Source organism: Trachemys scripta, chromosome 10, assembly GCF_013100865.1.
Source record: "Trachemys scripta elegans isolate TJP31775 chromosome 10, CAS_Tse_1.0, whole genome shotgun sequence".
Lineage (NCBI taxonomy): Eukaryota > Metazoa > Chordata > Testudines > Emydidae > Trachemys > Trachemys scripta.
The window spans coordinates 59982939-60127117 of record NC_048307.1 but is presented as its reverse complement, the minus strand read 5'-3'; the positions used below and the strand labels follow the sequence as shown (position 1 = coordinate 60127117).

The following is a 144179-nucleotide window of genomic DNA, read 5'->3' as shown; positions in this document are numbered from 1 at the left end:
CGCTAGTACATACAAACTGGAGGTTGGGGTATAATTCAAGCAGTCACTAATAAAAGGAGTGGCCGAATTCAGCTCCATGTCAACAAGATAGGTGTGGCAGTTGCACCCCCAGATTACAGAGCACTATTCAGATGGAGCTAACACCAGGGCCAGTACAGATATATGAAGAACTTACAGGGTCTGCTCACCAGAAGGTTCCTGATAGCTTTTGTATCAAAGCATTTCTTGAAACAGACATTTTCTGTAGGAGGATTTTATTTAAATTGTTGATGTCAGCCAAATTATTAAGGTAAACACTGTTAATGCAAAAACCCTGAAGAAGTGACTTACCCAACATGTCCTGAGTTAAAGGTAGTTCTAGTGACACTTTTGTAATTTTACTGAAAAATGGATAGTTTATCCCAATTTAGTATAGGATAGGCAATTTTTTGTTTAAATAAGGGATATCCCTCATAATGCAGGACTGTGGGCAAACCAAGTCCCAGTAACTACTTGGACACATGGCTAAGGAAAAGATTATTTTACTGACAGGAAAAGGAAAGGTTGCAAATACCCAAGACAGAGGCTTAATACTTAAAGTGAGCAATAACAGTTCTCTACCTGGGGGCAGTCCAACAGAGTCGGAGTTCTTCAAGTATTGCCTAGGATGAATTCACAGTTAAATTTCTATTCCAAGCAAATAGGCACCTGTAGGTTTCCAGGTCAGGCTCAGTTAGTGTCTCTTACTGGGGTCTCTATGCACTGGGTGCTGTTCCCCATAAGTCTCACACAGACCAGCATCCAGCTGTAATATCTGCCAGTCACAGCTTGTTCCACACCTGACTCTGCATACAGGTCCTGGTGAATCTTTTCTGCCTCCAGTTTCCCTGCAGCTCCTGGCTAGTCAAACAGAGCCCAGCCAATACGTATTTCAGGCCTTTTCTCTGTACCTGGCCAAGTAGAAGAAGATGTGCAGTGGGGAGTGGGTTGATGGGAGCCGTAACCCCTGCTTAGCAGATCCATCACACCAGGAAGTGAAAACATGCAAACAAATCTCATCCTCTCTGGCTTTCTGACAATGCCTTTTCTCTTCCCCAGTCATTCATGTGGTATATTTTCCCTTTAAATTTCTGAGTGAATTTCATGCTTATGAAAATAAGGGACTACTAGCACTTACCGAAACTAGATAGAGTTCAGGAAAAGACCGTACAAGCTTCCCCCATACAGTGCTACCAATTCTTCTCAATCCCATCTCAAAGAACCCCTGCTATTTTAGCCCTGGGCCTCTTTTCCCGAGAGGTTTCTAGCTGTGTAGTTCTAAGGCTTGGACAAATATGCACTAAACAATTTAATTAGTGACCTACGTTAGGATTGTAACATAGGCTCTAGAAGTGTAAGACTGGTGCTCCAGCCCACTGCACCACCTAGTCCCTTCTTACCTTAAAGCTTCTGGGTGCAACTTCATAGTTAAAACTGTAATTAGCTTTCCACTATAATAAGCTATCTTAGGAACCCCATTTTCCAAATTTCTCAACCCCAATCTAAACAGTGTGACATTTCAAAAACTCCCTAGGAGAAAATTTTTTGTATCCTCCCTTCCACCCATATTGTCTCCCAAACATACACACACAGGGTATATTAGAGCTATAGGGACAATTGTAAATTGTGGCATGGCTCTACAACTACAGCATAGCATGGGGTATTCTTGTTACCCTTGTATTCAGGGTGTTCTCTGAATAGGTGGATTTGGTCCGCAGTGTAGTGGTTAAGTGGTGTATGTGGCCTTTTAAGGCCTTTGGTCACCATTAATGACAATTGAGATCATCCTTGTTTTCCTTTGCTAGTTAATCCGGTGTTATTTTTTCAATAATAATGCAGTCATTTACTCAATAAATTTGTGTGTGCGTGCACGTGTGTTTTGTGAGACACTAACCTTCTTAAAGGCTGAGCACGTTACCTGCAGTAGATCAGGGGTTCAAGTTCACATCTGAATTTCCTAACCTGTAAAATAGTGCACAATTGCTGTTGTAGAGGCCAGGATAAAGGAAAATACTATGCCATATGTTGCACACAGGCTGCATAGACACTTTCTGTTCAGCTACATGATCTGTTCTCATATTTAAGTACCCTAGTTATTTTACTGACCAGTGCTAGAAAACATCATATATTGTAGCATGCATTAGTTCTGCATCAAAGTAAAAAAAAAAAAAGCTAGTGACTTTAACCCAGCAGCAGTTCAAAGTTTTCACCTATGGATGTAATATCTCCTACTCCTGCCTTGCCTCAGTCACTCCAGATAACCCAATTCTGACCCTCAGCTCTGATTGACCTCTGATTATGACCGTGATCCTTGTCTCTGGCACCTGGCCTCTGACTCAGGGCTCAGATTCCTAGCTACTGATTCCTGCTTCAACCACAGGGCATGTCTGCCCACCTCCCAGTCATGAGATAGTTACCCCTTTTCTTTTGATTTCTTTAAAAAAAAATATAGCCATTCTACAAGTCAGAACCATTCCTATACATAATGGTCTGTCACTAAAAGTCATATGTAACAGTAAAGAAGAGAAAAGGCAGATTTTGGTTCAGAGGATTTAGTCCATGGTACTACTGGAAGGTACATCGTAGATCAAAGAGATCCTGAAATATTTATACAAAATTATAATGTGGATGAGTCACAATACAAAATGGAATGCTACAAGAATTATAAATAAAAGGTCTGCTTTGTATCAAAGGCACAGCCAGGGGCTGGTTTGATACCCCAAATCACCCCAAGCCGTGCCATCTCGAAATAATAATAATAAAAATAATAATAATAATCAGAATGAAGATAAAATATTGTGCCTGGAAAGTTTCAACAGATTCAGGTTGTGACTGACGGAATAAGCATGTTTCAGAGTTGCATGTTTTGCAACATGATTAGTCTCCCAATACCCAATTTAGAAATTCTTAAAAAAAGAAGATCCTGACAATCTTGGTGCCTAGAGGGAGATGTTTGCCAGGTAGCCATGACCCAAATACTATATGGGACTCTCTTGATCAAAAACACCACCTAGAATTGCATCCAGAAACAAATAGGAAACTAGGGCTGGAGGGAAAGTGTTGAATGTTTCCTAATGCTTACACCACTAAATTCCATACTGGCTCAATCTTCCAGATGGCATAAAAAAGTATTCTAGTCTGTTCCATTATACCATGCTCATCAACATATCTTCGATTATGGCAAAGGTACAAATGACTGGTACAATCTACTTTGCAGTCAAATAGTCACAGTCATTTTGCTAATTACAGATAGAAAATGCAGCTACTTCTTAAACCTAGAACTCCAAATCATAGAATCATAGATTATCAGGGTTGGAAGGGACCTCAGGAGGTGATCTAGTCCAACCCCCTGCTCAAAGCAGGACCAATGCCCAACTAAATCATCCCAGCCAAGGCTTTGTCAAGCCTGACCTTAAAAACCTCTAAGGAAGGAGATTCCACCACCTCCCTAGGTAACCCATTCCAGTGCTTCACCACCCTCCTAGTGAAAAAGATTTTCCTACTATCCAACCTAAACCTCCCCTACCGCAACTTGAGACCATTACTCCTTGTTCTGTCATCTGGTACCACTGAGAAAAGTCTAGATCCATCCTCTTTGGAACCCCCTTTCAGGTAGTTGAAAGCAGCTATCAAATCCCCACTCATTCTTCTCTTCTGAAGACTAAACAATCCCGGTTCCCTCAGCCTCTCCTCATAAGTCATGTGCTCCACCCCCTGATCATTTTTGTTGCCCTCCGCTGGACTTTTTCCAATTTTTCCACATCCTTCTTGTAGTGTGGGGCCCAAAACTGGACACAGTACTCCAGATGCGGCCTCACCAATGTTGAATAGAGGGGAACGATCACGTCCCTCGATCTGCTGGCAATGCCCTTATTTATACAGCCCAAAATGCCGTTAGTCTTATTGGCAACAAGGGCACACTGTTGACTCATATCCAGGTTCTCATCCACTGTAACCCCTAGGTTCTTTTCTGCAGAACTGCTGCCTTGTCATTTGGTCCTTAGTCTGTAGCAGTGCATGGGATTCTTCCATCCTAAGTGCAGGACTCTGCACTTGTCCTTGTTGAACCTCATCAGATTTCTTTTGGCCCAATCCTCTAATTTGTCTAGGTCCCTCATATCCTATCCCTACTCTCCAGCGTATCTACCACTCCTCCCACTTTAGTGTCATCTGCAAACTTGCTGAGGGTCCAGTCCACGCCATCGTCCAGATCATTAATGAAGATATTGAACAAAACCGGCCCCAGGAACGACCCTTGGAGCACTCGGCTTGATACCAGCTGCCAACTAGACATGGAACTATTGATGACTACCTGTTGAGCCCAACGATCTAGACAGCTTTCTATCCACCTTAAAGTCCATTCATCCAGCCAATACTTCTTTAGCTTGCTGGCAAGAATACTGTGGGAGACCGTATCGAAAGCTTTGCTAAAGTCAAGGAATAACACGTCCACTGCTTTCCCCTCATCCACAGAGCCAGTTATCTCGTCATAGAAGGCAATTAGGTTAGTCAGGCATGACTTGCCCTTGGTGAATCCATGCTGACTGTTCCTGATCACGTTCCTATCCTCTAAGTTCTTCAGAATTGATTCCTTGAGGACCTGCTCCATGATTTTTCCAGGGACTGAGGTGAGGCTGATTGGCCTGTAGTTCCCCGGATCCTCCTTCTTCCCTTTTTAAAAGATGGGCACTACATTAGCCTTTTTCCAGTCATCTAGGACCTACCCTGATCGCCATGAATTTTCAAAGATAACAGCCAATGGCTCTGCAATCACATCTGCCAATTCCTTTAGCACCCTCGGATGCAGTGCATCCGGCCCCATGGACTTGTGCTCGTCCAGCTTTTCTAAATAGTCCTGAACCACTTCTTTCTCCACAGAGGGCTGGTCACCTCTTCCCCGTGCTGTGCTGCCCAGTGCAGTAGGCTGGGAGCTGACCTTGTTCATGAAGACAGAGGCATTAAAAGTACATTAGCTTTTTCCACATCCTCTGTCACTAGGTTGCCTCTCTCATTCAGTAAGGGGCCCACACTTTCCTTGACTTTCTTCTTGTTGCTAACATACCTGAAAAAACCCTTCTTGTCACTCTTAACATCTCTTGCTAACTGCAACTCCAGGACAGGTTTGATGTGCTTGTGGTAGCCCTTGCAGTCTGCTGCAGCCCAGCAGAACAATGGACAGTACACATGAGCAGTTAAGGGAATGCCAAGCTAAGCAGGTAGCCCACTACAACAAATGGAGCCAAGGAGCTGAGGCCATTACACATAAGTGAGTCTTGCTGCTAAACAATGGCAAAAGGTAAAAGTCCAAGCTGCACTGGGACACAGGTTATATAAGGTAGCTATAGATTCAGGATAGCAGTAGAGACAAAACCAAAAACAGCTGCAGAGTAGCTGCAGACAGACAACCCGCCTGGATAGATGTGTCCAGGACCAGGAAGATCTAGAAAGAGCCTCAGTCATCAACTGGCCTTAGGTAGGAGAGTCAGAACTAAATTATGTACATTAGCAATACAGAGGACCAACAGGATGCCATCCAACAGAATAACGGTAGCAACAGGGTGGAAGCAAGTCCCCCACCAACAGCAATAACACAAGAAATGGGAGACTGGTTTGAAGATGATGGTAGAGGCCATATCCCTAGGGTAGGTTATGTTCTAGTAACCGCTGGCCCCCGCAAATCAACAAACGCTTGCACAAAAGACACAACAACAATTGTTAAACTAAAAGATGTATCCTCTTCTGTGGAACTTGGAGGGAGAACACATATTGAGAGGGTGAAAAGTTTGAAGCAGGCACTAAAAAGTCAGTCTTTGTACACATGCACTAGAATGTTAACTGCTTTTGCAGCATCTCTGTAAATAGTTTTCTTAATAAAGAGCCAGTTTAGTTTTACAAATATGGAGTCCTTACCCAGTACATGAAACAATGTTTTCTCCCTCTATTAATATTCCTCATGGCATTTAGATGAGAAGTTCCTTATTTGTGTAGCTATAATATAGCAAAAATTCATTATAATTGCTGTAACATCATCCTACTACTGGATAGCTGTGTGTATGCAATGTCTTAGGAAGAACATTGTATAAGTTGTGTAAGTGTTGCTTCTATTCCATAATAAACCATAGTTGTATATTAATACTAAATGTTGACCCTGCAGATTGCCACATTCCTCCCTAAAAATTGCAAAAGGTGGTAAGATTATTAAAACATTGTCAAGAAATTCCTCAATCAACTCCTACGTAAATAGGATTCATTCATTTACATTACTTACTTACTTACTTAGGGTGGCAGTATAGCCTAGCCTAGTGGATAAGGCACTATAGTAGGACTCCAGAGAGTTGTGTTCAGTTTTCCTCTCTGACACTAATCTCCTGGGGTACCATGGGCAAGTCATCTTCTCTCCTGTTTCTGACCTTCTCTGTAAAGTGCTTTGAGATCTAAAGACAAAAAGCTCTATATAAGAAATATGTGATATTCCTAACCAAAAAACAGAAGGGTTAAAGTGCAAGCAAAGAAGATGGCCTAAAGAAGTGTCCTGACATTGGATGTAGCTCCAAGAAACAACTGATAATTACACTGCAAAATACTTTTCAAATAGAAAAGGCTGTTGGCTAACTTAAACTAGTACGTGCCTAAAGACATTTTAAATATATACAGTGTATTTGTTTAAAACAAACAATGGACAGAAGATCAGCTCCCAGGACCAAGGTACAGGCAGCTTGTGCTCCTCCTATTCAGCAACTTCTGAAACCAATGTGGCCCCTGGCTCAGGTCAGAGCAGCCCTGAAAGCTCTCCTAAGTTGTGCTTCTTTTGGAATAGGCCTGTGGACCCCTGCAAGAGTGCAGAATGACTGGGGACATAGATCCAGCCATGTCTCAGATTGCCACCTTCCTCTTCTGGTCAGTTCATTTCTTACCTGTGCTCTGCCCATGACCTTCTTGAAGTGCCCTCTGTGCCTGGGGTTCCTTCAGAGGCCCACCCATGTAATGGAGTGGAGGCTCTCACCTGCCCTGTGTTTCCTTTCCATTAGTCTGCTCGTGCAAAGCGGTTACACAAGAAAACACCGAATATAGCTTTTTAACACCAACATTAAAAACAGCCAACAGGCTTAAAAAATATATATCCTAGTCCAGGGGTCAGCAACATTCAGCACGTGGCTCGCCAGGGTAAGCACCCTAGCGGGCCGGGCCAGTTTATTTACCCGCTGACGCGGCAGGTTCGGCCGATCGCGGCCCCCCACTCGCCGCGGTTCGCTGTCCCGGTCCAATGGGGGCGGCGGGAAGCGGCACTGGCCGAGGGATGTGCTGGCCGTGGCTTTCCACCGCCCCCATTGGCCCGGGACGGCGAACCGCAGCCAGTGGGAGCCGCAATTGGCCGAACCTACCGCGTCAGCAGGTAAATAAACTGGCCTGGTCCGCTAGGGTGCTTACCCTGGTGAGTCGTGTGCCGAACGTTGCCGACCCCTGTCCTAGTCCAAACCCTACAGTCTTATACCTCATGTAACTCATAAAGGTAAAATTCAGCATAGAATTTGGCCCAGGTTTTAAACCCTGACATTTTGCCCCGGTACACCCTTATCAGAAGTTACACATGTTAATGCTTTAAATATCCTGCTCCTGCACTGATTGACTGCCATTATTTGTAAACAGTTTGGAGAAGGGACCATGTTTTTATAGGTGCATACAGTGCCTCTGGGTGCTACAGCAATATACATAAATAATCTGCATCAGAACATTAGAAACACTTATAACTGCATTTAGATTATGGCAAGTTCTTTCAGACAGTCCAAATTACCTTTCTAAATTAAAATTGTAATTGATAGGCTAAGGCCACAGTACTGCAAGAGACTCTGCTAGGCCGGATCCCTCTGCCTGTGCAGCATGAGATGATGCATGAGATTAAATATTATAATTTATGAGTAACATAGGTCCTGATTCAGCAAAACAAGTAGGTGATCAACTTTAAGTACCTGCTTCAGTCCCAGTAAAATCATATGCCTAAGTGCTCTACTGAAAGTACTTAAGCGGGAAGGCCTGAATTCAGGTTGCAACTGATCAGGCCTGGTCTACACTACGGGTTTAGGTCGACTTTAGCAGCATTAAATCGAATTAAGCCTGGACACGTCCACACGACGAAGCCCTTTCTTTCGACTTAAAGGGTCCTTTAAACCGGTTTCTTTACACCACCTCCGACGAGGGGATTAGCGATAAAACCGGCCTTTGCGGGTCGGAATTGGGGTAGTGTGGACGGAATTCGATGTTATTGGCCTCCAGGAGCTATCCCACAGTGCTTCATTGTGACCGCTCTGGACAGCACTCTCAACTCAGATGCACTGACCAGGTAGACAGGAAAAGACCCGCGAATGTTTGAATTTCATTTCCTGTTTGCTCAGCGTGGAGAGCACAGGTGACCACGCAGAGCTCATCAGCACAGGTAACCGTGATGGAGTCCCAGGATCGCAAAAGAGCTCCAGCATGGACCGAACGGGAGGTACGGGATCTGCTCGCCATATGGGGAGATGAAGCAGTGATAGCTGAACTCCGTAGCAGTAAAAGAAATGGCAAAGTATTAGAAAAGATCTCCAAGGCCATGAAGGACCGAGGCCATAACAGGGACACACAGCAGTGCCACGTGAAAATTAAGGAGCTACGGCAAGCTTACCACAAAGCCAGAGAAGCAAACGGAAGGTCCGGGGCAGAGCCGCAAACTTGCCGCTTCTACGCGGAGCTGCATGCGATCCTAGGGGGTGCAGCCACCACTACCCCAACCGTGTGCTATGACTCTCTCACTGGAGAAACACACAGGGAAGACGGTTCGGGGAATGAGGAAGATGAGGATGGAGGTACTGTAGGTAGCTCACAGCAGCAAGGAAGCGGAGAAACCGGTTTCCCCAACAGCCAGGATATGTTTGTTACCCTGGACCTGGAACCAGTAACCCCCGAACTCACCCAAGACCCTCAGGGCACACAGGAGACCTCTGGTGAGTGTACCTTTGTAAATATTTGTAAACATTACACATGGTTTAAAAGCAAGCGTGTTTAATGATTAATTTGCCCTGGCAATCGCGGCCAGTACATCTACTGGAAAAGTCTGTTAATGTGTATGGGGATGGAGCGGAAATCCTCCAGGGACATCTCCAGAAAGCTCTCCTTTATGTACTCCCAAAGCCTTTGCAAAAGGTTTCTGGGGAGGGCTGCCTTATCCCGTCCGCCATGGTAGGACACTTTACCACGCCAGGCCAGTAGCACGTAGTCTGGAATCATTGCATAACAAAGCATGGCAGCGTATGGTCCCGGTGTTTGCTGGCATACAGACAATATCCATTCCTTATCTCTCTTTGTTATCCTCAGGAGAGTGATATCATTCACGGTCACCTGGTTGAAATGGGGTGATTTTATTAAGGGGACATTCAGAGGCGCCCGTTCCTGCTCTTCTGAACAGAAATGTTCCCCGCTGTTAACCACGCGGTGGAGGGGAGGGGTGAAGTGATCATCCCAGAGAATCGTGTGTGTGTGTGTGGTTTACTTGGGTTTATGCCGCATGTTAACCGGGAAACCGCAGCCCCTCCTTTTACATTGAAAACCCATTTTAAATGGACAACCCAATTCATCCTTGATATGGGAAATGCGCTGCTGTTTGCAACCTTTCCCGCATGTTAAGAAGGTTAAAAAAGCCAAAACACTGTGGCCTACCATGGCTGCCTGCAAGCCGAAATATGCGACCTTGTAATGAAAGAGTGTACCCATTGTTCTCTAAAATGTGTCTTTTTTAACCACTTCTCCCTTCTCCTCCACCAGCTGCAAATGTTTCTCCTTCGCAGAGGCTAGTGAACATTAGAAAGAGAAAACGTAGGACGAGGGACGATATGTTCACGGAGCTGCAGATGTCCTCCCACGCTGATAGAGCACAGCAGAATGCGTGGAGGCAGTCAATGTCGGACATGAGAAAAGCACAATATGAACGAGAGGAGAGGTGGCGGGCTGAATGGCGGGATGAAAAGAGCAAGTGGCGGGCTGAAGACGATAGGTGGCGTCAGCTTGCAGACAGACGGCAAGAGTCAATGCTCCGTCTGCTGGAGCATCAAACTGATATGCTCGAGCGTATGGTTGAGCTGCAGGAAAGGCAGCAGGAGCAGAGACCGCTGCTACAGCCCCTGTTTAACCAACAGCCCTCCTCCCCAAGTTCCATAGCCTCCTCACCAAGACGCCCAAGAACACGGTGGGGGGGCCTCCGTCCACCCAGTCACTCCACCCCAGATGATCGCCCAAGCATCAGAAGGCTGGCCTTCAATAAGTGTTAAAGTTTTAAAATGCAGTGTGTCCTTCTTCATCCCTCCTCCCCCACCCATCCCAGGCTACCTTGGCAATTATCCCCCTACTTCTGTGAGGAACTAATAAAGAATGCATGAATGTGAAAAAACAATGACTTTATTGCCTCTGCAAGCGGTGCTCGAATTGGGGAGGGGAGGGTGGGGTGGGGTTGTTGGTTTACAGGGAAGTAGAGTGAACCGGGCCGGGGGGGGGGGGGGTTGGAGGGTTCATCAAGGAGAAACAAACAGAAGTTTCACACAGTAGCCTGGCCAGTCACAAAACTCATTTTCAAGGCTTCTCTGATGCGCACCACGCCCTGCTGTGCTCCTCTAACCGCCCTGGTGTCTGGCTGCGCGTAATCAGCGGCCAGGCGAGTTGCCTCAACCTCCCACCCCGCCATAAAGGTCTCCCCCTTATTCTCACAGATATTGTGGAGTGCACAGCAAGCAGCAATAACAATGGGGATATTCTTTTCGCTGAGGTCTGAGCGAGTCAGTAAGCTGTGCCAGCGCGCTTTTAAACGTCCAAATGCACATTCCACCACCATTCGGCACTTGCTCAGCCTGTAGTTGAACAGGTTCTGACTCCTGTCCAGGCTGCCTGTGTACGGCTTCATGAGCCATGGCATTAAGGGGTAGGCTGGGTCCCCAAGGATCACGATAGGCATTTCAACATCCCCAACGGTTACTTTCTGGTCCGGGAAGAAAGTCCCTTCCTCCAGCTTTCGAAACAGAGCAGAGTTCCTGAAGACGCGAGCATCATGTACCTCTCCCGGCCATCCCACGTTGATGTTGGTGAAACATCCCTTGTGATCCACCAGGGCTTGCAGCAGCATTGAAAAGTACCCCTTGCGGTTTACGTAGTCGGTGGCTTGGTGCTCCGGTGACAAGATAGGGATATGGGTTCCGTCTATGGCCCCGCCACAGTTTGGGAATCCCATTTCAGCAAAACCATCCACTATTGACTGCACGTTGCCCAGAGTCACTACCCTTGATATCACCAGGTCTTTCATTGCCCTGGCAAATTGGATCACAGCAGCCCCCACCGTAGATTTGCCCACTCCAAATTGATTCCCGACTGACCGGTAGCTGTCTGGCGTTGCAAGCTTCCACAGGGCTATCGCCACTCGCTTCTCAACTGTGAGGGCTGCTCTCATCTTGGTATCCTGGCGTTTCAGGGCAGGGGAAAGCAAGTCACAAAGTTCCATGAAAGTGCCCTTACGCATGCGAAAGTTTCGCAGCCACTGGGAATCGTCCCATACCTGCAGCACGATGCGGTCCCACCAGTCTGTGCTTGTTTCCCGGGCCCAGAATCGGCGTTCCAGGGCATGAACCTGCCCCAGTGACACCATGATTTCCACATTGCTGGGGCCTGTGCCTTGTGAGAGGTCTATGTCCATGTCAATTTCCTCATCACTCTCTTCGCCGCGCTGCAATCGCCTCCTCGGGTGGTCCGGGTTTCGCCTTGGCATGTCCTGGCTCTGCATATACTCCAGGACAATGCGCGTGGTGTTCATAGTGCTCATAATTGCCGCGGTGATCTGAGCGGGCTTCATGATCCCAGTGCTAGCTATGGTGCCTCGTCAGAAAAAAGGCGCGAAACTAGTATCTGATGGACCAGGAGAAGGAGGGAGTGCTGGAGGGAGGGAGGGCCGAGTGACGACATGGCGTACAGGTACAGGAACAGGGAATTAAAATCAAGAAAGGTGGTTGTGCATCAAGAAAGGTGGCTGTGCATCAGGGAGAAACACAAACAACTGTCACACAGAATGGTCCCCCCAAAGATTAAACTGAAAACCCTGGGCTTAGCAGGCCGTTGATTTCACGGAGGAAGGGGAAGCAAATGAATACAGAACAAATCTATTTTTTACATCTTAAGCTGGCAGCCGACGGTGCAGCATGAGTGACAGCCTCTCCAGTATGATGATGACGGATACCAATCGTAATATACCATCTTCTACCAAAAGGCAAGGGGCTGCTGCTGTGTAGCAATGCAGCCCCACGTCTGCCAGCCCCACGTCCGCCAGCACCCAGCATCGCCCTCGGCCTCTTCTGGGTGCATAGCAGACAATACTGGGCAATTGGCAGAAAATAGTATACTACGACTGGTAGCCATCATCATCGAAACAGTAGCATGTCTGCCCAGGTGGCCATGATTGACAGCCACTCCGTACGACGACGATGGGTATCAGTCATAATATACCATCTCCTGGCAAGGGGCTGGTGCAATGCAACCCTACGGCTGCCAGCCCCACGGCTATTACTCATGCTACACCGTCTACCGCCAAAAGGCAGTTAGCAGCTGCTGCTGTGTAGCAATGCAGTCCCACGTCTGCCGGCACCCAGAGGACATATGGTGACGGTGAGCTCAGCTGAGCTGAGCGGGCTCCATGCTTGCCGTGGTATGTTGTCTGCACAGGTAACCCAGGTAAAAAGGCGCGAATCTATTGTCTGCCGTTGCTGTGACGAGGGGGGAGGGGCCTGACGACATGTACCCAGAACCACCCGCGACACTGTTTTGCATCATCCGGGCATTGGGATCTCAACACAGAATTCAAAAAAAAGGCGCGAAAGTAGTATCTGACGGACTAGGGGAAGGAGGGAGGGCGGGCCGAGTGACGACATGACGTACAGGTACAGGGAATTAAAATCAAGAACGGTGGCTGTGCATCAGGGAGAAACACAAACAACTGTCACACAGAATGGCCCCCCCAAAGATTAAACTGAAAACCCTGGGTTTAGCAGGCCTTTGATTTGACGGAGGGAGGGGGAAGCAAATGAATACAGAGCAAATCTATTTTTTACATCTTAAGACGACGGTGCAGCATGACTGATAGCCCTCGGCATCTTTCTGGGTGCTTGGCAGCAAATACTGGGCGCTTGGCAGTTAGTGTATTACGATGGTCTTCAGGCCTATTGCACGATCTGCTGCTCAGGGAAGACTCTGCTAATGTGCGATGACCCAACTTGTAATAGGACGGTTAACAGTCATAATACACCATCTACTGCCAAAAGGCAAGGGGCTGGTGCAATGCAGCCCCACGGCTGCCAGCACCCAGATCGCCGATGAAGGCTACCAGTCTATTGCACCGTCTACCGCCAAAAGGCAGTTAGCAGCTGCTACTGTGTAGCAATGCAGTCCCACGTCTGCCGGCACCCAGAGGACATATGGTGACGGTGAGCTCAGCTGAGCTGAGCGGGCTCCATGCTTGCTGTGGTATGTTGTCTGCACAGGTAACCCAGGTAAAAAGGCGCGAATCTATTGTCTGCCGTTGCTGTGACGGGGGAGGAGGGGCCTGACGACATGTACCCAGAACCGCCCGTGACACTGTTTTGCATCATCCAGGCATTGGGATCTCAACCCAGAATTCCAAGGGGCGGCGGAGACTGCGGGAACTGTGGGATAGCTGTGGGATAGCTACCCATAGTGCAATGCTCCAGAAGTCGACGCTAGCCTCGTACTGTGGACGCGGTCCGCCGACTAGAGCACCTAGAGCATTTTATGTGGGGACACACACAATCGGCTGTATACAACCGATTTCAATAAAACCGGCTTCTATATATTCGAACTAATTTCGTAGTGTAGACATACCCTTAGATTCCATTATAAAGCCCTGTCTTGACTCTAAAATTTTTTCCTCCTGTGTCAAAAGTTCAATGCTTAGCCCCCAATCCCTCAAGCTGTTCCACACAGGTGGAGGGCTCTATCTATGCAGAACTCCTTGCAGAAACGGGCCATCTTTTCAGCCCAAATTCTTTTGTTTGTTTTGCCATTGGTTTAAATGGTTCTAATATTGGCTCATTGTCTTTATTATAATAATTGACATCATTTTAGAAAGAGGAAGAGGTAAGAGATGTTTTCTGACAATTCGGATAATGTTAGCAATATCAACAAAATGCAGACAGATAATAGCTTATATTAAGTGGTTATACACAATGCTGCAATTGCCCAAATATACTGTAAAACTATTATGGAGGAAATGTCTGGGTTTTTTTTAGAGTTGTCCAAGACAGGGCTCATCTTCACATGCTAGGAAAACAAACATTTTTATTTAATTTTAGACACACCCACTTCATGTTTCAGTTTAACCACCATAAATCCTAATGCTATTCACAAATACACAGCTGCAGCAAAAACAGGCAAGTGGGTCTCATTGAACAAAAAAGAGACTACAAGTGTGTCTGTTTCTCAGCTGAGCATTTAGAGGCTATATGATACAAAATGTTTAACAATGTTCTAACAATATCAGAAGAGGATGCATCCCTGGGGACTACCACCTAGTTAAAACTAATTGATATTCTTAAACATGATCAGTTACAGAAAAGTTTGTGGATTGGGGTTTGCCAGAAAAAATAAGTTTAATTTATGATAACTGGATGCAGATGTTAATTAAATTGGACAATTCTTGCTTTTACAATTAATATATGCTGTGTTTTTTAAATTTTTGAATATTGCATACCTATTAAAATTTAGGTCATAGTTATAAATGTTTAATCATTTACATAAAAGAACATATTTTATGTTTTTCATACAGTTTGAAGCGGTATGTAAAGAAATCATAAGGTGTGCTCTTTTTAAAACCCTATGTTATGAAGTTACAGTAGTGACTCTGTAGAGGGACACTACCACCTTTAAAAATAAATAAATAAATACAATATGTCCCTAAACTTCAACTTGTACCATCATTGCTGTGAAATGTTTGCCTTATATGTATAATTATCCTGTAATACATAAATGATATGTATAAATGAAAGTACATATAGTACAACATGCTTATAGTCCTGTACATGTATGTGACCAGGGTCCCCAGGGGGGCCACACTGAGGTTGTTTAATTAGGGCAAACTGCAAAGAACAGGGCAGACAATCCCCAAAGCTGGTGGTCATTCCAGTACTTAGATCCACCAAGCTAGCCTCAAAACAGCTTCTATAATACCTTACTGGTTACCCAGAAGCCAAAACACAGTTCCCTTAAAGCAACCCAGCCTTAGGCCTCCACCCAGCCTTAGGCCTCCACCCAGACACCCAAGTCAAATATGATGACGATTACTGAAAATCTGATTCATCATAGAAGAAAGTTCTACCAATCCCAAAGGATCAGACACATTACCTCCCAGGTTAATGAATATTTCAGATCTTACCTAAATACACTCTTACAGACAATTTTTATTAACTAAACTAAAATTTATTAAAAAAGAAAAGAGAGAGAGTATTGGTTAAAAGATCAGTATACATACAGACATGAGTACAGTTCTGAGATCAGATTCATAGTTAGGGTGACCAGACAGCAAGTGTGAAAAATCGGGACAGAAGGTGGGGGGTAATAGGCGCCTGTATAAGACAAAGCCCCAAATATCAGAACTTTCCCTATAAAATCGGGACATTTGGTCACCCTGCTTTGTAGTTGCCAAAAGTTCTTTCAGAATTAGTGTATAAGTTATAGTCCAATATTCATATTCAGGGTGATCCAGATGGGACTTCAGGCAGCCCCCTGTGCCTCCGGACCCTGCGCTGCCGGAGCCCGGGAAGGGAAGTGCCCGGCTGGGGGCGCAGGGTCCAGAGGCATAGAGGCTGCCCGAAGCCGGTAGCGCTCGGGCAGCTCGGCTCTGTTTGGGGTACAGAGAATGCCCCTGAGCCCAAGTTGAGACCATTCTCTGTACCCCAAACCTTACCTCCCTTTTCACAAATTCAATGAAAGGGGCCACTTTGGTCAGGAAGCAGATCAGGATTGTTTTTGACCACATACCCTATGAAAGGGGCTACTCTGGTCAGGAAGCAGATTGGGATTGTTTTTGACCACATACCCCATCCCTCCTGATTCGCAACCCCATGGACAGGCGGTAGCAAGTTAACAAACTGTCACATTGCATGGCAGAAACCGCACCCAGTAGCAAAACGGGAGGGTTGTGTTTCGTGTCGTTACACCCCATAACCTGGATTTTTGTACCTCAGAGGTGGCAACCCTACAATGAAGGATCATGGTAGGACAGAGGAGCTGGTGCTGCTCTTTATTTCTGTTTTAGCTTTCATTCCTTTGTTATCTTAGGAACTGGAACTAGGGGCTTCACCCGAGGGCAGACCCTGTTTAGAATACAAGCCCCCAGAGGAGAAGGTGAGCCAACATAGAAAGTAGTCCAAGGAAGAAGCAAGAGGTCTGACAAGACAGACCTTAAACACTTGTTACAAGGTTCTCTGGGCTGGAACACTGGGTAGAGGGAGAGGCTAGGAGGGAGGGCCAAATCTCAAGGCAAGCGGGACCACCAATGAACCTGAATGGCCAGTAGGCAGGACTGCAGAGAAATGAACCTGCAATGCCACACCAGGCATTTTCCCAGCTATACCTGAGCACTGACCTCCCAGAGGAAAAAAAGGCATGTTTTGAACTCATCTGCTGACTCATCACTGCCTTAATTTACTATTCAGAGCCAGGACTTAAATGGCAAAACAGCTGCTCAGATCTCTTATCAACCATCAACCACTTCAAACTCTATCAACTGCTCTGGATTTGCCTTGGACTATAGAACTAATTTAATTTTTGTGTGTGTGTGCAGGCTGGAAAAAGAGACAGCACAAAACAATGTTAGAAAGAAAAACCTCAGCTTTGAAAAAACAATTTTTCATATAGTACTTAAGGAGGAATCTTTATGTGCAATATGAAAGAATCTGAAAGAGGAAATGAGGGGTTAATAGGGTGACCAGATGTCCGGCTTTTATAAGGACAGTGCCAACATTTGGGGCTTTTTCTTATATAAACTCCTATTTCCCCCCCCCCCCCCCGCTGTCCCGATTTTTCATACTTGCTATCTGGTCACCCTAGGGGTTAATGCTGAAAACATTGCAAATGGGATGCTGTGTACCTCATGCTTTGAATGGGTCTGCTTTAGTTGAAGTCAGTTGTGACATACCCACTGACTTCAATGAGAGCAGAATCAAGGCAAGAGAGTTGTTTTTTTGTAAGGTTTATAAATACTTGAGGTTTTTCTGACATTTTTGCAAAGAGTTTAATCTGCACTGCTTTTGTTGAATCTTAAATTGTTCTGCATGTAAAATAAACTAGGTGCAATGTATTTATTGTTGTTTCCTATCTATTACAAGCTACTAATGTTAAAATAGATGGTCTCGTTGTAGGCGTGTTTTCTGATTTTTCTTTCTTTTTTTTTTTAAGGTTTTCCATATGGTACATTTTTGGCTGTATAAAGACTCCACATACTTTTAGTACTAAAAAAAGTGTGTCAGATGGGAGGGTAGGGAGTGGGATGATGGAGAGAGCACCTGTACATCAAGCTCCTCTGACTTTAGAGTCACTTTTAAACTAGGATTAAAGCAGGCAGAAATGCAAGATAGTCTCCAGACATAATGGGGCCAAATGCCTTGCTGGCTAGGGTTTTGCCAGTAAAAAATTTGGCTCAAGGTTTTTTAGTATTTCTTGCCTCTTGCTTCAACCCAGAAGTACTGAGGAATGACTAACTTCATTCAGAGCAGTGGGCAGTGAGCACCTGGCAGTACTGTACCCTGATTATAGGGATTCAATAATACTTAGCACTGTTTCTTCCATAGATCTCATAACATTTTAAAGATGGATAAGCATTATTGCCTCCATTTAGGGCAGTGTTACCCAAACTTTTCATAGTCACGCCCCTCCTTACTCCTGTCCACATTCCCCCCACCTCTGGGAACTGGGGCGACAGCCGAGGCTGGGAGTGGGGTCGGGGCCGGGGCCAGGGCCAGGGCCAGGGCCAGGAGCAGAGCCGCAGCTGGGAGCCAAGGCCGGAGGGGGTTCTGGGGCTGGCCACAGTCAGGGGCCAAGGCTGGGTGGTATTCCCACCCCTGGGCTCTACCACACCTCCAAATGTTCCTCTGCATACCCTAGGGGCACATGCCCCACAATTTGGGGAGATGGGCACCTCTGATTTAGGGTGACCAGATGTTCCAATATTAGGGGTTTTGTCTTGTATAGACAACTATACCCCTGCCCCCTCCCAAAAAACTCTTGTTATCTGGTTACCTTACATCTATTTTACAGATGAAGAATCCGTGGCTCAAGGAAGCTAAGGGTATGTCTACACTGCAGTTAGACACTCATGGTTGGTCCGTGCCAGCTGACTCAGGCTTGGGGGGGTTCAGGGGCTGTTTAATTAAGGAGTAGACATTCAGGCTAGGGCCAAGTTCTGGGACCATACCACCCTCACAAGACCCTAAGAGACTGGGGCTCCAGCCCAAGCCCAACTGTCTACACTGCAATTAAACAGCCCCTTAGCTTGAGTCCCACAAGCCCAAGTCAGCTGGCAAGGGTCAGCCGCGTGTTTCTAATTGCATTGTAGACATACCCTAATTAACTTATGCAAAGTCTGTCAGTTCATCAGGAACCAGAACCCAGATTTCCTCATTCAGTCCACATGGCCATAGTTGCCCCTCTAAATCAGATGGTGAGGACTGTCAGCTGCAAAGTGTTTGTCTTCCAGCTGATGAAGACCTGGCTCTCTCTTGCTACATTTTAACAAGTTGCTCCCTTAGAATATATTTGCAGAAACCAAGAACAGCATAATTGAAACAAATCAGATAAAATAGTTGGTGTCTCTTTCTATGCTTCTATACAGGGAGATCTACTGGGGCAGCTGTTTCAGCTTTATTAAAGTTCATATTTCATTTAGAAGTCTACATCTGACACACACTGATTCTCTCTTCAGTACCTGCAGCTAAGGTGGGGTCATGTCTGACTTGCCTTCGCTCATACTGCAAGCTATAACTAGTGGTGGGCAGGCAAAGGAGAACCAGAAGCACATGTATACATACTATTTGGAGGATATATACAAAACAACAGGAGACCATGCTGTATAAAACCAATTCTCCTCAATGTATTTTACTACTAGACCAATAAGAAATTATGGTATTAACTAGTACCTGGAAAAACATGTATCATTATTCTGTCTGTTTATAATTAGAGGGTAAACCGTTAAAATTCTGTTTTAAATCACAGGCTAGAATAGGATGCACCAAACAAGAGGGCATCTGGAAAGTGCTTAGTTGTAATTAAAGCCTATCTGGTCCAATGCTTTTAATAAGCATGAATAAGATCTGGTAGACTTCTGCTAATGGATCAAAGAAACCTTATTGTGCCAGATACTATTTCACCAAACACACATTCAGTGTTATTGTAATCATCCATCCTTATGTCACAACAAAGGCACAGTACTGTCAAGACACTAATAAAGTGTAACTATATATAATATACACCATATAGTTTCCTTGGAATTGTAATTATCCCTGTACAGAAAAACACCAGATTTGAGATGCTAAAACTATCCATTAAACCATATTTATATGGAACCCATGTAATCAACAATCTCTAAGAATGAATAAGAACAAGTGGGGTCAACTCCTGCAGTTCCTACATAGGGCAGGTCTAAGCTTAAAATCCTGCAGTGGTACAGCTGCACCTCTGTAGTGCTTCAGTGAAGATGCTACTACGTGGATGGAAAAGCTTCTCCCATTGACATAGTTAATCCACCTCTGCAAGAGGCGGTAGCTATGTCCATGGGAGAAGCCCTCCCATGGACATAGCGCCACTATCTACACAGGCAGTTAGGTCAGTATTAGTGCAACACTCAGTGGTGTGGATTTTTCATGCCCCTGAGCAACATAGTTATACCTATTTAAGTTTATAGTATAGACCTGGCCTCAGTCAAACCTTACACTGGTTTTTGTATCCTTACCTGAATAAAAACACAGTAGGGAGCGGAGTCTTTTGATTGTGATCAGATTGATCCCACAAGCCCTCTGCAGATTGAACCTGACTGACTTCACTTGAGTCAATAGCAGTTCCATGCACAGAGGGCTTTCAGGATTGGCTCTTTATGTTAACATAATCATTTGAAATGGGTTTAAAAGTTAAACACATTATAAACATTTGTAGCAAGATACGTATTTTTAATTCCTAAAGTAACACTCAAACTAGTCCTGTATGCTCCATGGGTCAAGTAACTGGACAAATTAATGCTGGGTGAAAAATGGATGGAACACATCTGCAGACTGAAACTTTTTTCAATATGACAGTGATAAATTAAGAATGATACTGCAGCATTCTTCAAAATAAAAGTTACCATGAGAGGCTTTAATTAAACTTTGTTTCCTAAAACTTAAAAAACCACAAACCAATATGAAAAAACAATACTACCCACAATGCACTATTGCTTCACAAATTTAAGAAACAAAACTCTACTTCACTGCTATTTAAAATATAGTTCTGTGTATGTGTCTGGTGTAAAGAGTTCCTGCTCTTGTCTTCACAGCTGTGCTTTCCCTCTCTAGGCTTCTGCCTAATTTCTCTATTACTCTTGGTTCCCTATAATTCATAGTCAGATGGCCAACTGATTACATCAAGGGCCTGATTCTATTCCCACAGAAGTCAATGACAGGATCAGGGCTCAGTAGGAGTCCACTAAGCATGCATAGGGAGAGCTATCTGAAACTGACTGGAAATAAGCCAGCTGTCAACCAGCTGCAGAGACACTTCAATTACAATGTTGTAAAGCAATTTTAGAAAGGAAAAAATGTTAATTGTGGATTTTATTGCTTTTGGTCAAGTGGAGGAAGAACTCCTCCCCTGCCATGAAATCCAGGAGTTAAGACACATTAAAGGCTTGCATGAAATGAGTTGTTGATCTTAGCTATGTTCCTCATGGGCAGGTATCCTCAATCAAAAAACCCTGGCACTAACTGCCAGCCTTGCTGGCAATCTCAGCAGAAATACCACTGGTTAAATGGACTATAAAAATAGTCAGTTATGCTTACACCCAGAAAGCTGGCCCATCCATGGAAGGGTGGAGGCACACTGGCAAGGAGAAGTATGCATTGCACTGCCCCTGCTGTATCCACATGGAGATTGAACTTCAGTCTCCAGTTTCTCAACAGGTCCATCAAGCCAACTTCTTTCACAGGAATGAAAGCCATTGAAAATTGAGGAAAAGAGGTAAGTTTTAAGTGAAAGACATATCTCCTTTACTCTAGACTGTAGCACTCCTGGCCTCAGGTCTATCTCTTATAGGTCAATGCCCTAATGGGAGATGCAACATTTCATGAAAGTCCAAAATGAGGGTCACAAAATAATTATTCATCCAGGAAACTTAAAATGCTGTGGGATTCATTCCTTTAGTGGAAATAACTCCTATAAACTCAGCTACATTCGTTTTTGTTTCTGAAGTAAATAATTTTCAACAATAAAAGGGAGGGAAGTGGGAACACGAAATTTATGGAGAAAGTGTGTAGTCTTGGGACTAAAATGAGGGATACCCCTGAAAACAAGGTATACTTCAGTGGTATATAATCCCAGGAGTTGCAGCACCAGCTTCCATTTGCCCCAACAGCCCATCATCTCACCAGCAGAACTCCTTACCCAAGCAAGATCCTCACGTCCAGAATACTAGCTCCCCTAATCCCCCTATATCTCCCCAACATTCCCTTATCCTAGCACTGTTAACCTTGCCTGCATTTCCACCTTTTAAAATTCATAAGACTTTTTGGCTATTTTGTGGGCTGTCCACCAAAAAGGATTGAGAGTCAGTAAAATCGAGAAATTCATTCTCCGTGGCTATCGGGCCAGCACACTTCCATGAATATGACATTCAGGAACATGTGTTTTTAAAAGATTTTTAAAATTAAAGCCTACATTGATTTTTAAATTTAACTCCCCTTTGAAATCAGTTTGGGTTTTTAAACCTATTTTATTAAATTGGTGCAAATCTCTGGGTGGACACTTATTTCAGTTTAAGAGTGGCTCATTTGGGTTTAGTTTAAATCTGTTCCTAATTGACTTAATCACACTGAAAAAGTCTGATTTAAAGCAAAATAAGAGTGTCCACATAGCCTTTTGCACCAGTTTAAAATCAAATCTTAAGTTAAACTGGTGCGAATGTCTCAGAAAGACGAATCACCAAGTCTATTCCTTGAATTCTGACCACTAGGGGCAAATGTCTCCTCCTCAGATCCACAGCATACTACTCAGCTTTGATATTCTGGTCTCTCTACATGTATATCTTATGCTCATTCTTGTTTCTGGGCATTCTGCAGAGGTAGCAAGAGCAGGTTGTGGAAGATGAGAACTACTGGGTGGATCTGAAAGGGATATTTTGTACTAAGATGTAATAAACAAAAGACCAAATAAATCACCACGTATATGAAAAACTCGTCTTGCCTTTTGAGTGCTTTGATGAGCCATTTGACTTGCCACAATCCTACTACTCAACAATGGGAATCAAACTGCAAGGCTTGGAAAAAATGATTATGCTAGAGGACACAAGGCTACTTTGCATATGAATTTAGTATAATGTAGTTCTTGTTAAAGTCTTTTGTGAGCCATGAACTAGAAAATAGGCACGTTGATACTAACGGTTACGTTACACACATACGTCCCTTCAAGCCTTCTTAATTCTGAGAGTGTGTTGCTCTGTGATCTCCTTCCTCTCAATCTCCAGCATAATAGATGGGGAGGGAGACGTTTAACCCAGAGTAAAGTTTATCGATATTTCAGGAAGCCAAACATTTAAACTACCAGAAGAAAATCCATAGTGCTCTGCCATGCTGGGGGAGCTGCAGTGCCCTAGGGATGCTGGTCACCTTGATTTTGAGGACGACATCAACTATCATAATTTGTACTAATGGTCTTTGCATGAGTCCAAAAACCAATTGGGAAAGAACAACATTTACTGCTCTGGCCACAGTTGCGTTGACTGAGCTGCCCATTGTTTCCATGCCTGGTGCTGTGCTTCCAGCTGCTCAATGCGATTCTTCTCCAAGTCACAGACACCCACCTTACTCCATGGCACTAGGCAATACCATTAATCACCAGTTGCTCAAAGCTCGAGTCAGAAATGTTTGTTCTGTGCAGATTTTGTTCCAGAGTGTCTTTGAAAAGTTTCATCTGCCCTCCATGCTTACAGTTGCCAGAGATCAATTCAGAATATAAGATGTGTTTAGATATAGAGGTCTCAGGCATACAAATTACATGGCCAGTACTTCTCAGTTGGGCGCAGATCAAGAAAGCCTTCATGCCAATTGAACTAGCTTTTGCCAGGACTTCTGTTTAATGGGGCCCTAAGGCAATCCCTTCTCACTCCATTTTCACTGTCTCATCATGTGGAGGAGGGGAGCTGGACTTATGGGAGGCAGTGTCCTCATATTGCAGGCTGCATGAAGGGGTTATTGAAGTTGCAAATTCATGCTCAGAACCCTTCAGAAAGGAGGGGCAAGTTTGTCAGCACAGAAAAGGAATAGCATGTATTGGGCCATGCTGAACTGCTCCCCAGCCTTGCTCACATGGATGGGCTGCTCACCAAATCCCCTCTTTTCCTCCCTCCCAAACCACACTTTTATATTTTTTTTTCATTTCCAAAAAGTACACACTCAGATGTGCTGCCTTAAGGACAGAGCAGTGAGAGTTCAGTGCAGCCCCCCCCTCCACCCCCGCAAGTCTGAGCAGTGCTGTGCACCCCCTTGGCCTGGGCCATACTGGCAGGCAGTACAGGGTGTGGGGAGACTAAGGGGCTCACCAGCCCCTCCCTCTTGCTGTTCCCTCTTATGGCTTGAACTAAGCCCCAGGTCCCATCCGCCATCCCGATTCCTCTCACAGCCACAGTGTTTCCAACTCCCCATAGCAGGAAGTCATCGGAGAAACCCTGAAAAGTTGCTAGATGTTGCTATTTAAGCATTCTAAACTCATCAGAAACCTTTGACCTTGCCCAGATAGTCAGATTTTACTGGTCTCTTCGATGGTCACTTAAAGCAGCTGTCAGCGGGTGGCCAGGAGCATAACCTACATGAAGGAATATTTCAAACAGATGCAATAAAAAGTGCCCATCTCACATGAGGGGGATATCTCTCCCCGCAATGAGTGAGGGAGTCCCTCCCTGTGTGAGGGGAACTGAGGCAGGTTCTGTGGAGGGAGGAGGCAGGACAGGGTCCGTGTGAGGGAGTCTCCCCTCCAGCGAAAGGGTGGGGAGGGCAAGGTCTCTGAGCGAGTATCCCCAGGAAGTGGGGGGAGGCTGCACTCACTGAGAAACCATCTTTTCTGCTCCAGCTCTGCTGCATGCAGCCAAACCACCCCAGCCCAGCCTCCCTCTCCATCTAATCATGGCCTGGCCAGGCCTGACAGCCAGGGGAACGCCAAGCTGTTCATCTGCTGGAAAGTGCGACGAGTCCGGGCCAGGCCGCACCTGCGGATCGACATCTCTGGCTCTGCTGCTCAGGCCTCCCCAAGCTTGGCGAGTTTGCTGTCTCCAGTCCAGACACCATTCTTCTCCTCCCCCGTTCCTCCCACCCCAGGCTCAGGGCTGCCAGCAGGATTGTGTAGTAAGAAGAGCATGGAATGGATTTTATTACAGTTTTGTGACTATACAAATTGGTGACTTCTTTCTCTGAATGTCACTGTAATTGGCAGTGAAAGTCACTAGATTTGTCTCTGGTCGCTTTGACATTTATTTCCTTGCTAGGGGAACCAAAACATCACTAATCTAGCAACAAAATCGCTAAATTGGCAACACTGTGCCAGAGAGCCTTTGGCTTGACCCAGACAACACAGCTGTGGAAGCCCCTTATCCATCCCAGCTCCTTAGTGGGTGGGCCACGGCTCCAGCCTAGCTGCCTACAGGGGGAAGAGGGAGGAGGCTGGGCCCCCTGGGGCCGCCCCCATCTAAGTCTACCCAGTAGTTCCTCAGCATTCTTTGTTCCCAGGAGACCCCATCTGTGGCCAGCCCCACTCACGCTGGAGAGAGGATGGGGCGCAGTGCCGCACGCTACCAGCCCAGCCTCTTCCCAAAGCAGCTGGCAGTGGTGCTGCCCCATCTTGCAGCAGAAAGTTGTGAGGAAGAGAAAAATGCAGTCAGGACTATTTGTCCTTCCGCTGCTACCGTGGGGCTCCAGCTCATCACTCCCCAGGCAGGCTGTGCTAGGTAAGGGACCTGTATGTCCAATAGCCCCACAGACTTTCCTGCCATAACCCATACTCCTTCCCCTACCACCTCCAGGTGCAACAGAGTTGAGCCTTTCCAGCCCCCCTGCTGGGGTGGGGGGAAGGTTAGGTGTTGCAAATATGAATAATCAGTGTTTGTGTAGGCCGTGTTGTAGCCAAATCGATGACAGCACATTACAGAGACAAGGTGGGCAAGGTAATATCTTTTATTGGCCCAACTTCTGTTGGTTCCTTTCCCAGACCTGAACAAGAGCTCTGTGTGGCTTGAAAGCTTGTCTCTCTCACCAACAGATGTTGGTCCAACGGAAGATATTACCTCACTCATCTTATCTCTCTAATCATTATTTATCTCACTGATAAATCCAGGGGCTGCTGCTACCAGTTTGACTGTTAAGAACAGCAGTCATGATTTCCTCAGAAACTCAATCAGGGTGGATGTAGTCCACTCCCAATAATAGATGAGGAGGTGTCAATTCCAGGAGAGGAAAAGCTGCTTCTGTAGTGAGCCAGCCACTCCCAATCCCTATTCAAGCCCAGATTAATGGTGTTGAATTTGCAAATGAATTTTAGTTCTGCTGTTTCTCTTTGAAGTCTGTTTCTGAAGTTTTTTTGTTCAATGACAGTGACTTTTAAATCTGTAATAGAATGACCAGGGAGATTGAAGTGTTCACTTACTGGCTTGTGTATGTTACCATTCCTGATGTCCGATTTGTGTCCATTTATTCTTTTGCGGAGGGACTGTCCGGTTTGGCCAATGTACATGGCAGAGGGGCATTGCTGGCACATGATGGCATATATGACATTAGTGGATATGCAGGTGAATGAGCCCCTGATGGTGTGGCTGATGTGGTTGGGTCCTCTGATGCTGTTGCTAGAGTAGATATGGGGACAGAGTAGGCAACGAGGTTTGCTACAGGGATAGGTTCCTGGGTTGGTGTTTCTGTGGTGTGGTGTGTAGTTGCTGGTGAGTATTTGCTTCAGGTTGGGGGGTTGTCTGTAAGCGAGGACTGGCCTGCCTCCCAAGGTCTGTGAGAGTGAGGGATCATTTTCCAGGATAGGTTGTAGATCGTGGATAATGCGCTGGAGACGTTTTAGCTGGGGGCTGTATGTGATGGCCAGTGGTGTTCTGTTATTGTCCTTGTTGGGCCTGTCCTGTAGTAGGTGATTTCTGGGTACCCGTCTTGCTCTGTCAATCTGTTTCCTCACTTCCCCAGGTGGGTATTGTAGTTTTACGAATGCTTGATAAAGATCTTGTAGGTGTTTGTCTCTGTCTGAGGGGTTGGAGCAAATTCGGTTGTATCTTAGGGCTTGGCTGTAGACAATGGATCGTGTGATGTGTCTTGGATGGAAGCTGGAGGCATGTAGGTACGTATAGCGGTCAGTAGGTTTCCGGTATACGTACCTACATGCCTCCAGCTTCCATCCAAGACACATCACACGATCCATTGTCTACAGCCAAGCCCTAAGATACAACCGAATTTGCTCCAACCCCTCAGACAGAGACAAACACCTACAAGATCTTTATCAAGCATTCGTAAAACTACAATACCCACCTGGGGAAGTGAGGAAACAGATTGACAGAGCAAGACGGGTACCCAGAAATCACCTACTACAGGACAGGCCCAACAAGGACAATAACAGAACACCACTGGCCATCACATACAGCCCCCAGCTAAAACCTCTCCAGCGCATTATCCACGATCTACAACCTATCCTGGAAAATGATCCCTCACTCTCACAGACCTTGGGAGGCAGGCCAGTCCTCGCTTACAGACAACCCCCCAACTTGAAGCAAATACTCACCAGCAACTACACACCACACCACAGAAACACCAACCCAGGAACCTATCCCTGTAGCAAACCTCGTTGCCTACTCTGTCCCCATATCTACTCTGGCAACAGCATCAGAGGACCCAACCACATCAGCCACACCATCAGGGGCTCATTCACCTGCACATCCACTAATGTCATATATGCCATCATGTGCCAGCAATGCCCCGCTGCCATGTACATTGGCCAAACCGGACAGTCCCTCCGCAAAAGAATAAATGGACACAAATCGGACATCAGGAATAGTAACATACACAAGCCAGTAAGTGAACACTTCAATCTCCCTGGTCATTCTATTACAGATTTAAAAGTCACTGTCATTGAACAAAAAAACTTCAGAAACAGACTTCAAAGAGAAACAGCAGAACTAAAATTCATTTGCAAATTCAACACCATTAATCTGGGCTTGAATAGGGATTGGGAGTGGCTGGCTCACTACAGAAGCAGCTTTTCCTCTCCTGGAATTGACACCTCCTCATCTATTATTGGGAGTGGACTACATCCACCCTGATTGAATTGGCCCTGTCAACACTGGTTCTCCACTTGCGAAGTAACTCCCTGCTCTCCATGTGTCAGTATATAATGCCTGCATCTGTAGCTTTCCCTCTATGCATCCGAAGAAGTGAGGTTTTTACTCACGAAAGCTTATGCCCAAATAAATCTGTTAGTCTTTAAGGTGCCACCAGACTCCTTGTTGTTTTTGTAGATACAGACTAACACGGCTACCCCCTGATATCAGAAACTCAGAGTAACGCATCCTCTCAGCAGCCTTACTAGCAGGAGTCAAGGTGGGCAGAAATTTATTCCCCCCCCACACACACACACACATTCAATATATCACTTAAGTTTCTGTTTTCAATTAAAATTTTCTTCAGTATTTTTGGGCTTTCATAAAAAAACAACAACAATGTTTGAGTTTTGACAAGTGCTTTAGCTCAAAAAAATTTTTTTTTCACTGAATGACTTCTGACTTAAAATAGCCAAATCGATTTACCTCCCCCCCCATTAAATGAATCCAAATAGCCTGAAGCAAATGTTTGTAACTTAGTTATAATCTACGGGGGGGGGAGGAAATCGGGAGAAGGGGAGTGGCGGGAGTGGTGAAGGGGCAGTCCACAGAGATTGTTGTATAATCTTAATAAGTGTGATGTAAACAGCACTGTTAATATGTAAATTAGTAAATTCAGTTAAGTGGTCTACATACAGTAGTAAGCGCTATTAAATCAATGGGCACATGAGCAAAGGTGCTTAAACATTTTCAAGATACTTTTCTAAAGTTTGTTTCTGCTGTAAAGAAGGCTTTGAAGGGTCCAGAATCCTTCCCTCGGGGCCTTATCCAAAACTCACTGAAGTCAGTGGGAATCCTCTCACTGACTTCAATGGGCTTTGAATCAGGTTCAAAGACTCCTTGTGAAGAAGTTAGCCAGGAACTGGGATTGTTCCTGTCTATATTATTTGCTAGGAAAAAGGATTGCCTTGTGTTGGCCAGGAAGTTTGCTGGAATTGTGGGAACTGGATCACACTGTCATGATGGTGGCAGGAACAGGCCAGATGGGCAAAAATTGATCCAAGATGGGTGGTTTGCTTGTAGTGGTATTTTTTCTGGACTGGGGAATTTGCTGAAGGAATGGGGGAATTTACCATGGGTGAATAGTTTATTGTGGAACCCAGGTGCGCATATGTGATTTGATGGCAATGGCTTGCTAGAAATTCAGTCACTGGGTAGGTGTTTTGTGAAGACATGCTCAGAGAAGTTGTAGGGGCAGAATGCTCTGTCTGGGTGGTAGTAGGAGAGTTGTACTGAGTGTAATTTTTAAGAATAAATAAAACAGAAGAAGACTTACAGACTTTCAATCATTGTATTCACACAGGCATAATACATTAAATAATAATACAGAATATATTTTCTCACATCCCTAAATACATAACAGATTTTCTGCTTTATCAAATGCTGTTCTTTTAAGTAGTGCATAGAAGCCAGTGCATTCAGCCTAGGAGAGCACTGGATGAACATGGGATGAGGTGTCTCTGTTTTCAGGCTGCTGTGCTCAAGTGATTTGGGTCTTTTTTCTATTCCTTCTTTCATGTCCTATATAGATCAGAATAACCATTTCTTTATCATTTACAGGCAGCAGGGTACATCAATCTTTGGTGGCTGCTCATTATTAGTCTCACTGTATTTCTTGCCATATCTTTTGGGGCTCCTTATTCATTCGCATGGCTTTGATTCTCATTTACACTGACAACATTTGAATCTTTCCTCCTTTTTTGGATGATATTAACCACCATGCTTGCCACTATTTAAAAGATGTTTAACTTATATGGGTCAGAAGTTTGATGTCTAGATGGAGTTTTGTTGCTTGCTTCTAAGGCCTGGATCTTGTTTCGCAAATCTTCCACAGTATGTCTGTTGTCTATGAACTTGAACAATCTTTTTGCTACAGGTAGGGCTGGTTTTGTTCATAAGCTATTAAAAAATATATAGTTGACTATGTTGGTGGTCAGTCTACTGGTGGTTGTTTTGCCATCTCACATGTTGACTCCTGCAATGACTTATTGACTGATCTCTCTGTCTCATCTATCACTGCCTGCAGTCCAGACTACAGTGTCACAGTTGATTTTTTTTTTTCCATCCCTTGCATCTCTCACATTATATATCTCCTTTTAAGCAGCAATTGATGATCATGATGATAAAATGTTAACTTTCATTTACTGGTATTTTATGTGGTTTAGTTCTTCTTTGTGTAATTTGTGCATAATCCTGCTCATGTTCTATGTCCACTTTATTGCTTGTGTTGTACCATCTGTGGCCTCCATCATATCTAGGCACAAGGCCTTCTTGCCTCTGCCCATTTCCCAAGCTGGTAGAATTACCCTTCCTTGTGATATTTCCCCTTGCAATTCTCTTATCACTTTAAAAAGGAAAACATTTTGAATCTTAATTTTTCTAGTTACTTTTGATACATTTCTTTGTTAACTTTGACTGTACCGCACTTAATACTTATAAAAGGAACTTTATATACTAGAAACTGTAAAACAATGTGCCCAAGGTGATACACCTGAAGTGTATGACAAACTGCATCTGTTTTGTAGATTTGTAGGAGAGAGGAAGGGAGACAAACAGATTGTGAAGTCAGGAAAAAGACAAAACTGTTTTGAAAATAAATTTCAACTTTGTCTAAGATATTAGTAACAGCCGAATTAAAGTGATTTAATGGGGATTCTGTCCCTTAAATTAACAAGATATTGTGTGGTAAATATTAATATACAGGATATAACTACTTATTACTTTACAGTACAATTCACGTGTGAATGAATGTCCTTCAGCCACTTAAGCACACTCCTGTGCTTACCCTTCCATCACCAGGCAGGCTAACAGGCACCATAATATCTAACTCTCTTGCAATCATTCCTCTGTGATATCCAGCCCCTCACACTGGCCACTTACAGAAATTCCAGCTCCTCTACACCCAAAGGTGCAGCATACCAGTTTTACCTTAAACTACCACTCCTGCAAACCATGCAGAATTTGTGAGCATTTATAATAAAATAAAAGAAGGTTTATTTAAGAATGAATAAAGATTTAACTAGAAAAAAGGGAGAGTGATGGAAAGAAGTCGTTACAATACAAAAAAAAAAAAAAAAAAAAAAAAACCACTGGCTACACTTATCTAATAAAGTAAAATTCTCCCTCAATGGTTAGTCTGTTGCAGAGCTGGCTGGTTTCTCCATAATCAGGTTCTAAAGCTTTCTGAAAGCATACCCCTCCACCAGGGATTTTCCTCAATGAATGCCTTTCCCTATGCTCCTGTAATGAAAACAGTCTTTTGTTTCTGTTCACCAAACCAAACCAAAACCCCTGCCTTGTTGTAGACAGTTTCTTTTCTACCTTTAAATGGTTTTGATTGTTTTTCTCTGACTGTGGCAAGAGAAGACAATAGAAACTTGCATCACCACACCTGCTGACTAAGGAGGGGTGACAACTCCCTCCTGCTTAAACGGGCCTTCATAGAGACACATTACCTCCTGGGACTAATTTCTACTCTAAGTCCATAAAGCATACTTTCAATATAAATACATTATTCCTTATGTATTGTCAATACATACATCTCAAAATGATTGAGTCTTGACAAGTTATGAGTTTTCTGTAGAGTTTTCTGTTACTCTTTATGGATATATATCCTGTAAGCTATGTGTTTGGTGTAGTGAGTTTCTCAGGTCTGAGGTGGGAGCTTGCAAGGAATGAGATCCTGTGCCAAGGAGTCTCTGTGTCAACCTACTTGTAGGCATAATTTATTCCTGTACATGCTCCCTCCCACTAGCTCTTACCTATCCCTTTCCCATCTGACCTGTTATATGACTCAGCTGCCTTCTCTTAATCCCACTTAGGAAACAGATATTCAGTCACAGGTGCAGTGGACCCTGCTCCCTCTTAAAGGGGCCAGTCACCCTGTGACAACATCCCATAATTCATTTGTATTTTGCCAGCACTATTTTCAAACTGTTGTCAGGCAGCCTGGAGGACACACTGCTGAGCACCACAATCATGACAGTCATTAATTTGAACAGGAAGATGCATACGTGTTGGCAATCACACAGCTGGATGGATTTAGCTGAGTGGGTTCAGACAGCTTTGAATGCTGCAGTGACATAGCTCTAGGTGAAGAAGGTGCAGAAGGATGAAATTGAGCAGTTATTCATGTGGGGCATATATATGGAGCAGCTTCACTTGGCAGAGCACCAGTTCTGGGCTCAGTCAACTAGCACTGACTGGTGGGACAGGACAGTGATGCGTAACTGGGATGACCAGCAATGGTGGCAAAATTTCAGAATGCAGAAAGCTGCATTCCTAGAGCTCTATGAAGAGTTTGTCCTGGATTTTTTCCCCCATCAATTTTCCTTTTAATGAGCTCTAATAATCATCATAATGTCTTATAAAATCACTTCATAAATATATTTGAGGGAAGCCTCCTAGACAGGAAGAGGGCACCCCAATGGCACAGAGGGTGCAGATGGCTCGCAGAGCAATCACAACAAGGAGTATTGGTACAAATGTGGGGTCTCTGCTGTCAACTGAGACCCTGCTCATCCAAGTCCCCATCCTTCCATGATACAGAGCACAGAGCCGGCTTTAGGAAGTGCGGGGCCCGATTCGAACAGTTTTGACGGGGCCCCGGCAGGGATGACTGGAAAAAAAAAAAAAAACACGTAAAAAAACATGTGGGGCATGTACTCACCGGGCGGCACTCATAGTCTTCGGCAGTTTGTCCTTCACTCGCTCCGGGTCTTTGGTGGCACTGAAGGACCTGCTGCCGAAGGGCTGCCGAAGACCCGGAGCGCTGCCGGGTGAGTAAAAATTAAAAAGGAGCCTCTAGCCAGGGAAGGGATTCTCGGCCACTTGCCCCCACCCCAGCAGCCCTGCCACTGGGCGCGGGGCCCTCTTAGGCGCGGGGCCCGATTCGGGGGAATTGGTGGAATTGGCCTAAAGCCGGCCCTGACAGAGCACTCTGCTGGGCCATGCCACTGCCTTGTCCCATGCTTTCCACTGACTCTGCCCCAGTGCCATCTCTTTTCTCCCACCTAGCCCTGCCCCTCTTTGGCATATTTACTTTGTGCGCCTCCCTCCAGGATCCTGCCACTGCTTTGGCACAGTGCCTAGCCCAGTGTCACAGCAGTATAAAGTTGATGTGATCTTGCTAGGCAGTGAGCCTTGGTCGCATGCAGCTGAGCCAGCTTCAGCCCCATACGTCATTTTAATATTAGAGGGAGACCAACCAAAAGATCCTTCTACTCCCATGCCATGGAAAGTTTCATGCTGTCCAGAGTGTCTCATGACTGTGAATGCCTATCTCAGGGCAGACTGTCTAAAACAGGGCAGATACCCCACACTGACAGGTGTTCTGTAATTACATTTTTATCAAGCCAGCAACAAATGTGAATTCCTGGATCATTGTAACAGTCTCACCATGAAGTCACAGACAATTCCATTAGACTCTCCAATCTATCTTGCCACACAGACAAACTGGACTTAGTGATGTGTGACTTTTGATGCAAGTGGACCAATATTCAGGTTGCTTCTAGTCCCTAGAGAACAGTCACTTACCCCAGATCAACTGGTAACCTCGATCTTACACCAAAGGCAACACCTGCATCCAGTTCTGTAATAAACCTTCTAAAGGTTTATTAATTAGGAAAAAGAAATTAAAGCAAGCAAACATATACACACAAATGAGTTACCATCTAGATCCTAAAAGGGACAGAGTTGTAGTGATCTGTCAATTCAAAGTGTATTTCAGGGAGGACCCAGGGGTAACCCCTGGGGATCTCTGTCCCAGTTCAGTCTCTGGCCCTCTCGTAGTTTAAACAGTGAAAATATGGAAAATTTTCCTACAGCCTTGTTTTATTTCCTTCATTCAGCATCCAAGTCCACAGGAGGATCTTCCTTGCACATAGCATATCCAAGATGGGATAGGCCATTAGCCAATCCTTTGTATTGTTCCTACATGGCTCCTCTGATTTTGATAGTTTTTCAGGATAGGAGGGGAAAGGGGACGATTCCCATGCCTGGGTTCACAAGTTCAGAGCAAACATTCTCAAAGTTATAAAGCAAAACTTACGTATTTTCTTATAGCATGGAATACCAACATTACAAGTGAGATTAATGTATGCAGCAATTTATAACCATTTCATAGAGTCTAAGCACTAAATGCATTCTAAGACTAATACCTACTGGTGAACTGGTCTGATCTCCAACTACGAGTTTATTAGTTCTTAGCCTGCAGTCTTGGCAAGAGCTGGCATCTGGCTTCCCAGCATCACAGATAGACCAACTGAGGCCAGTCCCCTTTTAAACACCCTGAGCCCCAAGCCAGCTCCCCTGCCTTAGCCAAGAGCAGCAAGGCTGGGAGCTTCTGTCATTCCACTCACTCCTAGTGATCCAGTCCAATGTCTGACACATACTGGGGTGCCTGAGGAACAAAAAGTTGGACCTGAGGGCAGAGGGCAGTTGAAATCATTGTTTTAGAGAGCAGCACTGGCAGAACACCAACATGAGAGTTCCCCTCAGCATGGAGAAGTGTGTTGCCATCACCATCTGGAAGCTTGTTTGCTACTAGTCAGTGGCTAACCAGTTTGGTGATGGTAGATCAATTGTCAGGGCTATTGTCATGTTATGAGGCTATGATAAGGGTGCTGCTGTGCTGGGTCATAAACCTTGGCAATGCACAGGTGTTTGATGGTGTTCCTGAACTGTAGAGGAGCTACTGATGGGATGTATGTGCTATTCTTTGTCCCTCTCCCAACCCCTGCACACCAGGCCAAAGACTTAAATGCTTGCTGTATTTTTGCACAACACCTGTAAGTAAGGTGACCAGACAGCAAATCTAGAAAATCAGGACAAGGGGTGAGGGGTAATAGGAGCCTATATAAGAAAAAGACCCCAAAATTGGAACTGTCCCTATAAAATCGGGACATCTGGTCACCCTACCTGTAAGAGAACAGGACCTCTGGTAATGCACCCACAACCTGCCCATGCTATAAGGATGTGGACCACATTTTTTGCAAGTGATGCCATCACTGCATCCAAGAATGAGATGATGGACAGTTTTCCATAAAGCACCCTAAACAACATGGCAAGCACCCTGAAGAAAGTGCCCTTGACCCCACATATACCATGAGGTCCAACCAAGAGGAAATTTTTCTGGGCAGCCAAGAACTCTATGACCCAGCTGATGTGGAGTTTACAAAAGAATCCCACACAGACAGACAGACAAACTGGACCTGCTGTGGAGGGATGCTGTACCAGTAAGCAGTGAATAGTATAAATGGTACATTAATTTTTAGATAATGAAACTAAACTACTACTCATTGACACAATAAAGAACCAGTATTTTTGGTAATTTTATTTTTAAATATTATGTCAAACAGTGTCCAAATATTTATAATACAGTAAAAAGTTGATTAAAAAGCAATTAAAATAAAATATCTGAAATTAATTTATAAATCAGTTCACAATGGAATCTAAAACAGCCTACAGTAGTATTTATATTCAGGTAGCACCAATGAGCCCCAACTGAGATTGGGGTCCCACTACACTACTGTGTAGTTTTACAACTTCTTAAAGGTATAATCCTTTAAATATACGCTGTACATGAAGCTCCCTCCAGTATGATAGCCAGTCAATCAGAAGGAATAACTCTTGAATATCTTTGCTTTCTTTTCAGATTGGGCTATTTCTTGTCCTTTTGTTTTGGCTAGGCACTAGGACCAGCTCTGGGAGTGCCCCCCTTCTTCATTTGCTCTGACAATGTCTTGTAGATGTTCATTCTGGTGACTCTTCTCCACATGGGACTAGACATGCTTCTCTCCAAAGAGGGCAATCGAGTCTTGCAGCTCTGCAGAGGTCTACCCAGGACAGGGGACATGGCTGCTATAAAGGTTATGTGACTGTGTGTGATTTCATCACTATCTAGTATCGAAAAGGGGCACGCTTGATTACCTGCCAGCATTTAAACTAATAGGTAACATACGGTCCAGGAGCACTGCAGGGTGCAGGTGTGAAGCAATCGAGTATAGGATAGCAGTGGAAGGACTGCCAACAGTAGACTAGTTAGGAATGTGTCCACACAAACCTTAAGGCAAACAAACTCACCCTGACATAGAGCTACTTCTGTTCCAACTTACTGTGGCCTAAGATGCCAAATAATCTGCTTTTTTTAAAGGGTTGTGTGTGGATGCAAGGCTCTGTAGTGTGAACAAACTAATGTTACTCAGATGTAACATCCCGATGTAGACAAGCCCTCGCTTTCAGATCACTCCAGCAGCCCTCCTATCTATATCCTCTTATTTCTTCTCTATATCCTTCCAATTCCCTACATTCTGCCAAAATGTCTCTACTATTCCCTCACTTTCTCCCTCCTGGAGTTGTGCATTTTTCATGCCCTTGCAACGCCTTATACTTAGACCCACCTCCTGATGCATATAGGCTGAAATCACTTCTACTTCTCCTTTCTTTCTGAAGCTTTTTGTCAAGCCTTGCCACTCATTCTTTCTTTGTCTACATTAGCACCCACAGCATCGCTAAATCTCACAATTGTATCATGAGCCTGTAAGCCCCAGATCCTGGATTATAAAAGCTGAGATGCTTATGTAATATAAAAAGTAAGTTTCTAGTCCTCATGGTTGCAGAGAAAAACTTGCAAATGTGAACCCTAAAAGCTCAAAACAAAAAGAGCTAAAAATGTATTATTTTTAAAACTCTTGTGATTTTTTTAAATCAATTGCACGTTCGTATAAATAACTTCTATAATAAATACTGTATGTTAATGTTTGCAGTTACTTTAATATATTTTTTCCATAGTAAATTCATCACTATGTCAATACTGTTCATGCTGATAAAAGTTTGAAAGAGAAAACCCTTTAACTGCATTTGCAAATTACAGTAGATATATGTTCCTCCTTACTACAAAAAAAATATTTGTAAAAGTACAGTTCTAGTGAAACATGGAACACTGATCTCTCATTGGGTGTTTTTCCTCTAAAGTGGAACATTATTTATACATCAAAGAGGAAAAAAAGGACATATTTATGTCCCTCCAGGGCACAGGGAATGAAAATCATTGTGTTGATATTTTAATACAAATTACTTCCTGCATTTTTAAGTGACAGAAATATGAATATTCATAGACTCACAAGGCCAAATGATCTCTCCACTACATGGCACAGAAGGGAGCACAAAGGAGGAAAAGGGTTTGGAAAGCCCGCAAATCAGCTGTGCGTCTGCATGGGGGTTGGTAAGTGTTGTCTGCTTCACCCTGCCCCTTCCTTCTGAATACAGCACAGTTTGGAATCTGTAGAATTGGGTATGGGAAGTTTTGAAGCAGAGGGGGTGGAGCCAGGCAGCAGCTGCTCTATGCAGCATGTTACTCTCCAAATCCGGTGGATCCATGCAGGAATTAACACTGCTTTAAGCAGTATTCCCTTTCCCACTGTGCATTCTACCACCTCCCCAGGCCCTCCACAGAATGTGTCTGAATCTGTAGCTTTTCTTCCACACCAATCCTAAGGTTCTCCAGCGTTTGAAGACTGTCTTCTGTCCCCCTGTCCTGTCCCCAAATGAAAATGCAGCAGTAACTCTGCAGGGTTTTTTTAAGTTTACTCACTCACCCAGGAGCTTTTTGTGGATTCAGCCCTTAAGAACTAGAGATTGGGGGAAAAAACAGATTTCTACACATCTGCTGTACGAAGTGGGCTGAGGTCTAGGTGGTGGCACCTACATGCCACCTGGGGGCTCTGCAGGCCCAAGAGATCTATACATCCTAAATTCAGGCTATGCAAAGGAATCAGGATCTTTTGTTGTTATGAAAAGTGCTGTGCGCTTGCACTAGGCCCACTTTACTGTTACTTTTTTTGCAGGTATTTCTGTTGTATCTGAGCACCTCACAAACACGAATGAGTTAAACAAATGAGTTAAACAAAACGCCCCTGCAAGGAAGAATAGTAACCCCGCTTTACAGATGGGGAAATAGAGGCAGAGAGATATTAAGTGACTTGCTTACACAGGAAAGCTATCACAGAGTTCGGAATAGAATCCAAGTCATTTGGCTTCCAGAGCCACTCCCATTCCTGTATCTCAACCATAAGACTATCTCGTCTTGCTTAGCTGTATCTGTTATGCAGAGGTGCCAGGTTTGTGTATGCATGTATGAATTTTTATATTGCATGTGTGTTCCCTATGGTTTGGTATGCGTGTGTCTTAGTTATTCATTTTTTATTATAGTTAACAAACAGGAAGTTGTTTGTCAAAATCTGACAAAGTAGATCAGTATTAGCTTTGCCACATGGTAACTTTGTCAACCAGAAAATTTCAAACTTGATATAAAGTTATATGTGTAACTTTTACTCTACATGGTATGTGAATATGTACTAGTGTATTACACTAGCACACTCACTACCAGAACACTTTTTTGTATTTTGGTATATTGTATATTTTGTGTTTTAATTATGTGTTTGGGTGCATTGGGTTTTGTTTGTTGTATTCTGAGTGTTATGCTTGTTTTGGTGTATTGTATGTGCATATTTGTTTTGAATTTACGTGTATTGTGTGTGTTTGATGTTTTGTGTATGTTTGCATCTTTGACTGTATTATAAATGTATCGTGTGTTGGTATTGTGTTCTGGCTATTGTGTATGTTGGTGTATTATGTATGCATTATTCTTTGTGTCATGTGTGGATTATGTTTGGATATTCTGTGTGTTTTGTATCAGGACTGTGTGTTATATACAGTTACATGTACTTGTAGATCATGTTTGGGTATTGCATGTGTTGCAATCTGTAGTATCTGGGTCATATTTGAGTGTTGCCTATTATGGGGGTGTGTTTTGTATTGCTAGGGGTACTGTGTGGGTCATGTCTGGGTTGTGTATTGTGTGTGTTTGTTGGGTATTGCTGTGGGCTCTGTTTGGATGTTGTGTAGGGTCTGAATTGGATGGTGTGGGTCACGTCTGAGTGTTGCCTATTGCTATGTGTACTGTGTGGCTCATGTCTGGAGGTTGTGTAGATTGTGTATTGCTAGGTGTATGGTGTGGACCATGTTTAGGTATTGTGTATTATGTGTGTGGGTTGTGTACTGTGTGGACCATACCTGTTGCTGTGGGGTGGTTATCAGTGGTATGGGCCATGCCCAGTGCTGCGTGGTTATTGGCAGCGTGGGCCGTGCCTGGTGCTGTGTGGGGTGGTTATCGGCGGCGTGGGCCATGCCTAGTGCTGTGTGGGGTGGTTATTGGTGGCATGGACCATTCCTGAAGATGTGTGGGATGGTTATAGGTGGCATGGTCCATAGCTATAGATGTGTAGGGTGGTTATCAGCTGTGTGAGCCATGCCTGTAGATGTGTGGGGTGGTTATTGGCGCCACGGGTTGTGCCCAGTGCTGTGTGGGGTGGTTATAGGTGGTGTGGGCCGTGACTGTAGATGTGTGGGGTGGCTATTGGTGACATGGGCCAATAGGTGCTGGAACTAGGGGTGTGCTGGAGGTGCTGCTGCACCCCCTGGCGTGAAGTGGTTCCCATTATATACAGGGTTTACACTTTGGTTCAATGGCTCTCCGCACCCCCACTATACAAATTGTTCCAGCAGCCCTGCCTGTTTCTCTGGGGTGGTTACTAGTGTTGTGGGCCATGCTCAGAGCTGTGGGCTGTGTGCGTTGGCAGGTTGCGCCGGCTCCGGCGGCGCTGCAGGGGACTCCCTCCCGGGCTGGGCTGCCGCAGGTTCCCCCGCTGGGACCGAGCAAAGGCGCTCCCATCTCAGGCGATGCCGAGCGGTGCCAGGCTCACCCCGGAGCCGGGGCCCTGGTGCGGTTGCCGCCGTTCCTGGGCTCCCCGGAGCCGCCCCGCCCCCGGGCTTGGGGCAGCCCTGAGCGCACAATGACACCGGTCCGGCACGGGGAGCTCGGGTCAGGCCCCGAGGCTGCCGCCACCAACCGGTGCCAGCGAAACCCGCCCTCCGGGAGCGGCGATGGTGACCCCTCCTCAGAGTCAGCCAACGACGCGGCCAGGGAAGGGTTACGCGTTAATCTTGTGGCTGTTCCAGCAGCCGCGGAGGGATACGGAGCCGAAGCCTTGAACGTGGTGCTGCGGCTCCGCAAGCAAAAAAATGTCTGCCTAGGGGAGCCTACAAGTTCCTTCTAGCGGGGGGCGGGGGTGGCCGGCTCTGCCTCCCACCCAGCGGCTCGGCCCTGCTGGGTTCGGACGTCACCGCGGGGAAGGAGGTAAATTTGGGCAGGGAGGGAGAAGTTGGGATAGAATCGGGGATGGGGGCTGCGCTGGGGCCGCACTAAGGGCAGGGGGCCAGAGGGGGTGCAGTGGGTCTTGCTGGTGGGTAGAGGGGGTACACTGGGGCAGGGGGCCGTGCTGGGGGGGTAGCGGGGGTGCACTGGGGGCAGTGGGTCTTGCTGGTGGGTAGAGGGGGTGCACTGGGGGCAGGGGACCATGCTGGGGGCAGAGGGGGTGCACTGGGGGCGTGCAGGGAGGAGAGGGGGTGCATTGGAGCAGTGGGTCTTGCTGGGGGGCAGAGGGTGCACTGGGAGCAGGGGGCGTGCAGGGGGCAGAGGGGTGCATTAAGGGGGCTGTAGTGGCGGCCAGAGGGGTGCATTTGGAGCTAAGGGGCTGCTGAGGGCCCCAGGGAGCTGCTGGGGGAAGGGAGGCTGCAGAGGGGCTGCTCTAAGGCGCACAGGGCGACACTGGTGCTGGGAGGCGGGGGCAGGAGCTTGCTGGGGGCTAGGGACTCTTCTGGGTCCGTTCTCTCAGTCTTGTCGGAGGCTCTGGCAGGGCTGTAGCAGGCAGCAATTCTCCGACTCGTGTTTTCGCGCCCCGGTCCCTGTGTATGGGCTGTCAGGAAGGGAAGCGCCCCACTAAGCTGGCGCTCCTGGGAGGACTGGAGCCCTGAGCACTCGTTAAACTCGCAGGGGCTGGGAATGCGGCACCGTGTGTGTCCCGTCACACGCCAGCCTGCTCGGCGCAGGGAGAGGAGCGAGCCCCCAACGCCCCCTCCTCGCCCGGCCGCTGCACTTTGTGTGTGTCTTTGCGGTGCAAAGACAGATCGCTGGTTTCAGAGACTGTTTATTGTTTGCAGCAGCTTTGGGGCTCCGGAGCTGGTAGTTACAGCAAATTGTGTGTGTGGATAAAGCAAATTAACCCTCTCTGGAAATCAGGCAATAACAATGCTCAAGCAGACATGGCTCTGCTGAGGCACATCCACAGCCCAACTTGTCAGCTCCATTGTTGCGAAAACAGTGAGTCACTTAATCTCTCTCTTTAATTTTCCAGCTTTTGCTCGGTTTATTTATCTGTTTATGCCTTTTACTGGCCCAGGGGCGACCTAACCCTTCCTGTCACTTCAGACTCACTTGTGTGTGTGTGTGTTGCCTGAGGTGGAGTAGAAATTGAATGAGAGGAGAGAAGAAAGGAGGCAGAGGAAACTTAAGGAGAGTTGGCTAGTTTGAGAAGCTGCTGCTGGCTGATCTCATCCGTGTGCTCTGTTAAAGTGAGGCTTTCCCTTTGGATTTCCCCTCCCCCCCCATCAGTGTAAGTGATGCGAATGCTTGAGCCCCCTTCTTTGTTAGGGACAGATCTGTCCGTGCACTGAGTGGTGTAGGCACCAGCCCAATGGTAAAGTGCTGCGTGTCTCTTTCCCTCCCTGTGTCTTAGGACTTAATTGAAGTGGATGAAGATGAATCCTCAGCAGCAGCGGATGGCCGCTATAGGAACCGACAAGGAACTGAGCGACCTGCTGGACTTCAGTGCGGTAGGATATTCTTCGAGGTCTTCTTATGGCTTCTCCACGGTAAAGCGAACCGAGAAGTAGGGGCGGTGTAGCCCCTTGGTTGGGTCCGACTCAGCCAATGTGCACACCTGAACTTTGATGTAATGTCTAGACTTCCAGATTTAATGCTCTAATACCAGCTGGGTCAATTGGTTTAACTGGTTAAAATCGGGCTGACCCGGAGATGCATAATCTAATAATTAATCTTTGTTAAGCCAGTGTGTGGGACTGAGAGTTTGTGGTGGGGGTTTCTTGTTCCTTTAAAGAAATGTAACTTGCTGGTGCCTGAAAGCTGCAAGGATCTCAGTTGATACTTTGTTTTGCAATCTTGGGTTAGAAATTACAGGCAAAGTATTTTCTCTGTGATGCTTTTTTTTTTTTTTTTTTCAGACTGATATTTTTCTTTCAAAATATATAATTAAAAAAAAATAGAAAAATAGTGCCTCTTGCAAATTGGCTACTAATTAAAGTTATACAGTGCCTTTAGATCTCATAAAATAACAAGCTGTATATTTTGAGCAGTAGAATTTATGATGTATAATAAAGACTTTAAATTACTGTAATAATCTCAGGTTTTCCTGTTTACATTGCTTGCTTATACAATAGAGAGTTTAGTAGCATTAGTGAAACTGCAAAGATCATTCTAGATTACTTGTTTTATGGTTCTTCTGAATGTATGTCTTAAAGCCTGTTTTCTGGCAGAAATATAGGCCAGTGAACTGTCATATGTTGGATTTTTTTTTAGCCCACAGACAAGATTTATAAAATGGGGGTTTTGTTGTTAACTTAAACATCTGTTGTGTTTGTTTGTTTTGCAGATGTTTTCCCCACCTGTTAATAGTGGGAAAACCAGACCAACTACATTAGGAAGCAGTCAGTTCAGTGGATCAGGTAAGCTGCTGTTGAGAAACCTAATGTTCAAGTCACTGAATTTGGATATTTTAATTTGGTGGTTTTTTTTTTTTTTTTGTTTTGTTTTTTTTCTGCATACAAAAACTAATCTTTCAGTTGCACACATGTTCTTAAATTTGACATAATCAAAATAAATGAAGATGCCTTATTTTGACCTACCTGATTTTTTTTTTTTTTTTTTTAGTATAAAAGGCCCATAGTTGTCTTTCATTGTGGCTTAATGTTCAATTTGTTTGTTCAATTCAGCACAGTGAAACCTCAAGTATCTCTAGTGCTACAGACATGCAAGTTGGGTTTTTGATATATGTTGGGTTCAGAATGTCCACTTCTTGCTTTTTGTTTCAGTTTTGCTAAATTTGAGCTATGTCTTTGAACATACCATTTTAATGTGTTACCATAATATATTAATAATATATCAAATAATGAAATAATTCCTGAAAGACTTGTGAATTTATTTTAAATATCCATCCCTATGAAAATGATCAATTATAGGATTAATACTTTACTAAATAATGTATGTATAAATACAGTCAGAGTGAAATAACTTTATAAATAAGTGGAAAAATTATGCATGCATGTTTATGTATTGGTCATGTTCTAATGTGGAAGTCTAATTTTCTAATAGCTGCTTCATGTTGATATAGCGGAACTCTGGCCGGTAGAACAAGTCTAATTTGTTCCTTCATTAATACAAAAATTTACAGTATGTGGAATTTTTTAAAATACACCTACATTTTAAATGCTTAATTTTTAAAGTCTTCTAGTTTGGCTTCTACAAAGAAAAGATGAAAGATAAATTAGGTTGTTAATTTTGGTATGTGTCAATATATTTATCAGAATTGTATACATTTTTAAACAGTAAAGGGAAAATGGTGCCTCTTTGGTTGTCTTCCCCCTTTCCCCTTCACAAAGTTCTCTTTAGAGCCTGTTTTGGTACAGGAAATTACAATTTCCTTGTGCTCTGTATCCTTCTGAGCTTTGGCAGATACGATTCTCTTTCGTTAAGCCTTGTCAATACTGCTATGAAAACCAAATATATTAACAAAAATATGTTGGATTTATTTCACTACTTTGTGCCTCTTTTGTTCTTTACTGAGAGAGTATCTGCTCTATATATTGTCAGTTTTCAGAATGTTGGGGACAAACCTGTAATATGAACTATAAGGTCAACTGTATAAAAGTCTTTATATTGCATAGTCTTCAGAAATAATCTTTTTTTAAAAGAAACCATACTATTTACTCATGCAGTAGTGATGTTAATTACTTTGTGTATCTTGTATGATTAAAAGAAGGCTTAGTGTTTTTTATTTTCAACAAATAAAAAGGTAACTTTGTGGCACTTATTAAATTAACAGTCAAGTATTTCTTTGAAAATAGACTGTAATGTTGTCTGTATATTTTGTATATTGTTAGAGTTGCCAGAGCAGTCTAAATGTATTAATGGTGGCAATATTAAAAAATAGAGTTCTTGTTTAAACTTTTTTCTTGTATGATCTTGGATGATTTAAACTAGGAGATGGGGACTACTCAGTATTTTGAAAGTGAATGACATTTGGAAAAAAAAATAAACACAATAATCTAGAGTCTCAGAAGAATATATTTTCAGAAATTTCCTAAAATATATATGGGATTTTGGTGTACTCATTGCATGTTAAAAATACTTAAGTTATTGTAATTGCAGTACAGGTATCTGCATGCCATATGTTGGTTAAACAATCTTTCATGCAAACCTTCAAGTGAATCTCTTTCCAAAAATCTGCATCATAAGTGGGGTATGTAGCTTCCCCCCAAAACTATCCTACATCAATTGGGTACATCTTACAAATATAGCTAATAAGAACTTGCTATGAAAATCAAATGTTACATGGTCAGGAATGGTCTAGATAATACTTACTCCTGCCTTGTGTCCAGGGGACTGGACTAGAAGATCTCTTGAGGGTCCCTTCTAGTCCTACAATTCTATGAGTCTTTCTTTAAATTTGAGAGGTGCAAAGTGACAGGGTTTGTATTATGAGAAGGACAAGGAGATGTTTAGTTTTTTGGTTTCCCCTTCTCCTTAGTTTGTTTTTCCTGGATAAGTAAATTTTACATCCATGTCAAACAATAAATATTTAGTGGGCAATATAAATCTTCAAAGATACCATTCAGCGGTTGGTGAGTCTGTTTCCAGGCCTGCTTCTAGGCAATGATTCTCCCAGAAAAGAGCGAACACCAAAGGGTTTAACCAGAAAAGCACGATCTTTTTTTTTTTTTGGGGGGGGGGGGGGGAAATAGTGTTAATGGTTGGTTGAATATTTTTTTTTTCTTTTTTTATTGGGAAGCCTAATCTTGTCTGATGTGTGAGATCATCACGGAGATACTATGCATGAGGGAATTAATTACTCTGTCTCTCAAGCTACAATCTCAACAGAAGCCACTTCCTCATGAGCAGGATAATGGGATATTGTATGCCAAACTATCACTTACACCATTCTCATGTAAGAATAACGACATCTAGTAATACTTAACCAGATACATTTTAATTCAGTGTTTCTGGTTGTAGGGACTGTATGGTTATAGATTCTCAGTTCCCTACTGCAAAGCAATCTGTTATATAGATTCTGTGTTCCCTGTACTGTTACGGTGACCTCAGCCTTGACCTAGAGGGATTACTCTCTGCAGGACTGAGAGGTGATGAACTCTATATTAGCTCAGTTCTAGGACATGGTTAGATATCATAGAGATGCCTTTTTGAGAAGATTGACAAAGTGGAAGTAGTACAGGTATTTAATTTCTGACACCCAGGTTTAATTCTGCATTGTAATCTTGATTTAATTTTAAGAATATTCTGTAGTTTGTAGAATAAATGTTTGAACACTGTTTGTTTTTTACTACTAGAGACCAAATTTAAAAAACAGGAAAGGAAAATATTTCTTCAGGTCCCTTAGGGGTATTCAGTACCAAGAAACACATTTATGCATGGATTTGTAAAACAGTTTTTTACCATGGAGAATGTAGCTATGTCTATTTTTAAAAGGCTTATTTATTTTTGACTTAATACACAGAATTTGAGATATAACCTTTTTATGTCTATTTGTTTGACTCAATGATTGTGCTTGCAATTATGCCTTTCTGGATTACTTTGTGAAGATGTTACTTCCTTTACTATTTTGCCATCTTAAAAATAATTAGCTTTTTCTCCTTTTTCCAAATGTCCTGTCTCCGCTAGGCTAGGGTGTTGGTTGGTTGTTGAAACACTTCTTAAATTTCCAGTTAAAATCTACTAAAATGAAAGATAAATTTTTTGTCCTGAAACACTTAACCTCTCTGTGCCAGTCGTAGCAAGACAAACATAGCTATTTATGAGTCTACGAAGTTCTTGTTGAGATTTGTTTCAAGGTACAATCCTAGAAACTATAAATTAGAAGGATGGGAAAATGCCTGCTATGTTAATTTATTTGGTTGTTAACGGGAAAACTAACAAATGTCCAAGAATGTCTGAGTGCCTCTTTTACATTTTAGCTTCTCTAGGTGATGTGGATGGCAGGTGCAAGTTGACAATCTTAGTGTTGCAGCAAGTATGATATGATTTAATACAACCATGTTTCAGTCATCGGTTATTACAAAAGTATATGTGTAACTGAATATAATAAAACAGGAAGTCAGGGTACTGTGACTGAAATATGATGTTTGACAGGGAGGTACCATAGGTTAACACATGAATGTTGTGTTTTGGGATGTTAGAAGATAAGGTGTTTAGGAATTTGAGAATTAAACTGCTTGGTGGGTATGTGGAATTTGTGGGGTCAGAGTGTTTTTATTTTTGTTTTGCCTTTTTGGGTGGGGGGAGGGAGAGAGTTTGCCTTCTAAAGGCTCATCATTTGTGAATGAAAGCTACAGGTGAAATAAGTGAATCTGATACATCATGATATTTTATGACCGTAAATCATGTAACTTGCTGATAATGTCAAATAATTTAATCAGATTAGTGATGGGAGTGAATATATTGAAAAAATAACCTGATACAAAATAAGAATGACAGTTAAATTGCAAAAATACTTTGCTATTGCTGTCTCCTGCTAAAACAAAACAACCTCCTCTCACCCCCACACCCCCGTTGCTTTCATTCTCTCTATTTCTGCAGTCTCCAAGACAGAAACTGCTTACATTGCCCAGGACTTTCTGTACTGGAATTTAAAATTTTTTAACTAAAAATGTTTCTATGATAGCATGACAGCAAGGAAGCATGATTTAGAATGTAGTAAAATGAATGGCCAGAGGCCCATTCATCAAAACCAGATAAGTCAAGTATTCCAAACCTGGATGGCTACCTTTACCTAATTCTCTAGTCAAAAATATGGAGGGACTCCCATTAAAGGCCATTTGTAATAGGCAAATGCCTGTCTTCTACAATATATTAGTGTTTCTGTGGTTCCCTTAAATAGTCAAAATGTTGGACATCTGTTGCCTATGTAATTGGTTTGACGCTGAGGTCTTTGAGAAACGTGTACACAATTGCAAGTGTAAAACTATATGCCCAAGTTGGTGTCCATACTGTGCATGCACACACAAACCTTTTCCCTCCTCTCTCCCTCTCCTACCCCCCTGAAATCAGATCAATGTGCACAAGATCGTTTTCCTGCTCTAGTCCAAATGTCTCTCTCTCTCTCGAGATATATATATATATATATATATATATATATACACACACACACAGAGCAAACATGTACTCAAGCAGTTGCCCTTTCTACACCTTTGCATGTTAGTCAAGTGGGCTTTAAAGGGAGTGGCTCGGCATAAGCAACCAACTAGGGGCCTGATCCAAAGCTTAATGTAGTAGAAGAAAAGCCTCCCACTAACTTTAATGTCCTTTGAACCAAGCCCTATGTGTTCAGACTGAATCTGCATAGAAATTTCTTCCGTAGCAGATCTAGTTAAATAAATAGCCAGTTTCACCAATTATTAAAACTCTGTAGGAATGACTTGTATCATCCAGGTTAATTGCCAGATCCCTCTTGAGGGTTAGATTAGCAATTCTTCATACAAGGCTCAGGAGATAATTGCTTAAGTGTGGTGAAATGATCCATAGAGAGAGATTAGTTAGTCCATAGCATACCTGGCAGAGGAAAATATTGATTTTTTTGCAAGCCAAACTCTATCTTTTAGTCTCAAGAAATATGTTTGAGGAGTAAAATAAGCAGGGACTACACTTCACCTATACATCAAAAGTTCATTGTTCTTAACCTTTCTAGCTAGTCTTTATGAACAGAACTTGAATTCTTAAGGAGAACCAGTCCCCATGCCATCCTCCTTGGTGAAGTAACATCTGGTGAAGTAACCTCTCTGCCTGATCCTGTTTCCTAAATTCTAGGAGTTGACAGGTGATCCCATGTAGATGAAGACTTCAGCCCTAGAATGATAAACATGCCAGCCCACGACAATCATTCTCTTAATTACAAATAAAATGAAGAGGTGATAAAAGATCTTAAGCTTTGGGAATTTGGTCATTTATTCATATTTTTAGTTGTCCAAAATACTCTGGTCATAATGTGTATATTTTTCATGAATTGATTGAAGGCAGGTAAGTTGAATGCATGTGTTCTATGCACCAAAGGTCTAGGGTTGCTCATAGAGTCATAAACTTTAAGGTCAGAAGGGACCATTATGATCGTCTAGCCTGACCTGCACAATGCAGGCCGCAGAATTTCACCCACTCCCCCAACAAACCCCTGAGCCATTGAAGTCCTCAAACCATGGTTTAAAAACTTCAAGGTGCAGAGAATCCTCCAGCAAGTGACCCGTGCCCCACGCTGCAGAGGAAGGCAAAAACCCCGCAGGGCCTCTGCCATTCTGCTCTGGAGGAAAATTCCTTACCGACCCCAAATATGGCGATCAGCTAAAGCCTGAGCATGTGGGCAAGACTCACCAGCCAGACACCCAGGAAAGAATTCTCTGTAGTAACTCAGATCCCACCCCATCTAACATCCCATCACAGGCCACTGGGCATATTTACCTCTAATAGTCAAAGATCAATTAATTGCCAAAATTAGGCTATACCATCCCCTTCATAAACTTATCAAGCTTAGTCTTGAGGCCAGATATGTCTTTTGCCCCCACTACTCCTCTTAGAAGGCCATTCCAGAACTTCACTCCTTTGATGGTTAGACACCTTTGTCTAATTTCAAGTCTAAACTTCCTGATGGCCAGTTTATATCCATTTGTTCTTGTGTCCATATTGGTACTGAGCTTAAATAATTCCTCTCCCTCCCTGGGATTTATCCCTCTGATATATTTATAGAGAGCAATCATATCTCCCCTCAGCCTTCTTTTGGTTAGGCTAAACAAGCCGAGCTCTTTGTCTCCTTTCATAAGACAGGTTTTCCATTCCTCGGATCATCCTAGTAACCCTTCTCTGTACCTGTTCCAGTTTGAATTCATCCTTCTTAAACGTGGGAGACCAGAATTGCACACAGTATTCCAGATGAGGTCTCACCAGTGCTGTCATAAACATACAGCTAAGGGTAGCATAAAATCCCTTCTTTACCTGTAAAGGTTTAAGACACTCAAATAATCTGGTTGGCACCTGAGCAAAAGGACCAATGAGGGGAGAAGATACTTTCATATCTGTGGGGGAAGGATTTTGTTTTGTCTCTTTGTTGCTCTCTCTGGGTCAGGGAGGAACCAGGGCAGGGAAAATACATCTCCTAAAGCCACATCTGAACTAAGCATCTAAGATTACAAATTGTAAGTAATAGGAAGGAAATGCGTTAGATTATCTTTTATTTTAGCTTGTCGATTTTTCCCTAGGCTAAGAGGGAGGTTTATTCCTGGGTTTTTTTTGGTAACTTTAAAGTTTTGCCTAGAGGGGAATCCTCTGTTTTGAATCTCGTTACCCTGTAACATTACCTTCCATCCTGATTTTATAGAGGTGCTGCTTTTACTTTTTTCTTTATAATAAAGTCCTGTTTTTAAGAATCTGACTGGGTTTTTAGTGTCCTAAAAACCCAAGGGTCTGGTCTGTGCTCCCCTTGGGTACCTTTTTGGTTGGTATATTATTCTCAAGCCTCCCCAGGAAAGGGGGTGAAGGGGCTTGGAGGGATATTTTTGGGAAATAGGAACTCCAAATGGTCCTTTTCCTGAAACTTTGTCTAACTCACGTGGTGGTGGCAGCAATACCATCCCAGGGCAAGGAATTGGTGCCTTGGGGAAGTTTGTAACCTAAGCTGGTGGAATATAAGCTTGGGGGGTCTTTCATGCGGGTCTCCACATCTGTACCCCAAAGTTCAGAGTGGGCAGGGAACCGTGACTTGTATAACGGTACTAACACCTCCTTATCTCTACTGGAAATACCTTGCCTAATGCATCCCAAGATCGCATTCACGTTTTTCATAGCCGTATCACATTGGCGGTTCATAGTCCTCCTGTGATCAACAGATAGTCCAAGGTCCCTCTCCTCCTCTGTTACTTCTAACTGATGAGTCCCCAGCTTATTAGGGGGAGGGATAGCTCAGTGGCTTGAGCATTGGCCTGCTAAACCCAGGGTTGTGAGTTCAATGCTTGAGGGGGTCACCTAGGGAACTGGGGCAAAATCAGTACTTAGTCCTGCTAGTGAAGGCAGGGGACTGGACTCGACTCAATGACCTTTCAGGGTCCCTTCCAGTTCTATGAGATAGATATATCTACATATATTATTGTACTATTATTATAACAACAAAAATTCTTGTTGTTAATCCCTAAATGCATGACCTTGCCACTTTTTACTATTAAATTTCATCCTATTACTATTACTCCAGTTTACAAGGTCATCCAGATCTTCCTGTATGATATCCCAGTCCTTCTCTATATTGGCAATACCTTCCAGTTTTGTGTCATCCGCAAACTTTATTAGCACACTCCCACTTTTTGTGCCGAGGTCAGAAATAAAAAGATTAAATAAGCTTGGTCCCAAAACCGATCCCTGAGGAACAACTCTAGTAACCTCCTTCCAGCCTGACAGTTTACCTTTCAGTATGACCTGTTGTAGTCTCCCCTTTAACCAGTTCCTTATCCACTCTTCAATTTTCATATTGATCCCCATCTTTTCCAATTTAACTAATAATTCCCCATGTGGAACCGTATCAAATGCCTTACTGAAATCGAAGTAAATTAGAGCCACTGCATTTCCTTTATCTAAAAAAATCTGTTATCTTCTCAAAGAAGATCAGGTTGGTTTGGCATGATCTACCTTTTGTAAAACCATGTTGTATTTTGTCCCAATTACCATTGACCTCAATGTCCTTAACTACTTTCTCCTTCAAAATTTTTTCCAAGACCTTGCATACTACAGATGTCAACGTGAACAAAAGCCTTAGATTATACATGCGTATTACTTATTTAGTAATAGGGGCTATGTATAGGACTGTGTAAAACGTCCTTAAAGCCAGAAGCAGGCAAAACTTATCTGATAGTTTGCCTTGGGCCTGATGTACCCAAAACTCTGCCCATATTCACAAACCTTCTTACGAATGTGGTGAGAATTCTGGGCATGTTTTGTCTTGGCCCTTTCCAGTCCGAATACCTTGTCCCTGCCCCCAGCAGATCTAGATGATGGTGAAGGTGTGACCTGGGGGGCCTGAAAATCATCTGATTTAGAATTGGCATGTTTGAGGATTTCATTCTGGTCCACTGCCCCTGCGTGTGTTTGAGAGTCTAGCAAGAAGGCTCACTGCAGTTGAATTAGGGGAACACTGCTTACTTGCTCCAGATCTTTCTTGAATTTGGCAGATGCAGGGCTGGGCATAGGTTTATTTGCTGGCTGCTTTCTGGAAGACAGGAATGATGGAGTGGGCTAGTTAGCTGGACACAAGGCTGCTTAAGTAAAGGGGTACTCCTGGAGGAATTCTGTGTCACTGTGCATGCCCAGAATTCATGTGTCCACAGAATTCCCCCCCCCCCCCCCCGCAGAAAATACGTTCTGCCCCAGAAGTGCTGCAGTTCTGCCTTTCGCCCACCAGAGGACACTGTGGTGCCAGTACATGAATGCAGCAGGCTGTTCTGGTGCCACAGCAGCCTCTGGTGGGCAAAAGGCGGAAGTGCAACATGCCTGGGAGAGTGTATTTTCTGGGGGGGGGGGGTGAGGGGAATTCTGGGCAGGTTCAGTGGCACAGAATTTCCCCATGAGTAGAAGTTCATCACAGTACCTGGCCCATGGAGCCAGGTTAGGATAGAGTGGGGCATATAAGGCTGCTGGGTGTGTGTCACAGATTGGGGTTCAGAATGGTTGGGGGGGGGGGGGACAGACAAGGGTGTGGACTCAGGAGCTAATAGGGTGACAGCATTAAACCAGGGGCTGAATGGGAGTGGGGGTGCATGGCCACATGGGGACAGGGGAGGGGGGCTGCATGGCCCCATGGGGGTGGGGGAGGAGACTGCAGGGACCCATCAGGATGGGGAGTGTGGGGACAGGGGCAGATGTGTCTGACTGAATGGGAGAGGTTTGGCTTAGCCAGGGTCTGCATGGGGAAGGCTCCCCAACTCCCTAACAATCCTGCACTCCTCCCCTTCCCCCCCCCCAAAAAAACCAAACCCTATTCCATATTTCTCCCACCCACACCCAACAACCCTCCAGGGTCACTCCAGACTCCTTCCCTCTCCCTCAGCTCCTCCGTTACCCTTACACTCCCAGCCTTTGCACTGCTTCTGATGGGTGCAGAAAATACAGTTTTGTATCGTAATTTAAATGGATGACTCAAAGTTCATTATTAATATGCCTAATAAGGAATCTATTTGTCAAAAAAAAAAATGACCAGAATCTTGTTTTGGTCTGTATTGTTAGATATACTTGCTGACAGATATTTGAAATAAATTACCAAAATAATTGAAACTGGCCTGATTATATTGTGTTATTTTGTCAAATTATGCAGAATTTTGAAGAATTTTTATTTTTTTTTTGGTGTAGAATTCCCTCCGTAGTAAAGGGGGCAGAGAGGGTTCCAAGTCCTGTTGTGGGAACAAATAGAAGGAACTGCTCATCTATTTTCATATGAAAACAGAAAAACTCTTGCAGGGAATTGTTTTATGGTTGCATGAAGCACTGAGTTTTGTGTGAACCTGAAAGAATGCCATCTGGTTTTGGTTTGTGAAACTGGTGTGTATAGTACAGCCCTAGTTATAAGGCTTGCTACAAGTTGGTGCATGGGGTAGTCACTGTAAGAAAACAAAGGAAGAAAACCATGCTGAAACTATTTAGATGTGTGAATGATTTCTGTGTTGGGCTTGCATAACTAAAACTGCCCCTCAGGAGCAGACATGCCAAACCTGTGGGGGGGAAAAAAAGCAGAAATTAGGCTTGTTTTTGGCTTAATTGGCTTGTGATTTGCCTGTTGACTAGTTTTTGGCTTGTAGCTTGTTGCTTCCTTTTTTTGATCAGCTTCTAGCAAGCAGGCGCAAGAATGGCAGGCAAGGGGCAAGCAGGGGTAAGGGGGGGAGAGAGTCGGGCGCACAGCGGGCCCAACACAGTTCCAGACTGCATGCCGGGGGGATCTAGTCACATAGTGTTGGGATTCTTAGGGATTGGCTTGTTTTGGCCTTGTTTTGAAATAGCATTAGCTTGATTTTTGGCTTATTTTGAAAGTCGGGGTGCTTATTTACCGCGTGAAAGTTGGCAACTGTGCTTGGGAGTTATGAAAGTTACCAGACCAACTAGTTGCACATAATAGTTGGGGTAACTGGTTGACCAGATAACTAGATCTTCACCACTAACTCCTTGTGGGTGGTTACACTTTTGAAAATGTAGCTTTTTTTTTTTTCCTTCTTTCTCCTGTCCAGTCACCCTGTGTTGAAGTCTGAGCCTCATGCCAGTCAAGGGAGGAATGACTTCCTTGCTGTCTCCTGAATATGTAGCTTCAGAATGTATAATAGCACTATGTCTCCTCTTTAGATACACTCTTCACAAAAACTGAAGAAAACTATCATTTAATGTATTTGTCACAGTTCAAACCAATTGTGCCTATATTTTCCCTTCATTGTCCAGCAAGGGCATCCACTCTAGGCTTCTGGCTCCTCAACTGTCACCTCTTGGGTGGAGGCCTGCATCTCTCTCTTTCCTGACTGGGGTATTTCCAGACTGTGCAGCTCCCTGCCTACACTGTGAACTCCCAACCAAAGTCAGGTTCCTAAGCATGCTTTTCTTTTCTCCTCATAATCAGTGAGCAGTGTAATTGCCATAGTTAAGCTACCATACACCTCTTTCTAAGCAATCATATTTATTCTTAAGGTAAAAGCATTACAGAGAAAACATATTTAAAAAAAAAATAAAAACCTACACACATGCTACAAATGTTACCAGAGATCACCCTCTCGCTCTGAAAGTGCTCTGGTTGGTGATTAGTTCTTCAAACCCCACATGGGAGATTTTCTTGTGGTCACAAGTTCATCACAACTTGAACTTAAAGTATTCTCATGAGTAAATCAATTACTCCTTTATACAGTTTCTGTTTGAACATTCCTCATGTAACAGATAATCAGCAGATGAAGTCTCCCGTTCAGGGCGAAGCTTCTGAGGTTGAGTCTGTAGATGGAAGTTGGCAATCCTCTTGTCCCAAGTACTTCCTAGCAATTTCATTTCACACATATTGACCCAAAAGATCATTTGTGTCTGCTTCATCGTTCAACATAGTCTTTTGACACTCTCAGTACTTCCCAGGGATTGCATTAATTTGGTCTTCCGCCTAAATAAATTCCATGGAATTTCACAATAATAAATAAACATTTACATTTTTAATACAATGAACTCCTAAAATGTTAAAACTTAATTCAGGAAGGTTAAACTTAATTTAATAAGTTTTTTTTTTGTCCAGGAAATTGCCATAACTGTCATAGCATTGACCTGTAAAATATTCTTTTGTTAGCCAAAACAAGGCACAGTAGTTTCTATCAGATGACCCTCATCCAATCCCCAGATGGCACTGGCACAAATTTACTCTGTTCTCAGTGAATAAATAGAGTGCGGGATGGTGTATAGTAGTCTTGCAAACAAACCCAGACACCTCTAAGCTTCTCTCTAAAATGCCCATTTGTGCCTTAATGTGTAGAAGACCTTCATGTAAGAATGGTCATACTGGCTCAGACTAAAGGTCTGTTTTAACCCAGTATCCTGTCTTCTGACAGTGGCCAGTGCCAGGTGCTTCAGAGGGAATGAACAGAACAGGTAAAAAATTGATCCATTCCCTATTGCCCATTCCCAGCTTCTGGCAAACAGAGGCTAGGGGACACCATCCTGGCTAATAGCCATTGATGGACCTATCCTCCATGAACTTACCTAGTTCTTTTTTGAACCATGTTATAGTCTTGACCTTCACAACATCCTCTGGCAAAGAGTTCCACAGGTTGCATTGTGTGATGAAGTACTTCCTTTTGTTTGTTTGTTTTTAAACCTGCTGCATGTTAATTTCATTTGGTGACCCCTTGTTCTTGTATTATGAGAAGGAGTAAAATGAGGATGTGTTATTACTTTCTCCTCACCAGTCATGTTTTTTATAGATCTCCATCATATCCCCCCTTAGTCATCTCTTTTCCAAACTGAAAAATCCCAGTCTTATTAATCTCTCCTCATACAGCAGCTGTTCCATACCCCTAATAATTTTTGTTGCCCCTTTCTGTACCTTTTCCAGTTCCAATATATCTTTTTTGAGGTGTGGTGACCACATCTGCATGCAGTATTCAAGATGTGGGTGTACCATGGATTAATATAGAGGCAATATGATATTTTCTGTCTTATCTGTCCCTTTCTTAATGATTCCCAATGTTCTGTTTGCTTTTTTGACTGCCGCTGCACATTGGATGTTTTCAGAGAACTATCCACAATGACTCCAAGATCTCTTTCTTGAGTGGTGGAAGCTAATTTAGCCCCCATCATTTTATATGTATAGTTGGGATTATGTTTTCCAATGTGAATTACTTCGCATTTATCAACATTGAATTTCATCTGCCATTTTGTTGCCCAGTCACCTAGTTTTGTGAGATCCTTTTTGTAACTCTTCGCAGTCTGCTTTGAACTTAACTATCTTGAGTTGTGTTGTATCATTTGCAAATTTTGCCACCTCACTGTTTACCTGTGTCAGTTCTGTACATTTTGGAGAATGAAGATCTGTGAATCAGAGTTATGCCTTGCAATTCCCTTGCTAGGGTAAACTTAAACAGAAATACCAGCTAGAATTCTGCTTACAACATACCAGAATAAAGTTTAAATTTCAAGTAGCTTCAATTGTAGATAAAGAGTTTCAGGAGTGGTGGGTGGTTCTTGGTTTTTTGAAGGTTTTTGACAAGGGTGCGCAGGGAGAAATGTGATGTCTATGAAAAGTTTGAGTTCTGTTCTTGCAGGCGTTCCTCTGGTGTGATCCGTGGAGAAGGGTTGGTACCTTCTTCAGAAAGGGCATTAATAGGCTAGAGGCATGGGGTAAAATGGGAGAAGGATCATATTGAGGTGAAGCAGAGAATAAATAAGCAGTTCAACTTCAAAATCACCTCCAGTCTTAAGGACTTGGTTCTTCTCTTTTAAAGAAAAGTAAGTAAGAGAGTCTGGTACATCTCTGCATACTGTTAGGGCAGTACAATTTATGATACTCTGTCCTTTCCTTATATGCTATCAAAGCTTTACAATATGACATTTGCTAAGATTTCTGGGTCTGCGGTTCTGGTAGAAGGGGTCCATGTTATGAGTTATATGCTAATGTAGCTTTTCTCTCTTGTTGTTCAACTGGACAGCTGAAACAAAAAACATACTTCTTAATCATTTCTCTGTCAGATGTAACCTAAATAAGCATGACAGCTGTTTCATATAATGCTAACTAATCTTTATTTGAAACTAGAGTATCCATTATGTGAATATTTTTCTCTCCTACATTAGTAAATTGTATTTTCTTTTATTACTTATTAAACGTCTATTCTGTATAGTATAGATTGCTAGCTTTAATATTTCTCAGTTTTAAACTATGTATGTTCGTACGTTCAACTGAATTGTATGCAGTTGGTGAACCCAAAGATCTTAAGACACTACTCCAAACCCATACGGTGCTCTAGATTTGGAGTATGCGTGTGGGTTTTTGTTTAGTTGTTTTTTAAGCTGAAAGATGTGTGTAACTTGAGTTTCTATTAGCTCCTTAGTACCTGATGTGTGAGAAGCCTCCTAATTCAAGGGATTTTCCAACAGTGGTCTAACAATCTGTCTTCAGAGCTCTTTCTCAGATGTAGCATGCAAGCTAATGTTCTGCTAAGTCCTTCTGCCTTTTTGGATCTGTCACCACAAATATAGTAGAGAAATGGCTCATACCACTTGGAGGATAGCAGCTAAGAGCAGAGGTTGTTGACAGTCCCCCTAATGCATTATGCATCATTCCCAAGTTTGAGGATCTGCATGGAGAATTGAGCTCTAAATAGTCTTCTAATACTACAAATTGTAATTTTATTTTTGAGGTGTACAGTATTACCCTGTGTAGGGTTCATTAGCATTGGCACATTGAGTGATAGCTCACCTTCCAGTTGTAAAAAATAGAAGTCAATTTGTTACTTCAAGGTGAGTAACTTCTCTTCTTTCCGCTCCCCTCACTTACCCTGATAGATTTGCACCAATGTGTAGTTGATTTTGAAATGCAGGTTTTTTTGGTACTTTTTTTTTTTTTTTTAATTTTGAAAAATCCTGTTTTGAAGAAATATTAATAGGAAGTTTAAAAAAAACTCTAAAAGAGGCTAAATGAAGTGGCAGATGTGATCTGTGTGATGCAGTTGATAAGGTTTTCATACCTCTAATGTTTCTCAAAATAAAAATAGTTCATTTTTAAGACTTTCGTGGACTAAGGGTCTTACTGTCTGAAAGTTCAGTTTCAAGAAATCTGAATGAATAAAATGTGTTCTTTAAGACTAACAGAGGCTGCCTTATGCCAAAACTTCAAATTTGCTATATTAGCACTTCTTGAAGCATATACTAAAAAATAATTAATCCCTCCATTTTATGCTGTTCTGGGAAGGAAAAAGGTCAGGTAAATGAAAAGCAAAAGCAAACGCTTCTTTATGCAGCACTTCGATTTTAATTAACATACCAGATCACAATAAAATACCATAGCTGCATTTTAAAGGGGCTGGATAACTTTATAATTCGTATTTGTAACTAAGGATACTAAGATCTGAGAAATAAAATCTAATTTTTCAGGGAATTGGATGATCATTGCAGGGGTAGGAAGGATCCACTGTTATCCCTCTATCTATGTTACCCTCTTCCCTCAGAAAGAAATAGCTCCACTGCTGCACTTGACAGACCACTGGTTGAATTTGGTATGGCACTTCTTAAGTTGCTAATTTTGTTGAATACATCAACCTGAAAATTTGTGGGTTGTCTTGGTGCTGTAAGTGCCACAATACATTATTTATTGACAGTTGTGGGGGACAGGTTTGTTTCTATTATGTGATTCTACGATGAGATAATTGGTAATTTGATGACTTGAATGAATGCTTTGTGTTTTTTGCATTTGTAAAACAAAGCTGTGTTTGTAAACATAACATTAAAAACATAAAGGGCATATTTTTTTGGTGAAGATGTTAACTGAATACCAAGAAAGATGACAAAAAGAATCTTTTGTTAAGTTTTATAATATATCACTGTTGTCACTGGATAATCATGCTACTAAATATACCCAATCTTTAGGAGTTTGCTTTAATTTTCCTTGTACAAGAAATCTAACAAATTTGAGTGTGTCTGTCTAAGTAGGCAAAAATTATTTTTCATACTATGCCTAGAGAACATCTCGGATGTCTACATCCATTACTTAATTTTGGGGTAACTTTAAAGTTGTTAGTGTTTATACAAAGGTATTTGGGAGAGTTCCTTAAAAGTACTTATTTCACTGTCCTGTTACTTGTGAGAATGTTGATTCATATAATGAGCAGGCATGCTGTGTTTGGAAGTGTTAGTAAAACTTGAGAAATACTTTTTTGAAGGGGGAGAGGATGGAAAAGGAGTTGTAAAATTCTCTGGCAGTGACATCTAGATTTCTCTCAAACTAGTTAAGGTTCAGGATAGCACAGAAAAATTTTGCAACACCAAAAATGTGTTGCATATTTTTGATACTGTACTGTTCATGTAATTCTAAGTCTAACAAGATAATAATTCAGTTGAAAAAAATGAGAATTTCTGATATTTGCATGCAGAACCATAACTTTTTGATTTGGACAATCCTGTTTTGAATTAAATAAAAACTGACCAAACCTTCAGCTATTCCTCACATTGAAGCTGAACAGTTTTCCTTACCCCATCCACCCTGAGATTTTAGGAAGACTGGCTAAATCTTCTGTCAAATTGTGCATATAAATGTTAACCTACATAATCTGTTTAGAGTAACTCTAGACAACAAGCCAGTGGTAGAAATGCCAATACTGGTGCCTTGTCTACACTAGAATTGTCACTATTCTTATTCTCATTGATGAAGATGAGCCAATGATAGAGTAGAGGGAAACATAAACAGCTCGATGTAGGATGCATTGCCACAATTACATTCTGAAAAGTGGTGTTTTGGGATAAAAAATGGGATTTTGGGGTTCCATGTTCTCTCACTGGATTCCAGAGCAACTTTTTGCCAGTTATAAATAGAAAAATCACCTTTTTAATTGCCAGCTCTGCAAATTCAACTTGGAATCTCAAAGTCAAGCTGGGTTCTTGTATTAAGTATCCTCTTCAGTAATCCATTCTGCAGGAACTCTATACTTGAATACAATCCCATTGATGCTAGAGTTTGAATAGTATTTGGCTTGCAGACTCACAGCTGTATTGACTGTTAACAGGAGTAAAGAATAGTCAAAGCATAAGCCAAAATGCTTCTGCATACACAGGGACATTGTGTAAGAAGGTGTCCATTTTTAGTCACTCTTCCGACTCTAACCAGACTTTAGAGTTGATGTATCCAATTTTGGATGCGTTACGTCACTATCTTTTAGGGAGAATTAATTTACAGTTCTGATATCTTCCGTGTCCACTTGTAATTTTTGCTTTTGAAAAGTATCTTGCCCTTTTACATGCAGTAGTTAAACCATTAGCTTGAAAGTCCATTAAAAAGACTGAAATATGATTTTTATACTCAAATGAATAATGGGGCAAAGGGAAGGGAAACAAGCAGTTAACAAAATTAGCTGAAGTTCAATTATCTGTTTTAATGGGTATAACTCGAACCTAAGAATATTTGGGCATAATATGTAAGAGAAATGGATAAGGAATTTGGTAAAAAATTAAGGAACTGAGCTATAATGTCTGCACTTTGAATGAAGAACATGATTGCAGCCTAAAAAGATGTAGATGATTAAAAAGTGCAAAGCATAAATCATTGAATCTCACTATTTACATTAGGCTTAATCTATGTATAGAGCTGTGCAAAACCCAGTACCAATATAGTGGGACCATATAGCTACCTTGCAGCAGGATTTCTGAATATGTCAGCTTCAGTGCATTGGTGTGGTGGTGTTGAGAAGAATGGAAAATCTGTGATTATAGAATGTGTGTGTAAAATTAATGTACTTCAAGTAGATTTTAGCAGTATTTTTAGTCTCCTTTAGGAAAGTGGAATACACTGATTTGAGAGCAAGACGTTGTGGTCTTGATGCTATCCTAACAGCTGCTTTTGGCTTTTCTGTGAAATGATTAAACCAGACAGTTTTGCTTGTAGGACACAATTTTTTGTGTGTGTAATGTTTTGATGATTTTCAATGCAGCACCTATACTTGTTTCAGTTTCCTCATACAATAATTTTGTGACTCATAATCTTTGCAGAAGAACACAGCTTAAAATCGTTTCTTCCTGTTTACTTTGCTGCCAATTACTATTTTTTGCTCGTTTATTTGTATCATTTATTCCTTTAATATTTGCTTTTGACGTGCAAAACATTCTTTTGTAATAGAGAAGTAATCCATGAGGGTGTAGCCTCCCTTTCTTCTTTTTTGAATATTAAATTAATTGAGGGCTTTATGAAGAGATGGTGATTTAATGAAGCTGATAGAGTTTAAGTAATGTAAAGCTTTGTAAAAATATACCAAACCTGAGACCTTCTCCTGCAAAAACTAACATCCAGGTGTAATGTTAACTTCTGCAGGTGTCGCAATGACTGTATTCTGTAATGAGTGTTTAAAGCATTGGTAGCTACAACACTTTGGTTCAAAGGTGACGAGCTCAGGCAATAAACAATAATTTGTTTCCTTAGTTTTGAGTTATAAAATAAATGCACATATTTTTATTCCTTTGTGTGGGTGTAGAAGGTCTGAAATATATATGGTGTTTTTTGTGTGGGTGTGGAGGTGTTTGTTTTTTGTTTTTGCTTTTGCTTTTTTTTTTTTTTTACTTGTCACCTTTGTTCTTCCTGGAGGACTAAATTGACCACTAGAGAATTGGAGCATGAACTTTATCACTCCTATTGGAGTCAGTATTTGAATCTTTAACAAAACAGATTTTTCTGCCAGGTGTTTAATTTAAAATTAATCTAATGGATTCAAGTGAATGAACTATACAAAAGCACCTTGCCCTCACACTTCTTCATGTTGCAGTATCTCATGAAGTTCCAATCCTACTAGTTGTCCAGTCCTCAATAGTCCTTCAGCAAAATCAAGCTAGACAAAACTTGATATTTCTAATGTAAATACAGAGACCTCCTTTATGTGGGGGGGGGGAGGGACTTTTCCTTTTGCCTCCACCTCTGCCCTTAAAAACCAACCAAACAAAAAATCATTATCCTTTAGATCAGGGGTCGGCAACCTTTCAGAAGTGATGTGCCGAGTCTTCATTTATTCACCCTAATTTAAGGCTTCACGTGCCAGTAATACATTTTTAATGTTTTTAGAAGGTCTCTTTGTATAAGTATAATATATAACTAAACTATTGTTGTATGTAAAGTAAATAAGGTTTTTAAAATGTTTAAGAAGCTTCATTTCAAATTAAATTAAAATGCAGAGCCCCCTGGACCGGTGGCCAGGACCTGGGCAGTGTGAGTGCCACTGAAAATCAGCTTGCGTGCCGCCTTTGACACGCGTGCTATAGGTTGCCTACCCCTGCTTTAGATAGTCATGAATTAGAAAAAACGGCTGCTATATCACCTCTGCAGGTCAACTTTTTTTTAAGTGGGAACAAAACAGTTTCATTAGAGAATTTTTTGGCCACACAGAATTGTAGGAAGGTTGCAAATCTTTAAAAATATAATTTAAAATAAAATTCTAGTTGTGCATATAATATTGTTCTTCAGAATGTCATCTTTTTAATGTATAATGGAAGTAGTCTTAAAGCTTTCTAAACCAGTCGGGACTTGCACCAAGCAATAGACTGATCGCTTTAAGTGCATGGTTATCTTGAGTGCTGAAAATGTGAGTCCTTGTTATACATCTCATTTGGTATTATCTTGATAATCTTCTGATCTTCAAGGAAAAATGGGCCTAAATAAGGAATTACATCTAAGGTGAGGAATTACAGGTTGGTCATTTATACTTGATTCTTGAGCTCTAAAGCATAGTTCATCAGGAAAACTTGGCAACTTTTATCTTCTCAAGGCTCCTTTTTAGGCTCTTCGTTACCATTTTTAATTATTTGAATAACTCTATTCAGTGCTGATATCACTGCACTGTAATATGTTTGCTCTAACCTATATTTTGTACCTACATGCTTTTGTAGTGCTCTTAATGCTGGACTAGAAGGTTGTAGGATCAAATCTCAAGCCTGGTTTTGTGGGGGTTCAAGGCAGTGATGATTGGCAGGGGGTGGTAGTAAGAAATGTCATGTTTTGGATGATGTCCTAAAAACAGAACTTCTGTGTGTCAATCGTGGTGGCTGTCTATTATTTTAATGTCTGATAGGACTTATCTCAAAAAAAGTAGGTACTTCTGCATACTGGGCAAAATTCCTTCCTCTCATTAAAACTGCTTCTAATATCAAGGTGTTGCTGTTGTCGAACAGACAGTGCTTGCTTCAATTATCTACTAATTTACTGCACTCACAGTATTTAATATTTTTTCTGTAGTGGTGGGGGGAGTTGGTGTGGGGGAGACCTGGAATTTGGCAGATGTTGCATAAAACTTTTCTCCTCTAATGATAGTGTTCCTTTCCGCTGGATTTGGAATTGCCAATATCTGCTTTATAATCTGAACAGCGTTTTTTTTTTCTAGATGCAGCTGTTTACTTTTAGATAACTTAAGTGCCCTCTGAACTGTCGTCAAATACTGCTTCATAATTTGTATTCCTGCGAGTGAAAATTGGTACGTATATGACAGAATGTGTCTTGTGCTGCAAGGAGGAATCAGAGTTTGGACATCTTTCATGTATGTGTCATAGGCCGCTTCTGACTTGGTTACTGAAGAACATGCCGTTGCCATAGCAATGAAGGTCCTTTGAAGGCAGAATTCTTGGCAGAGCTGTTGCGTCTCCTGAAGTGCTTGGTGTGTTGATATGAAAGTATCCTGTCAGTATAAGCACATAACTGTAGTTCTGCAATGGGAAGAAAAATCTATTTTAATTTAAGATGCACAACTTTGCTTAAAAATTAAGTGTGATTTGAATCCTTGTTCAGGATGCTGGCCATTTGCACAGAATTTATTTGTATTAATACGGTGAACAACTTTTATACTAAAAGCAAATTAAATACATGTACAGGTTGAGGTACCAGTTTTTTCTTGCATGTTTAGTTTTGTGATAGCTTCTAATATTGCAGTCACTTGTAAACAGTAATAGATATAGGGAGTTTAACACTCTTAATATTTTTATTCTTTAAAAAGATACCTGTGGTTCTATCTTTCCTTTTTGGAGTCTTCTATTAATAATTTGGGTTCTTGTATAGTGCTCTGGATCAAGATATCCAATTTTCTGCAATCTTCATTAATATGGTATATTCCTGTGCTCCTGCTGAAGTACATGATTCATTTACATTTTATTATAGGTTATAAATATGGCTAAAGTGGGGAAAAAAGGTTCCCTCCCTCAATGGTCCCTAAATGTTGAAGGATTTAGTCCTATTCTACTTAGAGAATATATAGCACATAGGATTCATTGTTCAACAAGCATACTTGTGTGCACGCATATATAAAAAAAAGTGTTATAGAGAATGCGATCATGGTTATTAGGTCAAAAATAGGACGAATATCCATGTAGGTTAAGCTTACATTCCATGAGATTGACTTTTTATTTGCAAGTGGTGCATATATATATATTTTTTTCCCTAGATGAAGCATGGAATACGCAAGCTAACAGTACTTTGGAGTAGTATAACAGGTTCACATATGCTGTGATAGGGAGTGGACTGCAAGAATTTGCTGGTTGCTTGTTTCTGAATGGAGACTTGGAAAAGCTGTTGTCTTTCATATAAAATTTGATCAAGATTTTTGCTAATTTCAGTTTCAAGACATCAAGACTAACATTTAAATTTTGATAAGAAAATTTTCAGTCATAAATCCGATAAATGCTGTACAATGCACTGAGTTCAAGTGAATGATTACTTTCCATTTCTGTAATTTGGCAATTACCAAAGCACCTTTAGGGAAAGGAATGTTGGAGTGACACATTCACAGAGGTCACCCCTACCTTTATCCTTTGCTCCTTTTTTGGTTTGCTTCAGCTTTTGTGTATCATTTTCTGAGAAGAAAAATGTAAATAGGAATTAAAGAAGAAACTTTAGGAGTGTCTCAGTTCATGAGTGAATTGAAGGGCGAAATCCCATAATGAATACTTTGTCTTTATTGTACATTATTTGTACTGGGGGGGGGGGGGGTTTTCATCTTACTATGGCCAGCACATAGCACATTCATCACATCAGTGACATCTGTAGTGCTAAGGAAGTATAGCTTTAGCTGGACTCAGCCTTAGGAAGTATTACTGCAATGCTGTACTAAGCAATTTAGACATGTCCTGCTACTTCCAGAATCCACATCTGTTGTTTTAACTTGGGTAGACAAGTTATTGGCTTGAATGACCTTGGTGCAGTGACTTGACTTTGATAGGTAAAAAGGGAGGTCAACATTGATTGCAGTGAGAATGTGAAACAAAGAAATTTATGACTCCACAAGGTATTGTACTTTTTTTCTCTCTCTCTCCTTTTTTATACGTTTTTAAGTGAGTTTAGAGCTGCATTGACAGTCCTGTACACTGAAGCGCTCTAGTTACCTTTAGAACAGGTACAACATGCTTCCCCTCATAATCTTTACTTTTGGAAGAAAGCCTTTCAAGGTTCAGACAAAAGATCTGCTTACATGAATTAAGTCTTTGGTCTCTTTGTACTTCCTGGCCATATTAGCATCTGGTAATACTGATTGATTTGTTGTGGCAACTTTTCCACTGAAATGGTCTGAGACCGCCAACTCATTATACATTCATTGACCAATGAGCATGCCGAGATGTTACACAGATAGCAACCTTATTTAGTCAGCCCTAGCCAGAATTCCCATTTGAAATAACAACCCAGATGTGAAAGGTCTTAAGTTCCATTACCAATCTCCTAAAATGACGGTCCTGTACTCCTAAAATGTGGTGGTAGCTATCTTAGAGTTATCAAATTTTGTGCTACGAACAATGTAATAATTGAGTAATGTCACAGGACTTGCCCTTGGCTTCAGTAGGAGCTGACTGAATGAGAACTGCAGGCAAAAATGTAGGGAGTGACTTTGGGGCAGTATAATTTTGGATTATTAATACAAAACCATCCCTCACTTTAGATAAACTGAAGATGTCACTTATGATTAAAATTAGATCTTGTAGGCTATGACCTATCAGAATAACAAGAACCTAATGAAATAAGGAATACACAGTGGTTTGCTAAAAAGGCTTTATTGGCATGGGCTTGGAATGGCTGTTCCTCACAATGAGGGCTAAGTGTAGGAAAGCTAATCAGAGTTGCCTGATAAGTGCATTTATCTTATAGCTTTAATTTATCATAAGGTCATTGCACACACCTACTCACACAGCTTGCTCTCCACCAAATACCAGTAAGTTTTTTTTTGTCTTCTGCAAGTTCCCATTTTACTTTAGCCATTACAGGTTCGTGTGTTGGAACATCATTAAACTTCATGATCCAAAACCTAAAGTACACCTTCACTTTTGACTACCTTACATAACAAATCGGTTTATCAATTTTTGGACAAAAACACAGAGAACCTTTAAATGATTTGATTTTAAGAAAGAGCACATCTTTTAATTGAAAATGCAGTGTAATAAATTGAAAAATATCTATATATCTTGCTAAATGAATAAACTTGTTGAAATATTTCTGTGCAGTACACCAATTCTCTGTTTCTGTTGCTCACAATTAGAGCATTCTGAGATGAGCAAGTAATAAGACCGTATCCACAGGGTGCTCAGTTTTAACACCGAATGTTTGAGAAGTTAGAATTTTATTTGTTGTACCTTAAAATTCACACTTGCAAAACTTAAAAAAATATGTATGAAATACTTATGAAAAGATATGGTTGAGAGCCCTGAGCGTATAAATAAAATTTAGGCTAGATACTACTTTAGGATCTGAACTTGCATAGAAGTGAGCACCCTGTATTCCCATTGACTGTGGTGAAAGTTTTGGGTGCTCTATTGCTTTTGTGAGATGAAGTCCTGACTAAATTCATTGACTACGTGTTTTGATGTCCAGCTTTTGGCTATGAAGTTGTCTGCCATTATGGGATCAAGTCTGTGCTACTGATTCAATAATGAAGTGTTCTTTGACAAAATAAACCGAGTTAAAAGTTTTAATTGTGGTAAGTATGGCTGTTAACGTGGGTTTTGTAAATCACGTGTCTCATTCTCGTTTTGAGTAAAAATATAAATGCTTGGTGGCAAAGATGTTACTATGTGCTTCATCACAAGCAGTATTCAATCTCTAATTATATTGTGATGCACCATTACAAGTTTAATTGCTAAGTTTTGAATGTTTATGAACATTTTCACTACTACAACTAAACTGTCTATTTTATACAGGTGGAAATGGTCATTGACATAATTGTGACAGATTAATGTAGAATTCTAACACTTCAATAACCAGATCATATACTTGGTGTATTTAATACACTATTTTTTTTCTCTCTAGTGCTTCTCCCACCATATTATAATTTCAACAGAGGATTCAAATTGTGGGCCTCTGGGTCACAGATATTCTGAAGTTGCACTTGGGCTTTAGAACAAAAAACCCCACAATTTTTTCCTCACAAACTGAGTTTGATTGGTATTCTAAAGCCTGGTGGACTTTATTTCAATCTGTGAAAATGCACATATCCAGTGCTGTGCATGTAGGGAATGATACTATTAACTTGACACTGAAAGCTGTTCTTGTACTTTAAATAAGCTGAAGCAAGAATTAACGTCTTCATCAAAAATTCCTGTCAAGCTTATATTATATAAGAGAGGAAGGAGAATCTCATGTTTTTAAAGGACAGGGTTTGTAGGCGAAAGGTCTGTTCCTTGCTCTGGCACAAACTTCCTGTGTCACCTTGGCAAATTCAGTAAAGTCCACATGACTCAGTTTCTTCAGCTGTGAAATATGGGTAATATTTACATTATAGAGGAGAAGTAATTTAACATCTTCCATCCAAAGGAGCTCATAGAATTGCAAAGCATTAATAAAAATGACTTCATCTTCTCCTAAGTATTCATATAAATTGGCTTGCTTATGTGTTTTTGTAATAAGCCCTGTCCAGTGTTAGATTCCTCCCCCCTCCCCCCACTTCTGTAGATTTCTGTGGCTTTAAATGTCTTAACACATTTCTCTGACTTTGTGAATTTAAGTTCCTGTCTGCCTATTGCAAAATGTTTCCTTCTGAAATTATGAAATTGCAAATTTTTAAGTTGGGACTTAGCACTACATTTTCAAACAGCTGTTTTGTGTGTGTCGACTCAAATTGTATATGCATGGTATTTCCGTAAATTGATTACATGAAAAACCTATTAGGAAAGTATAGTAACAAAATCTGTTAACTCAGAGGGAAAAAATCCAAAACGAGTCTTCAGATGTATAAATGGAAAACAGCCCTGTCTGTAGCTATCTTTTGTAGTTAATAGATTAAATTCACTTTGACAGTTGGATATATGTACCAGTGTCTAGCCTATGGCCATGATCTAATAATCATGGATATGGTGGTAAGTCGTCTAAAAATATTCAGTAATCAAGTGTTTTTTTTTTTTTTTTTTTGACAAAACATACTCTGACTGAAACAAGAAATAAGGCTGTGTTAATGTGACTGAATTTCTACTGTGCCCTGTATTTTGAATATTTAATAATACCCTTTGGGATGGAGCTAGACAGAATGTATACTTTAAGGAAGATGGAAAAGCTAATCATGATATAACTGGGTATTTTTAAATTGTACGAAGCCAGTTGATTTAACCTGATGGTCTTGACTTTGAGTCCTTCACAATTTGTCTCACCTACACTGAGAAATTGTATTGGTTTTGTTTAATTTGTTCTAAAAACAGCTTTGTTCCATTAAATATGAATTTTCATGGAAGATACAGAAGTTTATGTATAATATTTTGGACATGAGGGAAAGCTTCTGAAGTATTGCTGACTGAATGCATATCAAATGGAGAAGAATTGAAAACCACTGTAGATGTTTTGAGATTTGTGCTCACCGCAACAGTATGCGGTGGGTCCTTGTCCGGCAGGCTGGATGAAAATGGGTTGTTGCCTCTATGCTTATTGAGCCCATCTGCAATCGGTTGCAGAGGGGGAGGAAGGGAAAATGTATTTTGATGGAGCAGGGAAGAACAGCAAGTGTCTAGATCAAGTGGGGAGAAGGCAGTGCATTGCTCTTCTAGGTGACTGAGGGCGGAGGACTATTTATACCCTGAGCAATTCTAGAGAAGCCCACTGACTGTGACTGCATTGTCAACAATCACTCTCTCATTCATTGAAGTAGAGTAGGACTGGGTTTCTTCATGATCTGCTTTGCAGATCATCCTAGTTGTCTCTTTCTTTCCTTGTGGGATGGGAAGGCCTTTCCCCCTCATTGCCAGATAGGCCTAGTCAGGGTGGAGTTTTCGCCTTCCCCACATCAGGGTAGGAAGGGAAGTTAGGTTTAAAATGTCACAACTTAGTAACTAAAAAATTTGCAGATGTATAGTGTAATGTACTCGTTACAGAAGGGTTATGGTTACTGGATAAAATAGGAAGGGGTTTAGAGTAAAGCACCCTTTAAGGAAGCTGGGGAAGGGGGGTTGGAGGCTCCTAATGCCAGATACTGCAGGGAGCCAAATCCCTGAACCTCATATGAGGGGAAGTTGATGGGGGGGGGTCCAGCAACAGGCTAGCTGGGATGAGGGTGGGAAGGAGGAGGGCTGATGACACCCCTCCCAAGTAAGGAGAAACAATGAAGGAAATAGTGAAGACTGCATTGTAAATCTTATTGGTGGGCACTCCTAGATATTTTAAGTGAATAAAGTGACCGCCTACTTAAACCACATCCATTGTCTATTGTTTGTTTGTCTTTTGGTGTGGCTGGGACAATGGGATATCGTAACAATGCACCGTAACAATGAGCATTTGATTTGTGGATCACTTATTTATGTCTAGCTAAAACTATTTAATGTGAAAATATCCTTTAGAGCACAACACCCCCTTCCAAATAAATCACCCCTTCCTTTCTCGTGTGTGTGTGTGTGTGTGTGTGTGTGTGTGTTATATATAAAACCTCTGCCCCTGCTAAGAAAACACAAACAGAATGTAATAAAATACAAAAAAATTCACTTTTAGTAAATATCTGAGGAAATTAGAACTTTCTTAAGTAGAAATGGCTTTAAAACTTTATAGTAGACTGATATTAAGTCTTAGAAATAAAAGGTACAGCAATTCAAGTGCTAATTTTTAATTCTGCACTTACTGTTACCTTCAATAAAACTGTTTTGCATTACAAAATTAATTATAAGTTTTTTCTTTTAATGAAAATCTTATGCACAGACTCAAAAAACTTAAGTGGAAGGATCAGATGTTAATCTATTACAATTACTTTATTACTGTTAGGTCACAGTTTCATAAAGAAGGCTATGTTGATATCTGCTGAGGGTTTTACTAGAAGTTACAGTACACTAGTACATTCATACTACAAAAATGATTTAGCACCTTCCATTGACTATTTCAAAGTATTTCCCAAAGTATTTAACATTAGATTTTTTTTTTTTTTTTTTTTTGCTATGTAAAACTCAACTGCATGCTAATTCTATTAGTTAAAAAAACCTTAAAAATAAACCAAGGTCACACAGATTTGCTATACTAATACTTTTCTATTCTATTAATTTATTTTAAAAAATTAGGCATAGACATAAAACCCACATTAAGCAGTTCTTTAGTTGTGTTCCCTTTTCCTTTATTCCCATTTAAAAAAAATATTCTGTCAAATAATGCCTCAGAACTATGATGCAGTTCTTTCAAACAGTCTCAGAACTATAACATGACATTCTTGTAGGGGTGAAAATACCAAAGAAACCCACCCTAGTAGCGTTTAACTTCAAAAAGGGGAACCACTCAAAAATGAGGCTAGTTAAATGGAAATTAAAAGGAACAGTCACAAAAGTGAAATGCTTGCAAGCTGCATGAAAACTCTTGAAAACACCATCATAGAGGCTCAAACTTTATGCCATATCCCAAATAAAAAAAGCAGCAAAAGAACCAAAAAATTCCACTATGGCTAAACAATAGAGTAAAAGAAGCTGTTAGAGACAAATAGACACCTTTTAAAAATTGGAAGTCAAATCCTACTGAGGACTAGCCAGAATCTGTTTCTTTCAATTTTCAAGTGTAAAAGTATAATTAGGCCAAAAAAAATTTGAAGAACTAGCAAAAGGTAAGAACTAATAGCAAATATTTTTTAAGTACATCAGAAATGGGAAGCTTGCCAAACAATGAGGCCACTGCATGATCAAGCTGCTAAAGGAACACTCAAGGAAAACAAGGCTATTGCGGAGAAGCTAAATTAATTCTTTGTATCAGTCTTCTCAGCAGAGGATGTGAAGGAGATTGCCACACCTAAGTCATTCTTTTTAGGTGACAAATCTGAGGAACTGTCCCAGTTTAGGATGTCAGTGGAAGAGGCTTTGGAACAAATTGATAAACAGTAGTAAGTCATCAGGACCAGATAGTATTCCCCCAAGAATTCTTAAGAAACTCTGATATGAAATTGCAAAACTACTAACTATTATATGTAATCTGTTGCTTAAATCCGCCTCTGTACCAGCTGGCTGGTGGATAACTAATGTGATGCTGATTTTAAAGGGTTGAAGAGGCATTCCTTGAAATTGCAGGCTAGTAAACCTAACTTCAGTATGAGGCAAATTGATTCAAACTATAGTAAACAGAATTATCAGACACATAGATGAACACAATATGTTGGGGAAGAGTCAACATGGCTTTCATAAAGGGAAACATGCTTCACCAATCTGGTAGAATTTTTGAGGTGCTCAACAACATGTGAACAACGGTTAAGCAGTGGATCTAGTGTACTTGAACTTTCAGAAAGCCTTTGACAAGGCTCACCAAAGGCTCTTATGCAAAGTAAGCAGTCATGGGATAAGGAAGGTCCTCTCATGGATCAGTAACTGGTTAAAAGGTAGGAAACAAAGGGTAGAAATAAATGATTAGTTTTCACAATGGAGAGGTGAACAGCAGGGTTCTCCCAGGATCTGTATTTGGATCAGTGCCATTCAGCATTGTCATAAATGATCTGGAAAAATGGGTAAACACAGTGAGGTGGCAAAATTTGCAAATCATACGAAATGACAGAAGATGGTTAAGTCCAAAGCTGACTGCCAAGAGTTACAAAGGGACCTTACAAAACTGGGTGACTGAGCAAGAAAAAGACAGATGAAATTCAGTGTTGATATGTGCAAAATAATGCACGTTGGAAAATGTAATCCCAACTCTCCATACAAAATGATGGGTCTAAATTAGCTGTTACCATTTGAGAGAGATCTTTGTGTCATCTTGGATAGTTCTCTGAAATGTCTGCTCAATGTGCAGCAGTGGTCAAAAAGCAAACCATGTTGGGAACTATTAGGAAAAGACTAGATAATGCTATTATAAATTCGTAATACGCCCATGCCTTGAATACTGTGTGCAGTTCTGGTCACCCCATCTTGAAAAAGCTATATTAGTATTGAACAAAACAGAGAAAGGCAACAAAAATGATTAAGGGTATGGAACAGCTTCCATGTGAGAAGAGAGTCCCAGTTCTTTTTAATATCATCTTAGAAAAGACGTGATTAAGTGGGGATATCATAGAGGCTTATAAAATCATGAATGGTGTTGAGGAAGTGTTATTTACCCCTGCACATAACACACAAATATTGGGTCATCCAGTGAAATTAGTTGGCAGCAGGTTTAAATAAAAAGGAACACACAATCAACCTGTGGAACTTTTTGCCAGGGAATATTGTGAAGGCCAAAAGTCTAACTGGGTTTAAAAAAAACTAGTCAAATTCATGGAGGATAGCTCCATCAGTGGCTGTTACCTAAGATGGTCAGGGATGCACCTCATATTTTGGAAATAATTTCAATAATTTCCATCCCACCATCAACCTCAGCCTAGATCAATCCACACAAGCGGTCCATTTCCTGGACACTACTGTGCTAATAAGCGATGGTCACATCAATACCACCCTATACCGGAAACCTACTGACCGCTACACTTACCTACATGCCTCCAGCTTTCATCCAGGACACACCACACGATCCATTGTCTACAGCCAAGCTCTAAGATATAACCGCATTTGCTCCAATCCCTCGGATAGAGACAAGCACCTACAAGATCTCTATCAAGCATTCTTAAAACTACAATACCCACCTGCTGAAGTGAAAAAACAGATTGACAGAGCCAAACGAGTACCCAGAAGTCACCTCCTACAAGACAGGCCCAACAAAGAAAATAACAGAACACCACTAGCTGTCACCTTCAGCCCCCAACTAAAACCTCTCCAGCGCATCATCAGAGATCTACAACCTATCCTGAAAGATGATCCTTTACTCTCACAGATCTTGGGAGACAGACCTGTCCTCGCTTACAGACAACCCCCCAACCTAAAGCAAATACTCACCAGCAACCACACATCACTGAACAAAACCACTAACCCAGGAACCTATCCTTGTAACAAACCCCGATGCCAACTCTGTCCACATATCTATTCAAGTGACATCATCATAGGACCTAATCACATCAGCCATACCATCAGGGGCTCGTTCACCTGCACATCTACCAATGTGATATATGCCATCATGTGCCAGCAGTGCCCCTCTGCCATGTACATTGGCCAAACCGGACAGTCTCTACGCAAAAGAATTAATGGACACAAATCTGACATCAGGAATCAAAATACTCAAAAACCAGTGGGAGAACACTTTAACCTGTCTGGTCATTCAGTGACAGACCTGCGGGTGGCTATATTACAACAGAAAAACTTCAAAAACAGACTCCAAAGAGAGACTGCAGAGCTAGAATTGATATGCAAACTAGACACAATCAACTCCGGTTTGAATAAGGACTGGGAATGGCTGAGCCATTACAAACATTGACTCTATCTCCCCTTGTAAGTACTCTCACACCTATTATCAAACTGTCTGTACTGGCCTAGCTTGATTATCACTTCAAAAGTTTTTTTTCCTTAATTAATTGGCCTCTCAGAGTTGGTAAGACAATTCCCACCTGTTTATGCTCTCTGTATGTGTGTATATATATCTCCTCAATATATGTTCCATTCTATATGCATCCGAAGAAGTGGGCTGTAGTCCACGAAAGCTTATGCTCTAATAAATTTGTTAGTCTCTAAGGTGCCACAAGTACTCCTGTTCTTCTTTTTGCGGATACAGACTAACACGGCTGTTACTCTGAAACCTCATATTTTGGGTGTCCCTAAACCTCTAACTGGCAGAAGTTGCGGCTGGATGACCGGGAATGGATCACTTGATAAATTAACCTGTTCTGTTCATTCTCTGTGAAGCATCTGGCACTTGCCATTGTCAGAAGACAGGATACCGGGCTAAATGGACCATTGGTCTGACCCAGTATGGCCGTTCTTATGTTTCTGCTGAAACTTAGTTCTTCGAGTTAAATATATATTTTTTAAAAACTTCCCTTTGGAAAGAGAATTAAATATTTAAGCATTTCTTTCAGTGTTAGGCTACTTATCAACTCCAACTGGAAAGCTGCTCTAGAATCATTAAGGAAATACACTAAAATCTGTTGTGAGTTACTTTGTGATGCTCTTTCCATTAATGACAGGTTTCAGAGTAGCAGCCACGTTAGTCTGTATCCGCAAAAAGAACAGGAGTACTTGTGGCACCTTAGAGAAGATATACATACAGAGAACATGAAAAGGTGGAGGTAACCATACAATTGGTATGGCTACTTCTACCTTTTCATGTTCTCTGTATGTATAAATATCATCTTTTTGTGTGTTCCATTCTGTGCATCCGAAGAAGTGGGCTGTAGCCCACGAAAGCTTATGCTCAAATAAATTTGTTAGTTTCTAAGATGCCACAAGTACTCCTGTTATTTCCATTAATGTCACCTTGGTCTCATACAGTTATAGATTAAGCAACCTAGAGGGACTTCTTTGATGTCCACAGCAGCTCCTGTGAATTTCAGGAGGTCTGCAGGGAGGCAGATGTAGGGGAAAGCAAGTGTCAAACTGAGGAGTCTTAGGGAATAGGGATGTTGTGGAGCATGGAGAACTGAGCATGTGAAGCTGGCTGTGCAGTCTTAGTATTATTTGATGTGTGTAAACGTCAACGGGGTTCATTCAAGTGCAGTTATGCTCATGGTGATCGCTGTTCATTAAGGCGTAAATATTTGATGTTTTGCATGTTTAGAGGCTCACCTTTGTCTAATCCCTCACTTGTTCTACTGTTTTAGATAGCTATTTAAACCCATGTACAAATGGGTAAACCGGAACACAAAGCAGTGAATGACTTGCCCAAAGTTACACCATAGTGAAATAATGTGACCAACCAGGTCATATTATCATAACATTAAGAAATAAAAATCAAGAGCGCTTGTATATTCAAATACACAAACTCTGTTAAAAACGGTTGCTATGGGAAAGTAATGCCCAACTTAATACCAGGAAATAGAGACAATCCATACGGCTATATAAATCATTTCTCACCCATCAAAACCCCATTTTCCCCCCCCCCCCAAACACACTGTCGTTGCCCCAAGCATATGAACAGGAATCTGCTACTGTCACCATGGTGATACACAGGCAACCTTAACTCTGCCCTCAGTGGGATGACAGTGGTGCTGTGAAATGATTCTATATTGCTTAGCCTGTGTGGTTTTGTTTTGAGCCTTCAGCCATTTTAAAGAGCTAGGATGTTAAATTTATAAATTATGTTGGAACAAGTAATTGATGTTTAATGGCTTATAAAATTACCATTGGTTAGCAAGAAGTACAGTAAATTTTTTTTAAGCATGTTACGTTTATCTTGGTATCAGCTTGGAGAATGGCTGATAACTGTGTCTGAGAGAAGGGGATGCATATAGTTGTGAAACCTGACTTAGTTTCTTGGCTTATCAGGTTTTGAATTAAGCTGGAATCTTCTTTTTGTGTACGACAATTAGCTATATTATGGGTGGACTTCTTGGTGTAAACAGTCATCCAATGATTAACATATGTACTAACAATTAATTGCGGGTGCTACCGTTTTTGAAGCCTTTGGAATTCTTGGACCTTACGAGCTGATACATAATTATCTTTGCAGTAACACTTTTCCCCCTTAAAAACTGTTATCTTCATGGCTGGCTGATCTCTCCCCATTAACTCTCCCAATATGTTCATTAATTTTGATTCACTTTGCTTCACACTTTTTCTGCTGTGGCTTTCTTGGGATACAAGGCTCAGAGTTGCACAGAATTCTGAATGTTCGCTGGTGCCAAAATTCTGTGGCTTTTGTTGTTATAATGTATATCCACCAAGACTTAATTTGCCTTTTCAGCTGTTGCCAGAGGAGGACATAATAAAGATTAATGTATTATCTTTGTAAATTATTTCCAGGTGGTTCAGGTTTTTCTCCTCTTTTGTTTTTCCCTTTTAGTCCATAGATGCTATAATTCAGTTTTGATCTGTAGTCTGATTAAATGGCTTCATTGAATTGCATCAACTGTTGATCCATTAGTAAACCCATTACATTCATTCTGACTTGTATTTGGCCAGTTGCATTGTCCTGGGCACACCCACTTGCATTTCATTAATAGTTGGCCGATTCTGGGACAGTACACTTCCTCCAGGTTATTCATACAATGTAAACAAAATTGAGGCCAGCCCTGAATCTTGTATTCTATGTATATATAATCTATCTCAAGCTAATCTTAGTATTGATGTGTCTTGTGTAACAGGACATGGCTGTAGACAATTTATTAAAATCTATTTTCACAGCTTTTCCCCATGCCTTTGTAGTGTCAAAGAAAATCTGTAATGATGTGTTATACCTTTTAGGCAGCAAAACATTACACACAATTACATATATATTCTCTATATATTATTTTTATATATACACTTGTCTGAGTTGGTGAAAACGTTCTGAAGTACACTTTCATTCACCTTTGACTGCCTCATATGCGATTTGCCCATTAAGTCATCTCAGTAGGGGCTACTGCTAACATTACAAACCTCTGAGCAGCTTCAAACTTGTTGCCTTTTTAAAAATCAGCCTGCCACAAAAATGCTCCCATTTCTTCGCACGCATCTCCCTATGCCCCTAAATTATACTGGACAGAAGCCCAGGCCAGGCCCTGCACTAGTGACAGGTTGAAAATCTGAGCTCTCTCAATCAGTGGGGCTAGACACGCATATTTTAGAGAAAAATAAGAGTAGTTTATTTTTTTTAATCAGATATGTTCAGTTGTACTCATGGAAGCTAATACAATTCACTGTAGATGTGGGGAGATTAAAACTCTTATACTGAGCCTTCATTTAGATTGTGTATATGGTACATTTTATATCAAGTGGCCTATTTTTAGAAAAGCTTTGAAAATGTTTGGGGGCTTTTTGTTAGCCCTTGATTGGAATGACCTTCATAACACACCCATAGATTCCTAAATTCTGAGGCCAGGAGGGAGCATTGTGATAATTTAGTCTGACCTCGAGTATAACACAGGCCATATAAGTCCTAGAGCAGCTGTTATCAAACTGTGGGTCAGGACCCCAAAGTGGGTCATGACCTAAGTTCCCTCTAAGCCGCGCAGCTGCCTATTAAGCCCCGTGCGGGGCTCAGGACTGTGGCGAGGAGAGGCACCTCTCCCTACCAGTCCCAGTGCGGACATGCTGTGGCCTTGCTGTGGCTGGGAGACAGGAGCCCCTTCCCTGGCCCAGGTCTTCCGGAGCTGCTGGGGAGAAGAGCACCTCCCTCAGCCCAGCCCAGCCCCGCTGGAGCTGCCACGGCTGGGGAGAGGCGTCTCTCCCCCGGCCCCAAGCTGCTGTGGCCAAAGAGGGCTGGGGGTGGGAGGGAGGAGTCCTCTCTCCCCACCCGAGCCCTGGGGGAGCCTGCACCCCAAGCCCCTTGTCCAGGGGTGAATAACTTAAAGGACTTGCTGGTACGCCGGAGTCCTGAGCAGGGGGTGGGGCCTCAACCAGAAGAGGTGTGGCCTCAACCGGAAGAGGTAGGTCCTTTAAATCCCTGGGACTCTGGTTATAGTAGTGGCGGCTGGGAGCCCCAGGCCTTTTAAATCACTTCTGGAGCTACCAGCTGCAGAAGTGTCTGGGAGCCCCAGGGCTAGGGGGCGATTTAAAGGGCCCGGGGCTCCAGATGCCACTACCGCAGCGGAGCCCTGGGTCCTTTAAATTGCCGACGGAGCCCCCGGGGCTCTTGGCTGCAGTCACTACCCCAGGCTCGGGGCTCTGGCGGAGATTTAAAAGGCCCGGTGCTCCACTGTGGTAACAGCGGCGGGAGCCCCTGGCCCTTTAAATCACTGCCAGAGCCCCACTGTCGCTACCCCAGGGCTCCAGTAGCGGGGCTTGGGTGGTGATTTAAAGGGCCCGGGGCTCCCTGCAGTGGCCAGAGCCCCGGGCCCTTTAAATCGCCGCCCAAACCCCGGTGTCGGAGCCCCTGGGGTATTGGCGGCAGCCCAGGGCTCCGGTGGCAATTTAAAGGGCCCTTTAAATCCCCACCTGAGCTGCCTCAGCCACTCAGGGGCTCTGGCAGGGGGCTCTGGTGGCAATTTAAAGGGCCTGGGGCTCTGGCTGCTGCTGGAAGCCCCAGGCCCTTTAAATCGCCGGTCTGGGGAAGCCGGTCCGGTCCGGTGTACTGGCAAGAGCCGGTATGCCGTGCCAGACCGGACTGGCTTACTTTCACCTCTGCCCTCATCCCGGGCCCCAACCCAGAGTCTGCACCCCAGCCAGAGCTCTCATCCCCCTCACACCCTAACCTGCTCCAGCCCTGAGCCCCCTCTCACCCTTCGAACCCCTCGGCCCCACCCCCACATGAATTTTGTTGTGTGCACTAATATGAAGGTTATGTGTCACACATCACCTCCATATTGGTGCACGTAACAAAATTCATTCTGCACATGGATGTAAAAAACTAGAGGGAACACTGGTCGTGACCCCATGTGAATGGGGTCACCAAGACTGGCTTAGAGTTGCAGGTGTCTGGGCTCGAAGCTGAAGCGCAAGTACCACGGCCGGGGGCCGAAGCCTGAGGGCTTTAGCTCTTGGCATCGGGGGTCAGTTTATAGGCTCCTGTCTGGGACTGAAGCCCTTGGGCTTCGGCTTTGGCCCCTCTTCCCCCAGGTCTCGGGCTGGCTCAGGCTTTGGTCCCCCTTCCTGGGGTCATGTAGTAATTTTTATTGTCGAAAGGTGGTCGCGATGCAATGAAGTTTGAGAACCCCTGTCCTAGAGCATAGACATGACATGACCGGGGCATTGTTACTTGCAATGCGCCCGCCCCAATTGCATGATGATGAAACCTATATAGTGTCTCTATTACAGGCAGTGCTGGTAGCACCAACTATTATTAAGGTTGCTTGACACTTACCAGTATAAGCACGTATTTTCAGTTGCCCAAACTCTTAACTATTTGAGCTGAAATGTTTCATGCTGGGTATCTGGTTCAGGCTGATTATTTACTTATTTTTGAAATTTCAGCCAAAACAGTTCAGCTCTTTCTGAGAACATTTGTGGAGAATGAGGGGGTTATATGTAGTGGTCTTTATAATTACCATGTGCCCCTGAGGTTAACCTGTGTGATTTTTATTTTGTCTGAATGCACAGAGTTAAACCAAAGGTGAAACTAACAGGAACAGAACAATGGCAAAGATAAGGGGAAATGATAAGTTATACCAAAAATCCTTCAGGAGACAGTGGGGAAACCACTAATTGGGGAATCCACCCACCCTGGCTCCACGTAGTCTAGACCTAGGTCTGCAGGACCTAGAATGGAACCCAAGATTCATGAGTCTCACCATTCCTTTGTTGTAAGCAAATATATATGAAACCCAATGGTGACGTATCTCAACCTTATCTACTGCTGGTCTGCATAGAGGATAAAAACTTGCTACTGCTGACACACCTCACCCCCACCTCCCCATCTCTATTAAAAGACGTTCAGGTTGAAACATTCAAAAATTAGGAAATTGGAAAAGTTACGTTACCTGTGCAACTTTAATTTGGCCTGTTTGGGTATGCTGTATGATACAGTTTTTAATTACATCCTGGCATACTGTTTTTGCCAAAGTTACCCTATTAAAGTTTGAGAGGCAACCTTAATATTGAACATAGAGGGTTTTTTAGTGTGAATGAAGGAAACATTTGTTACTATGAATGGGCTTCTTTTTGCTGTGGATGTTGCCATCTTAACGTGGAGCATTGTATTTCCTATCTGGGATGGGGACTCTGAGGGAGATAAGAAATGAGAATTTACAGGGGAATTTTTTGAAAAATCACTGTTGTTCTAAGGCAAATTCTATTATACTTTTAAAACTGATTTTTCAGTCATTTCTACTGTAGGTTATTAACTTAAGTTTGAAACTGTCTGAATTTGGATGATTTCTAATGGAACCTGAATTGTCCATCGAGGCCTCATCTATGAGGATGTCAAGATAACTGTTTTTGAGAATACAGAACGAGGAGTACTTGTAGCACCTTAGAGACTAACAAATTTATTTGGGCATAAGCTTTTGTGGGCTAAAACCCACTTATTCAGGTGTGTGGAGTGGAAAATACAGTAGGAAGATATATATATATCTTCCTACTGTATTTATATATATATATATATATACACACAGAGAACATGAAAAGGTGGGGGTTGCCTTACCAACTCTAACGAGACAAATCAATTACAGTGGGCTATTATCAGCTGGAGGAAAATTCACTTTTGTAGTGGTAATTAGGATGGCCCATTTCAAACAGTTGACAAGAAGGTGTGAGTAACAGTAGGGGGGAAAAATTAGCGTGCGGAAATAGTTTTTTAGTTTGTGTAATGGCCCATCCACTCCCAGTCTTTATTCAGGCCTAATTTGATGGTGTTCAATTTGCAAATTAATTCCAGTTCTGCAGTTTCTCGTTGAAGTCCGTTTTTGAAGTTTTTTTGTTGAAGAATTGCCACTTTTAGGTCTGTAACTGAGTGTCCAGGGAGGTTGAAGTGTTCTCCGACTGGTTTTTGAATGTTCTAATTCTTGACGTCTGATTTGTGTCCATTTATTCTTTTGTGTAGAGACTGTCCGGTTTGGCCAATGTACATGGCAGAGGGGCATTGCTGGCATATGATGGCATATATTCTCGTTCTTTTTGCCGATACAGACTAACACGGCTACCACTCTGAAACCTGTTTGAGAATAATTGTGTGTGTGTGAAACATTTTGTTAATTGGACAGAATGGTTAGAATATCTCTGTAGTATTAGCTTGTGGCTTTCCTTAAAGCAAAATGGTCAGGCATTGACCTATTTTTGTTTCCATTCATTCAAGATGATAGTTCGTGTTCAGTAGCCCTATAACTTTGATGCTTCCAGTTTGCTCACTGCAACTAATGTTGTTTCTGAATTCTTCCCTTAGTCCACCTTTCTAGGGCTATAATAGCAGCCATCTTACAATGCGAATCTCTTCTTTTTTCCTTGACTGCTTCAGAATTCTGTGGTGTAAATGGCTTAGGTCTATTGCTTTGTTGACTTCTAACATGTCTAGCTTCCTGATCCTTAGCTCTGGTGTAATCACATTTCTTAAGATTCTCTCCTTCTCCCTAATCCAAGAACATGTGGTTTGACCTCTCTTCCCCCTCATTGTGAGTTGACCTTCAGATTCTCTTGTAAATACACACAGAATTAATTAGGCTGTTGGCAACGTTACCTTCATCTGTCACTAACTTCCCACTCGTGTGTCTTAATGACCTCACTGACTCCCAGTCTTGCTGTTCAGTCTTATGCACTTTAACTGCTAATAGTTCAGTTTTTGATTTCCAGTTGAATTCATTTTAATTTCCTTATTTTATTTATTTCCTTAAAATGTCTCGTTCTTTTAATAATCTTTGAACCCTTGGGTTTTTTCCACGTATTTTTGCTTCTTAATGAACTCTTTCTAGTGCCTAGACCTTGCAGGTGGTGTAATAACACTTCTCATGCCTAATTGGTTCATGGTTGACCAGATCAATATTCTCTCTTACTTCCCCAAACACAGGAAAGCAAGGTATACAGGCATGTGCACGTCACTGACTTCAGTAATACTACCTGCATGCTTAAAGTTAAGTATGTATTTCAATACCTTGCTAATTTGGAAGGCTGTTTCTTTTGGAGTCCAGCTACACTACAACATAAATATCATCATGATAAAAGTTTAGTGTAGGAAATTTTGAATAATACACCTGTGTGAACTGCAGGATAAATGTATATAGGCAGGATATAGATATTAGCATTGGAATTTGGCCAAGACACTGGGTTTAAATACTCTTAGGCTTTGTCTATACTAGATACTTCGGCCTACTGGCTGCTCTTTCATCCCCTAAGCACACCTGTATCATATCTTGAGTGTGTACACATGAGTATACTCCCAGTAGCACACTGGTATTCCAGCCACCTTTTGAGCTAGATTTGCTTCAAAGAAGGTTAATCATGTGTATTTTTTGCACTACAGATATGGGTGGAGGTTGCTGGCATAATAGCTCTTGTAGTGCAAAGAGTCTCCTTTTGCTGTCCCACAGCAAACTGGTCTTTGCTTAGGTTGGCTGTCTGGTCTACTTCCTGCAGTGTACTGCAGAGAAGTCAGAGTTGGCCAGAAGCCATGTAGGGTATGTCTACACAGCAATGTAAGACCACAGTTAGTAGAACTTGAGTTAGCAGATGCTGGGTTTGTTAACCTAGGTTCTTGAGAGTCCATACTCATTTGTAACCCCAGGTTAGACATTGTTGAACCCTGGGTGCCAGCTTGGGGCTCCAGCATCTTACACTGCATTATGCAGGCCTGAGTCCAACCACTCATATCCCAGACTTCTTAGGACCCTCCCAAAATATGGCCACTTTAGCCCTTTGTGGGATTATAAGATACTTTTGGTGGACTCCCAGAGCACAAGTCCAGTGGAGCCATGTCTACATTGTAGAAGAATAGGGCTTGAAGCCTGGGTCTTGGCTTGACTCAGGCTCAGACCCTCCATACCTGTGGGGTCCTGGGACCCGGAGTCTGAGCCTTCGGTTTGTGTGATTTCTGAGTACACAGAAGGGGGTGGGGGTTAAGTTTGAACTGTGGGCTTACATTGCAGTGTAGACCTACTATTTGTTGTATAGCTAGCATTGCTCACATGATGGATCTCAGTTGTGTGCTATTTTCCACAGTGAACAACATTCTGATTCTGTTCCCAGTATGTTTCCAGAATGAGAAGGAAACGCTAATGGAAGTATAACTGCTCCAAAAAGGAAATATTCAACCAATTTACAAACGTTTTTCGGGGGGTGTAGGAATTGCTGCAATGTAGACTCAACTGGTACTTGCATCTATGAATCTGTATTAGGTATAGATGCCTAGATTCCAAGGCAGGAAGGTACCCTTGTGATCATGTAGTCTGACCTCCTGAATAACACACCTCTTTTTAAAAAAATTCAATCTTGATTTGAAAATGGCCAGTGATGGAGAATCCACAACAGACTGTGGTAAATTATTCCAATGGTTAATTACCCTAATTTACATCTTATTTCCAGCCTGATTTTGTCTAGCCTCAGCTTCCAGCCATTGGATCATGATATACCTTTTTCAGGTAGATTGTAGAGCACATTATTGCATATGTGTTTTCCGATGTAGGTACTTACAGACTGTAATGAAGTCATCCCTTAACCTTCTCTTTGTTAAGCTACATAGACTGAGCTCTTTGAGACTGACTATAAAGCATGTTTTCTAATCCCTTAATCATTCTTCTGGCTCTTCTCTGAACTCTCTATCCAATTTATCAACATCCTCCTTGAATTCTGGATACCAAAACTGGACACCATATTCTAGCAACAGTTGCACCAGTGCCAAGTATAGAGGTAAAATAACTATCTCTACTCCTACTCGAAATTCCCTTGTTTAGGCATCCCAGGAGTGAATTAACTCTTTTGGTCAAGTGTCGCACTGTATGGGAACAAATCTACATGGACACACCCCCAGAACCCCGACCAGGGGTATTCTATCTGCTACCCAAGATCCATAAACCTGGAAACCCTGGACGCCCCATCATCTCAGGCATTGGCACTCTTACAGCAGGATTATCTGGCTATTTGGACTCTCTCCTCAGACGCTACCAGCACTCCCAACTATCTTCGAGACACCACCGACTTCCTGAGGAAACTACAATGCATTGGTGTTCTTCCTGAAAACACCATCCTGGCCACCATGGATGTAGAAGCACTTCACACCAATATTCCTCATGAGGATGGACTACAAGGTGTCAGGAACAGTATCCCTGATGAGGCCACAGCACGCCTGGTGGCTGAGCTTTTTGACTTTGTCCTCACCCACAACCATTTCAGATTTGGGGACAACTTATACCTTCAAGTCAGTGGCACTGCTATGGGTACCCGCATGGCCCCACAGTATGCCAACATTTTTATGGCTGACTTAGAACAACGTTTCCTCAGCTCTCGTCCCCTAGTGCCCCTCCTCTACTTGCGCTACATTGATGACATCATCATATGGACCCACGGAAAGGAGGCCCTTGAAGAATTCCACCTGGACTTCAACAATTTCCACCCCACCATCAACCTCAGCCTGGACCAGTCCACACAACAGATTCACTTTCTGGACACAACAGTGCAAAGAAGTGATGATCACATAATCACCACCCTATACCGGAAACCTATTGACCGCTATACGTACCTACATGCCTCCAGCTTCCATCCAAGACACATCACATGATCCATTGTCTACAGCCAAGCCCTAAGATACAATCGAATTTGCTCCTATCCCTCAGACAGAGACAAACACCTACAAGATCTTTATCAAGCATTCATAAAACTACAATACCCATCTGGGGAAGTGAGGAAACAGATTGACAGAGCAAGACGGGTACCCAGAAATCACCTACTACAGGACAGGCCCAACAAGGACAATAACAGAACACCACTGGCCATCACATACAGCCCCCAGCTAAAACCTCTCCAGCGCATTATCCACAATCTACAACCTATCCTGGAAAACGATCCCTCACTCTCACAGACCTTGGGAGGCAGGCCAGTCCTCACTTACAGACAACCCCCCAACCTGAAGCAAATACTCACCAGCAACTACACACCACACCACAGAAACACCAACCCAGGAACCAATCCCTGTAGCAAACCCCGTTGCCTACTCTGTCCCCATATCTACTCTGGCGACACCATTAGAGGACCCAACCACATCAGCCACACCATCAAGGGCTCATTCACCTGCACATCCACTAATGTTATATATGCCATCATGTGCCAGCAATGCCCCTCTGCCATGTACATTGGCCAAACCGGACAGTCCCTCCGCAAAAGAATAAATGGACAGAAATCGGATATCAGGAATGGTAACATACATAAGCCAGTATATGAACACTTCAGTCTCCCTGGTCATTCTATTACAGATTTAAAAGTCACTATCATTGAACAAAAAAACTTCAGAAACAGACTTCAAATAGAAACAGCAGAACTAAAATTCATTTGCAAATTTAATACCATTAATCTGGGCTTGAATAGGGACTGGGGGTGGCTGGCTCATTACAGAAGCAGCTTTCCCTCTCCTGGAATTGACACCACCTCATCTATTATTGGGAGTGGACTACATCCACCCTGATTTGAATTGTCCCTGTCAACACTGGTTCTCCACTTGCGAAGTAACTCCCTGCTCTCCATGTGTCAGTATATAATGCCTGCATCTGTAGCTTTCCCTCTATGCATCCGAAGAAGTGAGGTTTTTACCCACGAAAGCTTATGCCCAAATAAATCTGTTAGTCTTTAAGGTGCCACCAGACTCCTTGTTGTTTTTGTCGCACTATAGGAGCTTATGTTCAACTGATTATCCCCTATAGCCCCCAAATCTTTTTCAGAGTGCTTCCCAGGGATAGTCCCCCATCCTGTAAGTATGGCCTATATTCTTTGTTTCTAGATGTATACATTTATATTTGGTCCTATTAAAATAATATTGTTTGCTTGTTCCCAGCTTACCAAGCAGTCCAGATCACTCTGAATCAGTGACCTTTCCTCTTCATTATTTATCGCTTCCCCAGTTTTTGTGTCATCTGTTAACTTTATCAGTGATTTTATTTTCTTCTAGCTCATTGATAAAAATGTTAAATAGTGTCGGGTCAAGAACATATCCCTAAAGGACCCCACTAAAAACACATTTGCTCAAAGATGATTTCCTATTTACAATTTCTTTTTGTGACCCATCGGCCATTTTTAATGCATTTATTGTGGACCATGTCAATTTTATATTGTAGATTTTTTTAATCAGAATATTGTGTGGTACTAAATCAATCACCTTACAGAAGTCAAAGATATTAGTGGTGATGTGATATACTTAATCAAATTATAAACTCAAAGATATCAAGTTAGTTTGACACTATCTGTTTTCCATAAACCAGGGGTTCTCAAACTGGGGGTCGGGACCCCTCAGGGGGTCATGAGGTTATTACATGGGGGGTTGCGAGCTGTCAGTCTCCACCCCAAACCCTGCTTTGCCTCCAGCATTTATAATGGCGTTAAATATATAAAAATGTGTTTTTAATTTATAAGGGGGGGGGTCTCATTCAGAGGCTTGCTATGTGAAAGGGGTCACCAGTGCAAAAGTTTGAGAACCACTGCCAAAAACCCGTGCTTATTGGCATTAGTTACATTACCTTACTTTTAATTATTTAATAATTGAGTACCATATCAGCTGGTCCATTATCTTGCCCAGGATTGATGTCAGACTGACAGGCCTATATTTACCCAGGTCATCCCATTTACCCTTTTTAAATATTGGCACAACATTAGCTTTCTTCAGATCTTCTGGAACTTCCCCATTGTTCAAAGACTATTGAAAATCGACATTAATGGTCCAGCGACAATATTAGTTATTTGAAAGCTCCTATTCTCCCTCACTCGTGCATATATTCCCCAGCCATTCTACTCCTTTACAAGATTGTGGAAAGGAAAATGGGAATCCCAATGAAATACACTTTACTAACCTGTGAGTTAATATCTCTATTGCCCTTAGTAGTGTAAACATTACCTTGTCCTGATATTGCAGCTGCCCTGTAAACTTGTAATTAATGAAGTATTTTGTTGGCATGAAGGGGAGAGGGAAAGCTCTATGTAACTTGCATGTCAAGCTTATTGTACTTTAATATGAATGCAACGTCATTTCATTCATTCATAAACTCCCACACCTTAATAAATACAGATACATAAAATAGGGTAAAAATAAATGCAATAACTTATTTCTTGATCTGTGCATCGGCTGCTGCAAGTCTTGCTGCCTCCTCTCACCACTCCTCCAAGAATACATCACCTATGGTTTGACTTCTTTTGTCTCCTCCCCAAAGCACATTCCACCATAATCCTACACATGTTGAGTGTATGTTGAATCAGTGTCCCACCAGGCTTATGTGGTCTTGTTTCAATAGCCATGGCAAAAATGGTGTGGTTGGAGACCATTAAAGCCTTGCTTTGCTTGCTCTCGAAAAATATTCTTATGAATTCTGACCTCATAGTTCCTGCCACACACAGTTTACAGTCTGTGTATGTCTGTACTGTGTCTAGCAGAAAGCAGTTCTAACCTGAGTGAGACCCTCTTGGTATCACTTTAGTACAAATTAATAATGATGCACTTAGAGTGGCCACTCTAGCTGCATGACCAGGAACCTGTTATGGTGATCCACTAAAGGTATGACTACACTGCAATTAGACACCTGCTGTTGTCTCATGCCAGCTGCCTTGGACTCTTGGTGTTCAGTCTAAGGGGCTGTGTAACTTCAGTGTAGACGCTTGGGCTGCAGCCCAAGCACTGGGACGCTCCCAGTTCAGAGTCTTAGAGCCTGCACCCCAGCCCGAGCTTGAATGTCTACAATGCAATTAAAGTATTAGAGGGGTAGCCATGTTAGTGCAATTAAACAGCCCCTTAGCTTGAGCCTCATAAGTCCGAGTCAGATGGCACAGGCCAGCCATGGGTTTTTAATTGCGGTGTAGACATCCTAAGGCTTGCATTGCTATCAAGTTGCTGTTGAGATTAGTGCTTGTGTAGACGCCGTGTTCAATGCACACCTGGTGAATATGTAGCCAAGTGAGGGAGGTACATCCATGCATGGCCTTCTTTTATATAGATCATAGGTAAAACTGCCCCCCCCCCCCCAAAAAAAAATCATGCCAGAAATTGTGAATGGGCAAAGTATAGCTTTCAAACCACTGTGACTTGATGAAATCTAAACAGACATTCTCCTGCCAGATTTCAAATTTATACTATGTCTAATGCTATTCTTTTAGAATGATGAATGTGTACATTCACTACCCTATCAGTGAAAAATGTCTGAAGTGATTTTTACTTTACTTCCTCCCAAAAAAAAGGTCAGGGGAGGGGAAGGGGCACGGACCTTTATGTACTGATGCCTGATGTTAGGAATCATCTATTTTGCTTGAATGGCTAAAAATGAGGTAGAATGGAAACACTTAAGCAACCTTAACTATAGTGGAAGCTAGTGCTCCATCTGTAATATAATTACTACATTAGTATTGCATTATTTCAAATTTAAAAATTGTCCATGAAAATTTCTTCAAGGGAAGACTTTGTATTGGTTTGTTTTTGAGCAAGGTTTAAATGTAGTGCTTTAGCAGAAACTTTCTTGTAGCATGTTAACCAGAGACAGGGTTGGGAAATTTTCAGAGTAATTATAGTCATAACCCTGAGTGGATGCTCCTGGAGATAGGAGTATGGTTTTGGTAAGCATTATAAGTGCTGTAACACTGAGCTTACTGTATATCCCTACAGTCCTTCTAATCTGATTCTCTCCCCCCCCCCACCTTTTAATGTTAACTGTGAAACTGAAGTGTAATGAAGAAGGTCATTGTAGAAATTTGATACATTTGTTTACATAAAATGTGAACACCTCTGCTGTTACGTTTATGCAAGTTTAGCTTGAGACTGTATTAGGATGACTGCCTGTTATGTATGGTCTGGTGTTTCAGGAGTGATGTGTTGATTAAGTAGTTTCCATTTTGGCATTACACTGTGTCCTATTGTAAGTTGCTGACTGTAAAATGTCTTAAATTAAAAAAAACAAAAAAACAAAACCACACACACACCTCTTAAACCCCTAGTACTTATTATGAGAGACCAGAAACAGATATCCAGCACTAGGTTTATAGTCTACTGAATACACTGCATGTGTCTTAAATTTTATATATATATTTATATATTTGTTAGATATTAGCAAGAAACTTTGGACAGAAGTATACATACATATCTCCTATAGTAAATGGAAACATTTCTCCAGTGCTGATTTTTGATTTACTATATAAACTCTGTTCAGCAAAAATGTGGTCCCCATGGAGCCCTGATCCTAGGTATTTTTTTTGGGGGGGGGAGGGAGGAGGGAATGGGAAAGAAGGGAGGGAAATGGCTTATACAGTGTAGTACGCATTTGCTCCATACCCCTCTAAATGAAGTATGGCTAATGGTGTCCTCCTGGTAATTCCACTAAACTGGCTGGAGTTGTTCTCGTTGCTGCTTCTATGTGATGTGGATTTGTGGTTGAGAGAAACAGAAGCCACCATGACCTGGATGATATTTCAGATGGACAGGTCAGCCAGGTGTGAAGACAGATGTTGGGTCCCATGATTTTATGCATTATTGAAGATTGTGGATCAATCATGCTGAGTTCCTAAGGAACTGACAGGGTTGGGACTCACCACCGTGGCGCTTCCCACTGGTTGTTCTGGGAATTAGCTCAGTCCATGGGGAGCGCCCTCTGCTTATGGTGTCGCGTCTGTCCTCTGCTCCTCAGTTGTGGTCTGGACCCATGTTGCTCCCTGCTTGGTGGCGTCCTCTTCAGGACAGTGCCCGCCAGCAGTGCCCCCTAGTCTATCCTCACCCCCTTCGGGGGGGTGGGGACTGTTCAGCAGTCCTCGCACTGGCCTCAGTGGCCAATCGCAACCTCTAAAGTCTAGCCCCTTGTCTCAAGGGCCGGTTGCAGTTTGTCTCAGCCACCCTACTGCATGGCCAGGTGCAGTACAAAGGGGAAGGGGGGGACCCAGACCCGCCCACTACTCTGGGTCCCGACCCAGGGACCCTCTAGTGGCAGCCTCCCTGCCCTCCTTCTCTCCCCTTGTCCAACTGTCCCTGGGCCATTTCCCCTCTGGCCCCTCGCACCCTTTAGGCCCTTTCTCTCAGGACCCGCAGTCTGGCAGGTCTTGGGCCAGAGCCCTACTGTGCTCCCCCTGAGCCTGCCCAGCACTGCTCTGTCCAAGGTGCTGGTCTCCTGCTCTGGAGACAGACCTTCCCCCATGAAGGTCTGGGACAGACTGCCTGCTCCCTTCTTGGGCAGCCTTTATGTAGGGCCAAGCTGAGCCCTGATTGGCTGTCTCCAATCTTGGCTCGGATTGGCCCCCAGTAAGCCCTTTTCTAATTGGCTGTTTGTCTGCGCAGGCTTCCTGGCCTGCTGCAGCCCCCTCTAGCATGGGGCTGGGGCAGCCACCCCACCACAGGAACATTTGATATTGCATTCAAGGTATATTCAGACAGTTATGTCTACTTAAAAGTATCAGATTTTTAAGGACATTTAATTTAAAATGGACTGAAATACGATGGATAAAATATTGGTATATTATTTAAAGATTTTTCTTGCAGCTAATGATCTGTTTCAGGAAGATGCTGTTTCCAATTCTGGGTTATATGTTGCTAGTGTGGTACACCACATAAGGTTGAGTCTTTCCTAGAGTCGGCATGTTCAACTTTTTTTCTTTCTTTTTTTTTTTTTTTTTTAAAGCAATAATGGGAAATGAACTTGATCTCATTGACAGTTCTTTCCTTTAAAAACAAACAAACAACAAATAGCCATTTATTCTAAGATACTCCATATAAAAACGTATTTATTGTCAGGATTGGAAAATTACACTAGTTTATTTTATGGTCCAGGATTTAATATTTTTAATCCAGAATCAGTGCCAGTAAAGCACTGTTAGACGAAAGGACCAGTGACCGTTTTACAATCAGTGATTCATCACCGTTACAAATGCTTTATATCTGTGCAAAGCTGGCATGCTCAAAGTGTTCCTGTTTTACCCTGTGAGTCATAAGACAGTGGATCTTAAGCTGTTGTCATTCCGGTTACCAGCCTCCTTTCCCTGGGTGATTTTTAATGTTCGTTATTCTTGGTCTATTGACAGCTAGAAACAATTTGTGTTGGGCCAAATATATGCAGACTATGCAGTTATAATTTTTAATTAGATGTTTAGAGTGTGTAACCTTTAGTTTTCCAGGAATGTGGTAGTATATAATCTGTTCTAAAATTAATTTGAGTTAAATGTGTATATGTGAGTTGGATATTCAGCGTGAGTGATTTGCGACATCAAAACTGTACCCCTTTACCAACATTTTATGCACCAACCAGAGATGCCACTACTATACCTTGATTATAAGCTTAAGGTGGCCTGCAGGGTGGCATGCAGTTATCAGGATTTACATTTCATTTATAGGAAATGCTGATGAGTATCTCTTAATATACTGTAATCTTATTATACCAAGTTGCTGGTGTTTAAGCATTATGCTCATGCTGTGTGTATGGCTTCATGTAAAAGGGCAAAATGGATCAGAAATATAAGCTTGACTATTTTAGAAAGATAAAAGCAGCACCTACATTTCTTTCTAAATATTTAAAATGTATGTTGATGTTAAATTTGTTCCTGCACTAAAAAGAATAATGTGGAGTTTTGTATGTACTTGGAATTGTCTGTCAGTATCTGACCCTAAATTCACTTTTGAATAATATATTTTGGAGTATATTTCACTACCATCTCAAAATAGTTAATATAAAGTAAGACCAAAGAGTTTGCTCTTCAAAGATAGAAGCAGAACAGTTTGACTGTGATTTTATTGGAATGGTTTTCATTTACATCCTTGAGACCTTTTTATAAATCTTTTCTTTTAACAGTTCTTGACAGTGCTACCTCAAGGCATTGAGGCAGCCTATGTGCTCCCAAGCAGGAGACCTGAGTTCGAAATTCAGACTACTAGCTCCAGGAGGCAGTTTGCTCAACTCCTAGGGGGAGGGTTGACCTTGTCTTGCTCAAAAGTGGCACCTGCTGGGTAACTAGGGGTGGGATTAAGTGAGTTTAGAAGAAAGCTTACTTTGGTTCTTGTGATAGCCAGTGATCAGGGGCTGGGGATTGTGAGATAAGGGGAAGGTATGAAGAATAATTAGGTGGAAATAAAGCCTCTATGAAAACCTCAGTTTTGACCTAGACTTGATGCTGCTTAATGAGTCTTTGGCCTTCGTAGCCTAATGTTGCTCCACACTGTCATTTATCTGGATGTGATCGTGCCTCAAAGGTATCAGACCAACTATGGGGTGTATTTGTAAGAGTAGAGAGCTGTATATGGGTTTCTTGTCTCCTCCTGTCTAAGTTCTGCTTTTGTTTTTAAAATTATTTTGGTTTTTTAAAGGAATGAGTTATCTTATAAATGTGTTTGACAGCTGCTCAGCAAAGAGAGATCTCAGCAGTTCAAGATGAATTGTAAGACTAAATTCTGTTAATTTTTATAAGATTTTTATTTGGGAGAATAGAAGGTAGATATAATAACAGTCCCAATTTCTGGTCACAAGGTCAGTATGTGAAACACTGTTTATAGCTTTTCATCTCAAGGGTAGTCTCATTTTGTTATTTATGGTCTGTTTATCTAATGAAAAGGAATATATTTGAAGGGGAGCAGCAGTGAGGTTCCATGCTGTTATTTCCAGACGGTAGCTAATACAATACAAATCCCATGTTTTTACTTTTTGCTAGATTTATAGAAACTTAATCACAGCTATTGTTGAATTTTGTGCTGAGAGTTAAAACACACAGGGTTATGATTAAACTGAATACCGTCTCCAACCCCCACCAAAGAGCTTCAGTTTCAGAATGGCAGGTTGTGTAGATTGAAGGGAACTTATTGTTCTTATTTTGTGTGAGCCCTAATCAGTGATTTAAAAAAACAACAACCCCCAAACAAAAAACGGAGTTACGGTTTTGAACGTTAAATTCTAGACTGCATTTAATGGGGCAAATTGCTTATAATCCTGGAAGCTCTGATCCTAATAGGGAAAGGGTGATAATTAGTTTCTAATATGGACAGAATTGCTGTTATTAGCTGTGCTCCACATGTTTGCTTCCCCCGTGGCATTCCTCAGAGTGCAGCAGATGGATGAACTAAGGGCAGAGGTAATGTGTACCATGATAGGCTGCTTTTTTCCCCCTGGAGACATTGTTCTAGAATGCTGAGCTTTTTTTTCTTTTTCAGCAACTTGGCTAAAAATATATCCAAAGTAAGATCTTTAATAAAAAAAAAATAAAATAAAAAAAAAGACACCCGTTACTCTTGTATTTCATTAATCCTAGCATTTGAGAATAACACTAATGTGTTCAGTTCCTACAAGGAACTTCAGCGGTGCAGAGCTGTAAGTTGACTACAAGTAAGTTTTTTTTCTTTAAAGGAATCAAAACTCTTTTAACTAATTCAGAGCTGAATTAGTTTGGTAGCCTATTACTTCCTGGACAACAGTTGGGTATTTCTCCTCTAAATTAAATAATTCATGTTTTACTTAGATTTTATTTGTGCAGTTGATACTTTACTATCAATCTCTCAGAAAACAAAATGCACTGCACTAACTTGTCTCCTACTGCCCCATAGTGCTTACCTCTTTATATCATTACAATATTGGTAACTTGCCATCCATTCATATTTTTTATGATCTTTTTAGCTGTCAACCACAACCACCTCAAAACTTTCTTCAAGAGCTTGGTGGATGGGTGGCATTTACTCCTGATGGAATGAGCAATATCAGCCAAGCACTTAAACAGGTGCTTAAGTCCTGCTGAGTTGAGCAAGTGCTCAGCTGAATCAGGGCTTTAATGAACAGTTACTTAAGATTAACTTCAATTTTCTCAGGGCATCCAAAGCATGGGATGGGTGTCTTCTAGTTGGAACAACATCTTTCTATAAATACAAAGAATAAACAAAACCCAGTCTGACTCCCTGAGCCTGCCAGCAGCGTGCTTCTGGGGTTAGTAAGGTCTGTAGCTAGTGAGTCAAAGGCAGCTGAGAGACTAAGGGAGTTAGCCAGCTGGTTAGTATCTCTGGGGCATTTGTCTTATTGCTATTGGTTAACTTTGGGGATTAAAAGAGGAGCCCATTCTGTGCTGGGAACTTGCCATTGAGTTCGATAGGACTGTGGGCTGTTGGTTGCTGTGTTTCAGAATCTAGGCTTGGTTGCTGACTGACTGGTTGTCCTGCGGTTAGGTGTGTTAGTACCTGCTTTCTAGCAGGGATCCTTTGAAGTGAGAGCAGTGCAGCTTGTGATTGGATAGGCCAGTGATTAGTGGCGGCTGAGGTAGAGCTGTTGAGTTTCCATTCCCATTGCGTATGGGGCCTGTCATAACTATAAAGGGAAGGGTAACAGCTGTCCTGTGTACGATACTATAAAATCCCTCCTGGCCAGAGACTCCAAAATCCTTTTCCCTGTAAAGGGTTAAGAAGCTCAGGTAACCTGGCTGGCATCTGACCTAAAGGACCAATAAGGGGACAAGATACTTTCAAATCTTGGGCGGGGGAAGGCTTTTGTTTGTGTTCTTTGTTTGGGAGTGTGTTTGCTCTTGGGACCGAGAGGGACCAGACATCAATCCAGGTTCTCCACATCTTTCTAAACAAGTCTCTCCTATTTCAAACTTGTAAGTAAATAGCCATGCAAGGCGTCTTAGTTTTACTTTGTTTTCTCAACTTGTAAATGTACCTTTTACTAGAGTGTTTATCTTTGTTTGCTGTACTTTGAACCTAACACTAGAGGGGAGTCCTCTGAGCTCCTTAAGTTTGATTACCCTGTAAGGTTAATTTCCATACTGATTTAACAGAGATGATTTTTACCTTTTTCTTTAATTAAAAGCCTTCTTTTTAAGAACCTGATTGATTTTTCCTTGTTTTAGATCCAAGGGGTTTGGATCTGTATTCACCAGGGAATTGGTGAAAGGTTTCTCAAGGCTTCCCCGGGAGGGAATCCATTGGGAATGGTGGCAGCGGGACCAGAGCTAAGCTGGTAGTTAAGCTTAGAAGTTTTCATGCAGGCCCCTACATTTGTACCCTAAAGTTCAAAGTGGGGATACAGCCTTGACAGGGCCCTTCCAGTGGCTGATGAGACACATGGTTGGTGAGATGAAGGCAGTTGGGAGACTAATGGAGCTAGCTTGCTTAGGGAGGTAGGGTGGTTGTTTTTTGTTTCTTTAGCTTGCAGGTGCTCTACAAGGAAGAACCTGCCATGGGAGGAAAAAGGCATGTTGCCAACACCACTGTTATCTCTTCCTCTGCCTGCACGTTTGGGCGTCTCTGCGAGACAAGCATCCTAACCCTAAAGGCTTTCACCCAGGCCTTGATTTTGACGTGCTGGGATTGCTGCCTGCATATCTCTGCCAATGAAAGCCAGGTGGGGGAACCACCAGAGATGTCTGTTGGTGGAGACCACCAGGAAGCAGGTAAGAGAGCTGCAGGAGGAGGTGACTTGTCTGTGTAGCATCCATGGGCATGAGGACTTCATCAACAGAATGCACATGGAGACATCTGTGATGGAGGATGCTAGTGGAATATAGATGACTATAGCAGCACCAGAGGCGGAAGAAGAATTGTCCACTTTGCGGGAACTAGACTGGCTACTGGCCACCTCAGGCAGTAGACGGTGCTCTCTTTCCCCTCCCCCACCCCCTGCCCCCATCTCCTGTTTGAGATGAAGAACTGGTATGCTGTATTGGCAACAGAAGGTGAGGAGCAGATCCCAGTGGCTGAGGAAGACAAGCCATTCACCCCCAAGTCTGGGAGGCTCACAGCCACCACACCTGAGGAGACAAAGAGCTGGTGGTCAGGGATGCTGTTCTGAGGGGAACAAAGGCATTCATCTGCTGACCTGATATGATGTTCCGGGATGCATGCTGCCTGCCTGGAGCCCACATCTGAGACATTACGGAAAGGTTGCCAAGGTGCATCCATCCTGATTGCTACTCCATGCTCCTCGTCCATGTGGGCACTAATGATGCTGCCAGGTCTCAATCTGAGCAGATCAGCAGTGATTACAAGGGTCTGGAAGCTAGGATGAAGGGCTCAGGTTGTGTTCTTGTCCATCCTCCCCAGTTGTGAGAGTAAGGACAGGCAGGGGCACACAGATCCTGGAGGTGAATGCATGACTGCACAGATCGTGTTGACAGGAAGGCTTTGGTTTCCTTGACCATGAGATGCTGTTCCAGGAAGGTCTGTTGGGAATTGATGGGATCCACCTGACCCAGAAGGGGAAGAGCATCTCCATGCATCCATTTGCCAACTTAGCGAGATGGGCTTTAAACTAGGTTCAAAGGGGGCAGATGACAAAAGCCATAGATATGTATAAAAAATGACCGTAACATAGGATTAGATGTTGGGGGAAGATGGAAAATTACAATAGGAAGAACTGGAAGTATTAGTAAGTTAAATTATGACTTAATTGGCATCACAGAGGCCTGGTGGGATAAGTCTCATGATTGGAATATTGGTATAGAGGAGTATAGCTTGTTTAGGAAGGACAGACAGGATGAAAAAAGGAGGTGGTGTTGCATTATACAACAAGAATATATACATGTGTTCTGAGGTCCAGAAGGAGGTGGGAGGCAGACCAGTTGAGAATCTCTGGGTAAAGATAAAAGGGATAAAGTAAATTTGACTTGAGAATTGGCCTGTAAAGTGAGGGCGTCTGTTTTTTGCTGCCATTTGGTTCTTCCATTCCCTTCCTGTGCCTTTTCCCATTCATTCTCTGCTTATTACATGTGTTTGTTTTTTCTCTCCTTCTAACTCCCTTGTTTTCTTGTTCTTCAGGCAGTTTTTTTCCTACTTGTTTGACTTTTGCATTGTTTGTTTTCTTTCTGTTTTTCTTGACTATTTTCCCCTTCCCCCTCAATATCCCTTTTCCCTCAATCTATCTGATCTCCCTCACTCCTTGGGACTCCCATCCTTCCCTTGCATTCACTATTGCTGTCTCTTTTTTTCCCCTGCCCCTCTTTTTTCACCTCCATCCTCACCCCAGTGAACAACAGGAGCTAGGATTTCCTGTATGCAAAACTGTTTGCTCTTGAGTAAATGCTTGTCTGCTTGGAACACAGGAGTCTCTTTCCCTGGCCCTCTTGCTGCCTACACAAGGTGAACTCCTGGAACATGATGGGATTTTTTTCTTGGCTAAGCACATGGCAGGGTAGCCAATCTCTCCCACTGCTCATGATGTGAAGGGGTACAATTCTTGTCTGCTTGAGTCACCAGCCTAGCATGCTTAAAGGCATACCGTCAACTTAAAAAATAAACTTCTCTTGGAAACATTTTCCTTCCTAGTGTTACATGTCAAACCTAGTATTTCTGTAACTGAAATATACTAGAGAAATATTTTTTGTTTTCTTGTATTTGACATTTTGTGTATGTTTTACCTCTTCCCACAGGCATAGGTCAGTAAGTTTCCCTGTTTACTTGGGTGCAGATCCTTTTTGCTGTGTGGGATTTTTTTTTTTAAGAGGTAGGAAAAAGTGTTTGTAAAGCCATAAACTAGTAAGGCATATAAAGAACAGGTGGATTGTAGTAAACTACATTTAACTACTTTACTTTTTTTTTTTTTTTAAATTGACTAGTTTTCAGGTTAACTGTACTTTTTAAATTAAGTGTACTTACACTGAGTGGTACAAGTGGTACTAATTCATAGTTAATTAAACTAAAGTTCTACTCATTGACACACCAAAGAGCCAATTTTATTATTGTGTTTATATTTTATAATATTTTTCAAACATGTGTCCAAATATTTACAATAGAGTAAAAAGATAATTTTTAAAAAGCAATTACATTGAAACAGATGAAGTTAACTTATCAGTGAACAGTAGGACCCAAACTACTACTATTTATATTAAGATAGCACCTATAAATCCCAATTTTGTGAGGGGCCCCACTGTGCTAATGTCTTTTTTTTTTTTTTTTTCCAACTTCTTAAAGATGCAACCCTTTAAATGTGGAGCTCCTTCCAGTATGTCAGCTTGTCAGTCAGAAGGAATAGGTATAAATGTTCTTGAAGGTCTTCGCTTTCTTTTCAGATTGGGATATATCTGTTGAGGGACTTTCATGAAGTGACAGATTGACTGACGGCTGTCTTTTGCATGCGTAGTGCTGTGTACATAATCAGAAAGGAAACAGAGGGGTTGCTTCTAAACACTTTGGCATATATTAACATTTAGTAGCAAATACAAAAATAACCTCCATTAATTTTTTGGTAAATTTTTAAACCTCATTCTTGGATGGAGCTTACTTTGAATTTTTTTGCATTCCAGTGTGAACTCAAGATTTCGAACATGTGCACATTGCATCTTCCTTCTGTTGCTGCACATATTTATGAGACTCTACAATTTGACTGTAAGGTCTTCAGGGCAGAGAGCTGATCTCCTTCCCTGTGAAGTTCTTAGTAAAACTTCAGATATTAAACATTTTGTACTTGCTTGATGATTAATTGTATAGTAAAAATGGAATTAAATGGGGGAAAAACTGAAAGGAGAACTGTTTGCATCATGGCATAACTTTAAAAGTTGGATACAGCAATACATTTAAGTTCTTAATTATAAGGTTTCAGGCTTATTTCCAACATGTTATGTCATGTTTGATATTTTGATTATAAGTATTGGAAAGTGAACCTTAACACAATGAATGCTATGAGATAGACTTAGTGACATTCTTCTAAGTCTTTGTGGGCCCTGATTATGTTATTGCCAAAAATTGGAGAGCTCTCAAAGATACAGCATTGATTTACCTGCCTGCTTTGTAGGGGGTCTCATGCTAACGAGGTTTAAGTTCCATAAAGTTGTGTGACATTTTTCACTTTGGTTTGATTTTGAAGATGCTTTTTCTCTGTTTGTGAGTCTTCTGTTCCTGCTGATGAATGGGGATAAGCTTTGGTCTGGAGCCTCTCTCTTTAATAATGTCACCTTGATTGGTCTGACAAAGTCCTTTTCATCAATGCAGGTGCAATGGTGATATTGCTGAGAATACCACGGAGTCCAGCATTGCTTCAATAGTTTTTTATCAAATTTCTTCACTAAGATTTTTGCTACTTTTATATGCAGCTGTCAAGACGTACGTGCTCTTAAATGGTCTCATCTAATATTTTTGAATAGTTCTTTTATAATCGCAGAAGTTTATTAAATCAGTATCAGTTGACTGTATTCTGTCTTAAAATTTTGGGAATGTTTTGCTAATGTTTCTGAAGGCAATGACTCAGACATTTCTGTTACTCCACAGATGAGTACTTATTTTGGAAAAGAAAATGCTTGACTTTACCTAATAAAGATTTTAAATATTAGTTGAGTCTGTAAAATGAAATTACATAATCTTGGTAATTTGATGGGAGAGAAAAAAAGTTAGTCATTGCTCATTACTTTTTTGTGATTTTTTTTTTTTTTTTTTTTTTTTTATTGTGGCATGTACTAGAACTTCCATTGTGCCAGAGATTTCAGGGTGAGTCCTCCCGAAACTTGCTCTAAAACTTGAAAGTTATCATACAAACTGAAAGGAAGGATAATTGATTTTTTTTTAATTGTTAAAAACCACTTGAAGCTGTTCTAAATTCATGAGAACATAGCTAGAACCCTGTTATTTCTGATGTTTTAAAAAACTTAGTTTTATTTTGTATAACAACTTTCATGAAAGATGCTATACAAAATAAAACTATCGGAGAATGGTTTGTAACATTACTATTACAGAATGGGAACCTTGACCAAAGAAAAGGGAAATTTACAGAGAAGCAAGGGAGAAGAATATTTCCTCAGGAAAGATTTGAAACCAGATGAAGAATAGATGAGGCAGAAAGAAATAGGCAACTTTTCAGATGGTATGATCTGCAGAGAAGACTTTTGTCCCAATAGGGGCAACAAAACAGTATGTGAAAGAACCATATAGTCAGTGTGTGGGAGTCTGGAGGGGAGTGCAGAGATTCAAGTTCTGTGAAGTGGGATGCAGTGAATCCGAGATCGATGACAAGGAAAGGGTATTTGCATACTGGATCATTCTGTGTTGTAGTTTGAATGTTGAGATGCTTGGTTGAGTTTACTTGACATCTTGAAAAGCTGAAAGAGTACATCTGCATATTTTGGAGTATGAAGAGTTGAGGAGATCAAAGAGATTGAAATGAGCAAGTAAGAGGTATCTGAGGCATAGATTAAAAACTCAGCAGAGGCAAAGTTAAGTTTTGTCTAATGCAGGTGGTGAAGGTGCTAGCAGGCAGATTTGCATATTCCAAAAGAGTTGTTCTGAAAAATAAAAACTGGAATCTCAGTAAACCAAATGGTAGACAAAAGGTAGCTTTTAAATTCAGTGAAAGGGAGATATTTAACTTTGAGAAGTGTTTTCAATGCTTACATATCAACAACCCTTAAGACATTTCATACAAATTTTTACTTCATGTATTTGCTTTTTATGCATACTATTCAGTATGTATAAACTAAATGTGAGTCTTGGCACTGTATACCAAAATAACTAGAAAAGAATAATTACGCTTTGTCATGTTGAAATCCACTTTTTAAATAAGTGCCTAATATGTATTCACATTATGACTTTTCTCAGTCTCTCCAGTGAACAGTAGGACTGTAATGTGCCTTGTCAGCATTAATATTTCCAAATAAGATTTTTGTCCGTTTCTTGAAAGATTTAAAAGAATACTTTACACATGCAAAATTGTATCAAAATAAAATGGTATAATGGTCAGGGTTAAAGAAGCTTCATTGAAGGAAAAAAAAACAAAAACAGATTAAGTCAAAACAATTTTCAGTTGTTGTTGTTGTTCATGCAAACTCCTGTGGATTAGGGATGTAAAATATTAACCGGTAAGCATTAGTCTTACTAGTTACCCACCCTAACCGTTAATCCCCAACCCCGGGGGGGCCTGTCCCAGCCCTGGGCCCCAGGCAGCCCTGCATCCCCCTGAGCAGCCCCAGCCCCTCTCTCTTTAACCGATTAAATGTTACAATTTTAATAGTTTAAATGGTTAACTTTTTAAACGGATATTTACATCCCTACTGTGTATTTCATTGAGAATGTTGCCTGAAGATTGCCGGACTGAATCCAGTATGTGCCACAGAGTACAGGTTTAACCAGGTAGTGTCAGGGCAAGGTTTTATCTCAAGGACTAAATTTTTCCCGCTCATTATGAAGCACTCAGTGACTTTTCAGTTTTTATGTACACTACTGCTGAATTCAGAGTGAATCACTGGAATTTTTGGTCCTGAAATTACCTGGCCCAACATATATAGTTGTGCAGATATTGTATTTAAAATTTCTCACTGTCTAATGTATTGAAGCATTATCAATGTGTGAAGACAAGAGTTCAAACTCCAACTACTTCTTGGGGTTTTTTTTGGCTTGGATAAAGCTAGAATCTTAAATAAAGTTTTATATTTAGCATAGCTATTTGATGTTTATACAAAGAGTTAGCTCACTGTTCTAATAAAGGTATGTGACATTTTCCTATGCGTTTTGTCAATCTACTGTATCTAGTGTCTCATTGCAAAGTTTGACCTAATATAAAACACAGTTTATAAAGGTTCTGATGAATTTAGAACAGTAAATTTTCTCTAATTGTGGTTTCAACGATTTTATTCAAAGCTATTTTTCCCCAAATAAATGATTTAGAAAATTATTGCACTTTATGATTAAAAAATGTTCTGATTGAAATTTTAATTTTTTCTTTAATTCATCAGTTTATACTTATTTTAATTATTACATGTTTTGTAACTCTGAAAGACATTTTTTGTCATAGTGCCACTTATGATTAAATCGTGTGTAAGTGATCATTTCGATTTAATATTAAAGTATTTTTTTTTCCTCTGCTTGAGAGCTTAATGAAGCTAACCTGTCTAAATATTTTTCTTTAAACAACTGGAGCTTAGACTTGTTGGGCTACAAGGGTGTCTTTGATTTTGAAAATATCTAAAATGGAAAGGTCCAAATATTATCATGGAAAAGCCAAGAACATTGATATTTGCACCTTAGCCAGCTATCATTTATAATGAATTCCATTTAGAATCCAGGTGTAATATAACATGGATTTGGGGAAAAAGTCACGTCATAGCTTGGGAACACACAACAGTAACAGCTGTGTACGCTATTTTAATATTGCTGTAACAGGCTGCTTTTTCTCTTTTTGTTTTTAGTTTTCCAGTTTTCTGTGCAATTGGGCCTTGCAGTGAAGAAACTTTCTTTTGAGTGTGTACTAATTTCATGAACACTTAGAAATGTGTTGATTGAAAGTAGTTGTAAGTTTGTGTGTGTTACTCTCTAAATTGCTGAAAGTTCTCTATCCTAATAATTTGGACCCATAGTGTCACCTATGTAGTTCTACCACATTTTGTGGAGAGGAAGGTCAGAGTTCCCACTAATGAAAATTCAAGCTAATTATTTTGTTGGATGGGGTTTGCTCCTTCTTCCCATGAAACAGACGAGGGGCCTCAAGTACCTGTCCCCACCAAGTCCCCATTGATTAGGAAATATCTTTTTGTTTTTGACAGAAGATGTAACATTTGTCAGGGAAGACATTGCACTAACAAAGTTCAGTTATGTGTGAGGAGTAGAAAATAAAACTGTGGGTGAAATCCTGGCCCCATTGATGTCCATGGGCGTTTTGCCATTAATTTTACTGGGTCCAGGATTTTACCTTATATTCCTATATTTAAGAAATATGTAATGGTCAGTACTTTTAGATTAGACTTTTGAGAGTTTTGTTCAAAAGACTGAATAAGATTTTTTTTTCTGTGATGCAGTCACAGACAACCAACTAGATTTTTGAGGGTAATTATTTATTATTAATAATAATTTTCTGTATTTTTAGCAAAGTACTTTCAGGTGTTTTCTCAATGTATTTATCTTGCATGTCCCCACATAGACTTGTCACTGACAGGTGGATAAAAATCAATGATTTTTAAAAAATAAAAATAAAAATTCGATTTTTTTTTTTAATTTAAATTGGATTTTTTGATAGGTGTTTTTCCTCAAAAAGCATTTTATCTAAAGATAGTTTTAATTAAGATCCATTATAGCTCAAAGATATCTCATCATGGAATAGGAATTATGAGACAATATAGTCATGTAATGTTTAAGAAAAGTTTTGTAAATGAGTTCCAATAATTCATGGATTAAGGGACCCAATCTTTTGGGATACCAGGGGCTTTTGTGTAGATTATTTAGGTTAATCTTTCTATCTACCCAATAGGACTCAGTGCTCAGTCTAGAAGATACCATCAGAGATGCTTAGTTTTGCAGTTCTCAAACTGTAGATTTGTGTCTTCAATGATAACATGCTTATTAACAGCAAAAATGTTTTAAATAAATAATATATAGAGGCGAGAAATAACAGACCTCAACCCTATTGTCCCTCTGCAAATTTGTGTACACAGAGTCAATCCCTTACATCTCTCTAAAAGTGCAAAGTTTCAAAAAGTTCAGTGAATAGAAGATTGTTGGGGGCAGACTAGACCTGGACAAAGAGAAGTCTGGAGAGAAATGTGAGAAGGGAGGGACAGGCAGGAGAAACAAAAGTGAAACTGTTTTGAGCAGCTTATTCCAGAAGTCTTGAGGTCTTTCTGAGGGCAGGTCTACACTACCCGCCGATTCAGGCAGGTAGACCTTGATCTCTCGGGGATCGAATTATCGCGTCTCATTGGGACGCGACAATTGATCCCCAAATCGACGCTTCATCTCCACCAGTGGAGGTAGGAGTAAGCGCTGTCGACGGGGGAGCCGCGGAGGTCGATTTGCCGCCGTCCTCACAGCGGGGTAAGTCGGCTCCGATACGTCGAATTCAGCTACGCTATTCACGTAGCTGAATTTGCGTATCTTAAATCGACCCTCCCCCCCCCCCCGTAGTGAGGACGTAGCCCCAATGTAGCCTTCATTGATTTGAGATCTACCATATCATTCTCTCACTAGAAGGGAAAACCTAAAATGGCAGCAGGCCATAAGAGACCCAGTTTGGGAATATTTTAATGAAGTTCCTCTACCTGTGGGTAAGACAGGCATGTGTGCAAAATGCAAACAGTGCAACAAAGAAATGCAAAGCCTGCTTGCCCAAATAAAACAACATCATGAGAAGTGTTCCTTCTCAGGAGGAAGCTGCGTTGAAGATGATGAAAGGAACATGTCTGAACATGCAGGATCTTCAGGTTGGCTAACAACCAACAAGAGTGCACATTTATGTAGAAATCCATTATTAAATCGAGTCTTCCTGACTAGTGATTTAAATCAAACCCATCCTGGTCACTGATTTCTAAACATGAGAGAAACCACCTGGCAAAAAAGGTTTTTCAAAGAGTTTCTGTCCCTTGGAACTTAGGAAAATAGTTGATTGAATATTTATTGATTATATAGCTCATATGATTCTTGAATTCTGGATTATATTATGTTGATGTAGCTTGAAACAAAGCTCGAACTGCCGAACTAAAGCAAGGAATACTATTCCCTTTGTTCTGGTAACTAGTTTGATAAATACATGGAAACAGCAGGAGGAAAAAGGAGGCCTCAGTGTAGCTGAAATAATGTATGCCCTTTATTCTCAGTTTATTTTTTTAAATAAACATCTTAAGTATTCCATGGACATATAATTATTTTTTTAAAAAGTTACTGTAGTGTTAATTTACTTTTCCTAAACTCCACTAAAAGTTGCATGTGGGCGATCATTTGAGAATGTATTGTCTGCAAGTTTTTTCTTTCCCTCTCTGAGGTGTGAGTTTGGAGAGCTAGTGAATCTCATCTTTGCCCTTAGGAGCTCCCATGTTGTATCAGAACTTGAAGGAAGATTGTGTGTGTGGAGTGTTCTGTATGACATCAGTTAGGAATTTATTTCTGTGTGAGGTTAATTAAAGTTTTCAAGAGTCTTTGGCTGCAGAAATTTCCTGAGAGGACATTGCAAGATCTGCTTAAACTAATGTAATGTCATGTGCGGATATTTTCCGAGCATAATAAGCATTTGTCAATACAGTAGAACCTCAAAGATATGAACACCAGAGTTCAGACTGACTGGTCAACCGGATACCAAGTGAAACTGGAAGTCACTAATCAAGCAGCAGCAGAGACCAAAGGGGGGAAAAATAAAAAAGAAGCAAATACTATTCTGTGCCTTTATTGCATCTTAAAGGTAGGCACATCTGGGCTGCCTGTCCCAACCCCCTGCGCCTCCACCCCCATGCGCAGGACAGCCACTTACATCAAGATGCTGGGGCTGCCAGCCCAAGGCAGCTGGAGCCAGCGAGCAGAGCTAGACAGCGCTGGGGGCTGCACTGCTTTCATGCACCCCCGCCCCTCCCAGCCGGGAGGGAGACACCCTGTTTTTTACTCACCCTCCCCAGTCCCAGAGGGGGATGTGCTGTTTTAACCCGCCCTCTCGCAGGAGGGGGACAGGCTGTTTCACACACACGTACACACCCCTACCCCTGACGGGTGGGGGACAAGGTTGCAAACTCATGCTGGGGTTGAGTAGGGAGCTCAGCTGCTGCTGTCGAAGCCTGGCCTGGAGTGTCAGCTGCTGGATCTGGAGTCCGAACTGCACTTTGAAATGTTCATAAAACTCTGAACAGAGTTACGGACAACCTCTGTTTCTGAGGTTCTGCTGTAGTATTGTTATGAGCTGGGTGAAACCTTTTTGCGGAGTCAGTCAAACTAATGTGTGTATGAATCCTCCAGTTAAGATATTTGTATGACAGTTAAGTACTCGCACCTGAGGCAGAGCTTAATAGAGAGTGCCCAGAAACCATGTTGGGGTGGAGGGTCTGACTATTATTGTGACCAGATGTGTGGGTGTGAAAGAGAACATGGAGGCCTCGTTTACACTGTAAACTTTGGTCGATGCAAGTTACATCGGTGTATACCTGCTGAAATTTGTATATCACTCATGTGCATGCCTACTTGGCTGCTTGCGTTAACGCTGCTCATACGCATCAGGAGTGCTTGTGTCAGTGGAAAGTGCAGTGCATCATGGGTAGGTAACCCAGTGTATCATGCACTGCCATCTGCATTGCATCTTTTGGAAAATTTTTGCCATATTGTGGGACAGAAATGACTCACCCAGAGACCTCTGGGACTTAGGGGTCAAATTCTCAGCATGCAACTTTCCCCATCCCACAGTGTCATACATAGCCCATAATTTTTGTGCTTTTTATAAAAATCTCTCAAACCCATGCAGCATCTCTTGAAATCCTCATCTTTCACAGACGCACAGGGTCCGCAGAGTTGTACAGTATTCTCATGAAAGTTGGAAATACAGGATGCATAATTCTGTATAATTGCAGACCTATGGGAAGTACTGCAACAATGGGGAACATTAGGAATTTCTTCTAGGACAGTTTGCTGAAGGACATGGTGAAAAACAATTCAAGGTTGTTAGTGGCATTCACGGAGCAGCTGCAGATGGTGAGCATTGTCTCTGGGCTTGAGAGACAAGCACTGACTGGTGGAATCACATTGTAATGCAGGCTTGGGATGCAGAACTTTCGGACGTGAAAGACCACATTCCTGGATTTGTGTGCTGAACTTGCCCTAGCCCTCCAGTGCATGGACCCCAGAATGAGAGCTGCTTTGACAATGGAGAATTGAGTGGCGCAATACTGGTGTGCGACCAGTTAGTGGGAAATCATTTTGGAGTTGGAAAATATACAGTGAGGATCATTGTCATGAAAATGTGAAGGGCTGTTAATTGTATCCTGCTACGCAGGACGGTGGCTTTTGACAATGTGTAGGACATAATGGATGGATTTTCAGCAGTGAGATACCTGAACTGCAGTGAGCGATAGATGGCGAACATAACCCTATTTTGGCACCAGCACGCCTTGCTGCAGAGTACATCAACAGGATGGGACAACTTTTCTATAATTATGTAAGCATTTGTGGATTAACGGGGATGCTTTACCATTATCATTGTGAGCTGGTCAGGGAAGGTGTGTGGCACTTGCATGTTTAAGACCACAGGACTGCCCAAAAAACTGTAAGCAGCGATCTTATTTCCCAAACAGCAGATTTTCATTCCAGTGATTCTGGGAGACCCAGCCTGTCCCTTGCTCCTGTGGCTCATGAAGCTGTATGCCAGCCACCTCGACAGCATCAAGAAAAGTGTTAACTATTGACTCAGCAGGTGCAAAATGACTGTTGAATGTGCCTTTTGTAGAATGAAGGAACATGTTTGCTTACTAGACTGGATCTCAGTGAGAAACATATCCCCATGATTATAGCTCCCTGTTGTGTCCTGCATAATATCTGTGAGGCAAAGGGAGAAAAGGTGCCGCTAAGATGGAAGGCGGAGGTAGAGTGGCCACCTGCTGACTTTGAAAAGCCATACGTGAGGGCTATTGGAAGAGCCCAGCGTGGAGCTATGTGATTGAGAGAGGATTTGAAAGTACACTTTAACCAGTGTCGGCTCCAGGGTTTTGGCCGCCCCAAGCAGCCAAACCAAAAAAAAAAAAGCCGCGATTGCAGTCTGCAGCGGCAATTCGGCAGGAGGTCCTTCGCTCCGACCAGGAGTGGGGGACCGTCCGCTGAATTGCCACCGAATACCTGGACGTGCCGCCCGTCTCCGGAGCGGCCGCCCCAAGCCCCTGCTTGGTAAGCTGGTGCCTGGAGCCGGTCCTGACTTTAACGGTCAGCCACAGTAGTGTTCTATGCTGGAGTGTTTCTCTGGGTCTGGAGCTTTGAGTGCTGCTCAGAATTGTGTAGTGCTTTTTGTACATCTGCAAATATGACTGTGTTTTCCTGCAGATATGAATTATGTGGTGCTTGGTGTGCATTTACAAGTACTGTTTGCTTTGAGTACTGCTATTCCTTTTGCAACATTTCTTGTGAACTAATAAGATAATTAGATTCTTGAAAAATAGAACATTATTGAGTGGGGGCACAACAGTGTAGAATTGTTATGTGCAAAAAGATCCAGGCAATATTATACAAATTTCTAACTGGGCTGAAAATTAAAAATTAGAAAGGAAATAAACATTTTTGTTCATGTGACTGCACAAATGTAGTCCATTGTGGCTACCCATACACCAACCATAGTTCTCACAGGTCAGAGTATGTGAAGCTGTCATTTTCCTTGGTGTTCCTTGATGTGGAGTGTTAGGGGCACTGATGTGACCTGTGATATCATGTGGTATGTAGGGAGTGGTGACCATGGAGTTATCCAAGGACTGCAAAGGGTAGAGAGCAGGGCTTTGGAGCAGAGCCCGAAGCTGGAGTGTGGAGCAGCTCCGGAGCAGTGGAGCTGCAGGTTTTTGCCTGGAGCTGGAGCGGAGCCGGAGCACAGCTCCAAAGCCCTGGTAGGGAGTATGGGATTTTTGGACCTGGAAGTTAGTCAGGGTCCACAGCATTTGTGTTTGCTACCTGACAAGACACATTATGCTCTGGTGCATTTCGGTCTCCTGATCCTGCTGGGATTCCTGGGCCATTTTCCTATCCTCTTTCTCAATTTTATCGTTTATATTGGCCCTCCAAGCCGTTTACTCGTGGTTTGATGCAGCTCTGGCTTGCAGGGTGTCACAGAACTTGTACTCTATTATCCTCTTCTTTCTCCTCTTCATTAGGGTCAGGTGTTCTGTAGATGTGGAGGGGGTACCCCTCAAGGCTGCAATGGCAGCAGCTGCTGATAAACAGTACATCTGTCTGCTTTTGATTTAAAGTGACAATGGAAACGGAAAGGAAACAATAAGTTTTCAAAACTCTCTTCCCTTATTCCCATAAACACTTTTAATAAGAAATTTTTGTTTATAGGTTAGCTTTGGAGCACCTCAGCGCAACACCACTCTCCAGCTCCATCCATGGTGAATATGTCCCACCAGGGGCAAGGAGTGGGGGCTGGATTTTCTTTTGCATGAAGCTATAACATTTCAATCCCTATTCCATGAGTTCAAGCATAGGGAAAGGTCACTGAATGTTGGCATTCTTTTTCCACAGCTTGTGGTAGTTTTAACTGATATCTCCCTCCTGAGGGTTGCAAAGATATGAAGAACATAGCTGCTATTGGTATCCTGAATGCTGCTAGCCTGTTTGCTTCTATGGTGCCAGCCAAACTCATTGCGGAGTAGCATAGGAAAGTGTCATACTGCGGAGGAAGAAATAAGACCGGCAGCACTAGAAGCCTTTGGGAGAGAATTGCAGAGTATCTCGGTGAAAGTTTCACTGAGATCTCAAGAGGATAAAAGGGACATCCCTATTACATAAACAAAGTGCTCCTTATGCCCCTGTCTCCCAACCCCAAAGTTGATACCTGTCTTTTTGACTTGAGGATGATCTGGGTGCCATCTTTAAATTTAAACATTGTAAGGAAAAATGCAGGCACATGCTTATGAGTTCCTTTCCCCTTCATCAGGCTCATCGATATTCCTGGTGGGACTGGCTGGACTCTGGTGGAGGCTGAAATAGGTCCTGGGTCGCAGCATGGCTGGAGCTCCGTGTTGCATTTTCCTCTTCCTGTCCCCCTCGCTGTTCACAGCAGGGGTCTCTGGCTCCTCTGAGGTATCCAGGTGGTCAGTGGGGAGTTGGCAAAGTATGGCATGGAAAAGTGCATTGGAAAAGTGGCAGGTTTGTGGATCAGCACCAGATTTATTGTTGGCTTCAATGGCCATGCGGTATGCCTGGCCAAGTTTCTTCACTTTCATGTGGCAGCGCTGGGCATTTTAATGCAAGGAGTGGCTTCTGGTCTCTGTAACTCCTGGGCAGTGGAGTTGACAATTATGACCAGAGTGGTCATTGTTGCAGGGAATCAGGCATTGTGGTCAACAGAGGTCATGCAGTGTCTACACCAGTGGTCTCCAAAGTGGGGTGCGCAAGAGGATCCTTAGGGGTGCGCGGCAGGAGGAGCGTTTTTTTTCTTTTTCTTCTTTGTCCGAGCACCTTTTTGCTTCAGTAGTTTGGGCGGGAGTCCGAGCATCTCTTTTTTTTTTTTTTTTTTTTTTTTTTGCTTTGGCAAAAATGATAGAGCCGGTGCAGCAGGGTGTGTGTGCTCAAAAATTGTTTACTGATAGGGGTGCACGATCAAAAAAGTTTGGAGACCACTGGTCTACATTCACACTGTGTCAAAGTTGCAAGGTGACTTATGTTGACCTAACTCGGTAGCCTAGACCAGACTGCAGAAGCTGAGAACTGACAAAAATAGAGAGGAGAAAGGAAGAAAACCTGGCAGTAGCCTGTGAGCACAGTGTGACTCTGGGAAAAGCTAGAGAGCTTTTGAGTCTGGTGTTAGCTAGAGGTTTAGGGCCATAAACTAAGAAACTATTCCCTTTGTTTTTGGTTCCTCTGCATTCAGAGACACAGGACTTAGTACATTTGTTGTAAATAAACAAAACTTCATCAAAGAAGTACCTGTCACCAATTTTTGTTTCAAGCTGTAACATCCCAAAGTCCTGAAATTTGACTAGCTATTCAGGTTGAAAAGAGGCAACATCATCTTAACTTTTCCCATTGTAGTGTAGTGTGTCAGAGAGGAGTTGAGGACCTATTCTATAATTAAATGGCATGAAGAGTGCAAAAGCTGCCAAAAAGAAATGTTTGTCCTGAAGTTCAGATGTGTTTAATTTTAGGATTGAGGCTATAACCTATTTGAAGAAGGGCTGCTCACCCAGTTGCTGCCTCTCATGAACTTTGTATAATGTAACTAGTTTTTCTTAGAAGGGTGTAGGAAAATACATGTTTTTACAGTGTATTCTTAAAATATTTGTCTGGTACGGACTACTAAAGTATATTTTTAAAATCTGTGTGTAGATTAGATGGTGTACTGTGACTGTGTATTCGCTTTTCACCTTTGGATTCTTGGGTTTTTCTTCGGTTTCAACTGAATTTTGTACATCACTCTGTACTAAAGCTATTGCAAGTTGCAGCTGAAGATCATTGGCAGAATACTGTGGGTAGATTTGTGTTTGTGTTGCCACTTCTGTTATTACTAAATTGTCTCATTGTTTTCATGAGAAAAGTGACGTCAGAAAAGGGGATTTTGAGTTTGAGTTTTGAATGGTATCAAGCTACTATTCCAGTGGCAGAGAAGTAGTATCCCTGTGTACACACAAGGAATGCATAACAATACCATTTGGAGGACGTCTTTATAGACAGTCAGTAGTAATACTGTTCTGTATGAGCACAAGGATATATTTTTCTCAGAATGTGTCCTGCACATAGTACATTATGGTGGGGGAGAGGGAAGAAGGTATATTTAAAAGAACTTGCACTTGGAATCTGCTGTTGCTTTCTTAGGGTGCCTGTACCCCTTTGCTGCACTATGTAGTTCATCCATGTGAATAATATGTAATAAATAAAGAGTCTTTCTAATCCTATCTATAAACCTGTTGTTCAAGTTGAATTCTGTTTCAAGGAAATTCTTAGACAACTGCACGTTGGATTTCTAAAGTACTTTTTCTGATGATATATTGAAGAAAATCTAAGATGATCTATGTATGTCGTATTATGTTAGCTCTTGCATTCTCATTTGACACTGTGATGTTAGGGTAATTTTTGAGAGCTGGAGGATGTGCTGGATCATGAGGCTGGTATTTCAGACAAAACTCAGTGAAGCCTAATGTTAGGTTTTATTTACTGTGTGCTCATGCAGTGAAACATACTGAAAACAGAAGAGTGAAATCAGAGATAAGGTGTATAAGAAAGCAGATAATTATACAAGACATTCAGTGTACGAAGATGGCTAGAAATGCATATAATGGATATCAATTGTCAACTCTGTATTTTGTATCTGTTTCACAAAATTGGACTGACTTTTTATAAAAACTGCACAGTTTCAATTTTTGCTTCAAAACAGGATTACATGTTAGCCAGACCTTGTTCTTTGGAGAGTGTGTGTGTGTGTGTGTGAGAGAGAGAGAGAGAGAGAGAGAGAGAGAAATTGACATGACAAAAAATGTTGGCACCTGAAATAGTTTAACAAATGGCCAAATTTTGAGTGGTTGCAGTTTCATTATATAATAATTGTTGGTTGTGCACAATTTTAACAATAACACCTTCTGAGTTGAGCTCCTGTGTAAGTGTAATCTCCTTACCCCCACCACAACATGGTCAGTCAGATTCTGTATTTATTTGTTGAGCACTGATAGTGTTGGCACCAGGGCAGTCTGGTTCTGTGTCAAGGAACATTTATACGAAATACACATGTAACTTGATATATGAGCTATGCTGGAAGGTGAAAGTTAACATTTCAGCAAGTGGTAAGGGGGATTTTTGCATGTTATGGAGAGATGTTTGGAAGCACCTCTTCCCCAGCTCCTTCCCACCACCTCCCCTATCTGCATCTTGAGTTGGCATTAGCTCAACACTGAAATCAGCTACCCTGTACCTGTAATCCTCCTGTCTCCCTCTCCCAGCACCCATCTGACTGTCTCATATTCCGTCAACTCCCCACCACCATTACGCGCACACTTTGCACAGGGGAAAGAGAGAGAATGTGGTGGGGAGGGAGGGAGAGGTCATAAATTTGTGAGGTATAGGGAGAGTCCAGTTTACTTCAAATTCAAACTAAGCTGCAGCACTTTTTTTTAATCTGGCTTTTCAGAATTTTCCAGGGGAGAAACTTCTCCTCCCCCCCCCATACCTTTATGCTTTTTGTCTCTTTGTAGCTCCTAACTCCTTCCCACTTCTGTTAGTGTGGCTACAGGCCAGCTTTATTTCCAATTTGGAATCATTGGGTGTTACCAGCCACTGTTGCCACTGAGGAGTTCTGCTGCTCCCCAAATGCTCATGCACATATGTAGTCCTGTCGTTTCTGCTTTGACATGCCATGTGAAATCCTGGAGCTGTGCCTGTCCCTTTAAACTGGCCTATGAGTTCAGTGCACATTGATAATGTAGGAAGCTGTGGCTGAAAAATTGCTGATAGCTGGGAGGAAGCCTGTCTGATGAGTGACCAAGAGCTTGTGACTCTGTAGATGTTTCCTCCTCCACTCTTGCTTATGGAAGTGACTTGAAAAAGGGCCTTTTGTTGGCAACAGGACTTTTGCCAGGGACTCGCCCACTAGTCAGGGACTCACATAAAATATCAAGCTAATCAGCAACTTCAGAGCAAAATACAAACCCAATTTCTATTCACAACACCACATACAAAAAAATCAGTAAAAGAAAACAAATAAGCTAAATCCAGTCCCTGCTGACTGAAGGGAAGAGAAGAATGCTCAGAATGTTGGGAGGTACCCAGATACCTCTGTGTTGTGCTATATAAAAACCTAGATTGAGGAAAGAGGCTTGGAAGATAAACATGAAGCAAAACTGGGAGTATTCATCCTTGAGGCAGACAACTAATTAAATGCAGCTCACATAAAATCTGATGGCATGCCAGGTGCTGATCCTGGCTTTAGGTCTGGTAGATACTTAATGAAGATTGGAGCCTTCATTGCACCCTGGCAGTCTGAACAGCTACTCAGTGGTGATAGCAGGGGTAGATTTGTAAAGCAGTTATACAATATCTGCCTTTTCTCTGACCCCAGACTCATCTTTTCCACAGATTACTAGCATTCTCAAGTACTATAAGGCCACAGTTTAACAGGACAGGTCTCAACATATCCTTCATTAGTCCCAGTAGGAAATTGTTTTCTTACCCAGTTTGCTTTATCTTACAGGATCGAGTTGGAAATATACAGGATTTATAAGGTGCCACAGGACTCTTTGTCGCTTTTTACAGATCCAGACTAACACGAGTACCCCTCTGATACTTGAGGATTTTCTGGGATTTTCATCACCATAGGCCTGAGCATTTCTTAATCTTCAGAGACTTTTCCCTCACAATATCCATGTAGTGAACTATCCATCTCTTTTTCCCAAGTGGAAGATGTAGGCACCTGGTCCAGTGCCTTTACCACATTTACTTCTTCACATTTGAATATGTTTGTGGGTTGGATTGTTTGTTGCTTTTTTAAAGAGAATTTTCAGTTTCCACGGATTTACTAGAGAGAGAGGAAAATCTTGAGGGCCCTTCTCAGAATATGTAATTGGATCGGCTTCTGTAGGTAGTGTTTGGTTTTTTTCCCTTTCTGCTGCTGCATTTTACAGATAACTCCTGTATGTAGGTCTTCAATCTCTATCAGTAGATTGAGTGTACTGTTAAACTTCACATTCCAATAAGATCAAGTAGTATTGAGTTTGATTTATGTCAGGTGGTCCACAGAAAGTGGGTGCATGAACCACTTTGCTCATGCCATTCATACATTAAATTTAGCAGATGAGAGGATAGGATCTGATAGCATGGTTTAGGGTAGAGTTGCTGCTAAACATTTGACTTTGTGTATGTGATTTATGTAAAGAATTGTAAAACCTTTCTAGCTTCTGATAAATGCTTTTCTAACCATTATTATATTTATGGTACTTAAAGAAGATGTTTATAGTTCCTGTCATGTGTATCAAATGTTCTATATAAAAATAATGTATCAAACTGGATATATTCAAATTTCAACACAGTTGTCAACAGACATTTACTATCATCTTCCCTTTTCAAAAAACATTAAGTAACATCAGTAAATGTTTATGAGAGATACTGAATTGACAACACTGGACACTGAAGTTCTTTATTTAGTCATAAAACAGGTACAGCCTGAATAGTGTCAGTAAAAGCTTCCCCAAACGATCACTTCTCAGGTGAGATAGTAAGTGTCTTCATGCCTGTTTGATCCTTTGCCTCTTTGACATGGTCACCAATTAGTGCCAGTTGCAACCTGGACACCAATCCACTGAAAACTGCTCTGAGACACTGACCATATCTTACACAGGCTGGCATTATTAGCTGTTTCTAACTTGAAGTCATTGTACTATTGAAAAAAAACTAGAATTAATATTGAAGTACTATGTATATGTATTGTATGCGTCACAGATGCAAAGAAATCAGACGTCTAAAAATTTGAAATGGTAGTTAGTCTATGAGGCTTCTATGATAATACAGCATGTATTTAGACGTTAGAATGACTTTCAGAAAATAATAAGCAAGTCTCCTCTCACCCTTTATTCTGTCTTCTCCCTCGCCCCCAAATATACTGATGGTTATTTGTCTTCTCTCTGCCATATACCTAGGAAAACAACATGACCTGCACCATACTAGTAGTGCTACATTTATCTTAATAAAATATGGAATGTGAGGTTATGGTAGATAATGGCAATTTATTATTCCATTTTGTATTCTTGTCTCCCCTTCCCAGCACCCATCTCACGCTCTCCTGACTAACCGTTTATATCTGGATGGGCATTTAAAGACAGCACAGTTGTTGGTGGCAATTTCCATCTGCTAGCAAATGGAGAGAACAATTCCAAAGAACCGAAGTGTTGCTATTCTCTAGAATGAGAAGTCTGTAGGCTCTGAGCCTTAAGTTATTTCTTTTCCAACAGATGAAGTAATACCCTTGGTGAATGTTCTGTCTCTTCCTTTTTCTGCAGTATATTGAGGATGCTCCTTTGAGTGTCTGTTAGGCCTTGGATATTTCCACTTTCAGTGGCTCAGAATAAATTTCTGGCTTCTAATACTGTTAGGTTGGTGTCTTTGTAACAAGTTGATTTTAGGAGAAGTAGGGATGTAATGGTGTTAATCTAGTTTTCCCCATCCTGTTTTCAGTGGTACAACTCTTATTCCCTCTACCAGTTTGTCTGACAACATAGCAAGACACAAAGATAAAAAATTGCTTCGGACTCCAAGAACTGTGGCCTGTGTAAAGCTGGTTGAACCCAGGCCAGCATAACTAAGCAAAAATGACTCCAATTATGGGGTGTATTTGTCTGCCTAAGGCATTGATTCTCCTTCATTACAGATCTGAAATGCTGCTGTTCAAGCTTGAGGGTTCCAAATCTTCCATGTAGTCAGGGAGTCTCCTCCAGTTGTGTAGGTTGATTCTCTTCCACCCTAACTCCCCTCAGGTCCCCCTGTGATGGCAGAAGCAGAGGTGCTTACATCAAATTCTTCTTCATAAGCATTTGGAAGTTTAGACTAAAATAAAAATAGTAACAACAAAAAGCGTTACACTACTAAGGAAGAGTGTTGATTGTCCAGGTTGGTCCAGTGTGCGGAAGAGGGACCTCAGTTTGGAAGAACATTGATTGTCAAGCTATCTGGAGCGTCGCATGAATGTGAGTGCCAACAGCAGGGCTGACTGGTTACAAATCCCAAACTTGTTGCGAGTTCTATACTTTCACCAGCCAAATACTGTATCAAGTGTGAACTCTTTAAGTACTATAACTGCCTTAATATGGAGTCACTTACAGTCCCCTTGGGCACTCCGGTCTATCTTGCTACCCAGGCAAGCTTGCCTTTGTGATAGTACCTTACAGCAAAAATCACAAATACAAATATGGCCTTAACCCATAGATTCCAGATCTGGAGAAATCACCAGGAAATATTTTTTTGCTTGGAGGTTCTGCTCTTTTCTGGAATATGTAGGCTGCCTTGGATTCTATCCTTCTTTCAACATTCCCCTCTTCTCACCTCATGCACACACACAGAGTGGAGAATGCAGACAAGAAACTTACTTGACAGACTTTATCCGCTGTTGAAGTATAACTTATAGGCTTCATCTCCACTGGTGTTCTAAGGTATGTTTTTAAGCTAGCACATTGTAAAATCTTAGCATAGACAATGTAAACTGTAGCTTTTTTACCCCCAGGTAGCTTGTCAAGGTGAACCCTATGGGGTGTCCATTTAAATGTTTTCTATATTTATCTTGGGCAGAAACTTAAATCAAATGTAATACACAAGTCTCTATTCAGTACATCTGGCTACAAAGAAATATAAATCTCTCAAAGTGTTTTAAAATGTCTTTAACGTTGAGGAGAACAATAAAATAGGTAACCATTACCTTGACAACTTGATGTAAAGCAGGAAGGAAGTATCAAGTTTCTTGTAAGAATGCATTGGAAATTGGATGGTTTTCAGAGTAGTCGTACATTTTAGATTTACAGCAACTTGGAAACCATCTGGTTTCCAGTGTGTTCTTACAGGAAAACTGATACATTTTTCTGACTTCATATAATCCTCAGAAGAGGCAACAGCCTCATTCACTGGATGGGGAGACTGAAAGAATGACAGGTATTTCTAAAAGCTGGTTTGAAAATGTTTAAATCTAAAGTAAATGGTAACCAGATGCTGGAGTTCTCCCACTCCTGCCACAGTGGAACTAACAGTAACTTCAGAGAAGGAATTCCTCTTATTATGCCTTTTATGCAGTGTTCAGCACAATAAGGCCTTGATCTCAGGCCTATAGGTACTACCATAATACAAATAAATAACAAACCCCTCACACTGAGTTTAAGGATCTGTAAGATGGTAGGCCATCTTACTTGCCAATATGTTGAATACAGCTTCCAGCAGCAGCAGAATTTCAGTCCCTTTCATTAGGGTTTTTTTCTTTTTTTAATTTAACAAAATGGTATAATGTCAACTCAAAAAACAAACAAACAAAAAAAAAACAACAAATCTTTTGAGGACTGTATAGTTACTTTCTGAAACTCCTGTTGCTTGACCTTTCTTAAAGCCTGACCTAATTAAGACACCTCCCCCTGCTCTCTGCAGGTACTTCCTTTTAGACTTTGTGTCTGGCTGATGTGGAGGGTCCTTCCACTGACATTGTGGTTTCCTCTCTGACTGACAGAGCCGGCTCCTGGCACCAGCCTGGCAAGCAGGTGCTTGGGGCGGCCCCTCTGGAGAGGGGCAGCACATCCAGCTATTCTGCGGTAATTCGGCGGATGGTCCCTCACTCCAGCTTGGAGTGAAGGACCTCCCGCCCAAATTGCCGCCGCAGATCACGATTGCGGCTTTTTTTTTTTTGTGGCTGCTTGGGGCAGCCAAAACCCTGGAGCCGGCCCTGCTGACTAAGCAGGTTTCTTCTTGTAAGGAGCACCGCCTCTGAGCCATCATGTAACCCTGGGTCACCTGACTCAGCTGGTCAGCCAGAACCTTGAAACAGGGTGCTGGGTTATGTGCATGTGCTACAGGTCCAGTGCCTTGTTACAGGGCCCCTTGAAGTCACTGTGAGTTTGTTGTGGAATGCAGAATAAGGCCCCTAAACATGTTGTCACAGATAGCTAGCAAAGAGAAAAAAAATATTTATTTCTCCTTCCCCCTTAATTCTTTCCACTTCCTTTGTTACCCTTATAGTTCTATAACAGTTTTTTTTTTAAACATTTTCTATGGGCTCTCTGTTGTTCTTTCATCGCTCTCCATTCATCTATGCCTTTCATTCTTGCTCTCTGTTCCTTCTCTCTTCTGATTTTCCACATTGTATCTTGATTATTTTTCTCCTCTTAAACAAAAGCTTTTCAGGCAGTGAATATGCTTCTAAAATGCTGGTTGACTTCTCTAATATTTTGTTTGACAGCAGTGACTCTTTAAACAAGGGTAATCTCTCCCCCCTCCTTTACCCTTCCACTTCAGCCATTTTTGTTTAGCCAATTTCAATTTAACCACAGCCCACTATTCTGCCAAGTCTATATGGTCCCTTACTCACAACTTTTCCTGTTCAGTGAAAGATACTTGTTTGCAGTGAGTTGGAAGCTAATGGGGATGCTGACTGCTAGGTGTCTTTCATTTTATCGTGTGGCAGGCTAACCTGGTGTGATCCTATAAATATCTGTCTTTTCCTCTTCATTCTGTGCTTTTTGGCAACAGGCAGCTCCCCAGTAGGTCAGGAATGGGTTTATTTTTCTTGTGTTCATTTTCTTCCTGGTGCAATCAGAATACAGTTGGAAGTGTTCAGCAATTACTCTTTAGGAGTTTGGCTGTTTTCTCATTTTTTCCATGCTGTAGTGATGCCTTTTGTTGTCAGGTCAATATGTACAGGCATGTTGTCCCTGTCCCGCAGGGTACCGAGCCGGAAGGATTTTCTGATGAATTTCACATTTATTGTGTGAGGTTCCTAGTAATTTTCTTTTGGCTGCAATGGCTTCTCCCACTCTCTAACTATCCCAAAAGTACAAACTTATTAAAAAAATAAAATCTGCCCAAATACTACTTGTCCTGCTGTCTGGAGTCAGGGAGATTGCTGCTGTTTTTAAATAATCTAGGGAAAACTGCAAAGTGATTGTATAGCTGTGCGCTTTAATACTTGCAGTTGTGTTGCTAATGCACTTTAAGAAAAGCTTGTATTGGATAGTACAGGGGTGGGCAAACTTTTTGGCCCGAGGGCCACATCGGGGAATAGAAATTGTAGGGCGGGCCATGAATGCTCACAAAATTGGGGTTGGGGTGCGGGCTCTGGGGTGGCGCTGGGGATGAGGAGTTTGGGGTGTAGGAGGGTGCTCTGGGCTGGGACTGAGGGGTTGGGAGGCCAGGAGGGGGATCAGGTGTGGGGCAGGGGTGCGGGAAGGAGTGCGGGTTCTGGCTGGGGGTGCGGGCTCTGGGGTGGGGCTGGGGATGAGAGGTTTGGGGTGCAGGAAGGAGCTCCGGGCTGGGATCAAAGGGTTTAGAGAGTGGGAGGGGGATTAGGGCTGGGGCAGGGGGTTGGAGCATGGGGAGAGGCTCAGGGGGTGCAGGCTCCGAGGGGCGCCTACCTCAAGTGGCTCCTGGAAGCAGTGGCATGTCCCTTCTCTGGCTCCTACGCGGTGGCATGGCCAGGCGGCTCTGCACAATGCCCCATCCGCATGCACTGCCCCTGCAGCTCGCATTGAAGCGCATAGGAGCTGGAGTGGGGCCATGCCACGGTTTCCGGGAGTGGCGTGGTGCGGCCCTGACCCAGCGTCCCAGCTGGAGCACAGGAGTGGGGCCGAGCCATGTGGTGCGTCCCCGATCCAGCACCCCGGCCGGAGTGGAGCCGAGCTTCACGGTGTGGCCCCGACACCTGGCACAGCCATTGTGGTTTGTTGGTAGGATGGGACTGTGAATCATGGGATTAATTGCTCCTTTCTATAAAAATAAAATAAAAACATTGCTGCTTCAAACTATGGCACAAATCATTAAGGAATTGTGTGGAGCCAAAAGGCCTGCACCTTCTTACTGAAGACTTAGTAAATATATTTGCAGTGCCTGCTCTTACAGATGTGGGGAGACAGAAACGTGGTCTGCCAGTTACAGCTAATTGGATACTCCCTGCCGCCACTTGGGGAAATAAAAGCTTGTCAAAGTGTATCTGCTTGTGTCATTTTAAAGAGACGTTAATAGCAGCTTGATTTGGGGAAGTATTTGAGCAAATATGCATTTAAAAAAAAATTAAGTCCCCTCCAGAATCCATTAACTAGCTCTGTAATTCTTTACATGCTCTATAAACTTGATCTGGGTCCAGTTGTGAAAGACTTCTCTTTGTGAGGACAGATTGCAAGGAAATCTTTGACAAATATGAATCCACCTAAATCCTTCAGCCTGGAAGGAAACATGGCAGGGACAATAAATAAACAAGTGATCAAATTAGTGAAATGTAATACAGTGGCTGTCAGTAGAGGTGCTGGAATTGAAATCCCTTCGGCAGAGCATTTTCCATGAGGGGCCCTCAATGGTGGAACAAGCTTCTGCCCTGGTTCTGAAATAGTTTGAGATTTTTACCTTCTGGGAATGCCATATGGCCCCCTTTCTCTCTCTCCCCCTCCCCCCCCCCCCCCGGGTAACAGAGGATGGTGAGGTTTCAATAGGGAGATCGCATTTTGATGAGGGAAGTCATGCCTTTTGGCTTGTTCTAAAGGTTGTTTTTTTTTTTTTTTTTCAGCGAGCTTGCTGCATGGTTGCATTGTTTCGGTAACATCAAAATCTCCCAGATTATTGGATGGATGCCTTTTTGTGCTATTGTAAATAAAAAGAAATCCTAATATGTTCTGGTGCAGGGGTCGGCAACCTTTCAGAAGTCGTGTGCCAAGTATTCATTTATTCACTCTAATTTAAGGTTTCGCGTGCCAGTAATACATTTTAATGTTTTTAGAAGGTCTCTTTCTATAAGTCTATAATATATAACTAAACTGTTGTTGTATGTAAAGTAAATAAGGTTTTTAAAAAATTTAAGAAGCTTCATTTAAAATTAAATTTAAATACAGAGCCCCCCCTGGATTGGAGGCCAGGACCTGGACAGTGTGAGTGCCACTGAAAATCAGCTCGCATGCCGCCTTCGGCACGCGCGCCATAGGTTGCCTACCCCTGTTCTAGTGGGACCCTGAAGGGGACTGCAAACTGCTATATAAAGTAATTCAAAAATTTCAAGACTATCTCTTGGGGAAAGGCACATGCTTCATGAGACCATTGACCATTTGTGTTACAAACCTGTAATACAGTTAAATGAATTTTGAACAGATAAAATTAGCCAATTAGTGACTGAATTATTTGGGGATATTAACTGGCAGCCAGTTTCAAGTAAGTTTACTAAACATGGTGCTGCAGAGAATAGTAGATGCTTGGCGATCTAGTGAAAGCTGTTTCCCAAATGGAAGTATTGGCAAGCAGGAGAAGAATTGAAGAGCATCTAATTAAGAATCTATAGCATGTCATAAAGACAGAGTAGAAAGGTAAGCAAATGGGAGTAAATGTGTAGTAAATATTAAGGCAATTAAAGAAGATTGTCTTACCAGTATACCTGTGTTCTGCATTTCTTATAACTGCTACTGTCAGAAACTGGTCAGTTCCAGTGACAAACTGGGGTTATTTCTCTGTCCAGTTGTAAAGTGGACATGACCATGCTCCTCTACCTCCATGGGTTGTGAGGCTTAATATGCTAATATTGTAAACTCATCTTGAGGGTCTATGATGGTAAGCACTGTAGATGTGCTAACTATTTGTGGCTTATTGGATTTCTGTCCATTTTACTTTTGTTTTGGAAGAATCTTGGAACTGTGAGCCTGCAAGCTCCCCTTTTACAAGGGATGATGTCATTTAAAGATTCTATTTGTTGCTGTCTCCATCTGCTTGCAGAGAATAACTGCACCCAAGTATCTGGGCTGGCATAGAAGAGTGCCTTGAAACAAAATAAACAAGTAAGAGATTTCCCCAGATGTAGAAGGTGACAGAACTGAGAGCTGTAAAATGGCATCAGTTTATAAACCGGAGCCAGTGGAAAGTTCTGCTTAAAATATGATACGATTATAACCTCATATGTACGTTTCTAAAGAGACGTTGACTATGAAATAATATGTGAAAGGGTGAAAAGGCAATTCATGTTGTGTGCTTTCTATACGCCATATATTAAGCTGTCTTCATTTTTTACTCTTTATTTAGGATCTGCTAAAAGAGGTAATTTGGGTTGTGATGCAAACAACTGTTTTTTAATCATTGAAGGTTATTGTTAGACTGCATTTGGACATGTATTTCGTGGCCTTCCGGGAAAGCTTTTTAGTGTGTTGTATATATTTCATCATAAGAAATAGAGAGATGGGCAGATTTTTATGTGCTTTAAATAATCCTTTTACCTTTTGACTGATGTGATCATGTTATTTTGGTGTATAACATTTGAAAGTGGATAATTACACTTACATATTCATTTTACTTAGCAGCTCTCATTAGAGTGCATGGTGTTAAACTTTGAATGGCTAATCATCTCAGGGTTTTTCTTTTACTTGTTGATAGGAAAGAATATTTTTACTTTGGGTATCATTGCAATGCTGGCAAAGTGTCACTTACGGATTTTCATTTATTGTGGTTTGTTTTCATTTGCCATCTCCTTGTAGTTTAGCCCAAGCAAAATTATTTCTAAGAAAAGATGCGGTTTGCCTGCCCAGTTAAGCTGTGTGTATTTGCATCTGTTATTTTTTTCGGCATGCACAGCAGAGAGCCAGAGTCCAGCACAAATAGCATATTAGACACCATGTGCTATTTTCTTGTTGATATGCTTTAAAAGATAGTTGATCTCCAGAAGTATCTCACTCTGCCTCTTTTGACCACTGGTGACTTTGACTTACTTTCTACTGCAAGGACAACTTAAATAAATTCTATGGGGAGCCTGCTTTCAAATTAAACTGACAGCATGAAGGGAAGAAGAGTAAGGCAGCAAAAACTGTCCCTTCCCACCCCCAATAGTCATTCCCACAATGTAAATTAATCTTTTGTGGCTGTCGCCCAAAGATGCAATCATCCGATTTAGAAAGCATATTAGTCAAATCTAGGTGGTGCATTTTAATTTATAATAAAACTTTAAGGAATCCTAATATGCAGACTACTTTTATAAATTGTATTTCTCTGAATTATATGTTTTTAGCACATCACATGCTACAGGATTTTAGCTGTAGCTGTCTCATCCATTACCCCTTCCTGGTTCTGTTTTTGTTTTTTAATTGAAAGTAATTGCATTTTTTATAAGAAAACTGTTAAACTTTTCCAGACCAAATTGAGGTACTAATTTGTATATGATGTGAATGTTCCCTTCTGATGGTGGCATCGTAAATGTGAATTGTGGCATCTTAAACTGCGGGATTTTCTTGAATTTAGCGGAATTCTTTTAAGCTTCACTTCAGAAAATGGGGAATGGGTGTAGTTTAGAAGGAAAGACAAGCCACATAGAATTTAAAAAAAACAACAACTCTAAATAAATAAATATGCAGACTTCAGGCCATATTCTGCTGTTACATAAATGTAAATCCACCTCACCAGAAGCACATGGAATTACTCTGGGTTTACCCTGATGTACTGAGAGCATCATTCGGCCTCAAATTTACTTTTCTTTATAGTGTAAGTTTGAGAAGTGGTAGGTAGCATGTATCAATGATTTATTAGTCTTTCATTGTAAAACTGTAGGCTGGGATTTTCAGAGTTGCTTAAAGGAGTTAGAAGTCCCTGTTTTGTTGAAATACAGTGGGAGTTGGGCACCTGACTCCCTTAGGTTCTAGTTTTTTCAAATATTAAGTTCTCATTTCCTTTTGGGCTTCTGCTTTCTCAAAAGAAAGTAGGGGGTAAGTGCCATTTTCCCACACAATAGGTTACATCTAGGGCCCTACTAAATTCACAGCTGTGAAAAACATGTCGTGGACAGTGAAATCTGGTCTCCCCTATGAAATCTGGCTATTGTAGGGGGATTGCCACCCTTACTTCTGTGCTGCCTTCAGCGCTGGGTGGCCAGAGAGCGGTGGCTGCTGCCTGGGCACCCAGCGCTGAAGGCAGTGCTGCCCTCAACAGTAGCGCAGAAGTGAGGGTGGAAGGCAGTGCTGCCCTCAACAGTAGCGCAGAAGTGAGGGTGGCATGGTATGGGGGGCTGTCACCTTTTTGTGGGAACAGGGCTGGCCTACGGGTGGGCCTGACCGCCCAAGGCATCGTGTCCGAGGCTGGGGAGGACCATGGAGTTGAGAAGGGCCAGGGTTGGGGCTCCCATGTGCTGGGCTCCAGCTGTTTGTCCTGGCTGGGCTGGGGAGGGATGGGACTTCCTTTTCCCCTGCACGGGCTGCTCCTGGGGCCAGGTAGACCCATCTCCAGGAACCTCACCTGGCTGTAGGAAGCTCTGCAGCTACTGGCTGGGAGCCCAGCTCTGAAGACAGCACCACAACCAGCAGCAGCAGCATGTCACTCTTATTTCTGTGCTGCTTCTGCTGGTGGCGCTGCCTTCAGATCTGGGCTCCCAGCCAGCAACCACCGCTCTCCGGCTGCCCAGCTCTGCAGATAGTGACACCAGCAGCAGCGCAGAAGTAAGAGTGGTAACATCACAGCCCCTTACACTAGCCTTGCAAACCCCACCTCTTCCCCCCCCAACCACTTTTGGGTGGGGATCAGCATGGTTACAACGCTGTGAAATTTCAAATTTAAATATCTGAAACCGTGAAATTTAAGATTTTTAAAATTCTATGACCATGAAATTTTTACCAGAATGGACTGCAAATTTGGTAGAGCCCTAGTTATATCCCTATATATATCATGGCAATAGTGTTCTTTTTCCATTCAGTATTTAGTACTGATATTCACTAATCCATTGAATAAATATAAAGATTGCTATCATATTTTGATTCCTTTATGACAATTTGAAATGGTAGATTCCAGGAGGTCTTGAGTAAAATATCTATCTGTATAGTTGTAGCTTCGTTACAAAAAGTTCTCACTCATGGAACCACAATACTTAACTGTGTACAATGCAGCAGAGTTAAGTTGCTATTGGAAATTTTTGGTTTTGAATTTCCAAACTCATTTTTTTACCCATTAATATATGGTTTTCTATTAGGCATTATATCACTGTCTAAAATAATTTTAGTACTCGTAGAAAATGACGGTGATTGGACCCGAGAGTGAAACCCTCCGTACATCTACAGAATAGGTATGTAAGGCCTGTGTATCTCCTGATAATGAAACTCTAGCATAGCCCTCAACTGGTTTGTATATAGCACTTCAATCTTTGTATTTCTTCAATCTGAGGTCTTTGCTGTGAGCACCAAAATGACTTGGCAGTGCATAACTCTCTGCTTTCATAATTTCTCTACATGTATAATCTGTAACATATTTTCCTTTCCAGAGGAGTCAGTTCTTCACGTACAGTCCATATGATCATGTAGAACTAAAGTTTATACATGGTATTTGTTCTGATTAGCCCTGTCTCTTATGCGTGTATCTTTGTAACACTTTATCTCTAAAATGGAAGGATAAGTGAATATTTCCCTTTAGAACTGATGTCACTATTGCTTCACAGATAAACTGGTATTGTAGAGAGACATTTGACACCCTATGCCTTTCACCCTGGGGTACATCACGTTGCCTATAAAACACTTTCAGCTGCTAGTGTATTAAAATTTAATATCCTTTTCCTAGAAAATAAATTCATTATATACTACTCAAAGTAGTAAACAATGGGCTTCTGTCTAAAAGGTCTCATCTGTTTTCTTGTGTTGCTTATTCCTGAAAATTATACAACAGAATACAAAACTAGGAGTTAATTCTCGTTTTCTTTTTTTGTTTTGTTAAAAGTTAACTTAAAATGTCATTATGGTGAAGGATTTTATTTTGGACAGGTAGGCATTAACTGGGATTTTATGCAAATTTTACAATTTATATGTAGTATTAAAGTATGAAAAAGAAAATAATTAAGTTAAACAGAGATCAAGGGCTGCTGCCAAACCTAAAATAACGACACAGAGAAGAATAGAATGCAGGATTAAAAGCTAACAAAATCCAAATGTAAAGTCACTATTTGACAGGCATTGCATGTAAATGGACATGTTTTGGCAACTGTATAAAAATACTAAAAGCATCACTTCCTTTACAAAAGGAAAAGCAATTTTTTTAAAGAAAAATGGCCATAACAATTTATAATAGCCATTTAGCTTGCATGAGGAGAGCAGACTTATTTCACTCAAAGCTGGCTTTGTTCAGGCAGACCCGTTGCTTGAAAATTGGCTTCCTAATTATTATTGAATTCTCAGATGATATAATTGAAGAATGGAAGGGTAAGGAACTATTTTTGGAGCTGTATTTATCCAAATGTACTCTTACTAAACTATGATGAGTATTTTATAACAATTTTTCTTAGTTACTGTTTTACTGAATTACAGTACCTCAAGTTTAAATAGTTGGATTTTAACAATTTTCTGGAGTAAATTACTTTAGAGCAAATGTACTGTCAGTAAATTTTATGTCTAATTCTAGCAAGTAATTAGTAACAAAATTTTTGTTAATGGGAGATGTTTTTAGGTAACTATGAATTTTGGTCACCCCTTTCTACATTTCCAGCAGGTAAATCAGATCCTCTTTTTTTTTAAGTGCGTATGAGAGATTTTTATAGTTCAGCATATTGGCAACTTGCTTTTTTATTTCCTGACACACACATCATAGAACTATACAAAGTTAGAGATTACACAGTGAAATGTTCTGCAACAAAGTACTTTTTTGAGTTTCTGTGCAAAACCAACTCAATCCACAGTAAACCACAGAATCTCACAAATCACACTGCTCTGACCTGTCACTTACATAGCTGATGACGCTATATCAGCTTTAACATAAGTTTTTTTTCAAAATCAGTATCTCAATTTTAATAGTAAAAGTCCATTTGCATTTCAAAACTTGCCACCTTGAACTGATGTTTTACATTGGACCTGCCATTGGAAGTGACCTTAATGAACTGTTTTACCCAATGCTAAAGAATCAGAAATATTTCATACCCTTTTGGACCTTGCTTTACTACCCTTTAAATGCTCTTTCCTATCTTAATTTAGATGACACATAAAATTCAGTGGATCCTTCACCCTTACTTATTCACCATAGGTGTGTGCTTTTCTGAGACCATGTCTACACTAGAAATTTTGGTCAGCACAAATTATGGCATACAGCCAGCAAAGTTGCTGTATTGCTTGCATACTTGGCTGCTTGCAGTAGTGGTGAGAATACTCATTCTGTGTACATGTGTCAACATAAAGCATAGTGCATTATGGATAGGTATCGCAGTATGCACTGCTGTTGGGTGCATTGCCTGTTGAGAAATTTTCCCAATGAGTTGTGGGTAGAAATGATTCACCCAGGAATTTCTGGGAGGTAGGGGTCAAGTTCCCAGCATGTAGCTTTCTCCATCCCATAATGCCATCCATATCCCATAATTTTTGCACATTTTATTTTTAATCCCTCAGACCTGCATGGCACTTTTTGGTGTCCCCATCTCTGACAGAAGCCTGGATCCCACAGAGCTCTGCACTATTCTCATGAATGTTGTAAATACAGGACACATGATTTTCCTGTATTTGCAGATCATCAGGAAATACTGCATCAATAGGGTACATGAGGATTTCTTTGAGGATAGTTTGCTGAAGGAGGTAGTGAAAATCAATTCAAGGTTGTTGTTGGTGTTCATGGAGCAACTGCAGACAGTGGAACACTTCTACTGGGCCCAGGAAATGAGCACTGACTAGTGGGATCATTTCGTAATGAAAGTTTGGGATGACGAGGAGTGACTGCAGGACTTCTGGATATAAAAGGCCACATTCTTGAATCTGTGTGGTGAGCTTGCTCCAGCACATGGACACCAGAATGAGAGCTGCACTGACAGTAGAGAAGTGAGTGGCAGTGGCACTCTGGAAGTTTGCAATGCCCAATTGCTACCAGTTGGTGGGAAATCATTTTGGAGCTGAAAAATGCACAGCGGGGGCTGCTGTCATGCAAATATGAAGGGTCATTAATTGTCTCCTGCTGCACAGGACTGTGACTTTCAGGAGCATGCAAGACGTAGTAGATGGATTTACAGCAGTGGGGTTCCAGTGGGGTGATAAATGGTATGCATATCTCTATTTTTGTACCAGCTCACTTTGTTACAGAGTACATCAACAGAAAGGACTACTTTTCTATGGTTATCCAAGCATTGGAGGATTACCAGTGATGCTTCACTGATACCAGTGTGGACGGAAGGTGCATGACGCTCATATCTTTAAGAACATGTAACTGTACAGAAAGCTACAAGCAGGGATATCTTTTCCGACTGGCAGATTATCATTGGTGATATTGAAATGCCACTAGTGATTCTCAGGGACCTCAGCATACCCTCCTCTGGCTAATGAAACCATACATTAGCTTCTTTGACAGCACCAAGAAAAGATTCAAGTAATGGCTCAACAGGACAGGTGCAGAATGATTGTTGAATTGCTTTTTGTAGATTGAAGGGACACTGGCGGTGTTTACTCATAAGATTGGATCTCAGTAAGAAAAATATCCCAGTGGTTATAACCACCTGTTGTATTCTGCATAATATCTGTGAGAAAAATGGGGAAAAGCTGCCACCAGGTTGGAAGGTGGGGATAAAGTGACTGTCTGCTGATTTTAGACACAAGGACCATTACAAGAGCTCAGTGTGGAGCTGTGCAGTGCAGGAAGCTTTGAAAGTGTACTTTAATGATCAGTCCACAGTAGTGTTCTATGCCGGAGTGTTTTCTAGGCCTGGAGCTTTGGGTGCTGCTAAGAATTGCGTAGTGCTAGCTGTACATTTGTAAATATTACTCTGTTTTCCTGAAGCTATTAATTATTCAGTGCTTGATGTACCTTTAGAAGTGCTTGTGCTTAGAGTACCACCGTGCATTCTGCCATATTTGTTGTGAACTAATCAACATAATTTTATTTTCCAAAATTAAAAATTTACTGAGTGGCAAATACAGTGCAGAAAAACAGCGTGGAAAAAACTTCTAACATAAGTTAACAAAATAGAACTTTAAAATTGGAAAGGCAGCAAACATTTCTGCTGATTTGAGTGCGCAAATATAGTTGTGCCTGCCTATACAGCACTTGTGGTTCTCACAGGTCAGTGTATGTGAAGCTGTGGTTGTCCTTGCTGTCCTCCTCCATGGAGTGGTATGGGTAAGGATGTGGCCTGTAATACCATACTATGTTGGAGGGTATAGGATGCTGTGACCATGGAGTTCTCCAAGGATTGTTGTCATATTGGCCCTTCAGGCCCCCTGTTCATGGTCCAAAGCAGCATTGGCTTGCCAGATGTCGCAGAACATGTCGTCCCTGGTTCTCTTGTTTGTCCTCATGAGGCTCAGGTGTTCTATGTGTGTGGAAGGGGCATCCCTCAAGGCCACCAAGGCAGAAGTTGCTGATTAAAAAAGGAATTTACATCATTGGATTTACAGTGACAATGGAAAGAGAAAGATATGTTTCCCATGAAAACTTTTCATAAGAGATGCTTATTGACACTTCACCTTTGTAGCACCTTGGCACAGCACTGCTCTCCAACCCCAGTCATGGTTAGTATGTCCACCAAGGACAAGGAGCTGGGGCTGCAGGAAGGGCGGCCAGCACGTCCCTCGGCCCGCACCCTAATCAGCGTGATGATGGTACAAGTTTTCCAGGTCTGTTTCTTTCCCCATTTTGTGTGTGTGTGTGTGTGTGTGTGTGTGTGTGTGTGTCTTTTAGGAAATGGGATTAGACTTTAAGCAGCAGCAGCAGTATCAACAACATCAGACCATTTCAACTAATTTATTCTCTTTTACCCCAAAAAGGACAGTTATTACCATCTGCAATAACATCTAAAAGACTGTCAGACAAGTCAGTTTTTTCTTTCTAAAAACTCTCTCGAGCTAACAGGAAAAGGATGTTGTTAAAATGAAAGCCTTACTTAATACTTTACATTTCAAATGCTTTAATTGTTTTTCCTTCTTTCTCTGCATCATTCATAAAAGATTAAAAGGATTTTAAATGCTGTGTTTGCCATGGCACTAAGCAGGCTGAGGTCTCTCTATGCCAAACCTTGTTTAAAACTGTTTAATGTGGAGCATTACCCAGGCACGTTAACAACTTTGACTCTTTGGGCCCATATATTCCATCTAAATTAATACAACAGTTCTATTCCCCACTCTCCTACTGACTTGACGGGGAGCACTTGGCACATCATTAATAGTGTGTACACAATACAAACAGCACTGTGCACTAGTACAACTCTGGACCTTAGCTAGGAATACCCATGTTCTAACACCTTTTTGTTGCTATATCCATGTTGGGGAACAGTGTTATGGCTTGGTTCTTATTCTACCTTTTATGGCTGGGAAGATTGGTTCACATTCAGAAAGTAATGTACTACTCTTAGTTGTAAGGAACAAGAGCTCCACAAAGGTGTCAACTGGTCCCATTCTTTACAGTGGAGTTTAAACTCTGAAAACTAATTATGAAAATTTACATATGAAGATATAACTATTTAATTGTATCAGTTTAGCAAAAATATCCACCTATTCTGAATGGACATTAAAGAAATATCACTCCCTCAATCCCAAATCCTGTTCCAGAAAGTAATTTGTCAGTCTATAGCAGCGTTTCCCAAACTTTTTTGGTCACAGAACACTTTTTAGCCTATTATGGAACACTTTTATTTGAAAACTAAGCGACTACAAAATAATATTCTAAAATTGCGTTATTTATGTTCAAATATATTTTATTTTTTAAAACAAAGCAAAAATACAAATTTAAAATAACTTGAACTAACAATTTCTAACTGGGAAGCGCATATAAAGTAGTACAAAAATCAAGTGCAAGAGTCAAAATTAAAAACAGTGTTCTACTTTAAAAAAACCCCTGTTTTTATATATACACAAACACCAAACAAATTGGATTTTTACTGGGTAAATCTATTTTTATAAACAGAAATACAAATTTGGATTTAATGGGATTGGTGTTTCTGCGTTTTTCTATCGCAAATTTGCTTAATATTAGGAATAATGCTGGAAAGTTGAATCCTCATGTCAGGCGCAGCATCAAGTCTATTCCTATATTTGGTTTTTGTTGCAGTATAATACGAAAATCCCGTCTCTCACAAATAAGTTGTAGCAAAAGGAAGGAGCACTCGAACTGCATGTTTAGCCACAGTAGAGTACTCTTATATTAGGCTGCTCCAAAAATTATTCAGTGGAAGATCCTTAAACTTTTGTTTCAAATCAGTCAGAAATTAAGTCAATTAAGCTTTTATAATCATGCGCAGTAAAGCCGACTGGTTTGGCTGTAATTACAAACGGATTTTGAACCCAAGCATTATCAGTAGTTGCAGGCCTCTTTATTAGAATATTTTCCTGCAAGTCATGTAAGTGCTGTAAAATGGTGCTGGAAACTTCTTCATGGATTGTAGAATTTATTTGTCAGAAATTCATGTACTGTAGGAAAGCAGTCGAAGATATTCTGTCCTACAGAAGATGCCCAGAATTCCAGTTTCTTTTTTAACGACGAAATTTTATCCATTTTAGTAAAAATGGTCACATTCTTTCCTTGCAGTAACAGATTAATTTCATTTAATTTTGCAAAAATATCTGCAAGATACAAAAGTCTCATTAGGCATGAGGAATTTGTCAGACAGTCATTAAATTTTTGTCCTGAATTATCTGAAGTGAAGAATACCAGTAGTTCACTACGAAGCTCAAAAAGCTTCACAAGCACTTTTCCTCTGGATAGCCACCTCACTTCCATATGTAAAAGAAGCGTTTTGTGCTGACTACCCATTTCCTCACACAAAATTTTAAATAACTTGGATTGAAGTGGTCAAGATTTGACAAAATTGATAAATTTGTACTGCTTCATCGAGCACAATTTTCAGATATGCTGGTATTTTTTTTAACTGCAAGTGCCTGTCTGTGTAGAACACAATGGCTTAGTGCTTTCCCGTGCCACACTTATGATTCACGTTACAGCTCCCTTCAGCTTTCCAATCATTGCCCGAGCACCATCAGTACATACATCAATACATTTTCCCCAACTAATTTCATGCTTTCTGATAAAATTGTTGATGCAGTTGCATATTTCTTTTCCAGTTGTGTTGCTTTGCAGAGATTCACATAAGAGCAGGTCCTCTTCAATAATATTATTAAATCTATATTGGACAAATACTAGTAGCACAGCAAGTCCTGAAACGTCAGTGGACTCATCTAGCTGCAATGAATACTCAAGGCAAATTTTCAGTTGGCAAACTAGCTCTTTTTCTATGTCATCGACAATATCTTTAATATGGCGTGCAACAGTATTATTTGACAATTGTATAGCATAATTTTTTTTTTTTTTTTTTTTTTTTACCAGACTGCTTGCTCAACATACACATTACAATATCTTTCATGCAAGGCTTGATAAGCATTTCTCCAATAGTGTGAGCTTCTCCGGCAAGCGCTATACACTAACTTACTCAATAAGATGCCTCTGTTGCACTTTTGTTGTTTGTTTTTAGCAATTTTAATCATCGAAAGTTTACCATTTCCAAGTGAGTCACGCTTCCTCTTGAAAAAACTTGTATCTTTTGTCTTTGTATTCAGCATGCTTGGTTTCCAAATGCCTACGAAGTTTAGCAGGAACCAATGAACTGTTTGCTAGTATTTTGTTGCACATGACGCACTGCGCATCAGGAACATCTTTATTTTCAACACACGTAAAATCGAAAGACAAATAACTTTCATCATACTTTCGTTTTGGTCTTTTAACACCTGCTTCTTGTTTTTTGATATACTTCGTTGGAAATTCTTTCACCTTGGATAACTCACTAGTACTAACAGATTTTTTGGCAACAAAAGACTGCGGTTGTTCATCCTCACTTTGAAATGTCACAATATTTTGCTCGTTTATTTTGGCCACATTTGGAGTACCAGAAGAACTTGCTTTTCGTTTCAAAGTTCCTTCTTTTAGCCACAAATCCATGGTGATTAGGTTTAGTAACAATATTTAGGAATACTGATTTTTGTCAAATTTTGTTTGTCACAAATATTTATATTGTTTCGAGCGAAGCTAGTTTAGTTGTGCTTATTGCACACATGGTAAAGACCCACAGGTTTGAACGTGTTGAGTGGATATGTTATTTTCAACATGGCGTAAAGAGAATGGTGTGTGCATATCACTGCAGTTCGCGCAGCCTCGAGTGGAAGGGGTATGACATCACTAACTGAAACGTGCCCAAAATGGGTAGACATCAACATGCTTGCGTGCCACGTTCTCTTTACGCCATGATATTCAATACGAGATCTATCAATAACCGGAAAAAGAGTTTTATGTTAAATTATAGTAATTCAAAAAGAGTTGTAAACTACGCTTCAAATATGCCAAATTTAAAATTAATAAAATTTTAAAGACCCTTTTTTAAAATTATGATTCTTTCACAGAACACCTATTCACATAGTGCGAAACACCAGTGTTCCGCGGAACACAGTTTGGGAAACACTGATCTATAGGATTGGAGGAAGTAGATCCATGATCTTCCTTTGATTTTTCCACCTCAAGTTTTCCCCCAGAATATTTTCCTACTATAACCGATTTCCAGTCCTTAAAACGTATGCTGGTTGCAAGCCTGAAACAGTATTTTCCATTACTGAAAAATCTAAATGATTTTTGAACAGTTGAGCTCACAATTAGGGTAAATTTGTAGTCCCAAATAGGTTTCCTGACTGGCCACTAGATCTTTCATTTTAGCAAATGCTGACTGTGCAATGCATTCTGCACTGAGGCTGCCTAATGAACCTCAAATGGAAAGTGGTCTTCTCATCATAGGTGGAAAAATGGTAGTTTTCAAGAGACCGCAATTAGTTTTCAACCAAAAGTGTTCTGGTATATATTTTCAAGGTTAATGGAATCATGGTGTCAGTCTTAAATATTTGACTAAGAAGCCAGAATTTATATAACCAAACTGAAATATTTTCTACTAGATACCTTGGGTCCATTAACAGCACCAGGAATGTGTTACCCATAACATATCAGGTGAAAGAATCCTTTTGGTGGTGGAGAAAAACCTGGCTCTTAGTAAGAGAGGCAGAAGACATTGAATTGCTTTGATGAGACACTCTCTTAAATGGTTGGAAAGTCATATGTGTCGACCTAGGAGAGAGGTGAAGACAAGAAATGAACAGAAGCACAAGCTTCCTAGAACTGAAGGCTGTTAACCTGAGGTAGCTGAGGCAGCTTATCTATACTAGAGACCTTACAGCAGCACAGCTGCACTGTTGCAGCTGTGCTGCTGTAAGGTCTCCTGTGTAGCTGCTCTATGCCGAGCTCTCTCCCATCAGCATAATTAAACCACCCCAAATGAGCGGTGGTAGCTATGTCAGTGGAAGAGCATCTCCCACTGACATAGCGCTGTCCACACCGGCACTTCTCTTGGTTTTTAACACGCCTGACTGACAGAAGTTTTACCAACAAATGTGGTAGTGTGGTAGAGACATAGCCTCAATTCCAGAAACATTTTAGTTACTTACCAGTGTGTGCTGATGTTAAGTTTTTCTGACATCAACGGTCTCCTATATCAAAAAACAGGGTTGGAACAAAAAGCTCCAGTTTCAATTGTATTTCATCACAGTTTTTTCATTGGGCAGATCATTTATTGTCAATAAGTCATTCACATCAAGGGAACTCTAAACACAAAGGCTGACTGGCTCAGCAGGCGATAAACATCTGAGGCAGAATGGAACTTGAATCAGCAAGTATTCAGCAGATATTACTGCTGGAAACACTAACAATAGATTTCTTCCCCTTTACAGAGAACACCATGCCGCCTTTTTTCTCCCCTCCAGGGGAAGACCTAAGAGTATCAGCAAATGATGCCATATAAGAGAATAGTTGGAAGAAAGTCTCCACATCGGCTGCTGACCCTGCCATCAGTGTGGGAAATAAGTCGTTTGAGTGGTTTCAAACTGACTCATAAAGCCATAGCTTTTAGATGTAATGGAATTATTGAGAGCTCTTCACAGATCTCCACAAAAGGAGGACCTGTCTTTTGAGAGACCAGTACTACATCCCAGCAAGGTTACTAAAGAGTAAATGCTAGTCCAAAACAATACTCAAACAGTGGTTCTAAGCTTCCAGAGGCCATAACATCTCTAAGTCTGTAAACTGTGGCATAAGCTTAATCATTTTATCTGACTGCAGAGGAAACAAAGTTTCAAAGGCTTTGATAGATGGGTTTAAACTTACATCCTCAAATCATAAGCAGCCAGAGGGAATCAAAACCCACTCTGCTTGGACAATTTCAGCATCGTTGGCAAATGGTGATTTTGCTCCAGTGGAAAAGACTGACAAAGTCACTGTGGTGTGGAATCTACGGGCAAAATCCTCACCTGATCAAAGTCAAAGGCAGAACTCCTGCTTGCTTCAGTGGGGTCTCGATTTCACCCTCTGTCTTTCGTAAACATTCACCAGAAGTTCCAAATAGCTTCTCGTGATGATTTTTCAGAGGAGAGGGAGTGAACCAGAGTGTAATGACTACCCAAAGTCAGCATTTTTTATGATTCTTATGATGTTTCTCTCCTTACCAGTGACTTAATATTAACTTGTTACATCGCTGATTGAGTTGAGTAGTCATGCAGTAATGGAGAGGAAATTTAATAAAATGCTGAATATACTTCACGTGTTACATGTAGAGACTAATTGTTTTGTTTTTTTCACCTTTCATTTGGGAAAAGTTCTTCTGTTATGAAGGTCTGGGATGGAACCTATAATCAAACAGCCCCCAATATACAGCTTTTATGCCACCTTTGTTCACTAGCAAGAATGTTCTCCTATAGCTAGGGCTTGTGAATGTGCTCTTCAGAGAGAATATTTTAATATGTAAGCAATACAAATCGGTCCTAGAGGTAAACTTAAGTACACTTTGTTTCTCTCTAGTTAAGTTTCCCTTTTATTCTAAATTTTTTTACATGAGTTTCTCTTGAAAGAGATTCATTGCTGCATTAGTATACTGAGCAAGGTGTCCAGATGCTGAAGCTGTTATAAGTATGTTAGTGCTTTAGAACCCTAGAAGTCCTAAGTATCAGAGGGGTAGCCACAGAATCTTAGAAGATTAGTGTTGGTAGGGACCTCAGGAGGTCATCTAGTCCAACCCCCTGCTCAAAGCAGGACCAATCCCCAGACAGATTTTTACCCCAGTTCCCTAAATGGCCCCCTCAAGGATTGAACTCACAACCCGGGGTTTAGCAGGCCAATGCTCAAACCACTGAGCTATCCCTCCCCCCATGTTAGTCTGTATCCCCAAAAACAATGAGAAGTCCGGTGGCACCTTAAAGACTAACAGATTTATTTGGGCATAAGCTTTCATGGGTAAAAACCCCCACTTCTTCAGATACAAGAAGTGGGGTTTTTTACCCATGAAAGCTTATGCCCAAATAAATCCGTTAGTCTTTAAGGTGTCACTGGACTTCTAGAAGTCCTAAACATCCACAAATCTGATTGAAGTCAGTAGGAGCAGTAGCTGTAGGAAAATCCTGCCATAAATGACTAGTTTGATCTCCCCACATATTTAGAAAATTCCTCAGTCCAAACTGACAGGTCAAATTTAGATACTTGAAATCTTAATCATATTTCTGTAAATATCTCTGAAATCACATTGGTCTTTCTCTGCTTATGCAATTTACAATTAAAAAAAAATATCAAAAACTCCAACCACAAATTCACTAAAAACATAAGGTATTTGTTTGACATTCTTTGTGTCTTTTGACACAATCTTGGAGATGTAGCAGTGCACTGCTTTGCTGATTTACAAGCCTATCTATTCCTTCTGCTCTTTAAAGAAACAGTGTTTGAAACATTGGAACAGCTTTTTTTCCCCAGAGATATAACTGTTACTAAATCCATTAACTGTTTTGTAAATGTCAACAAAGGTATATTAATTTCGTTTGATGCGTTGTGTTTTAAATTCTGCTTGAATTTTACATATGTAGATATTGATTCTAACTACCTATACTCTGATATGGTACCTACCCGGCTTGGTCCCAATTCTCACTCCAGTCATCAACCAGTTAAGGTTTTCTGACTGTAAATAGTTTTTTGCAGTATTCACTTAGGTCCAATAACTTTTAGTCCTTGCTCTCCTGAACTGAATTTGAACTAATGATCTAGATATGAGAGGGGTCCTGTAGTCTCTATTTGCAAGTCTAATTAATTAAAACTTTTTTTTTTTTTTTTTTTTAAGCTTCAGACCGTAATGGCATTGCCAGGTATTCTCCGTCCACAGAAGTTTCTACTTAGGACACCTTTAGGTATATGGCTATTGTATGGGAAGTGGGGAATGTTGAAAGACGTGTCTCAGTAGTATTCCTTTACTAGTAATATATATTAAATTATAATGCTCAGCCCAGCTGGAGTCTTCAGTTTATTTCCATGCCAGGTTCTTAACACGGAGAAACAACTTTAGTTATAAATTTTAATACCATTCTGGCATTTCTGAAAGTGCCAATTGATAGACTGTGTTCAACATAGCATCCAGTGATGATATGTAAAGGCACAACAAAACAAATTATCTCATATCTGTATACATCTTTTCGTTTTTTTAAATTGAAAGTAACTCTTTGCCCATGAGTTTAAACAATGGTGAATTTAGTCTCCGCTTCCTCAAGAATCCTTCACAGTTATGATTGGGTAAATTGAATACACCAACACCATCTCAAGTTCCTGAGGCCCCAAAAAGTGCCACTAAATGGATCAAATGAAAAACTTCTGCTGTGATGATTGGGTGAAGAGTTTTAAGCTGTGGGAGTGAGGAGAAAAGTTAGGTTTAATCCTGCTGCTACTGAAGGGAATCAAGTGTGGTTTTACCCCTAAAACTTTTTTCTCTTCTGTGGTAATTAAATATTACTAAGGCTCCGTGTTTGTCATGGAAGTCATGGATTCCGTGACTTTCCAGGACCACAGTGACTTTTGCAGCAGCTGGTGTGTCTGGCCCAGGGGCTGCCTGAGCAGTCCCCCAGCAGCAGGAGTTTGGGTGTGGGGAGGGTTCAGGGCTAGGGATTGGGGTGCGGGGCAGTGCTTACCTAGGGCGAGCTCCTCAGAAGGGCTACAGGAGCTTCCCTCCCTCAGATCCTAGCTCCATGTGATGCCTCTGCTGGCAGGCAGTGCCCCTGCAACTCCCATTGGCCATGGTTCCCAGCTAATGGGAGCTGCAGAACTGGGGCTTGGGGCGGAATGAGGGCAGCATGCGGAGCTCAGGAGCCGGGTAGGGAGCCTGCACCAGCCACGCGAACCCTCCTGCCTGAGCACCCGCGGTACCCCCCGAGCTATTCCCCAAAGCCGCCCCCCCAAGTTTTAGTCAGGTTATATAGTAAAGTCTTGTTTACTGCCCATGACCTGTCCATGACTTTTACAAAAAATACCCATGACTAAAACGTAGCCTTAAATATTATCCATTTGTTGTTTGGACTGCCACCCTGTAAATGATCCACCTTAAAGGACTGATTCCTTAGTTTATCTCCTTTTGAACTGAGAATTCTGAGCCAGTGTAGCTCCTGGCACCCTTATTTTGTTTCTGCTACTTAGGGCTGGTCTCTGGGCAACTTTTTATACTGATTTAGCTATATTGTTTTAGAAATTAAACTACTTAAATTGATACAAAAGTTATGTGGAGACAAGCCCTTGGAGACTGAAGGCTGTCTAATATTTCTGGGGACAGTGTATACGAAATTCTCAGTCTTTTTGTGATGTAACTAAAAACATGAGTCAAGAATGAAGATGTATCCAGCTAAGACTGAACTGGTGTTAATAGTGGTGAACTTTTTAGAAATTTCTATCAGAGACAGTGTAATGTTGGGTTTTGGTGCTTGAACACCTCAAGTTGTATTTAGAAGTGTCACCACTTGTTTAAGTATTTTATTAGTTATGCGGATTCACTTACAAAAAGCTACACGAAAAGCAAGTTTACAGCATTTTTTTTTTTTTTAAATGCAAGTTAGCAGCTGTATTATAGCACTATTATTCAGATTGACTGCGTTATGTTGAGATGTCATGGTACTTGAATTAGCAGCTTGCAGCAATGTGTCACATCATTGGTAGTGGTAACTAGTAGCTGTTGGCCACAAAATTACAGTTTGAACATTTATGGCCTGCTGTATGTAGTCTTGTGACATGGTCTTGGTTGATATCACTGGTCTACAGTTTTTGAGAAGTCGTCTGCTTCAGAGATAAAATGTGCTATTTATTATGTATTTTGATGTGCTGAATTCAAATATGACAATTAAAACAACTGATTGGCTACTGTTTCTAAGATATTTAAGTTTTTACATTTTATGTCTATGTATATTGTGTAGATAGTAGAGTTTTAATCATAAATTGTAAACTTAGGTCTTTTCATGTGTTTATGGTTGCTTTACATGATAATATTTCACCTGTCCTGTTTATGTAACACTTTAAATATCAGCAAAAGGGTTATATAAATAAAATTTATTATGAAACAAAAGGCAAAAAACTATTATGTATATAGTTTAGTCCTATTCAGTGTCTACTCGGCGCTTCTTGGCTTGTCTCTTGTATTCATTAAATGGAGCATCTCTTGTCACTGTCCAGCAATAATCTGCAAGCATTGATGGGCTCCATTTGCCCTGATAGTGTTTCTCCATTGTTGCAATGTCCTGGTGAAATCGCTCGCCGTGCTTGTCGCTCACTGCTCCGCAGTTTGGTGGAAAAAAAATCTAGATGAGAGTGCAAAAAATGTATCTTTAGTGACATGTTGCAACCAAGGCTTTTGTATGCCTTGAGGAGGTTTTCCACCAACAACCTGTAGCTGTCTGCCTTGTTGTTTCCGAGAAAATTTATTGCCACTAACTGGAAGGCTTTCCATGCCGTCTTTTCCTTGCCACGCAGTGCATGGTCAAATGCATCATCTCGAAGAAGTTCACGAATCTGAGGACCAACAAAGACACCTTCCTTTATCTTAGCTTCACTTAACCTTGGAAATTTTCCACGGAGGTACTTGAAAGCTGCTTGTGTTTTGTCAATGACCTTGACAAAGTTCTTCATCAGACCCAGCTTGATGTGTAAGGGTGGTAACAAAATCTTCCTTGATTAAACAAGTGGTGGATGCTGAACACTTTTCCTCCCAGGCTCCAATGCTTGTTGGAGTGGCCAATCTTTCTCGATGTAGTGGAAATCTCTTGCACGACTATCCCATTCGCAGAGAAAACAGCAGTACTTTGTGTATCCAGTCTGCAGACCAAGCAAGAGAGCAACAACCTTCAAATCGCCACAAATCTGCCACTGATGTTAGTCATAGTTTATGCACCTCAAAAGTTGTTTCATGTTGTCATAGGTTTCCTTCATATGGACTGCATGACCAACTGGAATTGATGGCAAAACATTGCCATTATGCAGGAAAACAGCTTTAAGACTCGTCTTCGATGAATCAATGAACAGTCTCCACCCATCTGGATCGTGAACAATGTTGAGGGCTGCCATCACACCATCGATCTTGTTGCAGGCTACAAGATCACCTTCCATGAAGAAGAATGGGACAAGATCCTTTTGACGGTCCTGGAACACGGAAACCCTAACATCACCTGCCAGGAGATTCCACTGCTGTAGTCTGGAGCCCAACAGCTCTGCCTTACTCTTGGGTAGTTCCAAATCCCTGACAAGGTCATTCAGTTCACCTTTTGTTATGAGGTGTGGTTCAGAGGAGGAGGATGGGAGAAAATGTGGGTCCTGTGACATTGATGGTTCAGGACCAGAAGTTTCATCCTCTTCCTCTTCCTCGTCTGACTCAAGTGAGAATGATTCTGGTGCATCAGGGTAACCGGCAGTCCTTCTCCGTGGGGTACTGGGCGTATAGCTGATGGAATGTTTGGATAATGCACAGTCCACTTTTTCTTCTTTGACACACCTTTCCCAACTGGAGGCACCATGCAGAAGTAACAATTGCTGGTATGATCTGTTGGCTCTCTCCAAATCATTGGCACTGCAAAAGGCATAGATTTCCTTTTCCTGTTCAACCACTGGCGAAGATTTGTTGCACAAGTGTTGCAGCATATGTGTGGGGCCCACCTCTTGTCCTGATCTCCAATTTTGCAGCCAAAATAAAGGTGATAGGCTTTCTTAACCATAGTGGTTATACTGCACTTTTGTGATGCAAAAGTCACTTCATCACAAACATAGCAGAAGTTATCTGCACTGTTCACACAAGTACGAGACATCTCTGCTCACTTTGGCTAAACAGAAATGTGTCCCTTTGCAAAATCAACCTCTGACAAATAAGAGCGCACGACACTTTGATTTCTAGAGCTGATATAGGGCAATTTGTTCAGCAGAGTGATGTAAGCTTTATGATTGCATCATCCATGACTTCTAGGAATAACATGATGCAATTCATATCATGTATGATGCAATACCAGCTTCAGATTGCATCATTCATTGTTTTGCCTAAAAAGCAAGTACTGTCCAAACCCAGTCATAGATTTAGTCATAGATCCAGTCAAAGATGTATTTTAGTCATTTCTGGTTTAAATTGAGATCCCTTCCCTTTATAACTCACTTATCCTCCGCCATTCCCAAGTCAAGGATCATATATACTGACCCAATAGCATATCTTGAAAACTAGAGCCAATCAACAATTTTAAGCATCATTTTCGTTCTCAGTGACCCAGAATTAGTAAAGTTTGACTACATTTATTTCAGAAGCATTTTGGCTGTAGAGCAGTGTATTTAGTGGATGGTTATATAAAGCTGTTGAGTCACAACTGAAGTAACCACAGGAAAATTTGTCAGTAAAATGGATTAACATAAGTGTTAGTAGTTAGGCCCCGAGACTGGCTTGTTAGGCTTTAATTCTGTATATCTTGCTTTCCTTGGTGTGGGGCTGGAGGTGCAAGTAAAATCTCTTTTAAAGAGCTGTATTTCTTTCCAAATGTTTGCTGTTCCAGTCTGTCTGCCTTATTCACCACACCTTATACTTGGTCTCATTTGAAACAAAGGAAAGATGCAAAATATATATTTATGTATTTGTGTGTGTATGTATTTATATAATTTTCTTATATTAACTGTAATCCATAAAGGTTAGCAGGCTTTCACTTTTCTCTTTGCACTTGGCTTTTATTTATCAGAAAGTTAGACATAGGGTATGTCTACACTGCAGTGTAAGCCCAGGAGTAATAGAACTCGAGTTAGCAGACTCTGGGTTTGTTAACCTAAGGCTGGAGAGTTTACACTCATTTGTAACTTAAGGTTGGGAATTGTTGAACCCTGGGTCCCAGCCTGGGGTTCCAGCATCTTACTCTGCATTATGCAGACCTGAGTCCAACCACTCATATCTTGGACTTCCTAGCACCGTTCCCAAAATGTGGCTACTGTAGCCCTTTGTTCATGGTGCAGTGTGGGAAAACTTGACTGTCCAGAGGACAAAGAATGAGATTGTGGAATACTTTTGGCAGATTCCCAGAGCATGAGTCCAGTGGGGCAGCATCTGCACTGCAAAGCAATAGGGTCCTTGAACCCTGGGTCCTGGCTTGACCCCTCCCTCCCCATGGGGTCTTGGGACCCTAGCTCTGAGCTCTCAGCACAGTTTGTGTGTAGATGGAAGGGGAAGGGGGTGGGACTTGAGCCTGAGTTTGAACTTCGAGCTTACACTGCAGTGTAGACATGCACATAGAGACTTGGGGTAAATCCTTTTTCGGGCTTGTTGTAATACAGTATTATCCTACTTGTCTGGAACTAGGCATTGGTTTGCTGTTATTTCTCTGCCAATTCCCCGTACTTTCTGATTTGCGGGGAATTGTTTTTTTTCCACTTCTCATTCTAGGAATCGGGTTAAATCAGAAGTATTTGGTGTTTTCCTTTGCCACTAATGAAACTTTGAGGTGTTTGGATATATCTACATAAGTTTTAATGTACTTAATGGTATCAGTTTTGCCACGTTCAGGTTATATTGTATTTAAAACTGAAGTTCACTTCAGGGGTTATTGTTCAGTGTGTAGAACAGGGGTCGGCAACCTTTCAGAAGTGGTGTGCCGAGTCTTCATTTATTCACTCTAATTTAAGGTTTCACATGCCAGTAATACATTTTAACATTTTAGGAGGTCTCTTTCTATAAGGTCTATAATATATAACTAAACTATTGTTGTATATAAAGTAAATAAGGTTTTTAAAATGTTTAAGAAGCTTCATTTAAAATTAAATTAAAATGCAGAGCCCCCTGGACCAGTGGCCAGGACCTGGGGAGTGTGAGTGCCACTGAAAATGAGCTTGCGTGCCGCCTTCAGCACACGTGCCATAGGTTGCCTACCCCTGGTGTAGAATGATTAATGGAATGATGATTTAGAGACTAGCAAATTGAGAACATAAGGAAAAGGAAAACACAGAAAAGTAATGGCAGAAGCTGATCTATGTATACTGCCATTAAAGGAATTAATAGTCTAAGACTCTTCTACAGAGGGAATACATAAGCCTCATTACAGGAAATGAATAGAATTGGTTGTGGAATTAAGCTAAGAATAGTAATTGCTCACACAGCTGTTTTTAAATAGCAAATTGTGTTAGGTAATCAGTGAAAAAACCCTAAAATGTACTTGATAGTTATACAGGAACTGCTTTATTGGTACTGACTTATGAAGCTAATGGGTACTACTGAAAACAAACAAAAGACATTTTGCGTGCAGTTTTCCAGTTTGAACAAGATGGCTTTCAGTGATTGTGTGCAAATCTAAGTCATATTTTTTTCATTTTCTTCTAATCTATACAACCCAATTATTTTAGTGTGCTAGAAAAAGAACTGACAAAGTGTACAGCCAAAAACAATGTGCTATATTGGAAAGAAAGCAGTTCTTGTAGGTAATTTGCTTTCTAAAATACATCTGTAAGCAGTACTCCTAGATGCAGAGATGGGTTCGCTACTTTTTTCTTTTTTAGCTTGTGAAAGTAGAATGATTAACAGGTGCTAAATTGTCAGCACTGGAGACTAAAGTCTGTTGTTTATACATAGAACATGTATAATGCAGGCATCACCAGTGCAAATTCCCCCTGTGCCTTGCACTGTACTTGGATCGTGACCGTGAGTGGTCATTAAGAGATCTTTTAGAACAGGGGTCGGCAACCTATGGCACGCATGCCAAACACAGCACGCAAGCCGATTTTGAGTGGCACGCTGCCTGCCCGGTGAGAGGAGGGGCGGAGGGGCCGGAAAGCGCCACGCTGGGGGAAGAAGCGGGGGGAGCCCTGGCTGGGGAGAGTGGTGGTGAGGGGGGTCCCGGCCCCCCCCCCCCCCCCACCCCCCCCCCCCCCCTCACCCCCCCCGCCCACTGCTCTCCCCTGCGGGGGCAGGAGGCTGAAGCTTGGTCCTACGGCAGCCAAGCTTCCCTCCTCCCCCACTTCTTCCCACAGCTTGGTGTGTTCCAGCCCCTCCTCCTCCTCCTCCCTCTCCCTGCTGGCGATGGCCCTTGCGAGGGGGAGGGGGAGCGGAGCAGAGCCGAGTGGCAGCGTGCTCGCTGCTCCATAGAGCAGGCAGAGAGAGGTAGGGACGGAGCCTGGGGGAAAGGGGTGGAACAGGGCATATCCCTCCCAGCCCCCTGCCATGAGCCGCTCAGGGCAGGGGGCTGGGAGCACCCCCACGAGCCGAGCACCCCAGCCTTCTGCCCTACACACCCCACACACACCCCAGCCCTCTGTCCTGACCTTGAATCGCCCCCAACACCCAGCCTTCTGCCCTGCACCTCCACACTCGCCAGCCTTCTGCCCTGACCCCTGAATCCCCCCCCTCCAGGTCTGGGGTCCTGGCTGCCGGCCCCTTGCCAGCCGGCGTCCCGGCCACAGGCCCTGCTCAGCCTGCTGCAGGCCTAAGCGAACAGAGCCCCAGGCTGGAAGCGGGCTGAGCAGGCTGGCGGCGTAAGATCAGCATTTTAATTTAATTTTAAATGAAGCTTCTTAAATATTTTGAAAACCTTGTTTACGTATAACAATAGTTTAGTTATATAATATAGACTTAGAGAGAGACACCTTCTAAAAAACGTTAACATGTATTACCGGCACGCGAAACCTTAAATTAAAGTGAATAAATGAAGACTTGGCACACCACTTCTGAAAGGTTGCCTACCCCTGTTTTAGAACATTCTGCAAAAATAGGGTTGTCAATCCCAGCTAAAACTCTCACTTGAGTAATTATATTCTGCCTGTTCTCCCACTTGAGTAATTGCATTCTTTCC

The 144179-nt window shown here is 41.7% G+C and overlaps 1 protein-coding gene and 1 pseudogene across 6 annotated transcripts; one reads left to right on the top strand and one right to left on the bottom strand.

Moving 5' to 3' along the window:
- The first annotated feature begins 40322 nt into the window (after positions 1–40322).
- Positions 40323–108508, top strand: LOC117884218 (transcription factor 12-like). 6 transcript variants are annotated; one of them, XR_004647519.1, is made up of 5 exons: positions 40336–40904; positions 41320–41416; positions 42253–42325; positions 62486–62575; positions 63536–64485. XR_004647519.1 is itself a non-coding variant. In XM_034784438.1 (4 exons), the coding sequence occupies exons 2-4, from the start codon at positions 41336–41338 to the stop codon at positions 108391–108393; spliced, it is 246 nt and encodes an 81-aa protein (XP_034640329.1). In that variant the 5' UTR covers positions 40323–40904; positions 41320–41335; the 3' UTR covers positions 108394–108508. The 6 variants fall into 6 exon arrangements, 1 of the variants encoding a protein (XP_034640329.1); XM_034784438.1 differs by lacking the exons at positions 62486–62575; positions 63536–64485 and adding an exon at positions 108341–108508 and having other exon boundaries at positions 40323–40904; positions 41320–41455; XR_004647522.1 differs by lacking the exon at positions 63536–64485 and having other exon boundaries at positions 40327–40904; positions 41320–41455; positions 62470–62498.
- Positions 108509–129908: 21400 nt separating this feature from the next.
- On the bottom strand, positions 129909–132082 carry LOC117884216 (annotated as a pseudogene).
- Positions 132083–144179: the final 12097 nt, after the last annotated feature.

Excerpts from the sequence above, each read along its gene's own strand:
- LOC117884218 (XM_034784438.1), top strand. The coding sequence starts at position 41,336 with ATGAAGATGAATCCTCAGCAGCAGCGGATGGCCGCTATAGGAACCGAC. Across the intron at positions 41,456-42,252 it reads CTTCTTATGGCTTCTCCACG|ATGTTTTCCCCACCTGTTAA; the intron begins GTAAAGCGAACC and ends TTTGTTTTGCAG. Across the intron at positions 42,326-108,340 it reads CAGTCAGTTCAGTGGATCAG|GCTCATCGATATTCCTGGTG; the intron begins GTAAGCTGCTGT and ends CCCCTTCATCAG.